This window comes from Artemia sp. Qi Xiang Cuo, chromosome 2 (assembly GCF_049724085.1).
Source record: "Artemia sp. Qi Xiang Cuo chromosome 2, ASM4972408v1, whole genome shotgun sequence".
In the NCBI taxonomy this organism is placed as follows: Eukaryota; Metazoa; Arthropoda; class Branchiopoda; order Anostraca; family Artemiidae; genus Artemia; species Artemia sp. Qi Xiang Cuo.
In genome coordinates, this window is record NC_142795.1 from 89,394,518 (window position 1) to 89,537,817 (window position 143,300).

The following is a 143,300-nucleotide window of genomic DNA, read 5'->3' on the forward strand; positions in this document are numbered from 1 at the left end:
AACGAGACTTAGCAGCTTCCTGATTCATCATCAGCCCTACTCCCTGTTTATGTACCCCATCCCTCCTGAATGAACAAACACTGTCTATGTCACATAATATCATAATTCCTATCCCTGGGATAGGAGTTTCTGAACTCCCCAATAAATCTAGTTCGAGTCGTCTGAATTCATCAGTCACAATGTCAATACAATAGTCATTTTTGAATGTTGTAACAGTCCAAGTTCCAATTTTCATGGTCTTTAAATCATTGAAATTTTTTTCGCCTCAGGAAAAGCAAGGATCCCGGATACCCGTGCAGGACGGGGATCACATATCTTCTCAAGTCTACACCGAAGTGCTTAAGCCGGCTTAGAACCGGACAGCAAGAAGTCCCTGGGACCTCCAAGAATGGAGGCTTTGTGCAATCCTGGGTCCATCTTGGTCGCAACATGGTTTTCAGCGCTTGGCGATGTTCTTCTATCAACAAGAGTCGAAATCCTGCACAGACAATCTCAAGTCTATTACCTCCGACTCATTATATATTCATGCCTACAAATATTATGCTACTACGGGGAGGCAACCCGTAATAGATAAATTAGCTAGGAAGAGGTTTTTCAGCCCAAAGACGCCCATCAAAACATACCAAGCCCAGAAGAATTGTCCATTAGTCAGAATCCCGTGCGAATGCTGTGTCGTTTACTAGGCTATAATTTCCACGAGGGGCGCCACTCCTCAAGTGGGAATAGAGTTGACTGCAAGGTCTCCAGTCTTGCAGGTACCCCGAAAAGGTCGCGGCAGCCCATTGCAGAGGCCGTTCTCCATAGATCTAGATCTTACGCCCTGCCGCAGTTGTCCTCCTATAGAAGATCCTCCCGCGATTGTGTTCTGCATCACCATGCAATTTAACCCATTGTTGGGAGAAGGTTTGCAACTCAAGTAACTTGTAGATAAACCAGTGTGCCCTTTTGAGTGAACATTTGAGGGGCTTTCTTCCACCTCTGCCTGTATTTATGACCCCGGGCAAGGGTGCTCCAGATTCTATTATGGACCCCCCGGGACAAGGTCCCCCCTTGGTCCATGCCTCCTATGGAGGTACCCTACATATCTGTAGAGTGTTCCCCTATCGCCACCTGGGGACATGCTGAATGGCCTGGGGGAGGCCAGTGTCTTTTTATTCAGTGTCTGTCTTTTGTCGGGTAAACTTCAAAAGGTTAGATTCCTTCCCTCCCCCTTGTTTAGCACTGAGGACGACTTGGCAAAGGTCCCCGTCGAAACGCTTGCCCGTTATTCGCCCTCACGCTCCGCCACTGGCTGACAAAATCCTCGCTTTCTCACCCCCCTTTATATTATTTTTCATTTATTATTTCCTTTCCTCTCTTAGTTTCATATGTCATGTATAGCCAGTGTGATCTTAGAATGTATTTACAATTTACAAACTCCAAAAACGCTCAAGTCTAAGTTATTTGCTATTCTTCCTACCCTAAGGAAACAGCTACGTCTAATTGATAATGAACTGGAATTTTCCTTTCAATTTTTTGGATAAAAAAGAAAGAAAATTGGTTTTACTTTATTTATATTTTGTAAAAAAAATGGCGTATTTGAGTACACTAATTAAAAATATATTACATATAGAATAGAAGAGGGTTTTTGGTCAATGAAAAAATAAAGAGAGAAAAACGTTGGTTCTTGAACACTGATAATTTGTTTTTTAAGGAGTGAACATCATTTTGCAATTCCAGTATTTTTCTTGGTATAAGTAAAAAATTTGCTATAGACTTGACTACTACAGTACGTCTAACAGCTCTAACACGAACAAATCGAAAGTAAAAAGAAGAAAAAAAATCACTAAAATAATACCGAAAATTGTTTGGTTATCACTTTAATTTCGCAATTCTTCTTGAGTGAGAATCATTATTTCATTAGTCAACAAGAAGCAAGGGATCAGTTGCATTAGTAGGTTCTATTAAATCTTTGTAATGATTAATCACAAAGATAAATAATGTTTAACAGACACAAAATTCACCCTGTCCCTGCACATTTTTTCTAGACTAAATGTGATTTTTCAACACAGAGGATGATAACCCAGGTGAAATGAATATATGTGTGCCAAACAAAGATATATTTTCCATTTCAATATCTACACACAAGCAGGGCTGTTTCTAGGGTTGGTGGCACCCAGGGTCAAATAAATTACAGCACCCCCTCCCAAATCAAACAAATAAAAAGGCCCTAACCATGGCGTACCCGAGCCAAGGCACCAGGAGTACCTTATTCTGGTTGCCCCCCTCTTTGAACAGTGGTAAACACAAGTCATTATGTCCTTGCGGTTACCTGTCCTCAATCAAACTTCCACTTGGAGTATTACATTCAGCACAACTTACAAAGGTTTAGAAAGCTTGTAGAGCTGTTAAATGAGGAAAAAAAAAACTCCAAATGCCTTCCCTTACGTAAAAAATGTGATTTCGAAATGAAAATGAGGGATCCCTTATTTTTAAGGATTTCAGATTTCCAAAGTGGCCTTGCATTGAGTCAGGAATCATATTTTAGTGAAATAAACTATTAACAAGCGTTATTTTGTTTTTTTTTAAACAAATTTGATCAATTTGAGAATCTTTAAGGATTCTCCCATGCTGTAGCATAGGCCACAAACACTTAATTAGATCACTTCAAACTTTTCAACAACAGCACAGTACCACATGGTCAAGCTGCAATTTCCAAAAAACCAATGCTTTCAGCCTGGCCTATTTTACTGGCAACCATTTCAAAATAATAAACCTTTTTTTTACTTTCTTGAACCACAAAAAGCATGAATCACTTAGCATGAAACATACAATAGATATTAATATAAATTAATAAATAAATCTTAAAACGAGGGAAACTTAAATTGAATATGCAAATCAAGCTTGAAACGAACAAAAATCACTACAAACAAGAGTTTGGGTATGACCTCTTTCTCTCACTGTAAAAGTCTAGAACCTACTTCGTCATTGGCGCTTGGCTGAAAACCGATTTTATGACAAATATTTTCTTCTGCAATTAATATTGAAAATTAACATTAAAAATATAGTAAAATTTTGAACTGATGAGCTTTTAGTAATTAATACCACTATGTATCAATATACATTTTAATTTATTAGCTATTTTTAAAAATGTTAAAAACCAATATAATTTCGCTACAAACACGTTTTTGGATACTGCCTCCTTTCCTAACTGTAAATAAAAACCAAAAGCCTACTGCGTCATTGGTGCTTAACTAAAACGAATTATATTACAAATATTTTCTTTTCAAGTTCTTACAGCTATGAAAAAAAAAATACAATTGCAGTGAGATAAATTCTTGAACTGAAGGATCTTTCAACAATTAATATAATTATACATCAAATATTCATTTTGATATTGTTTATACTTTCCAAGACTGATCAAGACGCATATAGTTTTCAGTAAAGCGCCAATGACGCAGTAGGTTTTAGGCTTTTACAGTGAGAGAAGGAGGTCGTACCACAAACTCTTGTTTATAGTGATTTTTGTTCGTTTCAAGCTTGACTTGCATATTCAATTTACGTTTCACTCGTTTTAAGATTTATTTATTAATTTACATTAATATCTATTGTATGTTTGTTTGCATTGATTGTTTTTTTAATTTCTGTTCGTTTTAAGTTTCATTTATACTTCAATAGGAAAATATCTTTTTTTCGTTTTAAGCTTGATATTCATATTCAATCTAAGCGTTACTCACTTTTAGATCTATTTATTCATTTATATTATTACTTTTGTATGTTTTTGCTATGATTGTTTATTTAATTTCTGTTCGTTGTGGGTTTCATTTATTCTTTAATAGTAATTTCTGATCGTTTTGAGTTTGAATTTCAAAAGATATTTGTTTCTGCTGAGCTAAAGTTTAAAATGAGCTTTACTTTTCTTTGAAAAACTTATTTTTCGGAAAGTTTTTTTTTAATTAATATTTGTCTCGTTTTTGATTGCAAAAAAATTCAAGTTTATAAAAAGTCCTTATTTCAAAATCAAACTATTAAAATAAATGATATCTTGATAAAAGCATCAAAACTGTTATCAAAGTAGCAATATCAATGTGAAATAATGGGCTTGTGTAAACCTCTAAATTTTTATTATCTATGTTTGAACTATTTGTAACAAAATTGCTATCTCAAAATTTTTATCGGATGGGTTTGGGAAAAAAGGCGTGGGGGGATTAATTAAGCTTTGATATCTTTTAACTCTTAAGAATTAAATTAGAACTTTCTATTTTCAATCATATGAGCCCTCTGAAATTTATACGAGTATCCATTCTATAAGAACCATATATACCCCCAGAGTATAACTTACAACGCCTGCCTCGGGGCCCTGGGGGGGGGGGGGGTGTGTGTGTCTCTGGAGTACGAACGTCTGATGGTCGGGACACTTGTAAAAAAAAAGCCACCTGAAATTTTTAAGAGATGGGCTTACTCATCTGTCTGTAACAAAAAGAGACTACGCGTTATCGTTTTTCTTCGACTGATGTAACAGTATTTTTTTTACAGACTTCAATGGGTCAATACTCTAAATCTTTACATAGTCGCTGACTTTAACCTACTTATTTTTTTTCAAATGATTAGTTAGCTACAAAGCATGCTATATCGAAAACACCGTCTTCGCGAACTATGTGTCGATACTAGAGTTTTGCTTAATTATCCTTGATTTTTTTTTTAACAAATTGAATGCTTCGAAATTTATATCTGATGTATTTGGGGGAAAAAGGGTGTGAGGGAGGGGCTAGTTGCCCTTCGATCATTTTGACTCTTTAAAATTGAACTAGAACTTCAAATTTCCAATCAAATGAGCCTTTTCTGAAGTTTATACGAGAATTCCTTCCAAAACAGCTATATATGCCCCCAGGGTATAATTTATGACTAATTAGTATATATAATTATTATAACTAATAGTTGATTAGGTATAAAACGAATAATATTACAAATATTATGTTTGTACAACATGTGTCGACCCCGGAGTTTCCGTTATCTGACCTTTGAACTTTTTTTTTTTTAACAAAATGGCTACCTTTCCATGAAAATTGGAACTTGGAATGTTACGACATTAAAAAATGACTATCGTATCGACATTTTGACTGACGAATTCAGACGATTCGAACTGGATTTATTAGGAATTTCAGAAACTCATATCCCAGGGGAAGTAAGCATGAAATTAGGTGATATAGAAATTGTTTACTCAGGCAGGAAGGATGGGGTACCTCCTCGAAAACATATTTTCTATCTGGAAATCAACTATGCTGAACAAAATGGCTTTATCAAAATTTTGATTGGATGTGTTTGGGAGAATGATGGGCGTGGGGGGGCGGGGGCCGAGTGGCCCTCCAATCACTTTTGACTATTAAAAAGAGCACTAGAACTCTCGATTTGCAATCAAATCAGCCCCCTTTGAAGTTTCTATGACGACCCCTTCCATATGAAGTGCCTCTGGGAAAAAAAAATAATAATAAAAAAATTATAATAATAAAACATTGGAGCCGTATGGCCTTTACTATAGGCAACGCTACAGCGTTGCCTCTGAAAACGGAAAGTTCTGAATGCTTTGTTCTCCGCCTTAAATTTGCCAACTTAAGAAGAATTGTAGCAACAGGTTCTTTTGTCTTTTGAATGTTCTGCTGAAAGCGCTCCTTTCGCTGATGTTCCTGTGATTAGCTGCAATAAAAGGACCTTGAAGGAGGCGTAACAATGTCTTTAAGCGCTAAAAATTGTGTATTTTTTTTCAGGCGTGTAGGGATAGCGCTGTCGCAACTATTTCCCCGAAACTTCAGCAGAAGCTTGGTGTACAGGCACCACCTAGACAAATTGTTGAAAAATATCTTGTTGAGATAGCTAAACACTATGGTATAGAATACGAGCCTGAAATTGTGGTAAGTGACATTTCCTTTGGTTACACTTTTTTTACAACCTTCATGTAGGTCCTACCTTCAGAGGTATAAGAGGATTCCTTCTTGAGACCAAATTTAAATTGCAAGAAATGTTTGTTTATAGGCTCAAACGTCTTTTTTTAAGCTATTTTCTTTTCAACATTCTCTAGTTCTTCACTTTGTTTTATTTGTAATGCACCAAATTTTCAACTTTTCTTCATTTTTTTTTTGCGGGCTAGTTTTAGATAATTTGGCTGATTTTGCGAAATACTAATTTTCAAAATTTTATGGAAAGCTAAGAGATTAGCTAATTTTTGCGACCTGAGTGTTTTACCTGGGTGGGCCAAACAAAATCGGTCTTCCTAGTCATAAGTATTATTGGAAAACTTCTTCTGTAACTCATTGCTTGTTGTGTTTATTTGCATTTTTCTCTTGCTGAAGTGTATATGCGTATGTCGAGGTGCGTTAATAAGTATTTTGTTGATGTGCAAGCAAAAGACTACTGCATAGAATACGAAACCAAGATTATGTAAGTGACCTCTACTACTACCACTACTAACAACTCACCGCAGCACCATGCCGCCTGAGGCCAACACAGCTAAGCACGCTCCTCCGTCCCAATCTATCCAAAGCCTCCGTCTTTATACCCTCCCAGGAATTTCCCATATCCTTTAAATCTTTCTTTATGACATCCTCCCACCCCAACCGCGACCTGCTTTCCGTTTAGCCCTAGATAGTTGGTTAAAAAGGACAATCTTCGGCAATCTGTCATCCTTCATCCGCAGAACGTGCTCTAGCCATCTCAACTTTTTTCTCATTACATCCCTAGAAAGCGGGATTGAACTACACTTCTCGTCCAGCCTACTGTTTGAAATACAGTATGTCGGCCAGGTACCTAGAACAATCCGTTGGCAATTTCTCTGGAGAACTATAGCAAATCTTCATCCGCTTTTCGGAGCGCCCATACTTCAGAGCCATGTTTGACCACTGTCATCACTGTAGCTTCCAATATTCTAATCTTTGTTTGTGGACTTATCTTCCTAATCTTCCAAACTTTTTTTTACTGTGAAAAAACACACTAAGCCTTGGCTACTCTACTTTTAGCATCTTCGCTGCTGCCTCCGTCTTTACTAATAATACTACCAAGGTAAGTGGATCATCAGCATAATCTAAGTCCAGGAGAGTTTCCCCCCCCATTTGATTCCGTGGTCTCCCATTGCCTTTCCTGTGCTCCGTAAGACAAAGTCCATCAAAATGATCCATATAAAGGGGGAACCCTGCTTAACTCCTGATTTAATACGAAACCAGCTGCTAATCTCACTTCCTACCTTAACCGCAGCGGTGTTATTCTCGTACTTAGCACTAATCCCTTTAATGTATTTGTCTGGTATACCATACAAGGATAAGACCTTCGCTAATGCGCTTCTATCAACAGAATCGAACGCTTGCTCATAATCTATAAAACTGAGGACCAAAGGTGTCTGAGAGCTCAGGCACTTCTCAATTATTAACCGTAGAGTGAAAATTTGGTCCACACATCCTCCACCTTTTCTAAAACCACACTGTTATTCTCTTAAAATTTTGTCTACAGCATCTCTCAGTCTAAAACGTATCATATTACTAAGTAATTTACTACCTAGAGAAACCAGGCCAATGCCTATAGTTACCACACTCACTCTTATCACCTTTCTTATACGGTGGTTTAATTAAGGTTTTCCTAAAATTGTTAGATACTTCCCCCTCTTCAAAAAGCATATTCATAATCTTCAGTAACTATTTCTAACCTCAGAGCCACCATATTTAAGAAACTCATTTACCACACTATCAGCACCTGTAGGCTTATTATTTTTAATCCTTTTAGTACTGCCGCTAATTCTTTCTTACAAAACAAATCTTCCTTCACATCCAAGATATAACAAACTTTTTCATTTTCCTCTGTATCTTTTCATGCAGCTATATCCAAGTTTAGCACATTCTCAAATTGTTCTGTCCATCTTTCTTTAACTCTTTCCTTATCACTAATTGTAGCCCCGTTCCTCTCTTTAACTGGGACAAGTATGGATTGACTCTTCCCTCTCAATTTATCAATATGCCAGTACAATAGTTTACTTTTATGCCGTCTAGCTGCATCTTCCTGATCCTCGGCAATTTTATCCATGGCCTCCACTTCACACCTCCTTAGTTCATATTTTAATGCTTTCTCCGTGTTAAGAAAGGAGGATGTGGCCGGGGTTAATAGGTGACGTTCGTCGGCTCAGCTTCGGGATAGAAATACTGAAAGGACATTAATTTCTATTTTCTGGAGGGAATGACTACCACCGTGAAGGAGTCAGTCTACTCTTGAACACAAAAGCTTCCAAAGCTTTACTAGAATGTAACCAGTTTCCTCAAGCTGTATCCTCACAGCCAGATTTGCTTCCCAACATGCTAAAATGACACTGGTTTCAGTCTATGCTTCGACAAATAACGCAGACAGCGATATCAAAGATGAATTCTACCGTACCTTCAAAGATGTGATAAGAGCTGCACCTCGGCATAACATCATGTTTGTTCTCGGAGACTTTAATGCCAAAGTTGGCAACGACACTGAATACGCATCCAGCGTTAGCGGAAGGTATGTCGTAGGTAACCTGAATGAAAACGGCTCCCTTTTGATCGATCTTGCTATTGAACACGGGTTGTTGATCGGTGGAACGTTATTTCCACATAAGAATATTCGCAAATACACTTGGACGTCCCTGGACCACAGAACCAAAAATCAGATCGATCATATTCTTTGGAGTAAAGCTCGAAGAACAAGTCTCTTAGATGTAAGGACCATGAGAAATGCTGACTTAGGTTCAGACCATGAACTAATTATCGCCAAGGTCCAGATCAAACATAGAGCTCAGAAACGAAGGAGACATACTCAGACGATATTGATGTGGACAAGCTGAACAAAGCAGCAACGAAGAAAAAGTTTTGCCTATCTCTCAAAAATCGCTTTGAAGTACTGGGAAGTCACAACACCGAAGACGCAGGAAGCGTTGAATCGATATTGACTGCACTCTCGTCTGCCTATGCAGAATCTGCGAAAGAGATCCTAGGCGTCCGAAAGAGACCTAAAGAGAGATAGATTTCCGATGAAACATGGAAGACCATAGCTGAACGCACCACTTTAAAGAGACAGAAGAATAGCACACAAGGTGACCAAGCTCGCCTCTCAGTGCTGTACCTTCAGAAGCACAAGGAAGTCAAGAAGCAGACACGAATTGGCAAACGTAAATTCATCGAAGCTAAAGCTGAATAAGCAGAGGAAGCTGACAATAAAGGTGACTCAAGGCTCATCTACAAAATAACGAATGAAATTGTTGGGCGTGCAAAAATCTGCCAAAGGTCCAGTGAAAGACAGTAATAAATTTCAATGTGTCACTGCTTAGGCAAATTTCGTTGTTTTGATTACTTGTTGTAAAGCAATATTTTTCGCTGTACGTTATTTCGTGAATTTGTATCTTTTCCATTTGGGAATGTAAAATGCCTAATATTCGCCGAAGTATCGCAATATGTGTATACTAATATTCGCAATATGTGTTCCTAGTATTATCCTTGTTCCTGATTTCTTCAACTCTTACTTACCTTATTATTAGTAAATCTTGTTTATTTTTAAAGGATACCGGTGAACTAATTGATTTTGCTGAAGGCAGGAATAATTTGGGAGGAGGAGGATGGTCTGCTCCACCTCAGCCTGGCTTCAAAGTTTCTAATTATCCAGAAATGCCATCGATGGGTCAGCCAGTTCCAATGCTCCCTCCTACAGAAAACAAGCCATTTCATTATCCTAATGTAAGTAGAACCTCTAAAACAAATTGACCTATAACCATTTTTATTTTCTATATTGTTGCAATAACTTTATAGGTTAAAAAAAGGTAAAGAATGCGGTATTGGACTTTACAGTCCCTACTGGCGGTGCTGTTCACCGTTTCTTGGCCCTTCAGCCAGGAAGTGCAATGGGGGGTTGGGGGGCCAACCATCCTGTGCTTTCACACACTCTCCTTGGGTACCTTTCTCCAGGTACCTATTTAAAGCTGGGTCGACTCTGGCTGAGCTTATAGAGTCACGCCACTGACCCCCTTCCCAGACCAAATAATTGGGTACACTAGGATTCGAACCCTCGTCCTCTCCGACAAAGGATCGTAAATCCAGCGCACATACAGGTTATGGGGTGGTGGATTATGTTGTTGTAATGCTGTTATAATTGTGATAATGTTATTATAATGGTACTATGTTGTTGCAATAGTTTTATCTGTTATGGGATGGTTTGTCAAAGAAACTTTTAGTTTTAGACCTATGACAATTATGGCTTGGGCTCCATTTCAAAACTTTGTTATTTTATTTAATGAGCATACCTGCTATGTCCGTTAAGATGCTAGATCCATGACTAGAATAACTCCCTCCCGGTCACTTTTTCTAAGATGAACTTGGACCATAGCACATTTTCTGCGGCTAGAAAATTATTCAGGTTCTTGGAAATGAAATTGCTATTATATTCTGTGAGATCTGTAGAGAATAACAGCAAATTCTGTTGTAGGTACATCAGCAGCACATTCTGTAAGGTAGCATATAGTGTTCTGTCGTTTGTAAGCTGTAGCAAGCTGAAGAGCTCAAAATTTTTGCTTCGTATTTGAATTTTCTAGTTGCAATTATTTTGATTTTTGGTTGGAAAAACATAAATAGCGACGAAGACCACACTGCCCTTCCATCATAAACAAAAAATAACAAGTAGAACACTAGGGAATTTTTTCCGTTAGACAGTGGAATTCTAAACTTTAAATGAATATATCTACCCTATGTCCAAGGGCCGTCCTCAGCATAGCACAAATGAAAATATAAAAGGAAAACATACATTAAAAGACGACCATTAAAACTGAAAAATATTTTTAAGACAGCCCTAGCATCCTTTCTTCAACAAAGTTCAACCAGGACTTTTCTTTTTAGTTTTAATGGTCGTGTTTTAATGTAAGTTTTTCTCTTATACTTTCATTTGTGCTATGCTGAGGACGGCCCTTGGACATAGGGTCGAAATATTCATTTAAAATTTGGAATTCCACTGTCTAACGGAAAAAATTCCCTATTGTTCTACTTGTTATTTGTTGTTTATAGGTTGGAAATACGTTATAAAATCATGTTTTTATTTTTGTATTTTCCATATGTATTTTCTTAATTCAATATATTTTAATGTATGCAGTCCTGCAGGCCTGCAGGACATATTTTAAAAATATATGCCAATTAGGTTGTTAAATTATGCAGAAATTCACTGAACGTGTGTGAGCTTGTATATTCTTTTGCCTTTGCTTTTTATCGCTCTCGTGGGAAAGACTCGTGACTCTGGGTTTTTTGTCAGAGAATTCTAAACTCCCATTTAAATCTCAACATATGAAATTTTCTATTTAAAAAACTGACTACTTTCTTTCAAGTGGGCTTAGATGAGATATTACTGTGGATGTAACCACTCGCTCCTTCCCCGAGAAAATCCTAGGCTATTTACTCCCCTCCTCTCAATTTGAAATATAGACTACGCCCGTACTGCTGATTGCAGAACTAAAATATATTCATCTCCTCTTGCAATGATATTCTATGCTAGAGTATGATTCCTTTCTCGGGGCGGCAGGGCTTGACTCTGACGCGATTGGAATCGCTTTATTGAATTGCGCTTGCTCACTGATGGGAGTTTGTAGCAATCAATGTGTTTCCCTGGAACATTAATAGCTAACCGATGACCTTAGGACGAAGGTGTGAATAATTAGTGGATGCCTGGGAGAAACCACAAATTATGAAAGTAGGATGAGTGTATGCAGAACTTATAGAGATATTAGTTTTGTTTTCTTAGTTCAAACTTAAAGTGGATTGGATTCATTTTATTTAATGATATACAAATCAAAATGATTTTAGAATATTATTGGCGATTTTAAATTTCTATAATTTATACACTCTTCCTTCAGTAAAGTTCTTAAATTGGGAAACCCCGAGATGACGTCTTACTTAGATCAGAAAAAGGGTAATTTGTCTAGACATATTGTCTCTAAGTTTAGACATATCATGGTTGCAGCGATAGATGTAGCCTAGTAAATAGTATATTTAGATAGATAGTCTATATTCATGAAAATGACTCGATAGTCCATGAACTAGGTTCTCGCTTTGAAATACAGGTATTAAACTTAACTAGAAAAAAAAAAAAAACAGGACAAAACCAAAATGTTGCTGCTGTAACACAATAAAAAGAAAATTAACTTATAAAATAAATGTACGCTCTATTTTTTGTATAATTTTTTCAAAATTATTTTTGGTTCCCTCATGATGGAATGAAAGTAAAATTTGCCTATTTTTATGTTTCTTTTTTTTTGCACAATTCTGCTGATTTTATTTTAGTAAGTCGCGTCTTCAAGAATCTCGTCCATATTTTAGCAAGGATTTGATTGATCTGATTCAATATCTCAATCAATGCTTATTTGATGTGGTGTTCCACAAGGGTCTATTTTAGACCCTTTATTTTTGATTTTTGTAAGTGATCTTCCTTATTCCCTTCAGCCACTTGTAAATAAGGTTTCATACTCTTGCAGCAAAATAAAAAGACGATTAACTTATGAAATCCATATAGACTGTATTTGGAATTCAGTTATTTTTGTTTCCTTCATGATAGGGTTAATGTGAGATTGACATATTTCAGATTTCAAATATTGATCCTTCAGCCCCTCAGATGTCACAATACAAGCCGCCTCCTTCATCTATAGATTATAAGCCTAATTCTGCTCCACAAAGGCCTATTGGATTGGATCAGCCACCCCCATACCAAACCTTTGACGCAAGGTCAAAACCAGATGCCCTTCCATTTAAAAGCCAACCTGGGACTAATTCAGAGGTAGTTATTTGTTTATTAGGTTCTTGTTTACAGGTACCCCTCCTCAGAAAGAAACACTGTGGAATTCTGAAAACACAACAAAAAAAAATATGTAAAATACTTACTTATGTCATTCCCGAAAGCGCTTTGCCTTCTCCCTCTCCCCTAATGTACACTTATATATAACCCAAATTCTATAATCTACATGCATTTTTCCGTTTATTGATTTCGTTGATGTTGCCTCTTTGCCGTTAATTTTATTTGAAGAAAAGAGTGAAATATGGCCGAATGCATGGAGACTATATAACTTCCGCTATATATTTCTGTGTTAGGGGTGAAGTAAAGTGAAGGGCTTTTAGGACTGATATAAGTATGTATTTTACAATTCTTTAAAATTTAGTTTCAAAATTTTATAGTATTTCCTTCTGAGAAGGAGTAACAGGAAACTAGCACCGTTTATTATTGTGTATTTTATTTGGAAGTTAGAAGGTTTTTTTGTCATTTTGCTTTATATTTCCAGCTAAATATCCTGTATAACAAGACAGTATATGAATCTTGTTTAATAATAGTCTTCTTTTTTTTTCTTTGACTTGATAACAATGTAGATATTAATGAACACAGAGCCAACACGTTTTGAAAAGAGACTGAATATTCCGAAGCGAGGGAAAAGGATTCCAGGCACAATTTCTTGATTTTGTCTATCAATTGACGTGCATACGTTGTATGACCACGCTGGCTATACCTGACTTTCGATAAAAAAATTAGGATAATCAAGAAACCATAAGACGAGGGTAATTTTCAGCCAGTTAAAAAAAAGGAAAGGGAAATGACTAAGCAGATATTTCGGCAAAGACCTCGGCCAAGCCGCTCTAAGTGCTCAAAACACACAAAAAAGTCACAAAACAAGACAGGAGAAACCTGAGTTAAGGTGTTTCCAATAATGTTTAACAAAAAAAAAAAAACGTTTGACAAAAGACAAAAAAAAATTAAATTAAAGAATAACCAAGGAAACAAGGTTGATTTTCAGGCAGTAAAAAAAAAAAAAAAAAAAAAAAAAAAAAAAAAAAAAAAAAAGAGCGAAAAGGCAAAGTAGATATTTCGACAAGGACCTCCGCCAAGCCGTCCTCAGCTCTCAACACACTTTTGAAACATTTTGCAACACATTTAATTCACAAGGGGCGTTTTTCAATGATTAAGACTTTTTCGTACGTCAGACTTTATAATTCTAAAAATAATCTCTATTCAAATTCAGTCTATATATCTCTTCAAGGGTACTTGTGGGATAAATGTGTGCGACATTACCAAAACGTTGACCTTTTCACCAAACTTTAAGACGTACTTCTTTTTGTAAATAAATTTAAAACTTTATATCCTAATACTGAATCTCACTTTGTGATGTGTACGTCAATCCTTTTGTGCGATTTTTTTTCATGAATATGGACCCTGTTTAATGTGTCTAGGACTCTATATAGCCCCAGGGAACTAAATTTCCCCCTCTAGAATCTAGGTCTTGGAGGGCATCGTGTCTCTTTTTATGCCGTTGATTCTTAGTTTTTATTTTGTTTAATTCCTTGAGCCTGAAACTCAGAGCTTTTGTTCCTTCCTAATAAAGCTCATAAAATTAATTATTTTTCATTTGCGTGACAATTTGATACAAGTTATATATATACTTAGTTATATATACAGATTTTATGATAAGAAAATTGATTACCCTGGTGCTACAGTTCTTATGACATTTTGTATATAATGTCAATATAATTTTTAATCGAATGTATATATAAGGTTGATATATAATGTCATGATGTATATAATGTTGAAAATTTCATACATTCTGACATTTTATATAATTTTATGACATTTATGAATTCTTATGACATTTTACGCAGTTGATTAGTGTTTATTTTATTTAATTCTTTAACTCTGAAATGCCTGCTAGTGGCAAATCGAAGATTTCAGCTCCGTCAAAATGAATGATCTTTATTAGTTATTATTTCAAATTTTTCATATTAATTATTTTAGTTCGTGTGATAGGTGACACAAATTTTGTATATTATATATAAAGAACAATCATGTTCCTTTTTTTACGAGTCGGGCACAAATTTAGGGGGAGGGATTCAAAGCCGTAATCCCCCCCCCCCTGTACATGCCCTTCGACAATTGTCAAGTATGGCTATTAAGCTTGGGCACTTCGAAAAGTGAGGAAGATTTGTTAAATGTTTTCCAGAGGTATTGTCTAAGGATAGCCTTAAGTATCCTTTTGACTGACTGTATGTCAAACAATAAACCGTACGAAAAAATGTGGATCGACCCCTCTTTCTAGGGCTATAATGAAGGACAGGATATAACATCGCTTAGTTGTGTTTTGCGGCTGACCGATTTCCAAAATTCTACTTTCTTGGCCATTCATCTGGGGCCGAACAAAAAGTAGGTTGTCCCTACTTTTTGTCCAAAAAGTAGGTTGGGGTCGAGCTTGCGCAGTTTTGCTGATGTGTATGTGTATTATATATATATATATATATATATATATATATATATATATATATATATATATATATATATATATATATATATATAATATATATATAGTTCCAACTTTTCAACTAAAATTAAAAAGGAAACATAGATACAAATTAAAGGAGTGTTTTGTAAACTATTGTTTTTTTTTTATCATAGCTATACTTCTAAAGGTTGATTTTCTTTAAGCCAAAAATTGAAAAGCCGTTTTCACAAGATACGAAGGGGTCCCTTCCTCCCAAGGTTGATGACGATGATTTGTTTAATTTGCCTTCGGTTCCATTGGACGATCTTCCTTCATTCGGTGCGGATGCTGAACATAAGGACGAGAATGATCCTGACGAGTTTGACGCCATTATGAAGCGATTTGAAGACCTAAAGAAAAGGAAGAATTAAGATGTGCGGTGTGTTTTCTTTATTTCTAATTTTCCTGTGATAATTTGTTTTCCAATCTTTGTTAAAAGTTAATACAGTCATATTTACCGACCTGGGGAGTCGAGGAAGCGAAGAGTTGCTACTATATTTTCTTAAAGCTGCATTTCCTTACTTCTTCTGAAAAGCTGCTATTTCTTCCTCATTTAATGGATGAAAGATAAGTAGGCAATTGTCTCCACATGTTAATTAGAAACTTTCAATATATTGTTCCCTCAACGCCATGTTTTTGCTATTGTCGAAGTAAAAGTTTAGCGCCTTGTTGTCCGCTGACATGGTGAATAGCCATACCATTTCTTGAAATAATTCGCTCAAGCTCCATGTCCTGTTATTTGCCTTCGGTCGAGGGTAAATAAGATTGGAACAACGTCGAGTGAGCGAATTTTTCGAAGAAACTCAGCAGCCGAATTGGAGTTTGATAAGGATTATTATGGAAAGTAGCTGATCGAAGAATCGCAACACTGACCCTGACTTCTATGCAGTAGCGGTTTTAGGCCTCATAATTGGGGGAGAGGACAAGGTATACCATAGGAGTGTAAAAATATAAAATAAAGGTAATTTAAAGTCAGATGTCAGAAAAACTGGGGGGGGTGGCAGCTGTCCTCCCCCTGACCAGGCCTAGAACCTTCACTGCTTCTATGCTGAAACAGCGTAGCCAACAATCACAAGCTATCAGTTTCAGCGGAAACACCTTAAGACAACCCAGATTCAAACTGGGAGATGTAGGTATTTCTCTCGGGAGAACTTTAAGCATTATAATAATTTGTTTTAAGCTCAAGCATTTGGATTTCTTCGCACCTTGGTGGGGTTTTTTAAAAATATTTCTAGAAGTATTGGTGATTGCCCCGTGCTATTTCTAGCTACGGATTTACAATGCGGGATCAAAATATAAGACTAATTGGTATAGAATTCCCTACTCTCACAGTTGACAACTCTTGAAGATGACTCGGTGAATGTTCTTTTTCTTCTTTCAAAGGTAGGGACACTTTAGAAAAGGGAAAACTACATGCCCCATCTGAATCAATTTAATCAATATGCTTGATTAAATTGGTTTATACTTAATTCCCCTTTTTGAAGGCTTGTTGATCTTTTAAGTGTGCCAAGAAAATATAAATTAGGGTAAGATTTAGAGACATTGCAAATCGATAAATATAACGGAAAGGTACAGGAAAAGATGCATGGTTGATGAGTTTACATGAAATGTTTGTTTTCTTTTATTTAAAAAACAGTGATTGTTTTCATTTATTTAAAAAAAACATCAATTCATTCCAATATATTTAAAAGTAACTACAGAAAATCAGATGTTTAATATGTGAAAATGAATATGCACGTAAAATTTTATTTTAATACAATGTACTGGTTAACTGTACGAAATAATATGCTTTCCAGGTGACTTTAAAGCTATTTTGTCCGCCCAAAGCTACCTTTGGGCGGAAAAAGATTCCACTTTATACTATTTCTTATTGAATTTGTTGTTTAGCTTTTTTCGATTGTTAGAATTTGACATCACTTAGAATTTACAGTGAATGGGGGGGGGGGAATGCTATTCGAATGGGTTAACAATCTGCATATTGTATTGCCTTTTCTAGAGAGGTGAAACCATCCTGACCCTAATCCTGTTACAACCTTGAATATACATGAATACTGATTCACCATACAAAAATTTAACTCATGAGATAAAAATCATGAGAATGTTCCTTTATTCAACATTGAAGGATCCATATATTGTTGTTTTTTCACTCTCCTTACGCTACTACTTTACGTTTATTTTTAATAATTGCGAGATTAAGCTAGTGCAAATTTTGCGAATTTGTTGAAACCAAAACTCAAGTTCGATGAGATTGAACCGAGTGAATCAGAATTTTTTGATTGGCTTATATCTGAACATTAACCAGATAAGACAAAAAAAACTGCAAACAAAAATCAGGCTGCAGCACACAATAGGGCCTAGAATTTGATTCCGGTGATGAGATTATGCGACAGAATCTCCATACTAAACCAAAGTAGAAGAAGATAAATAATAGGGTTGCATGTCTTGTAGTGGCGCAGTGGGATTGATCTCTGGTTGGTACTGCGGGACCCGGTGTTTGAGCCCAGCTGCAGGGCCCGGAATCTGATTCCGGTGATGAGATTATGCGACAGAATCTCCATACTAAACCAAAGTAGAAGAAGATAAATAATAGGGTTGCATGTCCTGTAGTGGCGCAGTGGGATTGATCTTTGCTTGGTACTGCGGGACCCGGTGTTTGAGCCCAGCTGCAGGGCCCGGAATCTGATTCCGGTGATGAGATTATGCGACAGAATCTCCATACTAAACCAAAGTAGAAGAAGATAAATAATAGGGTTGCATGTCCTGTAGTGGCGCAGTGGGATTGATCTTTGCTTGGTACTGCGGGACCCGGTGTTTGAGCCCAGCTGCAGGGCCCGGGATCTGATTCCGGTGATGAGGCTGTGCAAAAGCCGCTCCATAAAAATCCAAAAAAGAAGAATAAATAGTAAATTGAAACGCGAAATGTTGGAAGGAACAGCGGGAGCCCGCCAAAACTAAAGAACATTGTGACAACAAGAGAAACAATGAAAATTTCGGTATTAGTTCATTTCGGTGTTCAAATTACCCATTGCAAACGATAATATCGGATCACTAGCATCAGACAATGCCGTTTCGGAACGGATTGAATTTTAGTAGCAGTTAAATCTGATAGTGAATGGGCCTTTTCTCTATCTTGTTCAAGGACTTGTTAATGAAACTCTATTGAAATTGTTCAATTTCGTTGTTTGGCTAATAGCTCTTAAAGTAAGAGTTATAGACTATTTTGAAGTTGTGAAGCCAATCAAATTATTTATAGCTACAAATTATTAATTTGTTTTCCTTTTTGGTTTTGTTTTGACATAATGATAAAGCTAACGAAAAAAGAATAGTCAAAGTAATTTCTCATTATTTTATTAAAAATGTTGAAAGAACGAAAATAATCCTCAGACACTGAAATGTTTGACTAGAGAAGGACAAAGAAAACTTACAATGAAAAACAGATGAAGCACTTAAATAATATCAATCTCTAAAATGGCATCCATGAAATAAAAAATATTTGCACTTTCCTTGTATAAATAAGAGAAAAACCACAGAGTAATTATGCCTACCTGATTTCAACAAACATAATTTCTACTTGTAAGAAAATAGGTCTACCTTTATAGGTGAAAAGGCTTTGCAAAATTTCAGCTATATTTGAGGTATTGACGCAACGTGTTTTCCCCTAACAAAGAAAAGTCACATGTCGATTGATTAATATAGTGTTACTTAATTTTAGGGTTCAGAGGCTTTTACATAAATACGACAAAACGTGGAGGGTTAACTATAAAAGAGGATCTAGTCAAACTAAGTAACTTGCGAATTGAAGACTCTAGAAGTTAAGCTACTAACATTGAATCCTATGATTTTGGTTGAATGCTATTGAAACTCAACAAAAAGCCTGCTCTGCTCGTAGTGTCATTACCTTCAAATAATTTAAACTCGAATCCCCAAAATATAACCAATCCTGGTTGAAATATATAGAAATTTCTGGCCTTCAGCCCTCGTGGATGGTTCCTAGCTTGAGAAACTTAAATTTAATACATGGTACGTTCTAGCGATAAATGGAGAAGCTAAATTAAAGGGTCCCCAAGAAAAAGTTGTTCGGATAGGCAATATTCCTGAATTATATCATTGATAAATTTTAACTGCCATTATCTTCACATGTGATTTTTGCTTTTATGGGCCTAATTATAATTGTTGCTGTTGCATAGAAAATATAATGCCTAGTCGTCCGGTAAAAGTTAAATTTTTTAACTAGATTAATTGCTTTACAAAGAAACTAAAATTATAAAAGTCAGCAACCATAATGCTGTAAAAAACAAATACTGTTCATGTGACAACGTATGAGCCTTGAGATAGTAGGAAACTAACCAAGGTAAGGTAAAACTTTACATCTTCTTTGGAATGCAAAAAGTATTATTAAAAAACGAAGCAAGAAAATAATGATCACCAAATTATATGTTACACAGTGAACGACGAGCTTGGCTTTGACCTAACGTAAAAAACAAAAGGGCCCTGAAAACAGGCCAAAACCATTTTTTTTCAAGTGGCTCGAAACTTGTATCCTTAATACCTTCGGCTAAGTGGACACAAAGCAAAAAAAAAAAAAAAAAAAATGGTTCGCCGAATATTTATCTAATAATAAGAATTACTAACACCTTTCTATTTTTTTTTTTTTTTTGCCATTTTGGGCGAAACCCAGTTGACCAATACTTTTTTTAATGGGGGGGGGGGGAGGTCTTCGTTCCTGATTTAGTTTTGCTGGTCAGCCATCCTTTTAAATCTGATGTACATGCGCGATACGTCTCATCACGTGCAAACGCCTTATACAACCAATGATGCTAATGAGGGGTCAAATAATGAGTGAAGTACATGCATGGTATGTTACGCCATGTGCAAGCGCCTTATGCAACCAAAGATGCTAATGAGGAAAATGAAGACCCTATGAATTAATCCCAATTACTTGCTTGAACTCGAGTATGCTCAATTGAAGTGGCATTCTATTCCTTATAAGAAAGAGCAAATAAGAAAGGCTATTTTATCAGAAAGGCCTGACTTAGACTTGACTAGCGCAGGCATAACTTTTTCAATCGTTTTTTGAACAAACGAAATTTTAGTCATAATTCCCATCTTCATTTTCAGAATTACTTTGACTAAACGTAAACCTATAATAATGTCCATATAGATAGGTGCAAACAGGTACAACCATTGAGGGGGAATAGCCCTCCTGTGTCAAGGTATGTCGATGTGATATTCTATTCCCTAGATTTTGAGGTTAATTTTAACATAAACTTTAAAAATCGAACAAGTAATGCCCGTGCCACATTATAATCACATCTATCGATAAAGAAACCCAAATATCATGAATGACATGGCAATTACCTTGATTTTAGCGTCTTACTTGTATTTAAAAACCAGAATATTAAAATTGAAAGAAATGGGTTACAATAGTGTACTACATCAATAATTTAAGCTCAACTGTTTTTTTATATTGCTAAATCCTCTTAATTTTTCTTTAATTTCTCTCCCGGATAAAAAAATCCCTGTTATAAGTTTCCATCTTTTCTAGTTTTAAAAATTATGCCTTAAACCTTGACTCTCATTGGTCAGTCAAGAAATTTATGTTTGAAAGTTGAGCAATGTTCAACTCGAGAAATTACGAATGGCGAACGTAATTAGCGCTGTAGTCGTGCGTAATTTTGTTTTTATCGACAAGTGTGACTATATGGCACGGGCATAAATTGGGATTGGGCTTTCAAAATATAACCAAAGGTTTCACTTTATAGTCTTTATCTAGGCTACACAGAAAAAAATTACTCCGATAGGTAATAATTACAACCTACATCAATGACCAAATTTAATACAAGTAGCTGCTGCATTCATGCGGAATTGTTTCTTCCGCGGTTGATGATGTTTAGATAAAAATCGAAACAACAATTTAAACGGCCATTGCTGTTGAGTAGAAAAATACCTGACAAAAAATGAGGAGAATTGCCAGTGAAAAAAAGAAAAATAAGTTGGAAATATTTTGGTCGAGACCTCCGCTCAATCGTCCATGTGCAGAATTAGGAATACGAAATACAGATACAATTACACAGGACAATATACAAGAACGAATCTTAAAAAACTAAAATAAAAAAGGCCCTTTCCAAGCAGTGGCGAAAAGATAGTGGTTATTATTACGGTTTGTTTTTCGACATAGTCCTGAGAAATTTTATCCATATTTTTTGTTTTGATTTTGACTGTCTAGACCGAAACATTTCTACGTTATTCGTTTTATCACTGGCTGTGATTATCCTCCTTTTTTCTTCGCAATGATTTTTTTTTCGGTTTTTCGTGCTCAGCCGGTGTGGTCTCATAGATTTAGGAAAGGTATATCAAAGAAATTGCCTATTTGTGTGATAAAAGTTGAACATCTCAAATCAATACACTACTTGACAAAGAAACTTAAATTGTTTAAGTTGGCAACTTAATTTCCACGACAAGAGAATATTGGTGACATATCAACATCGGCGTTAACCAAGAATTAAATCCATTAAAACACTTGCAGACAAACATAGTAGAAAAAGTTGGCACTTGTTTGCAATTCCACAAGAGTAATATCCTTTAAAAAAATAACAGAAAATAAGCACTAGAAATGCTATAAAATACAAAACAAATACAAATAACTTATATGCCTATTTAGATTATATATTTACAGTTGCTCATCTCCGTCGTAGGTTGGACTTTGACGACTATATACCTAGAAAAGAAACATTAATATCAAAAACATTAACGTGCAAAGGGCAGTAAAAGTGAAATTTGACAGTTTGGATTCGTAATGTGAGTTTACGCAACCAGCTATGTTGTTAAAAGTAAGCACAACATAAAAGATAATTTTGAATCAAGTAAACCATAAACCATATTGTTTACACCGTAAACCATAAAGTACCCCAAGGACAGTGAAAATGAAATCTGACTGTTTGAATTGGCTAAGAGGAAACTTACATTGCCTTATATATCTTTAAAATCAGGAAAAACTAGGAATTCAGTTTATAATTAAACAACCTCCATGTGCAGCTATGCGTTTTTGGTAGTAGCAGGCACTAAATTAAAGAAAATGAAAGAAAAAGGTGGATAAAAATCAACAAAAAAGGTAAAAACATATGGCCCAAGCAGCTTAGGAAGGTGTAGTTGTCTTTAAAAATCATTTTATGAAGTGGTTGGCGCTAGTGATCTATACAGTCATTGGCAACACTGCGTGTTGGACTTGAGCACTAGAATAAAATACCATCCATTTACAAGAACAATTGATGTTTCTGGAACTTTGATTTAACTGCTGACTTTCTAAACATTTTACAAAAAAAAGTCTTCTCACAAACTATGGGTGTAGCAGTAGGGTATATAAATACCAAAATTTCACTAAAAATGAAAAAAGGATTAATTATAGAATGAAGGGCTAAAAACCTACATAGCAGCCTTTTTGCTAATTCAAGAGCGATAAAAACAGAAATTAGTTGAAAGTCTATTTAGAAAAATTGCACAAACTAACACAATTCAATAGCAATGCGTAGTATTTTTTTTTAAGCCTCTAAAACTAGCATAAGAAAACTGAATACATTTAACGCTGGATTTGTGCAAATACTTGCCATAAGAGGTAAAAATCATCTAATCTCATTTAACATGCTTTTAATGGCTAGATCTAACCTGATTTCTTCTATGAGCTTACATGATCAACTAATTTATTTTTCTTGCGATGACACCACCAGGTTATCCAATAATAATAATAATAAATTGTTGTTCCCACGCGTACATTCTTGAAGCACTGGAAGAAAACACTATAACGTTCCGCCCTTTAATGTATAGAGAAGTTGCGATGACAGTTTTTTGTATTTGTGTTTATATAGGGGGGGGGGAAGTAAAATCAAGTTTAAAAATAAGGTGATTGTATAGAAAATATGCAGCAGAGGGAAAGGAAAAAAATAACCATCTGAAAATGCAGTACTGATTCTAGTCAAGTGTAAGTTATACTTTACTAGAAGATTCTGAGAAAAGAATCTTCTGGAATGCATAAAAATCGTCAAAAAAAAAATTGTTGTTCTAATATCTTTTTATCAATTTTATGTTATTCAGTTAGAAATGATTTTAATTTCAGTTCGTTTGAAATGCTTCGAATTCGAGTAGAAAGGTGTATCTTCTTCTTTTTGAGGGGGGGGGGGGTAATTATTCAAAGTACTTATTTTGTGAATCGTTTTTCATTTTGAAAGACAAAGGACGTTTTTCATCTGCTTTGTGAAAGAATGTGACGACCTCCCAGCTCATGAGCCAGACTTTTGGGCGAATCAAATGTCAATACGCGTCACTGCATCAGCCTTTGTAGGAAGAAATACACAGTCATTCCCAGAATGTTACAGATACGCTAATTTGATAAACACTTGCCACATAACGTCTTTTGATTTACCTCGTTACTTTGTCGCGAATGAATTCTAATTCCCTAACGAACTTAGAGTGTAAAACGTTTCGGTGGATCGGGAACACAACATTCGGAACCATCCAACAGCGACGAAAAAAGTCTAATTATTTTTAAATAAATAAAAAAATAAAATAGAAAAAAACAACATTGAATTTTACCTAAAATATACCTTAAAAAAAAAAAAAAAACACAATTGTGCATTTTCATCAGTGCGTTAACAGGGCCAGAGCATGATAAAGGAAAAAAGAGATACTGTTCTAAAGATTCAAAAATAATCAAAGATGGTTCTAGGTTTTCCAGGGCTATAAGGAAAGAAAGGTTAAGATTGTCAGGCCACGTTTATCAGATGAGAAACGAGATAGACAGAAGTTTATTTGTTTTCAAAAACGTTTATGTCCCCCTTTCTTACTTTTAGAAGTAGTAAGACAATCAAGCTTTTATTATCTAAACAACACTTTTCACATAACTGCTTGGCAAAAAAAGCAAAGATATTTTAACCATATAGGATCGAATATACATACATTCTCACAATTTAAACAACCAGTTTGCAATCCAGATCTTTGCTCGGAACCTCATGAAATTTCACCCTTAGAAATCACCAGTTTCATGTAAATATTAGCTCGGGGACTTCTAATGCAATGTTTTGTGTTGACCCCCCCCCAAGAAAAATGAATTTTCTATTCAGTTTACAAACATTACAATTAGAAGCCATTTAGGATCGAATTTCACATTGACCATCAAAATTTCATTTACTCCAACAAAACATGCCATCGATGGCATGAATATCCAGTTTTTGCTGTTGTAACATAATTGTTGCCATAGTTATTAAGTTGCCACAAGAATAGTTTTGTACAGTGACATCATATGGCACTACCAGCATTCTTTTCTAGATAAGTTTCCAAGGATTCCCCTGTTCAAACAGTTCGTTATAACGAACTGTAAGTAAGGAGTGACACGGCTCAAAAGTAACCCGAAACTCTAAAAAACGGAATTTTGATACCAATAGATACATCAAAAGAATCAAACTTTTATGCTGATTTCAAATATATAAGTGTCAGAAAGTTTAGTTTTATCCAAAGTTAAGAGCCTGAGAAAATTTGCCTTATTTTCGAAAAAAGGGGGGAAACAACCCCTAAAAGTCAGAGAACTTCAAAGAAAATCAGACCCTCAGATTCAGCATATCAGAGAACCCTGCTATTGAAGTTTCAAGCTCCTATGGAATTTTTGTATTTTTTAACGTGGAATTTTGTATTTTTTTGCCAGAAGAAAAATCACGGATGCGTGTTTATTATTATTTTTTTTTTATTTCCTCAGGGGTGATCGTATTAATCCAATAGTCCTAGAATATCGTGAGAGGGCTCATTCGAACGGAAATTAAAAGTTCTAGTGCCCTTTTTAAGTGACCAAAAAAATTGGAGGGCAACTTGGCCCCCTCCCACGCTCACTTTTTTCCCGAAGTCAATCAATCAAAATTTTGAGATAGCCATTTTGTTCAGCATAGTCGAAAATCTAATTAATATGTCATTGAGGATGACTTAATCACCCAAAGCTCCCAGGGGAAGGACTGCAAGTTATAAACTTTGCCCATTTTTTACATATAGTATTGGTTATTGGGAAGTATACAGGCGTTTTCAGGAGGAATTTTTTTCTGGTGGGGGGGGGGAGGATCGGAGTAAGGGTTACGAGGGAGAATATTTCCATTGAGGATGTTTCCTTGGGAGAAGGGACATTTCTATGAAGGGGGCGCAGGATTTCCCAGCATTATTTAAAAAACGATCAGAAATTAAATAAAAAAAACAAGTTTTTTTTTTCAACTCAAAGTAAGGAGCAACATTAAAACTTAAAACTAACAGAAATGATCATGTATATGAGAGGGTTCGCCCCCTAGTCAATAGCTCGCTCTTTACGCTAAAGTTTTTTTTTAGGTCTTTTAAGAGATCCATATAATAACCGGACACCATTTTTTACTCTGAGTTTTGTTGTTCTAAAAAATATAAAATTTAGTACGAGAACTCAAGTATCAGATAGGGGGTAGATTTTCTAATATATATGACAAAAGCAAAGGAACACAGAAGTCCGTTACGCAAGTTAATTCGTAAGTTACGTCAGAATAAAATTTCGAGAAAGCCATTCAGCCAAAAAAAGGAAAATTAATGTGCGAATTTTTTTTTAATTATTCATGTACGGTGAGCCGAAATCAAAGCTGCATTAATTCAAAAACGTTCAGAAATTAAATAAAAAAACAAGTTTTTTTTAACTGAAAGTAAGGAGTAACATTAAAACTTAAAACGAATAAAAATTGTTCCGTATATGAAAGGGGCTGTCCCCTCCTCAACACCTCGCTCTTTACGCTAAGGTTTGACTCTGTCCCACAACTTTATTTTTTAAAACAATAAAAAACTTTAGCGTAAAGAGCTAGGCGTTTGATCACACAAACTAGTCAGAAATTATAAGGTGACATCTTTTAGTGATTTTGGCTCGACAAATTTTATACTTATTTTAAGACCAAGCTAAGAACAAAAAAAAAAAAACTAAAAAAAGTGAAGTCAGACTTACTTGTAATATTGCTTTTGGATTAAATGTCACCTCTTTATGCACTTTGTGACGTGGCATTGTGCTATAAGCAGATTGCGGCCTTCTTTCAAAGGCTGGCGCACTGACGCTCGTTGACATTTGATTCACTCGACAGTCTGGCTCGTGAGCTGGAAGATCATCACCTTCTTCCCAACAATCCATACGAGATGAGGATAAGCTCGATTTCATAGCCGGTTTCTGACGTCTAAAATGACCAAGAATTTGTCTTTTTAAAATTGACGGTAATTTCAAGAGGTTAGTTACAAAAATGACGTTTCTCACATTCTATTTTAGATGGGAGAGGCGTGGAAAAGACATCTAGCGACTTGTATAAACATAACTAAAATTATTAATCACAAAAACAAAATAATATACAACCAAAACTATGCTAAAATTAAGCATGGAAATTTAAAATCTATGACACAAGGATATAACCACATAGTGCATAATTTAACATTTTGAGATGGAGGCAGGATTTTGATCCCTCCTCCAAAATACTATCATATTTAAAAAAAATTCAATTTATTGCTGAAGCCGACAGAGACCTTTAAATAGGAGATTATGATAAGTAGCCAGATTTCATAGATGAAGGACAGCAGATTACCAAAGATTGTGCTTTTTAGCTATCCTTCTGGGGCCAAAAGGACGGTTCGTCCCCAAATGGGATGAAAAGATGCACTATGAAAGGACTAAAGAAGTTTGGAACTTCCAGGGGGGTATAAACACTGAAGCTTCGAATAGGTTAGTAGAGATGCCTTAATGACTCCGGGTGGGGCACCATATATGGGCATAGAACCACGTGGTTTATGGACTTTGTCAGTGAGAATGAAAAAACAGGAATTTTGTCACATTTAAACTAGGAATTTTGTGTTTTATGGACTTTGTCAGTGAGAATGAAAAAACAGAAAGTTTGTCACATTTATGGATGGTTTCATGGATGGTTATGTGTGTTGATTATTTGATGGTTTTATGGATTATTGTCAGTGCTAATGGGGAAACAGGTCAACTTTGACACTTCCTTCTTGTTGTTGCCTGATGCAAATGCCAGATGTTAATGTTGTTCCGAACAGTAGTCATCTAGAAGAACACGTGGTTAATGGAGTCAGATGTTCTTGTTGTCGTTCGAGGCAAAATGTCAAGGTCAATGTTATTGTTGTTGTTTTGAGGCACGATGTTATGATCCGGAAATAGTCAATGTTGTTGTTGTTATTCGAGCCAAATGTTGTTGTCGTTCGAAGCAAAGTTAATGACACTTCCTTCCTGTTCGAGGCAGATGTTATGATCCGGAAATAGTATCTGTTGTTGTTATTCGAGCCAGATGTTATTGTCGTTCGAAGCAAAGCTAATGACATTTCCTTCCTGTTCGAGGCAGATGTTATGATCCGGAAATAGTATTTGTTATTGCTTCCGAGCCAAATGTTACGAGTTCCCGGGAAACAGCTAGATCCCACTTCTCAGCCAATCAGCGAGTCGGTTACCTCCCCCTTCTCAGCCAATCAGAGGGCTTGCTTACATCTCCTTCTAAGTCAATCAGGGGGGGACGGAAATATTAGAAAAGAGGATTGCAGGTTGGGTTAGTTTAGATTTTTAGTTTATTATTTTATTACCGATTTAGTTTAGATTTTTAGTTTATTTTAAGTTTATTTATTTTAGTTTTAGATTAGTGTTTAGTTTAGAGTTTTTGTTTAGCTAGAGTTTTACTAAAGAGTTTTAGTTTGAGTTTTAATTTTTAGTTAGTTTAGTAGTTTAGATTTTTAGTTTAGTTTTAGTTTAATGTTTAGTTTTAGTTTAGATTTTTAGTTTAGAGTTTTTGTTTAGCTAGAGTTTTAGTTTAGTCTAGTTTTAGTTAAGAGTTTAGAGTTTTACCTTAGAGTCCTAGCTTAGAGTTTTTGTTGGAGTTTTTGTTTACCTTAGAGTTTTACTAAAGAGTTTTAGTTTGAGTTTTAATTTTTAGTTAGTTTAGTATAGTTTAGATTTTTAGTTTAGTTTTAGTTTAATGTTTAGTTTTAGTTTAGATTTTTAGTTTATTTTAAGTTTAGTTTAGATTTTTAGTTTAGTTCTAGTTTAGTTTTAGTTTAGTTTAGATTTTTAGTTTAGTTCTAGTTTAGTTTTAGTTTAGTTTAGATTTTAGTTAGTTAGACAGTTTAAATTTTTAGTTTAGTTTAGTTTTAGTTTAGTTTTAGATTTTAGTTTAGTTTTAGTTAGTTTAGTTCTAGTTTAGTTTTAGTTTAGTGTTATAATTTATATTTTTAGTTAGAGTTTTAATTTAGCAGTTTAGTTTAGCTAGAGTTTTAGTTAGAGTTATAGTTTAGATTTTTAGTTGCGTTTAGTTCTAGTTTAGTTTTAGTTTAGTGTTCAGTTTTAGTTTAGAATTTTAGTTAGTTTAAAAGTTTAGAGTTTAGTTTTAGTTTAGTAGTTAAGTTTAGCTAGAGTTTTATTTTAGTTTTAGTTAGATTCTCAGTTTAATTTAGTTTAGTTTTGACTAGTGTTTATTTTTAGTGTAGAATTTTTTGTTAGTTTAGTAGTTTAGATCTTAGTTAGTTTAGTAGTTTAGTTCTTAGTTTAGTATTAGTTAGTATAGTTTTAGTTTAGAATTTTAGTTTAGCTAGAGTTTTAGTTAGAGTTATAGTTTAGATTTTTAGTTAGTTTAGTTTAGTTTAGTTTAGTGTTAGTTTGTGTTCAGTTTTAGTTTAGAATTTTAGTTAGTTTAAGAGTTAGAGTTTAGTTTGGTTTAGTAGTTAAGTTTAATGTTTGGTTTATTTTGTTTAGTAGATTCTCAGTTTAATTTAGTTTAGTTTTAGACTAGTGTTTATTTTTAGTGTAGAATTTTTATGTTAGTTTAGTAGTTTAGATCTTAGTTAGTTTAGTAGTTAGATTTTAGTTAGTTTAGTTTTAGCTAGTTTAGTTTTAGATTAGGTGTTAGTTAGATTTATATTTCGTTTGAGTTTTAGTTACGAGTTTTAGTTTGAAGTTTTAATCTAGTAGTTTAATTTTAGTTTAGATAGTTAAGTTTAGTTTTAGTTTAATGTTTAGTTTTAGTTTAGATTTTTAGTTTATTTTAAGTTTAGTTTAGATTTTTAGTTTAGTTCTAGTTTAGTTTTAGTTTAGTGTTATAATTTATATTTTTAGTTAGAGTTTTAGTTTAGATTTTTAGTTCGTCTAGTTTAGTTTTAGTTTAGTGTTCAGATGTTTAGTCTAGAATTTTAGTTAGTTTAAGAGTTTAGAGTTTAGTTTTAGTTAGTTAGACAGTTTAAATTTTTAGTTTAGTTTAGTAGTTTAGTTTTAGTTTAGTTTAGATTTTTAGTTTAGTTCTAGTTTAGTTTTAGTTTAGTTTAGATTTTAGTTAGTTAGACAGTTTAAATTTTTAGTTCGTTTAGTTTAGTTTTAGTTTAGTTTAGATTTTAGTTAGATTTTTATTTTAGTTCTAGTTTAGTTTTAGTTTAGTGTTATAATTTATATTTTTAGTTAGAGTTTTAATTTAGCAGTTTAGTTTAGCTAGAGTTTTAGTTAGTTAGACAGTTTAAATTTTTAGTTCTAGTTTAGTTTTAGTTTAGTGTTCAGTTTTAGTTTAGAATTTTAGTTAGTTTAAAAGTTTAGAGTTTAGTTTTAGTTTAGTAGTTAAGTTTAGCTAGAGTTTTATTTTAGTTTTAGTTAGATTCTCAGTTTAATTTAGTTTAGTTTTGACTAGTGTTTATTTTTAGTGTAGAATTTTTTGTTAGTTTAGTAGTTTAGATCTTAGTTAGTTTAGTAGTTAGATCTTAGTTAGTTTAGTTTTAGTTTAGAGTTTTAGTTTAACTAGAGTTTTTGTTGGAGTTTTTGTTTAGCTAGAGTTTTACTAAAGAGTTTTAGTTTGAGTTTAGATTTTTAGTTAGTTTAGTAGTTTGGAGTTTAGAGTTTAGTTTTAGTTTAATGTTTAGTTTTAGTTTAGTAGTTTAGTTTAGTTTTAGTTTAGTGTAGATTTTTAGTTTAGTTCTAGTTTAGTTTTAGTTTAGTGTTATAATTTATATTTTTAGTTAGAGTTTTAGTTTAGATTTTTAGTTCGTCTAGTTTAGTTTTAGTTTAGATTTTAGTTAGATTTTTAGTTTAGTTCTAGTTTAGTTTTAGTTTAGTGTTATAATTTATATTTTTAGTTAGAGTTTTAATTTAGCAGTTTAGTTTAGCTAGAGTTTTAGTTAGAGTTATAGTTTAGATTTTTAGTTCGTTTAGTTCTAGTTTAGTTTTAGTTTAGTGTTCAGTTTTAGTTTAGAATTTTAGTTAGTTTAAAAGTTTAGAGTTTAGTTTTAGTTTAGTAGTTAAGTTTAGCTAGAGTTTTATTTTAGTTTTAGTTAGATTCTCAGTTTAATTTAGTTTAGTTTTGACTAGTGTTTATTTTTAGTGTAGAATTTTTTGTTAGTTTAGTAGTTTAGATCTTAGTTAGTTTAGTAGTTAGATCTTAGTTAGTTTAGTTTTAGTTTAGAGTTTTAGTTTAACTAGAGTTTTTGTTGGAGTTATAGTTTAGATTTTTGTTAGTTTAGTAGTTTAGTGTTTAGTTTTAGTTAGAGTTATAGTTTAGATTTTTAGTTAGTTTAGTAGTTTGGAGTTTAGAGTTTAGTTTTAGTTAGTTAGACAGTTTAGATTTTAGTTAGTTTAGTAGTTTAGTTTAGTTTAGTGTAGATTTTTAGTTTAGTTCTAGTTTAGTTTTAGTTTAGTGTTATAATTTATATTTCGTTTAGTTTTAGTTCAGTTTTAGTTTAAAGTTTTTAGCTAGAGTTTAATTTTAGTTTAGTAGTTAAGTTTAGTTTTATTTTAACGTTTAGTTTTATTTAAGACCTTTAACTAGATTTTCAGTTTAATTAGTTTAGTTTTAGTTTAGTAATTAAGTTTAGTTTTAGTTTAAGTGTAGTTTTATTTCATAGCTTTAGCTAGATTTTCAGTTTAATTTAGTTTTGTTTTAGGTTAGTGTTCAGTTTTAGTTTAGAATTTTAGTTAGTTTAAAAGTTTAGAGTTTAGTTTTAGTTCAGTTTTAATTTAGTTTTAGTTTAGTGTTATAATTTATATTTCGTTTAGTTTTAGTTCATTTTTAGTTTAAAGTTTTTAGCTAGAGTTTAATTTTAGTTTAGTAGTTAAGTTTAGTTTTAGTTTAAATTTTAGTTTTATTTTAGAGCTTTAACTAGATTTTCAGTTTAATTAGTTTAGTTTTAGTTTAGTAATTAAGTTTAGTTTTAGTTTACGTTTAGTTTTATTTTAGAGCTTTAGCTAGATTTTCAGTTTAATTTAGTTTTGTTTTAGGTTAGTGTTCAGTTTTAGTTTAGTTTTAGTTTAAAAGTTTAGAGTTTAGATTTTTAGTTAGATTTTCAGTTTAATTTATATTTCGTTTAGTTTTAGTTCAGTTTTAGTTTAAAGTTTTTTTTAGCTAGAGTTTTTGTTAGAGTTTTAGTTTAGTTTTAGTTTAACGTTTAGTTTTATTTAAGAGCTTTAACTAGATTTTCAGTTTAATTAGTTTAGTTTTAGTTTAGTAATTAAGTTTAGTTTTAGTTTACGTTTAGTTTTATTTTAGAGCTTTAGCTAGATTTTCAGTTTAATTTAGTTTTGTTTTAGGTTAGTGTTCAGTTTTAGTTTAGAATTTTAGTTAGTTTAAAAGTTTAGAGTTTAGTTTTAGTTTTTTAGTTAAGTTTCAGTTTAATGTTTAGTTAGATTTTCAGTTTAGATTTTTAGTTCGTTTAGTTTTAGTTTAGTTTAGATTTTTAGTTTAGTTCTAGTTTAGTTTTAGTTTAATGTTTAGTTTTCTTTAGATTTTTAGTTAGATTTTCAGTTTAGTTTATTTTAGTTTTAGATTAGTGTTCAGTTTTAGTTTAACAATTAGTTTTATTTAGAGTTTTAGCTAGATTTTTAGTTCGTTTAGTTTAGTTTTAGTTTAGTTTAGATTTTTAGTTAGTTTAGTAGTTTAGAGTTTAGAGTTTAGTTTTAGTTAGTTAGACAGTTTAAATTTTTAGTTAGTTTAGTAGTTTAGTTTTAGTTTAGATTTTTAGTTTAGAGTTTTTGTTTAGCTAGAGTTTTAGTTAGAGTTTTAATGTAGTAGATTAGTTTGGTTTTAGTTTTAGATTAGTGTTTAGTTTTAGTTTATAGCTAAAAGTGTTGTTTCCACCGACATTGAGGGTCCACACAGAAACGATCTGAAGTGTTTTTTTAAATTGATACATGCTGTTGACAACAGTAGGACTATGACTAACTGTAAATCATACGTTCCCAATGAATAAGTAGTAATTTTGCCGTCTATTCAAGAAGAACAAAAACAATATTTCACGGCAACATTTATTACAGCAATATTATAAAACTCGTTCAACATGAACAATGATAACACTTTTTGTAAAACACTTTTGTCCATCTACAGCACTTTTTGTACAACACCTTTTGTACAACACTTTTTGTACAACACTTTTTTGTACTACACTTTTCTGTACAACACTTTTGTCCATCTACAGCACTTTTGTACAACACTTTTCTATACAACACTTTTCTATACAACACTTTTCTATACAATAAACAACACTTGGAACTAGCACAGTTGAACATTAGAGTGATTGGTGGCCCCCCACCCCCCCGGGAGCCGGCCTTTGGAAGGGTCCCCCACCCCCCCGGGAGCCGCGATGGAAAAATAGTTGTCGTCACTGCTATGGGTTAGTGGATGGATTAGTGGTTAAGGTAGTGAGATTGGGTTAGTTAATTCATGAACGGGTTGAGCGGTTAGTTAATTTATGAAAGGTTGAGTGGTGGTTAGTCAGATTAGTTTATCCAGACCAAGTTGATTACGATAGTCTACGCATTCAACTCGATCTGAAATACTATAGTGACCATGAGGAAGGACACTCACACCATTCTCTAGCACATAGACCTTGTCAGATATACATGACATTGCATTTTTCTCCACTCTCACAGTATAATTTCTATACTGTAGAGAGCGAATTGCAAGCACTTGTGCTCTTGGCACTAGGCTACTTTCTACACACTCTTTGTACACGCTCATGTTAAAATTGCTCTTTACAAAGCCTTTAGACACCCCTTTACATGTTGTCATTTCATCCCCACTCGGTGTTTCCGCGCACTAAACTTTGGGACCCGGGACCACCCCCCTCGATATCAAATCACTCCCCGTTTCAGATTTTAATTTTAATAGTTGGTTGGGGGCTTGACGTTTCACCAACTCGGGGTAGAGGGATGGATTCCAGTTAGTGAAATCCATCCGCGAGCTGATGTGCCCCCCATTTTGCAAATCACCCAATAAATCTTTAGTTTTTACTTTTAGCAGTAGAGAATAGGTGTCCCCATAATATACTTGAACCTCCCCCTCCCGTGGCCAGTGCAACTTGCACACATTGTAAAAGAGTTATAACATGAGCTTTTTTGAAATTTCTATTACTGAACTACCTCCTGCAATATTCTTGGTCAGTACAACATTTCGCTTTTTTCCGTGTAGAAGAACCATGCAGGCCTCTATGCTCGTGAATGATGTGAAATTAGGGTCGGCAATAATTCGTGCACACTCTAGAGGTTCAGTCACGACGTCACAGCGAGATCTGTTACGTACGCTTTCGCACATTTTGCCAAACGCTGAATTTAGAATGAGCTTGTACAATTCCTTCTCCACCTTTGAATTTTCCCTAGAATGTTTATCGACAAAAGTATCGATAAACGTTTTCAAATAAGGTTTCTGATTAAACTGAAGGACCCTATGTATTTTGGTGATTTTGAAACCATTGTTCACCATCCAGTGCAAAGGCACATGGTTAACAACGATAGTCTCTTTAGGGTCCAAATCAGCAATCAGTTTCTGTTTAGAGGGAGTCCAATGCCTTCCATATCCTCGACCAATGACCGATTGTAGGGGCTCAACGAGTCCCTGGTCACTGGTCGATTGATACAGGGAAAAACAAAATCTTTGACTGAGTCGTGAAGGGCCAGTGGAATGTGACCGTCAATTTCAAAGAACCATCCTTATGGCCCGTTGTCCTCGACGGTGTTAATTTCAGGAAACTCACAAGGATTTTCAATCCATTGATAGTTCCCACACGGCAAAGAGTAGTGGGACATTGCCGAGGGGTACAACGAATTCATGTCCAAGAACACTGCATTTGACTTTACACCGGTGCTTTGTCCGCTCAGATCGGTTGATAAGACCCGGTCCCCGTGAAAAACATACCCTCCCCGCATTGAACGCTCTACAAAAAGGTGTTGATCTACATCCGTGATTAGGCCTATTTCCTCCCTGCTAATTTTTAAAATTAAATCCATTATTAAATATGGTGTAGAAAAATAATATCCTATATCTAGTCCAAACTCTGAATAGATCTGGTCTGTATTCTTACAGACTATATCCAACAGAGTTAGAACGTCACTGGCCAGGTACAGTCTACAATAATCCCACCCATTTTTACAATCCCCCATAGCCCACACCTTCTTGGCAAACTCGTACTCCTCGACTGTGCATTCACTGTTGGTGAGTGAATTGTAAAAAGCTTCAATTGGAGGTAGTTTCTCCTCGCTTAAGCGAGCGCCAGAACAGTAATAATCGTATGCATATATACCTTTGCAGGTCAACAGGTCATACATTTCACTGTCTGGACAGTGCTGTTTAAGCAAGGGAAAGCTATCGATATTGTCGCTTTTCTGCACTTGAATTAGTTGACTCAAGGCATTTGGGGAAAAAACTAAAAGAATCTAAAAACCTAATTTTATTCCAGCACGTACGCTCATTATCCACTACCTGCCATTTCAGTTCGAGAACCAATAACTTCTCGGCCGATTTGGGTATAATGTTGTAGGTAAATGAATTATTGACCCATGGACTATCTACTCCCCCTCCCTCCCTGTGCATACGTGCCAGTGCCGGTAAAATAAATTTTAAGTCATAGTTAGAATTATGGATAAAAACTGGAATGAAAAACTGTTGGCTAACGTTTAAATTACACGATTGATACGCTACCCCTCTAAAATTACTGGCCCCAGATGATATTTCTTGCCACAAGTGGTCGTGGTCTCTGACTTTTCCCCTCCCCCTCTTTTCCCCCTTGTCCCCTTATACACCTCTACAAACTCCCCCTTGCAAACCCAACATATTTCTTTATTTTTAATCATAAGACGATACTTAGCAGACAGCACCATTGGATAATGGGTATTTCTCAAACGGGAAATAGCGCCATTAGCTGTGTCAATCAGTTTCTTCAATGCCTTGACCATGACCTCATCTCCCTCCTCTCCTGTTTCCACTATTTCTAGCAACTACAGGGTATTAGAACTGTCTCTTTGCACGGGTGCATAGGACACTGCAATGGCCTGGTGTTCTTTGATATAATTTGGATCTCGGGGGTCATTCCACTCCACTAGCTTAGCCTCGCAATCTAAAGATATTTTGTTTCGCTGGAGAAGAGTATTTTGGAAAATTTTGAAGCGTAGACTTTCCCTACCCCCTGAAATCGTTTCCATTGTCTGGTAACCATGCTGGCTACAGTGCCTCATGTGATTTCGTAGCTTTAGTTCACTCCAAAATCTGGAGAGGCATGTTGGACAGTAGAAACGTACCCCTCGTCCCTTTTACCCTCCCCCAGAACTCTACTAATGTCAGTGATAGGGTTAAAATGACCGATTGCGTTTGGTTGACTAGGTGGTGTGTAAAGCAACCAAACCCAGTGTTTAACCAAATCAACTGACGGGCCCCTTACGGGGAATACCACCCCCTTCTTTTTAAAACGAGCCCCATCTTAAAATTCTGTTTCGTATTGTACCACAGTAACGCCAATATTTAAGTGTGCATCGGCCCTTTCAAAAATGTCAATAGATCTTAGCGTTACTGGGTATTTTCCTTCTAAGCATGAAAAATCTACAACTGGTAAATCGGACCCTTCCTTCCCATGTACAGCCCAGTGATCTAAATTCTTCTTATTAGCGTCATCTGCTAGAGGCTGAAAGGCTGATATGAGGAAAGCATACTTGGAAACACATTTGATCTGTTTCAAAACGGATCTTCTGGACACCTTGACAACCTACTAGATCTGGATTATAATCTAAGACTATTGCTCTTGTCCCCATGCCCCCTCTTAAAATAAAATCCTTCTTAAATTTACAAATATTTACACTTAAATTTTCAATAAATAAAACTACTGACCCACTTCCATTTTCGTTATAGTTCTCGAGATGCGCGATAATTTGCCATACCCACTCGCTAAAAACTCCCTCAAAATTTTCTAAATTTAGATAAATTACACGCATCTCGGAATGTATAAAATGATAGTAAACCTCACTTTTCCCTTCATTCAAATAAAAAACCTTTAAGACAATTGAAACCTTAATTGAATCCCTACCCCCCCACAATTGAAGTTGGTTCTCCAGTAGTGCACGAATGTTATCTACATCGGCATGCACAATCTCTACTGGATCAAAAACAAAATTTCCCCCCATTAGTGTATTAAAGGGATCCCCAAACGTTGCAGTGAAAACAACTATATTATTTAAAATCGTATTCGACAAAAGAAATTCAGGGAAAGTTGTACCCCCTCCCCCTACTTGTTCGACAATATCCGGACTATGCTCCACTTCATTCGATTGAAGTGGGTAATCGGAGGGAGGAGGGTTCCCTCTGAAAGCGTCTAAAAGTAGCAAGGTATTTGGGGTCAAGTCCCCCTGTTCAACTGCACCATTATCTACTTTACAAAAATCCTCTAAAAACTCGTCAATATTGTCAGGTACTTCAATAGAGTCGTCCCATGTTAAATTGTTGTGGGACTCCAAAGATGCATCTTCTTCCCCTTCTTCACTAGACGGCGAGTAGGGGACCAAGGACAACTTATAAATGTAGAAAAAAATAGCTTAACGACTGATCTAAGATATGACATAGGATTTTTTTTTTTTTTTTTTTTTTTTTTTTTTTTTTGGGGGGGGGGGCATCTCTGATCGGCGCTTCCCTGACCCGTGGCACTTCCCTGACCCGTGGCGCATCTCTGTGGCACTTCTCGGGGCCCGCATCGCTTCCCGCGATGCTTCTCGAGCCCGTGGCGCTTCCCTGACCCGTGGCGCATCCCTGACTCGTGGCGCATCTCTGTGGCGCTTCTCGGGGCCTGCATCGCTTCCCGCGATGCTTCTCGAGCCCGTGGCGCCTCCCTGACCCGTGGCGCTTCATGCCGTTTACATAATGTCCCACAAAAAAAAATATTGTTAGACCATAAGTCATTTCTCTCTAATTCCATACAGGTTCAGTAAACACAAGAGTTTAATTATGGAGGTCAGATGAACGAGTTTGAACTTCAAAATGTCGAGAACCGTTAACTCTATTTCCCCTCACTAAAATCTTTGGCACGAAGAAATATTCAGTTTAAATTAGAACGTCAATATGTGACAAATAGAATAATCTCTCTCAGTTCCTTTTCTTAAAACTATGTGAATGGATTTTGAGTTTCAAATGGTGAGCATTAATTTAAATTACCCATGAAAAATATTCGCTTATGAGATAGGGGGGATGCATAGAAAATAGCAAAGATTAGAAAAGAGGGGTTTCTCTGCAAAAAATATATTTAGATATCTCTGAGGGAGGGCAGAGAAAATAAGGGTTGGGAGGGGGGTTAATAAATCTCTGAGATATACTTTTACACAGTGTTGAAAAAACGGTTTGTTTAGATATTTCTTGGTCCTGAATGATAGAAAAAAGCAAAGATTAGAAAAGAGTGGTTTCTCTGCAAAAAATATATTTAGATATCTCTGAGGGAGGGCAGAGAAAATAAGGGCTGGGGGGGTTAATAAATCTCTGAGATATACTTTTACACAGTGTTGAAAAAACGGTTTGTTTAGATATTTCTTGGTCCTGAATGATAGAAAAAAGCAAAGATTAGAAAAGAGTGGTTTCTCTGCAAAAAAAAATTACATTTAGATATATCTCACAGAGATAAGTTTATATTGGGTTTGAAAACAATGGAAGAAATAGATAGTTTGAAGAAAAAATACTTACATTTGTATAATCCGAGGGCAGTATTTGAATGCCCGAAGGACCAGGTAGTGCATGTTGGAGGGTCACTTCCTGACCTTGTGTAGGTGGGGTAGCCTCCGAAGGCCCAGGCAACGCATGATTGAAGGTGGACGAAGCGGCGTCGCTATGTTCTTGCGCTGCTGTGCCGGCTATTTCATGATCTTGCGTAGCATCGGCATTGAAGCTATTCACCCACTCTCTCTTTAACTTTCTGACAGGCTGCACTTGGGCAGGCAGTGTGGAGCTGGGGGGCTTTGTCAAGCGAGCATATTGCATGGCAGGGGGTGCATTATTGGCCCTCGCTTTCTTGGACGGAGGGGGCACGCATTCTTCGCTATTTACGTCAGCCATAGGGTCCGCAAATTCTTGATAATTTGCCTTAAAGAAGAGAAGAAAAATCAAAATAATTTCTCCCTTTTTAAAGAAAGAAAGTTATTAACTACAATTTTGTTTAGTTTATCACTAAAAAGCAAAAATTTCGCGAGAAATATATTAGACTTAGAAATCAAACGTTTTTATTAGACAATCAGTAATCTATAACCATAGGATGGAAATCATTGTTTCTATTTTTAACATTTAAATTATCCGGTCTATAGGCTTTAATTAAATCGTTAAAAAATAGAACTGTAGGTATATATTTTGCAAGAATATGTTAAAAATTACATTAAATATAATAATAACATAATATTTATTAAAATAAAACAGACTTTTCTAGCCCTGCTAGCATATAAGAGTTAAAGATAATAATTTTAAAGCACAACGACTGGGAATATGAAATAAGTTTTATTGAAAGCTTGAAAAAATTATATATTTACACATTAGTTTTCTTGTCAATGGCGTATGTGTCTACACACAGAATCCCCCTTCACATAATTTACTTACTATGAAGCTGTTAGAAGCAATGTATTGCCCCCTTTCACATAATATTCTATTGTTAGATCTTAATTTGTTTCTCTTCTTTCAAATAGCGCATTGCGTCTGTGCCTAATTATTGCTTAAAAGTGTTTTAATTTGACAGAAGAATAGTCCCTTTGGCTGCTGCGTTTGTAAACAAACCCGGAAAGAGGGTGCCAAACTAATTTTAACCCTGCGGAAATGTATTGTCAAAATCAGAGCGAGCTAAAGCGCTGGATGTCTCAGTTAGAGAAAAGATTACAATTGAGAAAAGTCAAACTTTAACGAAAAGAGAATTATTTCTTTTTGCGATGGGGTTGTAAGACAATGGTGGAGGGGTTAGGTTTTGAGGGTAATGGAATATATTTACATTGAGTATAAAGATTGTATGGTTTTTTTTTTTTTTTTTTTTAGGGGGGGGGGGTTTATGTGCAGGTGCGGAAATGTATTGTCAAAACCAGAGCACCATTTTCATTAGAAATTGACGGAAGTCAATGGTCGCTTTTACCTGGGATATTGAAGGAAGGAATTTATTGAAATGCTATTTCTTTTTGTGAGAATTTGGAGTGGTGAGTTGGAAATATAAAGGGAATGGAATTTATTTACATTGAGTATAAAGATTGTATAGTTTGTTGGGGGGGGGATTTAGTTGGAAATATAGAGGGGAGGAATTTATCGAAAAAGTATTTCTTTTGCGAGAATTTGAGGTTGTATAGTTTGTTGGGGGGGGGGGGGATTTAGCTGGAAATATAGAGGGGAGGAATTTATGGAAAAAGTATTTCTTTTGCGAGAATTTGGGGTTGTATAGTTTGCTGTGGGGGGGGATTTACCTGGGATATTGAAGGAAGGAATTGATTGAAATGCTATTTCTTTTTTTGAGAATTTGGGGGTGATGAGCTGGAAATATAGAGGGAATGGAATTTATTTACATCGAGTATAAAGATTATATAGTTTGTTGTGGGGGGGGGGGATTTAGTTGGAAATATAGAGGGAGGAATTTATCGAAAAAGTATTTCTTTTGCGAGAATTTGGGGTTGTATAGTTTGTTGGGGGGGGGGGATTTAGCCGGAAATATAGAGGGAATGGAATTTATCGAAAAAAGTATTTCTTTTTGCGAGAATTTGGGGTTGTATAGTTTGCTGTGGGGGGGGGGGGATTTACCTGGGATATTGAAGGAAGGAATTTATTGAAATGCTATTTCTTTTTGTGAGAATTTGGGGGTGGTGAGCTGGAAATATAGAGGGAATGGAATTTATTTACATCGAGTATAAAGATTGTATAGTTTGTTGTGGGGGGGGGATTTAGTTGGAAATATAGAGGGGAGGAATTTATCGAAAAAAGTATTTCTTTTTGCGAGAATTTGGGGTTGTATAGTTTGTTGGGGGGGGGGGATTTAGCTGGAAATATAGAGGAGAGGAATTTATGTTTTAGCTGAATATACTAGAGGGTGGCCAAGGAAAATTCTTTTGAAAATAAAAATGTGCTTACATTGAAAATTGCAGCTGCCAAGGCCTCAAGCTCATCAAATTTATCCATTGTTATAACAATTGTGTCACAATAGTTTCTGATAATTGAATCGCATTGCATGCCCGTTATATACGAAATATCTAGGTCGAATTGTTATGGTAAACAAAGCCCTCTGATTGGCTGAGAAGGGGGATGTAACCGAGTCGCTGATTGGCTGAGAAGGGGATCTAGCTGTTTCCGGGAACTCGTAACATTTGGTCCGGAAACAAATACTATTTCCGGATCATAACATCCGCCTCGAATAACCATAACAACAACATCTGGCTCAAATAACAACAACAAAACGGATCATAACATCCGCCTCAAACAGGAAAGAAATGTCATTAACTTTGCTTCGAACGACAACAACATCTGGCTCGAATAACAACACCAGATACTATTTTCGGATCATAACATCTGGCTTGAACAACAAGAAGGAAGTGTCAAAGTTCCTGTTTTTCCATTCTCACTGACAAAATCCATAAAACCATCAAAAAATCAACACACATAACCATCCATAAAACCATCCATAAATGTGACAAACTTTCTGTTTTTTCATTCTCACTGACAAAGTCCATAAAACCATCCATAAATGTGACAAAATTCCTGTTTTTTCATTCTCACTGACAAAGTCCATAAAACACGTGGTTCTATGCCCATATATGGTGCCCCACCCGGAGTCATTAAGGCATCTCTACTTAGGTTGGGATTGAGGAGGGGCCTGTACAGCTGAATTGACCTCAGGGAGCTTGGTACTCCAGTGAGTTGTTTAGTAGTAGTTCTATGATCTTGCGTCTAAAAGTTTTGTATCATCTAAGAAACATCAAAGAGCATAAATATACCGTAAACACAAGAAGATATGTGGACGAAAGATTGTGAGAGGGCACTTACAAACATGTCGGCCTAATAGTTTTTTTTTGCCAACACACTAATAATAGACTATTTTAATAAGCCGAAATTCGATCAAAGTTAATGATAAACTTAATATTTGAAAAAAAATGCTACATTCAAGCAAATTGCAAAATAATTGCTAAAATGATCATTACTAATAAATAATTACTAGTTAACCTTACTAAGTAAAACTACTGATGACTAAAAACAGAAGTTTGGCGATTGCGTTGTTCTGCATTATTTTTCATCGGCTGTTGATTCATAATGCCAATTTGATAAAGAAAACTACAGAATTAGCAAACTTTTGTATATGGCCTAGTTATATTCAAGCATTAGGGGAAGGGGGCTTGGATGCAGTTGGACTGGAAGCGACTTTAAAAAACCAATAAATGTTAATTTCCAGAGCTTAATGAAGTAACAATTCTCTTTTTATTGAGCTTAGTTGAGAAGAAGATGAAATGCACTGTTTTCCCAAGAAACAACAAATGAAGAATACTAATGGAATGTTGTTGTTTTTTCATAGAACAGTTTCTCTTGATGTGAGTACGTGGTACAGGAGAAGGGGGAACAGGTTTTCCCGAGCAACGTCTCGGCTCTCGGCGGCCTCGACTACAAATACACTACAAAAATAATTTGATTTTTCTTTTTCAAAATAAAAGTTAACCAAAGCTCGGTTAGGATTTTGATCATGGATCTTTCTCTCAAATTTGGCAAGAGACCAACACCAGGGGCATATTTTAATTCAGATCTTGGAACAGCTGGAAGTTTCAAGATTTTGATCGGAATTTCTGCTGAGTTCTGGGCTGCAGAGTCACCAATTCAGTCTCAAGCGGAGCAATTTCTGTATTTCAAAATTTTGTACCGTATTTTTCGTTCCCGTTAGCGATTTAGCGTATTTTTCGTTAAAGGTCTCAAACTGTAATTTTACCCTCTAATTTGTAATTAGTCGCTTCAAAGCCTTAATTACCAACTTCGAAGATATCAACCGGTTTTAAACGTGTAATTACTGTGCTCTGCTTATGGACTTTTACAGTTCCATATTCCTAAAAAATTTGTAATCAATTAGTTCAGACGACTACGATATAAACTGTAGCGAGGTAAAAGACCCTTTTTGAATGATGCAGACCAATTACAGTGTTTTCTTTTTGAAAAAGCTCGAACTGCACTTTCGACCTCATAATAATTAATAACTAATAATAATTAATAAATAATTAATAACGTTAAAAACTCTTAAGTACCGGCTTGCTGATGAAGAAATTCTGCCAATGAAGCATGTTCCTGTTATTTGTGTATTACTATACTGTAATATTGGCCTCAGATTCGTAATCACCAAGCTCAAATACATTTTGATACGAACAGTGAGGTAAATTAGTAGCCATTATAGGAAGATATATGAGCTTAACACTGTGCTTTGTTTTAGGCCGTTTATATTATAATTTCAACCTTATATTCATAACTACTTACTTCAGAGACCCTTATATACCAACTATGAATTAAATCGAACACTATTTGCGAAACATTTTGGAAGGGTCGGATTGGCGTCTGAGTAATGCCCTAAGCAGTTAGTAAGTTTCGAGTGGAACGACAGCTACCTAATGAGTTTTGCTTGAAATCTTATTTCAAACAAAACTTCCTATTTGTTAATAGTATCTTCAAAAACAGTTTAATATCAAGTTTGACTAAAATAAAACATAATTGGGAAAATGTGAACCTACCGTCTTTTGCTTTTGGAAACAAAATGAGCTCCATATATGTAATAAAAAACGACAGAAATATTTCATTACAAACTGCTGGTGGCTAAACAAAGCGTGTTCTAGGACCCTTTCAGACTCATATAAGTGACCTCAAAACCCCTTACTAAAACAAAATTAGTGGAAGTAGAAGACTTATTAGATATATCCACTTATGTTTTTTAGCTTTTATATTCCAGTACCAGCCTCAGAAAATGAACTGGGGTAGTCTGTTCGTTCCTCAAATAATGCTGGTAAATCTGGCTGACCCTCTATGAAATATACCTCTCACGGAACTCCTCCGTGGAAATTTAATCCAACGTAAAGTGCACTTTCCCCGTCAAATTCTCTTCAGACAGTTCCTTCCTCGCTCCCCCCACTCTATAAAAAGACAATTAAAAAGAATTTCGTATAGTAATTCTGTCAAAAAACCCCAGAGTAACATTTCCCCTAGAAATGTCCCTCCCAAAGGAAGATTCTCCCCTTAGAAATTCACCCCAAGCACCCCCCCCCCCCCAAAAAATGGTTTTATACTTCCCAACAACAAATATTACATGTAAACAATGGGCAAAGTTCATAACTTGTAGCCCTTTCCCTGGGGACTGTGGCGGGTCATTTTACACCTAAAGACATTGTTATTAGATTTTTTCGACTATGCTGAACAAAATGACTATCTCAAACTTTCGATCCGGTGCGTTTGGGAAAAAAATGAGCGTGGGAGGGAGCCTAGTTACCCTCCAATTTTTTTGATCACTTAAAAAGGACACTAGAACTTTTGATTTTCGTTCGAATGAACCCTCTCACGATATTTTAGGACTACTGGGTCGATACGATCACGCCTGGGAAGAAAAACAAACAAATAAAAACTCATCCGTGATCATTCTTCTGGCAGAAAAAAAATTCACATTTTTGCATATAGGAGCTTTAAATCAAACAGTTCGTGGTAACGAACTTTAAGTAAGGAGCAACCCGGCTCAATAGTAACCAAAACTCTAAAAGCCGTAATTTTGATACCAACAGATACATCAAAGAATCAATTTTTTATGCTGATTTCAAATAAGTTTCATTAAGTTTAATTTTACCCATCAAAAGTTACGCGCCTGAGAACATTTGCCTTATTTTAGAAAATAGGGGGAAACAGCCTCTAAAAGTAATAGAGCTTTAATGAAAATCCCACCATCGGATTCAGCGTATCAGAGAACCCTACTATAGAAGTTTCAAGCTCCTATCTGCAAAAATGTGGAATTTTGTATTTTTTGCCAGAAGAAAGATCACGGATGCGTGCTTATTTGTTGTTTTTTTTTGTTTTTTTTTCCAGGGATGATCGTATCGATCCAGTAGTCCTAGAATATCGTGAGAGGGCTCATCTGAACTGAAATTAAAAGTTCTAGTGCCCTTTTTAAGTGAACAAAAAAATTGGAGGGTAGATTGGCCCCCTCCCACGCTCATTTTTTTTCCAAAGTCATCCAAACAAAATTTTAAGATATCCATTTTGTTCAACATTGTCGAAAATCTAATACGTATGTCTTTGAGGATGACTTAATCCCCCACAGTACCCTGGGGAAGGGTTTCAAGCTATGAACTTTACCCATTGTTTAGATGTAGTATTGGTAAATGGAAAGTATACAGACGTTTCAGGAGGGATTTTTTTCTGGTGGTGGGGGGGGGGCGGGGTCATGGGAGGATCTGTCCATGGAGGTTGTTTCCTTGACGGAAGGGAAATTTCTTATGAAGGGGGCGCCAGATTTCTCATAATTATTTGAAAAACAAGCAGAAATTAAATAAAAAACAAGTTTGTTTCAACTAAAATTAAGAACCAACATCAAAATTTAAAAAAATGGAAATTATTACGTATATGAAGGGGTCCCCCCCTAGTCAATACCTCGCCCTTTACGCTAAAGTTTTTTTTGTAATTTCAAAAGAGCTAATTAACCAGCCTTTGTGATTCAGGGGTTTGTGATTCGAACAAATTCGAACTTTAGCGTAAAGAGCGAGGTATTGACTAGGGGTAAACTCCCTAATATACGTAATGAAAACATAAAAATATAGCAGTTAGTTACGTAAGTTAATTCGTAAGTTACGTCATAAAAAAATTTCGAGAAAGCCATTTAGCCAAAACAATAAAATTAATATGCAAATTTCATTCTAATTATTCATGTATGGTGAGCCAAAATCAAAACTGCATTAATTCAAAAACGTTCAGAAATTAAATAAAAAAACAAGTTTTTTTAACTGAAAGTAAGGAGCGACATTAAAACTTCAAACGAACAGAAATTATTACGTATATGAAAGGGGCTGTCCCCTCCTCAACGCCTCGCTCTTTACGCTAAAGCTTGATCTGTCACACAACTTTATTTTTTAAAACAATAAAAAACTTTAGCGTAAAGAGCAAGGCGTTGAGGAGGAGACAGACCCTTTCATATACGGAATAATTTCTGTTCGTTTTTAAGTTTTAATGTCGCTCATTACTTTCAGTTAAAAAAACTTGTTTTTTTATTTAATCTCTACAATAGAGCTATCTGATACGCTGAATCTGATGGTGTGATTTTCATTAAGATTCTATGACTTTAAGGGGTGTTTCCCCCTTTTTCGAAAATTTTCGATTTCTATTCTCAGGCTCGTAACTTTTGACGGGTAATACTAAACTTGATGAAATTTATATATTTGAAATCAGCATAAAAATCCGATCCGATTTGTGTGTACTCCTTTTTAATTAGATTCCTTGGATCTTATTGAATGCCTCGGCGAATATATTATCCATTATCTCAACTATTATGCAAGGGTTCTGAAACGTCACAGCCATTTCGTTTCAACTAGGTTTCTACTTCTCTTCATGAATGACGAAGAAGACCAGCGTTCCAGCCAGCAACTTGCGAAATTTTAACTCATGAATAGGCCCGAATCTTTTGTAAATTCAAGCTGGGATTTGAGAAAAACTGTTGAAAACATTAATGTTTGCGGTCAACATTGATCTCGCCGGCGGCGCGCCGCCGACATCTCACCCGCGGCGGTGCGAAAAAACGTCGACGGCACGCCTGCGACGCGCCGCCGCTGCTATTTTTGGTCCCGCCGCCACCGGTCTTCCCTTATCGGCAGGGCGCCGGAGTCTATAGATGTATATGTATATGTATGTATGTATATATGTATATATATATATATATATATATATATATATATATATATATATATATATATATATATATATATATATATATATATATATATATATATATATATATATATATATATATATATATATATATACATTTGAATTGAAGTTATCAAGTATTTTGGGCAATAGGTTGCATCAAGACTGGGCTGGGTAATTGTAGACAGAGAAAAGCCAAGACAGATAGTCCAAGTAATTGAGAGGCAAATATTTATATATATATATATATATATATATATATATATATATATATATATATATATATATATATATATATATATATATATATATATATATATATATATATATATATATATATATATATATATATATATATATATATATATATATATATATATATATATTAATTCCATATGTTTCTTCTATTAAGTAAATCAACCTTGGCTTCTGAACGGTGGTTAATTAAAACGATCTACCAACTCACTAACGCTTGACTGGAATATTTTCTAAGATATACTAGAACTAAGCCATGTTTTCTAGAACTGAAATATGCATTAAATCATCTTCGATAAAAAAAACTATTTAGAAAGACAACCAAACCCAAATTATTATTTTTATTTCAAGTGTCTGTTCTATGGACGAAATCGACCTGGCTTCTGGACGGTTTAAATGGTTGTTTAAAGCAATCAATCTTAACTCACTAACGTCAAGCTTGAATATTTTCTTAGATATACTAGAACTAAGCCGATCCTTTTTTCTTTTTTTTTATCCTTTTTTTGCTACGAAAACACGAACTTTACAGTTCTTAACAAATTGTTTGAACAGCAGACAAACAGCAGTATGTTGGCTGTTAAACGGTAAATATTTTTAAAAAAAGCTATTTTAACTAAGCCAGCATTCAAAAAGATAACCATCTCCATTTTGAGATATGCATCAACCCGTGTTGATACCAAAATTAACTAGCAAACACAACCAAGCCCTTTTTTTCAAGTGTTTGTTCTATGGACTGGATCGACTTGGCTTCTGAACAGTTTAAATAGTTGTATAAAGCCATCTATCTAAACTATTTAACGCCCTACTAAAATATTTTCAAAAACATACTAGAAAATATGTTGGCTACAAAACGAGGAGTTTATGGTTTTTAAAATAACTACATGAATAGGAGCACACACTTAAGCAGAAATTGACTTCGAGAGGTCGAAAGTGGGAGTGGATTAAAAAACTCTAGAAACATAGCAATTATAAGAAAAATATGCGACAGCATTTTAGAAAGCTGGAGACACAGTAGCGTCGAGCCTGAAAGTCACTCGCCTGTCTTCTTACATGTCTGATTGGTACAAAACTTTCTGAAAGTACGCTCAGAACAAACCAACTCTAGAATAAAATACTTACCTGTATGTGCCATATGCCATTTCAGTTGCATTATTATACAGAGGGATGCATGGCGGCTTGCTACTTGCGGGTGGCGGAGGAGGCGGAAATGGCACCAAAGGAGAGGTGAGTTCAAAATCACCACTACTACTCCTTGCAGTTGCTGCCGTTGTGACAGTAGGTGTTCGACTTAATGTACTAAAATTAAATACTTAATTGGATTAACAGGTTTATACAAATTTCAACTTTACAGGGTCGGATTTAGAGCTTTGATGCTTCTAGACCCAAGCGTTTTTGCCGCTCAGTATTCATACCAAAGGGGGGGGTAAATATTCCTTAAGAAAATAATCTTTATAATAACAATTTGAGAATCAAATATTAGTACGTTGGGAGTATTAAATACATTAAATAAAGCAAAAAGGTATTGGAAATAGGTTTAATCTATTGGTAGATAGCAAAACGTAAATACATGTACGCATTATACATTATTTTGTAAGTAGGAATATTCATCTTCAAAGCCAATTGATAAAGTCTTCCTCCTTGCTTTTTTCTGTGTGAAGGTGTCTGCCTTCCGTCAATAGTGAGCAAGGATAATGATGTCAATCTGTCGTGACTGATTGAAGATACTAAATTTCTTCGCCCGACGAAGGGTGAAGAAGGATCTTTCTCCTGTGCAGTTTGTGGCAGGCAGACTAAGAACCATTCTTAAGCCAATGCCAATGTTTGGATAGATGTCAGCTACATAAAAATGTCACAAAACTTCGCTTATGTCAGTTAGAGTCATGCTTTTTTTCTTCATCAGTATTTTGTCCCAAGAAGAGTTTCAAATGTAAGCATTCATCTGTCATCATAGGCTCAAGATCGTCGGGGTAAAAACTCAATAGCTCACTTGCATGCTTCGTGATTTCTGAGGCATGATTCGTGCGGCGGTGGAGTTCACTTGGCACTTTGACAAATCACATGAGTCCAGTTTTAGTTAAGAAAAAAAAATCCCTCAGTGATAATTTATTGCGCCCCCTAGCGATGAGCACCCCTAGACCCGGGCCTAGTGGGCCTTTTGGTAAATCACGGCCTGGTGACAATTATGTTATTTTATCCCATTATCCAGGTGTATAATAAAAGGTACTTTGGTCAGGTTCTGTGGATGAAGGATGATAGTTTGTCAAAAATTGTAGTCCAGTTAAGTCCAATTGAAAAGTAGGTGCTCTCGAATGGATTTAAAGATGATACAAAAAAGAATAAAAAATTAAGGGAAGTTGATCAAATTTCAAGGCTCAAATGGTATCATTTTAGACCGTTAAAATAAAAATAGAAGTCTTGTAAACATCATCAATTTTTATTTCCAAGTATTTTAGTATTACAATAATTCTCACAAATGATAGGAGTTCATGCTCCTTAAGAACTTTAATAGTAAAACCTACCAGAAAAGGGCTTCAAGGCTACTTTTTGAGATTTGTTAACATGATTATAATAACAATAATAATAATAAGTTATTGAACAGTTTATTTTCGACACACTAACATTGTAATAAAGTGGAGTAACAAAAGAGAGAGAGGGAAAAAAGAAAGAATACACATGCAAAAAACACATTAAACAATATTAAATATAAAAAAAAACAGCAATGCAAATCAAAATAGTGACACGAGAGGCTGAAAAGGACCTAACCGCAGGCAAGCCTCTTCTTTTAGCTTGGCATCCAACTTATTATAAGATGTCAATATATTAGTAGCACTAAATATTCAAATAATTTGTACTTTACTGTATAATTTGTACTTTACTAAAAAAAAATACTTTTAAATGTTTTCACTTTTATAACTTAAGAATAAAAATAATTAAGATTTTAAGGAATAAATATCAACATATGTATATTGACAATGCACATCTTTTTCAATAAATTCATTTGAATTTTTTCAGTAAAGTACAAATTACATTCTGGCTTTTAGAAAGCACAGGCGTTTAGAACCCTACTCATATTAATTTCTGCTCGTTTTGAGTTCGACACTGCTATTTATTTTAATTTCTGTTTGGTTTGGGTTTCGTTTATTTATTGATACTGATTTGTGGTAGTTTTATGCTTGGTAGATTATTTGATTCCATTTTTGTTCATTTTTGGTTTAATGGAGTTCTTTACCTTTTTTTGAAAAATTATTTTGTGGAAAAAGATTTTTTTAATTAATGATAAAACTAAAGATCACGATTTAGTAGTGTCTACGGTTAATTTTAAGCTGAAATGAGAGACAACTACCATCAACCATTTTTAAGAACTAACTATTATCATACAGAATCGACTGTCCATTTTATTTTGGCAGACGCATCTCACAGATCCTGGATATCCAACTGGATATTTCAATTTTTACTCCCTTTTTGTCTGTTTTGTTCGTTTTTTAAGAATTTTGTTTGTTAAGTGTTTGTTATATATATGATCGCCAGGTATCAAGTGTTTTCATGTTTGTTTGTTTGTTTTTTATTTTTAAATTTGGTGAACGTGGTTTTTAGATTGAAAATACGTTAAAAATTGTTTGAAAATCGTTGAAATTATATCAAATCATATCAGTTTTTGGGATGTCGTTGAAGGTAGGGTAATAGAGTTGCTTTTAAAGTTTCCAAGTAAATTTCTAGGATCGTTTGCAAATCAAATGGTACATGTATCGCTGATAATTTTATGACACATGGTAAAGCTATGGCTCAAATTAACTGGATCAATTAATATTATAGTGCAAGAAACATCAGAAAAATTATCCTTGTTCATAAAATACCAATTTCTGGATATATTTCCTAGTAAAATTAAATTACATGGATCCCGCTTGATTTTCAATTTCTCAAGTGGGCATTGGCAAGGATTCCATCTTAAGGTTTGAAATGAGGTATAACGCTAAGGGGATATCTGATGACAAAATAAAGTAAAATATACTGTTCTAAAAGCATAAAGAAAGAAACTGAAATAAAAGCTGATTCCTAGAATTTAAATTTGCCATTTTGTATCTAGCCTCGACGTCAGCTACCAAGCCAATAAATCCACACAATACCGTCAGTTTTTATAGTCAAAATTAAAACTTACTACCAGATTATAGTAAATAGATTAGAATTAAAAAATAAAAGTTTATCACTGTTTAATGAAAAGATTTATCCCAATTCAAGCTTTTATTTATCGTCATAGAAAGTAGATTGGTCTTCGAAATCAGAATCAGATAAGATCAGATTCCAAAGAATAAAAAGTTTTCAGTCTTCATAATTAAAAATAGTTACCAGATTATGGTAAACAGATTAAACTTTGAAGAGAAAAGGGCTTAAAGTTTCTAGTTTTCATAGTCAAAATTAATTAACAGATTATACGAAACATATTAGATTTTAAAGAGTAAAGAGTTTAAAGTTCGAAATTACCATTACTACTGTTTGCTGTCGCTGTTGAAGTGACATTCATTGGATAAACTGATAATTCTAATGACACCATTTTCCTGATTTAAAACCATCAGTTTTCATAGCTTATAGTAGTTATCAGAATATAAAAAACTGAGCTGAGGAAACTTTGACATATTAACAAGGGTTTAAGAAGAATTAAAAATTACTAACACCAGCGACAGACCCACATTGTGTAGAAAAACTAGGATCATTCGAGACAACTGCAATTTTAATTCATTAAAACTTGGATTCAAAGTAAAGATCTAAGTTTATTTAAATTTAACCCGAGTTTTCTGAAAGACAACAAATTCTTTGTTTTGAATTGACTATAAAATAGTACATATACACAGACATAAAACTTAGCATAAAAAGTTAGTATGCGGGTTTTGTTTCTAAAAAGAACATAGGCAGTGATAAGAAAAAAAAATATATACACCTATGGTATCCTTTTTGACAGACATACACAGATAAATTCCTTCAGGGGATGGTGAGAGCAGACAATAATAAAAAATATTATACGATAATTTGAATGGGAAGCACCCAGGGACCCAGGCAATTTTAGGGTTTCAGGTGGGCAAACGTGTCCTAAGTACCCGCCCCCCTGGGTACATCCCTGCCTTTTAGCAGAAGTTTTGTTTTATTTTCGGCAAAGTAAAAGACAAAAATAAAAAAGATACAGAATCATGTGCGCTACGAGGAGAAATTTATAGGTGCTAGAAGTAGATTTGCTTCTATTAGGGTTTAAATAGAAAAATCTCACTTTCCTATTCAGATACATTTTACTAAAATAACTTCTTGTTTGCATGGGGGAACGGAAGGGGGTTCTTCATCCGCCCTGATCCCTTACTAGCAATGCTTATTAACAAACAGTTGATTTAGCGAAAAGTCTTATCTAGGTTTTATAGTTAAATTTATTAGTTTTTTCAGTAGATTTTAGTGGTTTTTTCCTTGAGACAAGATTTAGCCCCCCCCCCCCCCTCCCACCCTCCACTTGTCAGTTTTCCACACTATTTTCTAATTACGACAGTCAAGCAAGTAAAAAATTTTCTTCAATTTACTAGCTTGGTATGAACTGAAAATGAGAATAAAGTCTCATTTCCCAGGCATTTTTGATCATAAATAATAAATTTTAAATTTAAGTTAATGTAAAGTCAATGCCAAATTAGTGTTTAAATTCGCAAGGGATCTTAAATTAAAATTGCCCCTATTATTCAACATGATTTTTTTTTTCAAACAGTTCGTGATAACGAACAGTAATGTGAGGTAATGCCATTTATTCATTTCGTTTGGAATTACTAAACCGACCACTGTCTCGTGGTTAGGGTGAATCAGCCACTCTCATTCGTCAAAAGGCTTGAGCCAGGACTACCCCAAAGACCTTCTCTTCGTCCTCTACTTGTCTTATTTATGTTTTCAGAATGCAAAGCTTCAAGTTCAACGATATCCAAACGGGAATTTGCTGATGATGTCATTATTTGGGAATGTGGACGCTCAACTGAAGAGTTGGAGATTTAATCTACAAAAACCCTTTCTCAAAAAGCCTTTCTAAAGTTTTCCCAATATCAGCCATTAAAACGAAAGCAGCAATCTTCTATAATAAACAATAAGTCCGAATACCACAGCTTTACATGAAAGGCACATTAATTCAGCTTGAAGCTAACCCTGTGGTTTTTAGGATTAACCTTGGATCAACGCCTCACATGGAATGCTCAAGTCAAAGCTATGAAGCGGTCTTGTGTGAGAAGAATATCAATCCTTAGACGACTTACTTCCTTCTCCTGGGCAAATTCACACACATTTCTGCTGGATTTTTATTAGAGGCTCATCAGTTCAAAAATTGATTATGGACTGATAGTATACATCAATTGTAATAAAACCAACACAGCAAAGCTAGAGACCCTTCAAAACATATTTCTTAAGGAACTCAATTTTCAGAATTCGGTTTAGGAATTCAAAATATAATTGCTTTAGGACTTCAACACCACTCAGAGAGAGCTAAAGTTCAGCAACTAGCCGGAATTTCTTCGATATTTTAACGGAGCCAAATGTCAGAGGTAAAGTACTTCACAAGGATTCAGGCATATGGCTGAAAACAGAGGAATTGGGAGAAAACAAAGGAACTGGCCCCAATTCTTCCTCTTCAGGAAGAATTAGGGCATGGGATAATTTTATTTCCAAATGTCCAACCTGGCGAAATAACCAATTAGCTTTCCCTTGTCTTCCATCTCCTCAGGCATGGATGGCAACCCCTGTCAACGGATTCCTCCAACTGATTGCTGAAAAGAAACAAAATATCTCTCTGGTAATAACTCAAGAGAAATTCCAAATGGTTAGAGCGACAAAGTTCCATGATCATCCTGAAAATTTATACAGATGACCCCGTAGAAGCAGGTAAAGCAGCTGCTACCGCAGTCACCCGCCGGCTAAACCTCCACATCTCGAAACTGCTCCCCGACGGTTCCTCTATTCTCACGGCGGAAAAAGCTGCAATATACAAGGCTATGAAGATAGTCCACACAAACCCTACGCCCCGGAAAAAGGCAGTTCTATTCTCAGACTCCCAATCATCTTTACAAATAATTAAGAAAATTCAGTTTGGTCACAGATAAAGATGTCTTTCAGTTTCGAGAATTGATAATAGCCCTTGCCAAAGAGGGAATAGAACTGGTCTCCCAACACGTCCACAGGCACCAGGGAAGCTGTTTTATAAAAGAGGAGGTTGCCAAACTGGCAAACAAGCAAGGCAATTCAGAGTTATTCTCGAACCGGCCAGAACTTAGTATCTACCAAGGCCGTACCCAGGGGGTGGGGGGGTAGGGGGTTTGAACCCCCCCCCCCCAAAAAAAAATTGTTTGACTTGTAAAAACATAACAAAAATGGATATAAAAAAATTTTGTATGCATTTTTAAAAAAAAAATTTGTGTAACCCCCCCCCCCGAAAAAAAAGAAAATCTTTGAGTAAAACCCCCTCCGAAAAAAAAAATCCTGGGTACGGCCTTGGTATTTACCCTCCTTAAGGATACACTAAGACGCAAAATTCACAATTTACTTCACTATAGACCAATGAAACTCACATTCAAGGACTACAGGGATAACTTGGTGTTTCTGAAGATTAAGAAACAACCCATAATTTTTTAGAGGGAAAAGCACTTTTGGAGCTAATACCTAAGCCCTTTCTATGGCCAATGCGCATCAACAGTCGAAACCATTCAGCATCTCCTGTTTGAATACCCAAAGTCAACAAAAATCTCCTCAATGCATTCAAGGACCACCAGGAAATTCGGCTTTCAGGAAGATTTTAAGCTAAAAGCAGACCTCCCAGGTAGAGCGCTGACTTTTCAAGATAATAATTGACTTCTTACAAAGTTTGAACATCTTACGCTTTGTGCCGAAGAAGAAGAAGTAAGTAAGGAGCGACTCGCCTCAATAGTAACCGAAACTATTAAGAACAGAATATTGATAACAATAGATACATAAAAAAAATTGGCCTTTTACGCCAATCTAAATATATAACTTCATTAGGTTCAATGTTACCCATAAAAAGGTACAAGCCTAAATTTGTCCGATTTTTGAAAATGAGAAAAATGCCCCCAAAAAGTAAAGCTCACCATCAGATTCAGCTTATCAGAGAATCGTAATGTAGAGTTGCCAAGCTCCTATTAACGAAATATGGAGTTTTGTGTTTTTTTTTTGCTAAGAGAAAGCTCATGGATGCGTGCACATCTTATTTTTTTCCAGTGGTGTTTGCCTAGAAGATAGGGAAAGGACTCGTTTGAAGAAAAGTTGGAAGTCCTAGTGTCCTTTTGAAGTGACCAAAAATATTAAAGGGCAACTAGCCCCTCCCATACCCCTTCTCCCCAAAGTCGTCTGATCAAAATTTTGAGATAGTCATTTTTGTTGAACATAGTTGAAAGATCCAATAACTATGCCTTCGAGGATGACATGACCCCTCCCATAGTCCCTGGGGAAAGGAATGTAAGTTACACAATTTTCCTACTGTTCACATATAGTAATTATTACAGGGAAATATGCGGAATTTTTTCGGAGGTTTGCTCTGCGGAAGAATTTCCGCTGAGAGAATTTTCCAGAGAATATGTACAAAGAGAGAGGGCAGCTAATTCCTGGTATGATTTGAAAAACGGTCAAAAACTAAATAAGAAGACAAGTTGAAAGCGAAAGTAAGACGCAACACTAAAACTTAAGCGAACAGAAATTATTCTGTATATGAGGGGGAATGCCCCTTCCACAACCCTCGCTCCTTGCGCTAAAGTTTGAATTTTTGTCACAGTCCTTGAAGAAAGACTCCTCAAGCAGAAAGGCCGTTGGATTTAAATAAAATGTATTCTTAAAGAGCTTTGAGAGTTTAGCGTAAAGAGCACGGGTGGCAGTCCCCTCCTATAAGGAATACTTTCTGTTCGTTTTAAGTTTTAATGGTGCTCCTTACTTTCAGTTGAAAAACTTTTGTATATGCAATAAAAAATGAAAGCGAGCGCTGTGACAAAAGTCAAGTTCAGCATCAGCAAGCAGAATGCTTGTAACTAGTTCCCCACCTTAATAGCATTATCACTCGTTAAAAAACTATAGTTAATCTATTGGTTCATATTTAGCGGGTACTCTCTCCAAAAGAAAATCTGGCATTTTGAAATAATATGCCAAACAAAGAAAAGCATCAAAAATTATTAAAGACGATATGAACATATAGATGATTATTGTTATAGAGAGTGTTTAAAATACGCAGTAATTTATTGCTGGAAACAATAGACACACACAGATTTTCGTGTTTAGTTTTATTTGCACCGTTATTATGTGCGGAAGAGAGCTAGAGCAAGCAGGAAGAGTCGTATTGGTACCAATCGGCATGTAGAAATTGCTGGGAACAGACAGCTCGAGAAATTGGGACTTCCCAAAAGTCAATCGAATTTCGTATTTGTTGCGATTTTTGTTGATATGTCCAAAAAAAAGTTAATAAAAAAAAAGAAAAAACTGTAGTTCGAAATACATGCTAAAAAATGGTAAGAAAAAAAAAAACAAGATATAGCAGTTTTGCCATATGGTGCTACAAAACTAAGTTTTTGGAAGCAGAAAGGAGCCCATTTAGGATTCCAGATGCCTTTGAATGAAGAAGAAGAAACAAATGAAATTAATATATATATAAAACAATTTGGGATAAGTGAATGAAAATGGAAGCACCTGGAAAATTTATTTAGCACAATATTTCTGCATGTTATGAAGAAAGAATTGTTTTATAAACATCTTATCTCCTGGAAAAAGTAGCCATTAAATAAAAACCAATCTATTTTATCAAAGACTTGTTTCACGTATAAGACTTTAAAATCTTCCCCCGAAGGTAGGTGAATTTTCCTCTCGCTATTTACTGTGTTACAAAACATATGGTGTTTATATGGTGTTCCCCTATTGAATTCTCCCCCTCCTAGTCCCTTTGTAATTGGAAAACAATAACACAAATTTTTGGAAAAAAAACTACCAAGTGAAAAAAACTCATTCAAATACAAAGCTGATTCGTTAATGATAGATGTTATTTGTTTTCATCTGAACAGTAAAATTAATTACGAAATAAATTCTTGGGAATTTAGAAAAAGTGCTTGACAGATTTGTCTTCTTTTTCTTTCTTTGAACGACGGTTTAGTTAAATGGAGTTGAGTTGCAAGGGGATTCAGCTGAACGAGGGTTAAGTTAAATGGGTTAGGTTGCACGGGAGTTAAGTTGAACGAGGGTTCAGTTAAACGGGGTTGAGTTGCATGGGGATTCAGGTGAACGAGGGTTCAGTTAAATGAGGTTGAGTTGCCTGGGTTCAGTTACACAAAATTTTACAATAGATATTTCGGAATTTTTGGCGATGGTGGCGAAATTGAAGACTAATCCTTATTTATTATAAAAGCCAAAAAAAAACTTCTAAACAGCAATATTCAAGGATCAACTCAACATTGTTTAGAACTTGTATTAGATGAAATTATGTTAATTAGAGGCAGTTAGACGATAAAAATTAGGCTAATTGATTAGATGTTAAGTAAACGCTATTATACGAAAATACTGAGAATGCACATAGTAGACAAGTAGAATCATGCTTTTTTTCTTTCTTTAGACATTCATTTTTAACAGATATTATGCTTCGCCTTAAAAAAAAAACAAAAAAAAAAAAACAAAAAAAAAAAAACACAGAAATGTAAGGCCCAGGATGATTTATGTTCAAAACAAGGATCGGCTTCAGATGATTTTGGGAGTCTTGAAGGCAAGAAAGCGGAAGAGATGGATCGATTCTATATAGAAACTTGCAAAGTTTCATGCTTTAATATTTTAATTATATATTTAATAATAATATATATTATATAAAATATATTATATATATATTAATATATATTAATAATATTTTAATAACAACTTTAAAAAATGAAATTAAAGACACCAATGGTCTAAGATCAAGTCAACATTAGCCAAACTCATATTAGATGGAAAGTCATTGAAAAATATTAAAAACAGATAAAGTATACGTAGTTTTAGTGAAAAAAATGGATATTTTCCCCCCTTCTTTAAATATTCATCTTTACCAATGAAACTAGTCCACGAAATGGTACTTAATTGTCATTTCATCAATAGAAGTAAAAAAAAAAATGAAATTTATACCAGTTATAGTATAAGGAACTTGTTGTCTAAACACTTATCTTTTATTAATCTTCAAGTGAAATGAAGAATTCTTAACATAACTTTACTCAACCGTCGGGACTTTCTCTAGACTGCTCAATATCAATGAAATAAGTATTCAAATAGATTGGATATAGAATTATTATATATTAAGTTATTATTGTTGAGAAAAAAAATTCTAGGCAAAATGTTATTAATATCATTGACATTAAAGCACGTTGTTCAATCTTCGCTTAGGATATCATTAGTAGAGTCAGTCACTCAGATCACTCAAGCACTAAAAATCACTGACCTTTTTAAGGGTTTTTTTTTTTTTACTATTCTTATACTGTGTATATAATTAATTAAATCAAGTAGTTTAAGGCACCAAGCCATGGCTAATTGTAGAAAAAGCCAAGACAGGTAGTCCGAGTGAGTGAAAGGCAAATCTGGGATAAGCTCTTTTTAGGATTGTATAAAATAATGTTATTTTACTTGTTGATGGATAAGTCTATCTATCATCCATCCAATCATACATCATTCCAAGGGCAGAACTAAGGTAGATTGTCATAGAACTAAGGGATGAAATATTGGATTGATTTTGGGTTGACGTGTGACGGAATGTCCACTGGCTTGTTCAGCTTGTTTAGAAGGCGGCATACTTTTTGTTTTTAAACAAATTCCCGTTGGATTGATCCTCTTAAAGATGAAAGCACCTCAAGCAAATTAGTTTCGATTAACTTACAAGTTTGAAATAACAATTCCGCACAAAAAAGGAAGAAAATGACACTATCCAAACCTGATTGATTTTAATTTTGAAATACTACGTTTTACTGCAAAATAGAAAAAATAAGGAAGGGAACACATAAATAAGAAAAGAAAAATAGCGGCATTTTTGATCACCAAAACTATCACCGTCAATAATTAACCATGGAGCCTTCCGACTGGTTAGCTGAAAATTACAAAATGATTCATAAATCAAGCGGCTGAATAAATACCCACTGGAGCAATTTAAGAACGTGTTTCATTTTACAAACCGTCTCATATAGTATAAGACGATAATTTCTTATTTACAACGTTCCTCACAAAATAATGTTACCTATTATTACTTATATTATGTAAAGCAAACAGAAAATTAAACATTACCTTGTATCATCACTTCTGTAGCATGCAAAAACAGGACTGAGTAAGCAGAATTACAAAAACTAGAAAATAAAGCGAAAAGAAAAATATAAAGACAAGAAAATTATTCACAAATTAATGAAAAAGACAATCGAAACACAGAATAAAACATACAACAGCTACATTGTGACTACATTAGACGCACAATAAAAATGAAAACAAGATACGTTTTGACAAATTGAAGAATAATAATGACTTTATGAGTGTTATCCAGGAAACACCACCTTATTTGTGTCAAAAGTTTTCCTTTCCCCTAATACATCTAGCCCTGGCAGAATAATGCTGATGCTATTCCTCAATAGCACGCTATCAATTTTTAAATGTGTACTAAAACGAAACTTTTAATAGAAGAACAGTGTGGTTTTAGAAAAGGTGGAGGATGTATCGACCGAATCTTCACTCTTAGGTTAATAATTGAGAAGTGTCTGAGTTGTCAAACACCTTTGGTCCTCAGTTTTATAGATTATTAGCAAGCGTTCAATTCTGTTGATAGAAGAGCTTTAGCAAAGGTTTTATCCTTGCATAGTATACCAGAAAAAAACATTAAAGTGATTAGTGCTATGTACGAGAATAACACTGCTGCAGTTAAGGTAGGAAATGAGGTAAGCAGCTGGTTTTGTATTGAATCAGGAGTTAAGCAGGGTCGTGTTCTATCCCCCTTTATATGGATTATTTTGATGGATTTTGTCTTAAGAAGCATAGGAAAGGCAATGGGACACCACGGAAGCAAATGGGGAGGAAAAACTCTTCAGGACTCAGAGTATGCTGATGATTTAAGCATCCTAGATGAAAGTGTCAGCAAAATGAATGAAGTTTTAGAGGTTTTGCGAGTTCAGGGTGCTAAAATAGGTTTGAAAATTAATGTTAAGAGGACTAAGTCACTAAGGCTAGGAACAAGTGAACATGAAAAGGTGACGCTAGGCAACGAAAAGATTGATCAGGTGGGCAGCTTCACTTACCTTGTTAGTATTATTAGTAAAGACGGTGGGAGCAGTGAAGACATTAAAAGTAGAATAGCCAAGGCTCAGGATGTTTTTTCACCATTAAAAAAAAAATTGGAAGAATAGGAAGATAAGTCTTCAAACTAAGATTAGAATATTAGAAGCTACAGTGATGACAGTGGTCAAATCAAGACTCCGAAAAGCGGATGAAGACTTGCGAGATAATTTCCAGAGAAATTGCCTTTATTTGTTCTGGGTACCCGGCTGACTGACCGTATTTCAAACAGTAGATTGTACGAAAAACGTGTTTCAATCCTGCTTTCTAGGGCTATAATGAAATAATTGCTGAGATGACTAGGGCCCGCTGTGCGAATGAAGGATGACAAATTGCCAAAGATTGTCCTTTTCGGCCAATCGTCTAGGGCTAAACGGAAAACAGGTCGTCCCCGTCTGTGGTAGAAGAACGTCATAAACAAAGATCTAAAAGAAATGGGAACTTCTTGGGAGGGTGTAAATAGGGAGGCTTTGAATATATTGGGATGGAGGAGGAGCGTGCGCAGCTGTGTTGGCCTCAGGCGGCTTGGCGCTGCGATGAGTTGTTAGTAGTAGTAGTACTAAAACGAAAAAATTGTGTCCAACGCGAAAAAATAATTTCAAAACAAGGAAGGTACCCTTTTGGCTAATGGTTTCGGACGCGGTTACATAACAACTGTTAACCTATAGAAAATAGCACAAATAAGTAAAGAAAGGCCTTTCAAAATGAGAATTAGAGAATGTGTAGTTCCAAAATTCAATTTTTTGTGTTTTTGATAACGCTCTGCCACACTGGGTCAATCGCAGCTTCTTTGTCATCGAGGCATACAGACAACACAAAGGTCCTTTTACATCTCAGGGGCAATCTTCAGAACTACTATTGTGGCTGGCATCAAACCAGGGAATAAATTTCATCCTATTTTTTATTGTGCCAATAAATATGTTTGGAAATTACTGAATATGTTTAATAGAAGATATTGCTTTAAGATATGGGAATTATCAGCAGAAGATGGACACTCAAATATGATGCGCTTAACATTTTCACCAGATTGATGGCCATGTCGGCGGATAGAATAGAGATATAGTCCCCAGCCCCCCCCCCAAAAAAAAAAATTTTTAAGAAAATAAGCAAGAATTTCAAAATATAAGAAAAGTGAGTGGCACAATAGTTTAATTTTTCAATATACACCTTTTTTCCACAATTAGATCCTTCATGATATATGTTTTATTTTAAACGACCTTCATATAGAATTATTTTCTGTTAAAAGAAAAAATTACATATGAGAGAGAAAGGGGGAAGACTGGGAGAATAAGAGAAGCAGAAAGAGAGAATGAAAGAAAACAGGAGGAAAAAATAGAGGCGGAGCAAAAAGATGAGGACGGGAGGGGAGAAAGAGAAAATGAGGGGAGAAGGAGAAGAAAAAATATATTGGTTATTGTGTGTAAATATTTCTTGGGATAATTTGAGTTTTTCTCAGTTAATTTGTATTGCCTTTACACAATTCTTATGAGCAAGATAAATATGACAGGTTGCTTTAGCAAATTTTTAACTTTACCTGATTATGTTATCAGGTAAAAAAAATGGCCCTAACTAAAACAAAAAACTAGGAAACTAAATTAGGTGGATACTTATCATATTCACTGGAATTGACTCAGTTAAAGATAGGAGCGGGACCTTGATTAGGACCTTGATAAGGAATGAGTTAGAGAGAGAAGGGCCATATATTATGAGAATGCGCTAAACCATGGCAAAGTTTAAGGAAATGATACAGAAAGGAATGAAAAAGTTTGTGACACTCTGGAAGTGCAGAAAGATTTATTTTACGATGCAGGATTGAGACAGTGCTAAAGGAATTGAAAAATAATAAGACCCCAGGTGTTGATAGTGTGGTAAATGAGATTTTTAAATATGGTGGTTGTGAAGTTAAAGATAAATTACCGAGGATTATGAACATTATTTTTGAAAAACAGGAACTTAGTGATTTTCCAAAAACTTCAAGTAAACCCCTTCACATTATGTGGAAAATTATCCACATAAAAGGCGACAAGAGTGAGTGTGGTAATCATAAGCATTGATTTCTTTAGGGAGCAAATACATTACTACGATGATAATTTTTACACTTAGAGATATTGTGGATAAAGTTTTAAGAGAAGGACAGTGTGGTTTTCGGAAGGGGAGAGGATGCGTCGAATAAATTTTCATTATCAGATTAATAATTGAGGAGTACCTGAGTCGCCAGACCCTTTTAGCCCTCAGTTTTATAGATTATGAACAAGCGTTTGATTCAGCCGATAGAAGAGCTACAGCATAGGTCCTATCCTTGTATGGTATACTATATAAATACGTCAAAGTGATTAGTGTCATGTGCGTGAATAACATTCCTTTTGTTAAGGTAGGAAATGAGGGTAGTACCTGGTTTCATCCAGGTACTAAGGTTTCACCCAATCAGAAGTTAAGCAAGGTTTATTTATATCCACATTTATACATATCATTTCGATGGACTTTGTCTTAATGAACACAGATAAGGCTATGGGAAAGCAAGAAATCAAGTGGGAAAGTAAAACTTTCCCAGATTTACATTATGCGGATGATTTGAGTGTCCTACATGAAAATGTTAGCAAAACGACTGATTTCGGAGGTTCTGAAAGTCCAGGTTGCATGAACAGGCTTGAAAATTAATGCTGAGAAGACAAAGCCGCTTATACCGGGAATAAATGAGGGTGGAGCACCTTATGAATAATCAATCTTTGGTTCCTAATTTACAACATTTTATAGTTTATTCTGACTTTGTCAAGCCTAGAGCTGCTGTACTCAGCTTCTCGATATAAGATGGATATAGACACATTTCTCTAAGCATTATTAATATTTTCGCTTCAAGAGGCATAAGAACCTACCTTCAGTAGGTTCCCAAGCCACTCAGGTAGAACTGGTAACCACCAGGCAGATGAATTGCAAAAAATGCTCTAAATATTGATCAGCCAAGTGGGGGCAACCCATCTCCATTAGAGACATTTATCGCTGGAGATTATCAGAGGCAATGTTAAATAAAGTTAAACCAAATTTTTCTCCCTTCCCTAATAAGCGCCTTTCTATATTTATCATAGAATTCATTCTGGCTCAAATGGGCTAAATTATCAGGCGTTTTCGTATCAGTTTCCTAATTTAAGTGGCCTTTTTAAAAAATCAATTTTTAAAAATTAATCGCCTTTTTAAAAAGGCTGAATAGTCTCGACTGAAAAGCCTACATTTGCTGAAAAAGGAGAAGGTGAAGAGGGGATTTTGGGTAAGGAGAAGATCAATCAAGTGGATAACTTCATTTACCTAGTTAGTATTATCAGCAAAGATGATGCATGCAGTGAAGATATTAGAAGTAGAATAGTCAAGGTCCAGGGTGTTTGTTTCCAATTGAAAAAAGTTTCGAAGAATAAACTGCAAAACAAGACTAGAATATTGGAAGCTACAGTGATGACAGTTAAGTACGGTTCTGAAGTGGGCCCTTCGAAAGGCAGATGACTTTTCAGAGGATTTCTCTACAGATTCTTCTGGGCACCCCTCTGAATGACCGTGTTTCAAACGGTAAGTTGTGCGAGAAAAGATGAGATGATTAGGACACATTCTGCGGATGAAGGACCCTAGATTGCCAAAGATCGTTCTTTTTGGACAAACATCTGGGGACCAACGAAAAGCAGGTCGTACCCAAATGGGTTGGGAAATGGTTGTCAGAAAGGATTTAAAGGAAACTAGGATTTCATGGGAAGGTGTAAAGAGGAAAGCTTTAAATAGGTGGGATGGAGGAGGAGCGTACGCAGATTTTTTGGCCTCAAGTGGCTTGGTGCTGTAATGAGTTGTAAGCGGTAATAGTTATTAAATTCACGACTGAAACCAAAACTCAGACCGCAGAAGTGCAATTCGACATTTATTACTTGTAGAAGTCGTTTAGAAAAAAAAAATCTATTTTTGTCCCAAATGAATTGATGCTACACTAGCTGATTAAACAGTACTGTTTTCCATAATCTTTCTCTGCTAAATGATTGGTGGTTTATTTTCACCAGTCTGTAAATTTGTGGAAAATGATAAAAAACCTCTAGTTTGTGGCACTATAATCATAAAGAAATCTGAAATTTGACAAGAGTTTGATAAATTGAGGAATAGTCTAGGAGTAAGAGTAAGATTAAAATAAAATTACAATATATAAACAAGTAAAACTTTTAATTTCTTTTCTGTTTAATTATGACTGGAGAGGCTGTATGATCTCTAGATCGTATTAAATAGTAGAAGTAATATAAAAAAATATATACATATCTTCCAATAATTTTTCAGGAGGGGGGGGGGGTTAAAAACTTTTTTTTTTGGAAAGCATCCAATTTTTCCAGAATGACAAAAATATGCATGATTTTTGTAATTTGTGTTTTTTTTTAAAGGAAGCAGGGAGTGGCTGAATCACCCTTAGCACTGTGGATATCCTTGAATATAATGGTCGAATATCCTCCAGGGCCGTTGACGGCTCATAAGAGCACAAAATCGGCGCTTCAGTTGCTGGTTCGTTTTTACAGGAACAGGTAGTTAGCCTGTCGTCAACCTTGTTCTGGCTGAAATCAAACCCCGTGCCCTGTTTTTCCTAGCTGAGCATCAATCCACCGTAGTACCACAAGGTTGTACCCTTGGACGAAGCTTATTCTAAAAAATGAGCACGAGTACATATATTACCTGCAAGTTCCTCTTAAAGGATGGCCGTCATTGTGCCTCGACGTCTTCTTTGAGCAGAATATAATGGTTCCGGATATAAAGAAAACAAAAGACATTGCATACAAGGCATGATACTGGAAAAAAAAAATTATGAATCAAAATGAATCAACGATTTGAACTTAAAGAAATATGATACAAAACTGCCATTTATAGACAGGGCTCTGGCTTCAGAATAGTTATTTCATCCTAAGTTTCAACAATACAGATGTTGCATAAATAACAGAAAAATATGAGCCGTTCAGACGCCAAACCGGTTAAGTCCACACAGCCAGAAACATAGTTTGATCTTTTTCTTATCTTTGTACAAAAAATAATTGTCATCTGTCATTCTCCACTGAATATAGAGAATGCCCATGATTGTGTTTTAGTGTGTATTTAGCACATTTTACAGTGTATTTAACAATATGGTTAGAATAAAGATACTCTTAAAAATGGAAAAAAAAGAAACTAGTACGAGAGCTCTCCTCTTTTCATATTTTCACAAAAACACATATGATAATTATTTTTTTTAAACAATTCATCACAACAATAGACGTCTGCCGTGTTAGTAAGAACGCGAAACTAACACATTGGTACGAAACTATGTAACTTTGTTGAATTTTTTTTTTTTTTTTTTATATTTTTTTACCTCAAGGAAAACCACTCCTTGGGCACCTTCGGACAGAAAGATTTCAACCGTATTTCCTAGGGTTTTCAGACACACCCTTCCGTAATTTTGAAATTGAGATTGTCTAAAGAATTGAGTGGTCCCTCGCAGATAAAAACAAAATACTTAAAAAAACAAAAATAATTATCTCCAGATACCCACTTAGAGCTGGATCAACTATGGCTAGGCTTACAAAATCATGCCACTGACCCCCGTTTGAAACCAAATAACCAGCGACACCACAATTCGAACCGCTGTCCTCACGGACGAAGAATTTCAAGTCTAGAGTGTCACAAAAAGCACGTAGATATTAACATTATATCTACGTGCTCAATTATATCTCCCTTTTTAATTATAAACAATAACAGTTTTTTGGTTATAAACAATATAATTATATACAATATAAACAATAACATTATAATTATAAACAATAACAGTTTTTTGAATAGAGTGGGGTGCATTATGCACAGCTGTGTTAACTACAGGTGGCTAGGTCCTGTAGAGAGTTGTTAGCAGTAGTAGTATTAGTTTTCTTTTTTTCACTTTAGGTTTGAAGCCCCTCCACGAACTTCCCATAAACTAAATTGATGGGCTCCCCCTCTCCTTTGGTGAAGACTTAATTGGGGTATACGGGTCTCAAGTTGCTTTCCTCAGGCAATCAATCATGAGAGTCCCAAGGACAACGAAATGAAACAATTTTTTGGCCTGAACTCTTTCTAAGGTGCATTCATACCTGAAAATCGCAGTTCTTTAAAGATCTATCTTTTAATTGCTTCAAAAGTATGGGTTTTTTTGGGTCGTGCCATATTTTCGTCAGTGTTGCCACACTGAATCGTGAAAATAAACAACCAAAAATAAATAGTTAATTTTGAAAACACTTTTCGACCGTACGAATTCTATTTTTTTTAGTTTGGCTCCAATAACTACATAAATGCATGTTGAGGTCTTTTTCATTTAAAATTGAATACCCGATATATGGACAAACACACGGTTAGGTAAGCTTAAACTTAACAGATTTAAAATTTAGATTTACTGTCGCTGTCCTTGGTACGTCAATGCTCAACTTCTTAATTTATATTTTTCTTTCTTTCTTTTAAAGAGGAAACCCCTCTAAAGGGAGGGGAAACTTAAAACCGTTTCAAGTGGAAAAGAAGCTAGTTACCAAGACCACCATGTTATCGTTATTATTGGAGCCCCAAATTCTATTCCATTCATTTATTCAGTATATTATTTATTAATTTGAGTAAAAAACAACCTACCTTGTAGTGAAAAAGAGCAACACCGGCTATCAAAGAATAATAATCTGTTGAAAGAAGGGACAGATTGAACGCAGTTGAACCAAGAGAAGTAAGTACTAACGGAACTGTGGCGTAGAATGCATATAAGGCAGCTGAATAGGCCACCACCAGCCCAATCTCTTCCCAATGATGCCAGTTCATGCTAGATACCTGAGGGTGCTCAGTCAAGGCCCTAGATCAAAAGCTTTCATTAGACATAGCTTTAACTGAAATTATTAGAAAAGCGGCTTATTAGAAGAATAATAGAAATAATGTCTATAACATTTATTAGAAATAGCACTAGCAGCTTAATTAGCCAGAATTTTATTGGAAATAGTTTCTTACTAGAAAGAATATTTATAGCATTTATTAGAAATAGTTCAATTAGCTTTATTAGACAGAATTTTACTAGAAAATATTAGAAACTTTTTCATTAGAAATAATATTAAAACAACGGTACAAGGAACATTTATAACGTTTACTACAAATAGTTCTAATAGTTTTATTAGACAGAACGAAAGACAATTGTCATGTAACTTTCTAACCATTTACATTGTACTAACTATCTTCGACTTCTAAATACAGAATACACGAATAATATAGAATAAAATATTTTTATTTTATAAAATAAAATATTTTAGTTTTAAAATATAAAACTAAAATATAAAAAAACTATGAGACGAATAAAGTTTACTCTTAGCAGAAAAGTCAAAACTTTTTACAAGTATCACATTTCCTCAGTTTATTTTTTTTATAAAAGGGGGTTGGACTTCCCTCCCAACCAAAAAAGGCTTTGTAATACAAAAAGTTTGCAGCAGAAAAGATGGTATAGCCGGTTGTCAAGAGCCGATTGCGAATCGGTTTTCCACGATTCACCCTTGAAACTTCAGGATGCTAGACTATTATCCTAGGAATAGTATCTGCAAATGGGGAAAAAAATGCGAAGGAAATGGGTAAAGGAAAACGAAGAAAAATACGAAAAAGAAAAAAAAATTATGCTATCAGACAAAATTATGCTTTTCAGACAAACTGCAACACAAATATAATTTAAATTAGCGACAAAGCTCAGGCCATCAGCAACTTACTAATTAATTACCATTCAAACTCTAATCCATATTTTTTTTACCTTTTAGGGGTAAGGGAATAACTCCCCAAAAATAAAACACATGATATCTACATTGTAGAGGACACTACGAAATACAAATATAGAAATTTTCGACAGATTCTAATGCTGATTATTTTCTCATTGTGTTCAAGTCCAAAATTTTACGAACGCATTCATTTTTACGATTTTCTATTTCGCACACATAGAAAGAACTTTTAATCTGATCATTTTTTGTTTCTTGGGTAGGAGGAGGGAGGGAAGAGAAGGTGGATTACATCCTTCAAAAATTACAACACATATTACACGCAATATTCAGTGTAAACTACAAAACTCCCTATTTTTTCTTTACTTTATAAAATCGATTATTCTGTCACTGATTTCAACCTCAAAATTTTACGGACATTTCCACTTTTAAGATGTTTAGCATGTATTTCTTGTGACTTTTTCTATGGAGAGGGGGAGGGGAATCCCTTCATAATTTAGACAACTGTAAGACCTGACACTCTAAGTAAATTACAAAACTTCCTAAAAGTTATTGGAATTACTTTTATAGTAATATATATATATATATAATATATATATATATATATATATATATATATATATATATATATATATATATATATATATATATATATATATATATATATATATATATATATATATATATATATATATATATATATATATATATATATATATATATATATATATATATATATATATTTGTATGGATTATTTTGATGAACTTTGTTTTAAGGAGCACAGGAAAAGCAATGGGAGACCACGGAATCAAATGGGGAGGAAAAAGTCTCCTGGACTTGGATTATGCTGATCATTTAAGCATCCTAGATGAAAGTGTGAGCAAAATGAATAAAGTCTTAGAGGTTTTGTGAGTTCAGGGTGCTAGAATTGGTTTGAAAATTAATGTTAGGAACACTAACTCACTAAGGCTAGGAATAAGTGAAGATCAAAAGGTGAGGTTGGGTAATGAAAAGATTGATCAAGAGGGCAGCTTCACTTACCTTGGCAGTATTATTAGTAAAGACGGTGGGAGCAGTGAAGATGTTAAAAGTAGAATAGCCAAGACTCAGGGTGTTATTTGACAGCTAAAAAAGTCTGGAAGAATAGGCAGATAAGTCTGCAAAACAAGATTAGAATATTAAAAGCTACAGTGATGACAGTAGTCAAATATGGCTCTGAAGCAAGGGCGCTTCGAGAAACGGATGAAGATTTGCTATATGTTTTCCAGAGAAACTGCTTAAGGATTGTTCTGGGTACCCGGCTGACTGACGGTATATCAAACAATAGGCTGTACGAAAAATGTGGTTCAATACCGCTCTCTAGGGCTGTAATGAATGAAAGGTTTAGGTGGCTAGGGCACGTTGTGCGGATGAAGGGTGACAGATCGCTGAAGATTGTTCTTTTCGGCCAACCGTCTAGGGCTAAACGGAATGCAGGTCGTCCCCGTCTGGGGTGGGAGGACGCCATAAAGAAAGATTTAAAGGAAATGGGAACTTCGTGGGCGGGTGTAAAGAGGGAAGCTTTGAATAAATTGGGGTGGAGTAGGAGCATGCGTAGCTGTGTTGGCCTCAGGAGGCTTGGTGGTGCGGTGAGTGGTTGTTAGTTAGTTAGTTAGTTTAGTTAGTTTCTGTGTCACAAGTCCAGTATTTGAATTCGAATTAATGAATTCAAATAAAGGTAAGAAGGATTGTATCCTTTATATTTTGCCTATCTAACGGTTGACAGCCTTTATATTGGGACCGCCTCAAAATTTTCTTGATTAGAAAACTCGTATGCCTAGCAGTTTTTAATTTTCCACCTTTGGACATTCGCCAGATCCTACTCGGCCTATTTCAACTATTAAATGTACCAGACAATGACATTGTTAGGTCAGAGGGTCGGGATCAAGAATACGTCCCTTGGGCAACGAGCAGTGCCAAGCACCCGCAATCAGTTTCAATTATGTTAAAATTCCCAACCTTCTAATCAAAATTATTAAAATGTCATCATAATTTGATAATCAGCATTTCTAAAACAAATAAGAATCACGCGGAAGTTTTAAAAATCTTTAAAGGTTCTATCGAAGACTAAAATTCAAAGACTAAAAAAAAAAAATTGGTCAATCTCTGTGTAGGAGAAAGCCCTCCCGAATTAGGAGAACTAAATAATGGAATATATTTTCAGATCCCATTAAAAAAAAAACTTAAATGTGTTTTCAGGTTTTCAAATTTAAATGGGTGTCTTATTTAAAGACCAATGCTTTTTTTGTTAAAAATATGTCACCTATACTGACGTTTTATTTCATTTCTCTAGAAATCGACAATATGCCTCTGTCACTACAAGAAACAATCATGGCGTTATGTGACGAGTCATTTACAATAAAAAACTATGAAGTACTTATAATATCATCAGAAGCTTCTATATTAAAGAAATATCTTACTTGTGATTATTTCAAATTAAATATTCCCTTTTATTTACTTTTGTAATACAAAATATTTATATGTTGGTGCGAAGACCAGCTATGGTCACGTCTAGGTCTAGGTTTTCAATTCGCCATGTTGTTCCGTTAGTTTGGGAGAGTTTGCCTGTGGATTTGAGGAATGTTGGGGGTTTGCAGGATTTTCGTAAGTCGCTAAAGAACCATTGTTTTGATGGGTATATTTTGAATGGATTATTCCACGCCACTTAAGTTTTGTTTTTGAGGAGGGTTTAGTTGCAGCTGAATATGATTATAATAATTATAATTTTGTTGGGTGTTGTTTGGAGGTTCGTTGGTTTTCGATTCCGGTAAGTTGAGCTCTAATTATGTTTGTTTGTTTGTTTTTTTTTTTTTTTTTTTTTTTTTTATTAGGTGGGTTTTCTCCCGCACAAGCATTGCTTCAGGGAATCGATGATGTATATATTTTTTTTTTTTTTAAATAAACCCATTGTTACTTGTAAAAAAAAAAAATGATTGATAATTTATAATCGACGCTTCCCGAAGACATTTTGTCTTTAAATAACTATATTTTCAAAAACACGCAGTTCTTTTAAAACTTTGGAGCAACTCTTTATACAGGAATAAATTACACCATTAGATCTGTTCTTGTTTTTCACTGCTCATGGATGCTTGTACATTACAGGATTTGTATAATTTTGCATAAATTGTTGCATTATACCCGTGGCGCATTATAGTCACACTTGTCGATAAAATCAAAATTACGCAGGATTACAGCGCCAATTGCGTTCCCCGTTCGTAATTTCTCGAGTTGAACATAGTTCAACTTTCAAACATAAATTTCTTGACTGACCAATCAAAGTCAAGTTTTAGGGCATACATTCTTGAACTAGAAGCGACGGAAACTTAGAACAGTGGTTTTTCTATCTCGGAGAGGAATTTCAGAATCATTAAGGAGACTTAGTATTAGTAGATAACAATTAGACACAAATTACTGTTGGTGCAAATTCTTTAAACTATTTTTTGCATTTTTATGTTTTGCTTTTTAAATATAGGTGTGACGCTAAAATCAAGAAAATTGCCATGTCATTCATGATATTTGGCTTTCTTTATCGAAAGATGTGACTATGATGTGGCACGGGCATTTTACAAAACACTACACAATCTTTGGATGATGGACACTATGAAAGGATGTTTAAGTTTATTAAGTTATAATAATTAGTAAATACATTAATACATATTTATAATAAATCAATAATAAAAAAAGATTATTCTATAATAAATAATAATGAAACAAATAATAGAATATTAAAAACAATTTATAATAAACTAATAAAATAAATAATAAATTACTCCCCAGCTTTTGAATATAGATTAATAATTTTATTCTAATTTTTGTTTACATTTTGATAATTTAATCAGGAAATCAGAATTAGAAACGCTGCATTAGAAACTCCAAGAAAACTTCATGATCAGAATAACTCTGTTGGTCTGTTCACTGTGTTCTATTGTGTTTGAATTTACAAGCCTAGTATTAGTTCTCGAATAGAATCCATGAGCAAAAAAAACAACAAATTGATTGGAAAAATTGAAAAAAAAAAAACTTTAAAAATTATTTCAGGGATACTCAAGCTGTCTTTTGCAAAAAACATCAACAAAACATTTTTAGGTTCGGCTAAACTCGACACGACGAGTTCAATGCCCGAGTTGGAATTTTTCTATCTTCTATACATACTCAGATATAACATCAACATGGATATCCTGAATATCTACAGGGGTAAAGAGACTTCACCAGTTTTCCAGAACTTCCAAAAATTACAGAACCTAGCTCTACGTCCTACATAAAACAGAGCTTTTTAATACTCAGGGCGGCAGCTGAAATTAATTTTACAACAATTGGGGGAAAAAACATCATATATCTGACAATTGGGGGTTTTGTGACACAGTATGAACTGGGTATTGAAATATGTTAGATATTGATAAATGATACAATGATTTAATTTTTTAGGAGGTCCTGAGATAAACATTACACTATCTACAGCAGATTAGAGGTATAATAATGCCCATTACAGCGAAATGTATATGGAACTTCAGGTCCAAACTCTAGAAGTTTGCTGTTGACTCTTCTAACGACACCTTTATTATGACTAGGGCCCGACCGATATGGATTTTTGGGGTCGATACCGATATATCGGTATTGCACCGATACGATAACGATGTAATTTACCGATAAATTCCCCTCCGAAAAAAACCTTACATAAAGTTTATGTATTGTCCCCATTCACTCTCTGGTTTTTTATATGACTTTGCCCAAAAACTAATTATTATCTCTGCTGAATGATAGTAAAACTAATAGTAATACATAAAATATAAGTCAACGGTAGCTTTTAATACAATTGTTTATATTTTTTAATCTTAATAGTTATCTCCAAAATTAAATTGAAAGTCAAGATAGGAAACTGCGAAGTTAAGAAAAAAACTCACAACTGAAAACCACTAATGACTGTTCCAAATAATCCAAGCATTCCAAGGAACTCAATTTGATCATATTTCTTAATAAAATGCTCTTCAGCTACATTTGTAACTCCATAGAAAAAAGCTCCAGCCATGCATACCATATCACCTGTCAAACGGCTTTCAACTAGAAAATGGACATTATTGAACTGCATCATTCATAAAGTTAACCTTAAACTAACAAAGTTCTTGAAAATAAACAACTCACCACGGAGAAAGAGAGAGAGAAAGCTAAGGTGTTTCGATTTGTGTACAAAGCACCCACACTTTACTGAATATCTTAGCATCAAATTTCAGGAGTTTTATGGGTATTTGCTCTCTTATTCTTGTGTCGTTTAACTGTCTTTAAAAGTGGCCTTGAAATATCGCTTTGCATGACAGTTTTCCTAATCTAATTCATTCTCAAATCAAGTTTTTTTTTCAATATGAATCTTTTTTAACGGGTACTGACACAATTTTTACCTTCTAGCGGCTCGACCCCCCCCCCAAAAAAGTAAAAAAAATACTTTTCAGTTTTTCCTTGTATTAAATTTCAATAGTTTACTTATTCTGTTATTAATAGGATAATTTACTATTTTTGAAAATCACTTTCGATCACCTGTTTGTCCTGTGAGTTTCGAACTAATAAAATAGTCGTTGAAAAATAAGCCTAATAAAGGGTAGGCACAGAGGTTCTGAAATAGGTGCTTATAACGAAGAACTGAATACAACAGCCTTAGATAAGAGGAGTTTGGGTTCAGCAGTATTCAACTCTTGTTGCCATTTCTCTACCTTTTCTCCAAGTTTGCTGGTAAGTTTAATCTCCGGGTAAAGCTTTTTCCTATTGGAAAAAACAATTTTCTCATGTAATTAATATATATTTTTAATTTTTTTTTCTTTACAGGGCAAGGCTTCTTTTTAACTAACCGATCTCGATTTCAGGCGTTATTTTTATATAATTGTGGGAACTACGGATATATGGAATATTTTAGGTATTTTGCGCAGATAGCTAGTGCTTGGCATTTGCAAAATAAAATGATTTATTGTTTATACTTTTAATGGTTCTTATGGCAACAGCTCAAAACTTGTTTCTAGCAGGGAATAAGTTTTGATGTAGTGTGGAAAGGTAGTTAGTAGTAGTAGTAGTTAGAAAGATTCCGATCCTCACAAGAGAGCATGCGTTATTTTTTTATGTAATCTGGCAGGCTCTGCTGCTACTCCTAAATATGATCGTAAATAAGTTTGAACTTACCTCCTTTATCTACTTCCTTGGAAGAATCAGCATCTGCCCAAACAAGACAGCCAATACCCATGAGAGAAACACTCACACCAACAATATGGATTATCTTAAAACGAACTCGCATCACCACCCACGACAAAAGTAAAACCACTGGTATTGTAAAACAGTCAAGCAACTACAAAAAGGATGAAACTTAAATAAGTAAAAGGAAAATTTATAATTTAGAACATTCTCAAGTGAATAATTAGGCCAGTTTGGCCAGTTTATGGCAGATCAATTTGCTAAAATCTTGTATCGTCAGATAAAAGATGATCTTTCAAGAAAATTTGTAAGCTCTGATATTATTGCTCAGGCCACTTTAGTTTAGAAAATCCAAGTACACCCTGCCGGATCCGTGTTCTAACGACTTTGGTGATACTATCATCAATTTCCCCTTTTCAGTGTCCAATTGGGCAGACAAATTTCGATCTATTTACTTTTGAATGAGATCACTGAGCTCTAAAATCTTAGTACTTTGAATAAGCAAATAAAACTAAATCTGAGACGGAAGAAAAATATCAGAGAATTCAGATTTTACCCAACTGATTAGCCACAAAATTCAGCGATTTTATGTATAAAGATGAAAATAAATGTTTGGAAGAATTATAGGATGTAAAAAATAAAATAACAAACAAGAAACACTGTAATACAACATTCCCATTCAATACATACGTGGGCATTTATTTGATCTTTAGGCAGAGAGAAGATGAGAAGATCCTTCTCGAAGGACGGGGGGGGGGAATAAAAATAGGAGGAAGGGTAAGCTTTACTTCACGATTTCACAATTTTTTTAAGTGAATTGATCTCGAGGGGAAGGCAGGTTCGCATACTTGGGAGCAGCTGAAACTTAGGTCTTGAACACAGCCCTAAGCTTCATACCAAAATCGAAAACTAAATAAGCTTCAAAAAGAGTTTGAAGGTATCTGAATCAATATGTACAATTTAAACGGATTTTATATTTTTCTTTCCTTAATAGACAATAATACTTATTAACTATGAAAATAATCAATAGTTGTTCTCTCCAGAGGGAAATATGTTAATAAAACAATTCTTACTTCATAATATACATAGAAGTTGTAGTCGATAGATTTTCTATACGCTTCCACTATTACTCTCATTCTGTCCTCTTTTTTTTCTTTTTTTATAAGTAATAATGTCCTCTTTTTTTTCTTTTTTTTATAAGTAAATCATTTTCTTTTTTATTTAAGTTTCGTGCATTAATATTTTATATATGACGATACCAAACACCATCTATATCACCATGGTAAGGAGATAGGGTTTAGGAATCCCTTAAGCGGGGCTCCCACGGCGTCAATAAAGTATTCCGAAAAGTTACATACCATAAAGTTCGTCGCGCTCACATATGAATTTTACCTTCCTGACTTTATGGAAATTTTTTGAAGCAATTAATTTGAATTATTCACACGTTCATTCTTAAATATATCTGACATTAGTTTTTGATAACTTTTTCAATTTAATAAGTTTGTCTTAAGTTAGATGTTGTTTTTAATTTAAAATTTACAAAAGAAGGCTCACAGATAAAAATGAGGACCCAATTCTTGACACATTATTTCACTCATTTCCTTGAATGAGTTTTCAACACACATTTCGTCCTTATGTTCCCTTTGTGAGGAACGGTATATTAAAGGTTTATTTCTCACTAGTGAAATAAGCAAGTTTTCTGCTTGAATGTTCCACAGATTAGAGAAAAAAGTTCAAGACTGGCTATCTAATTAGTTTCTTTTAGCTGAATTGAAATTTTCCACAAGTCTTCTCCTATTGGCAAAACTTTCCGGACCTTATTGAAAAAGTTAAATAAAGTTTAACTTCTTACCGACAACCATATAGTCAATAAATTTATAAGAGGAAAACGGTTTATTAACCTTACGGAAAGCTTTATTAACTTTATTGACGCCGTGGGAGCCCCGCTTTACGATTTTATTTGAAACAGAGCGCGTTACCATGACGACATAAAAATATAGAAGGCGTTTCTTATTGCCAATATTTAAATAGGAAGACACAAGGTTTCGGAAACAAAGGACATAATGATGGCGCATTTGATTGAATTGTGCGTTTCGTCCTAGAATTCTGTAGATCAAGCCTGTCCATCGAAAGGAAAGGGGTTTTGTCCAGTCGTGGTACACCGGGCTTGATCTCAGCTTGGTAATACATGACCCGGAGGTCGAACACAATTGTAGCAACACCCTACTGGGCTGAAAAAAGGACCTTAGTAGTCAAGAAGCGTCGTTAATCCAATAAATACATACATACACATAAACACAGGAAATTAATTTACTTGTATAAAAACAGGAATGGAAGTGGAAGCACTTGGAAAATTTCTTGACTGCAATTTTTAAAAAGTAATATAAGAATCGTTTTACTAAGAATTTACCTTCTGGAGAGAGCAATCACTAAATATTTACCAAAGATTAGAGAAGGAAAAAAGTTGCCCGTAATCTAAATGCACAAATTACTCAAATTTGTAATAATTAGTAACCACAAACACGGGTTTTTATGTTTCTCGTACCATTTAATTTATTTTTGTCCTTTATTGATTTCTAATCAACTTAAAGCGAAGTAATTCTTTGAATTTAAAGACGGTTTTTAGTGCTATTTATAACGAATAATATAAGTGCTGGGACAACACAAGCTTTTTTTTGCCATTTACAAACCGATTCTCCGCTGCAGCCTCAATTGCTCAACAATTCTTGATTCTGATTTCCCCCACAACTGCTGTCACCTGGGTATTTGGGTTGGCATTATTATTTTCCTTCCGTCTTTCACAAGCCACAATCAGCTAAATTCAGTCTTTGCTCAGCTGTTCGACTTCAAGAAGAGTGATACAATTAATGATCCACCATGTTTGATTCCGATTCCCCGGCGAAGCAACATTAAATATTCAAGGATTATTCCGAAGATGAAGAACATTAAACTAGCGAGGGAGAGAGCTCCCCTTACAACTGCTGCTACTTGATTATTGACGTTGGCATTGTTTCGCTTCAATCTTCCACATGCCGCAATCAGCTATGGTCGGTTATTTCTCAGCTGAGCAAATTTAAAATGTACGATACAGCTAATGATCCCCCCAAACCTTATTCCGATTCCAATTTCTGGCACGTTTACATATATTTTCTTTTCAATACAAATGCATGATCAAAATAAAGTAAGAGGAAATACTGGGGACAACCCAAACCTGACCTTACTTCTACTTATCTCATAATTGGATCATTAGAGGTCCATTAGAGGTCCTAAAACTCCGGGCAATTTATGCACCCTTATCACACATGGCCCCTGTAAGTGATTTTCCATTGAGGTTTTACAATTTCAATGAATTTAAGTCATCGGTTAGCTTTACTTATTTGAAATGCCCGGGTCTTTGGAGTAGGGTTATTAGAACATTGTTCTAGGTGAGTTAGGAACACAAATAATAGGCAATTCAGAGGATGTTTTGAGGAGGGTATTCCCGTTTTATCAGGTGGTAGCATGTCTTCAAAATTCAAACTATAGTTTACTGTGTACTCATAATAATAAAGGATTAACCTTTCTTCTTTTTTTAGTTAACAATGAAAATTACAAAATGTGCAATGGCATAATTAAATGTAAGGCAGAAATAAGAAAAATGAAAGTGAAATGAAGACGGAAACAACAACTAGAGTTACAGTGACTGTTTTATAATTACCATACTTTCAAATATCACAACTCAAACTGAAAAAAAAGCTCGCAGGATTGTTACTAGTTTTAACCAACCATATGTACCATAAAATCAGTATTGAATAAGAGAACACAATTGTTCGTGAGCCAAGGTTTGCAAGAACATATTGTTGAAAAACCATAGTTGCGTTTTTTGTCCCCTGTCTTCCAAGGCCTTGGTTAGTTTTTCCATTTTTTGAACCAAACCCTTTTTCCTAAGGGCTGCAAAGAAAGGAGAACAGTGACTCTGAGGTAGGTTCTCCTATCTCCTCTCGGAATTAGCATAAGAATCTAATAAAATATGAAACATGGTGGAAAATTATGCATCCGTGAAGGTTACAAGAAATGAAAACCCATTTTGGAAATTAAGGTTATGAAATACAGTTAAATGTCAATAAAATGTAAGAATATGAATCAGGCTGTTTTTGCCATAATTAGAGGAAAGAGACACCAGAACTCCTGTGTAAGTCAAATTACAAGAACGGGAAGAGGACTTAGGAGGAAGGCCTGGGGCGGTTTTGAATAAAAACGTGACTTATGTTGTTAACAGTCACATAAAACACCTATTGGTCAGGGGGTTGGAAAATCCTCTATTGTGTGATTCAATCTCTGAAAAATATTTAAATGCTTTCGTTCAAAAATTTGCGAATGAGACCAAATTTTCAAATAAACATGCCTAAGATATTAGAAGATACTTATAAGCCAAATCATTAATAATCCCTTTCTTGGACAAGACCAAAAATCAGGATACACCTCAGTCACTGCGCCCATAATCACCCTGCTTAACATTAGTCTGGAGTCCTTTGATAGCCGTGACCAGATATCTGATGATCGAAAATTGGACCTAATGTGTAGGCACGGAAAACCAGGAAAGTACTTTGAATTTCCTGAAATATTTAACCAGAATGCCGAAGATATAGTCACGAAACGTCAACGTTTCCTAAGCACACGGCCTCAAAAGTATTTATAGTTGGTGTTCAGGCCTTCAAAAAAAAGATGCATTCTATAAAAACTTTCCTATTTGTCAAATCTGAGACCAGTCAAGATTAACATGAAACGCTTGGATGCTTAGTTTCTAAGCCATATACTGAACTTAAAGATGCTCTTTCTAACTTTACGTATCATGATGAAAGACAGTATCATGTTATTACAATAAAAAATATATAATACTTATCAAAATACCAGAAGGAAAAAAAATTCCAATTGACCAGAAATTGAATTTGCAAGATCACGAGGAAAGGATTAGAAACCAAAAAATCTTCGGAACCATTGTCCAGGTTATACTATTTTGTGGTTTTCATGAAAAAGCCCTGTGGGGTTTTCATGAAAAAGGGATCTCCTTGCAAAAAGTATTCAAAATGAAACAGAAGGTTGTTGCGATTGATGATGAATTGCGAAAACAAAACATTGTGGGAGAATTTTGAATCATCCACTAAAAGCGCGAAATATGCATCTCCTCTAGTGATAAATGATATCGACAATAGTGCTGGCAATGTCATTCGGGGCGCAATTTTGAATAGAGAGAAAATTGCGAAGTGTTTTTTTTTTGTGTTTTCATATTGGGCGATCAGATCAGTGGTGCAACTCCACGAGAACAGCTCAACCTTGTCGTCCGTTTTTATGACGCACATCAAATAAAAGAAAGGCCTTTTTTGGTTCGACACTGCGACGATTTGACTGGCGTAGGTTTTGCAAATTAGATTATTAGACTCTGCTTAGAGCTGGGATTAGACATGAGCAAGTTAGTTGGAATTGGCTTTGATGAAGGTAGTAGCATGTAAGGTTTGTGCAATAGCAGCCTAGACAGCTGAAAGTGTTGGGACACCCACCTAAATACCAAGACGCCAACATGGGTGGTTCTCCTCTTCAGACACTTCTCTTTTTTACAAAGACTGTCTTTTCCCCATATCTTGAGAAGCTATATAAATAATTTGATATGACATTTCTTAACCACTAGAGCGACAGCATTTCGAATCCAACTTCTGTTCCTTCGATTTAATGTTGATGCTGTATTAGCCAAGGTTTTGACGAAGCTGTAAAATATAAGCAGTTCTGTTCCTCTGAGACTAGCTTCCTTGCTGAGTTAACTGTCTGCCAAGCCAAATGGAGGTCTATAGGCAAATTTTACCATCCCGATCAGGTTTCTGAAACCCTTGGTGCGTGCGACAGCCGCTTTTTTCCAACTCTGCATTCGCATTTAATTGTATTCAATATACCTCCATATTGAATAAAGGTATTCAATATACCTGCATTCGCATTTATAGCGGCTTAAAATATACCTCCAAAATCAGACAGGAATGGGCAGGTTGAATGGTCTTGCTCACATGTCGTACAGTGCTTATGTTGTTTTGTATCTAATTCATTAGCAAGATCAAAGCTAATCAATTTGGTTAATTGAACTCATAATTTTACCTTTTTTGATAAATAAGCTAAAAAAGGGACTATGACAGTAACATACTTAGTTACTGGTAAGATTCTGGACTTCTGGTAATTTTTACCTAGTACCCCTTCTCCCCCCTTGAACTGAAATCCTTTTGTAAAAAAAGTTGACCATATCCCAAAATAAATTACCCATCATCTGCCAGTATGTTTGGGTTTCAAGAAGTTTTTGCTTGTACAGGGCCACGCTTTTAACTTAGTTTGTTCTTGTCATTCCTCCAGGGCTGAAACACTTGTTATAGAAAATTAAACAAGAGTTTACTAAGCTCAGAGGCTTTTCTACTTCTAAACAAAATTTAGTGCAAAGGGATTCTCTTTAATTTCTAAGTAATAGCAATTAAATTAAAGCCTCACTAACTGTAAGAAACTACAATGAACCGCGAATTACATTGTCAAGTAACAAATTATGATTCCGTAAATGTAATATTAAATAATATTTGAAATCATAATATAAAATTTAAGAATTTTGTTATTAGATAATATATTAAATAATTTTGAGGATTAAATAATATTAAGGATTAGAATATAAAATAAAACAAATTATAATAGTAAATAGCATTCTAAGAATAAAAGAAACAATCATACCTGTATACTTGTAAGAGTTGTGTATTGGTATGCTTTCACAACAAGATAATTTGCCTCAACATCTAAAACTGAAACAATTAAGTACTTCCACCATCTATTTTTCAGCACATTCAGCAAACCATCATCTCCAGTTCGACAAGCTAACACTGTTGTAAATGTCAAACACATGAGGACATATAGAAGGAAGTTTTGGGCTGAAAGAAAACAAAAATATATAAAAATATTTGGGATATTTTGGTGCGAGCTAATAGTCTACCACTTTTAACAAATTGGAGGAATCTAGATTTTTTAAATAGATGACAAATTTGCCCACTATGCGGTATCTTGGGGGATGGATTGGGACATTTTCTTTTTATGCGCAATTACTTGGCAAATCCAAGTAATTGCGGAAGATTTGTTTAATGGTGGAAATTATGAGCTGCTACTGAGTATCCTTAAATCCACGTCTCCTAGATATATAGTGGCAATAGACAATTTTAATTTAAAGGGTTTAAAGGCTCAAAATAGGAGTTGTCATAATTAATTTGTATCTGCTTATTTATTATACTCACCTTTATCGTTTTTTTACACAGGAACAACGTAAATTCACCATGGGTGAAAATAAACAACATGGACCATCAAATGAGACAAAATGAAGAAGAAAGAAATATTGTATTAAAAAATGATAGCGACAATGATTAGGTACAGGATTTTGACATGGATGAGATCATCAATGCTTACCATGCTTTTTTTTAAAAAAAAAAAAAGGTTCGGCGATATGTATTTCATAATGACAAAAGACAAGCTGAAACAAAAATTAAAGATCCAATCGAAAAGTAAAATAAAAGCTATAAATATCAAAAAACTTGCCTTATAAAATCAAAGATTCAGCTATATCCAGGGACCTGATGTCCACGGATTCTCAACAAAAACTAGTCTTTTGTACACCTTGCATGAACCGAAAAGCCTAAAATCAAGCAAAAATTGGAAATTTTTCTTTGTTACTTCTATTATAGTAAAAAAACGTCAATATTCCTTTTTCTATGTAAGGTTAGAACGGAAATATAGCATTAAACTTGTCGCTTTCCGCTTTTCAAGTGACTAAAGCTAAGTGTCAGTATGTCGTGAACTGGTTGAATGAATTATGAATTTTTAGTTTGTTTTCCATTTTATTCGAAGCAGTTGTGCTTTTGTATTTGAAAGAAAAGTGTGTTACTTTTATTCCATACTCTTTTGTTCAACATCTTGAGGTGGGAAGAACGAAATTGTCATTTGCCCAGGTCCTCTAATAGGTTATACAACCACCTGTGCAGTCAGGGTCGTATCGTATGGGCATGTGGTTGATAAATAAGCGATGGATTAGTGGATTTGGCATGGTTTCATGGCGGTTTCTTTACGCAAGGTATGGAATTGCAGCATATAATCTCGCCCAGTATAGACAGGGCCACCACAGGTTCCAGGTGGTAAAAAAAAGGGACTTAGGGGCCTCTTTGTATTCGAAAAAGGGACCTCTCTAGGGACCATTCTGGACATAAAATTGACCCCAAAACTCAGTTTTCAGAAAGCTTTTGAAAGAAAAAGCAGTGACACAGCAGCAAATGACACTTGACTAAGGACAAAAAATGGGAATGATCATTTGCAGTCATCTGTCCATGATAAGAGGCCAAGTAATAATTAAGAAACAGACCACCTGAGAATCATTATGTCATGGGAGGAGCTTTTTTCTTCTGAGCGCTTTACTTTCAAATACACAAAATATGATGGAAGAGATAAGGGTATGGTAACTAGAATACACAACCTATTTGTTTCCATTTTTTGCAATGCCTTCTGCTGGAACAGAAATATGATCAACAACTGTCTGTTTGACTCTAACTGCTGCTGGGAGGTTTCAAGAGTAGCAGCTCCCTCTTTTTGTCCAGTATGCATCGACAGATTCCCATCTATCATGGCCTGCGCTAGCTGTGTCTCGACCATGTCCTTCTTTTCAATGCCCTTTTTCAGCCAGTTATGAGCTTCCTTCATCAACTCGTCTGCGGCCTGTTCCTTGGAACCAAGCGCTTCCTTTTTTTCTTTGAGAGATTTTTCTAGAGTCTCTATTGATTCTCCTTTCAAAGAGGTTTTAGCGAGCTTCTGCTCTTTCAACTGTCCTCTTGCCTCCGAATCCTGCCGCTCTTTCTCAGGTTTTTCTTTCAAAGCCTTTTGCTGCCGTAGGTACAAATCATAGCTCTTTCTAGTGGATTTATCCAATTTTATTAAGTCTTGAGTGACAGCAACATTTTGCGCACGTCCTCCAAACTTGCCCAACCCATCGATCACAAACAGTTTGGCATTCAAAGTTCTCCCATTCATCGAAGCCCTTTCTTTGCTGAGAACTCGTCCAGAAACGGAGAAACCTTGCTCAATGCTGGCAGACCCGTGTGAAATGGTCAAAACATTTTTTACGACTTCAGACAAGTTTGTATATTTTCCTCCCTGAATTACGTTGTTCCACTCGTCGTCGATCCTTCCTAGCTCCAGTGGAAGTCTGGATAACTGGACTAGTTTAAACACGTCAACTAGCATGTCCTTTTGCGTCGCGATGGGTAACTTCCTGGCAATATATAACAAACTCTGAGCAGAAACTGGCTTTAAAATTTCATCAGGATGCAGAAAAGTTAATGCCTTAAACAATTGCAAAAATTCGCTTGAGCAAAAATTTGCTTAAGGATATATCTTAGTACTACTACTACTACTAACAACTCACCGCAGTACCCAGCCGACTGAGGCCAACAGAGCTACGCACGCTCCTCGTCCATCCAAATCTATTCAAAGCGACCCTCTTTACACCCTCCCAGGAAGTTCACATTTCCTTTAAATCTTTCTTTATGACGTCCTCCCACCCCAGACGAGGATGACCTGCTTTCTGTTTAGCTCTAGATGGCTGGCCGAAAAGAACAATCTTCGGCAATCTGTCATCCTTCATCCGCACAACGTGCCCTAGCCACCTCAACCTTTCTTTCATTATAGCCCTAGAGGCTATAATGACATATCTCACAGTCGCAGAATAATGCTTCTGAACACACTGCATGAACAAGCGTTTTGGAAGCTCATCCATTGACTCGAGACAGTTGACAATCTCATCACTCACAACTGTCTGTAGCAGTAGCACAAAAATTTTTTCATCTTCAATTGGCTGAAATGGTAGTTCATTCCTAAGCTCTTTGTCACTTCGGGTTTTAAAACTTGTCCAGCCAATGTCAAGACCAGGAGATTCAGCTCTGTATAGAGTTCATGTATTAGAGGCTCTTCCCGTTGAAACTTTTCGGTGAAACGTGTGAAAAGGTTCGTAATATCAACAAAAATGACAATCTGCTTTCATGGTCAGTTATTTTATCAGCCAGATGATTTCTTTGTATGCATCTTATTTCATAAGACTAGGGTTTTTCTTTGGAATATAGACAACAAAGTACTGAAACAGAGCTAGCATCTATTTCCTTAGCCTCGGAGCGGCAGGTTCTATTGTTAACCAACAGTTAGTAAGTGTTTCAAAAAGCGAGACTTAGGAATACCAGTTTTCTCTTGAATCTTCCTGTACTCCTCTTGTCTAGCCAGCCAGCCACTAAAAAAGTGGTACACTTTGATGATCAAATTGGAACAATTGTTTTGTGGATTTCCTTCAAACCCTTCCGAAAAGCGTTGTGTACCAAATGGATCTTGCAGGCACCAATATCAAGAAGGCCTTGGCTACCTGTCAATTCACGATTTTCACTGTCCATCAGTAAGAAAAGGTTTTTGTTCACGTTTGAACTGTCAAACCTAAACGCTAGTAGTTTAAAGATAGATAAACCACTCTCATTGATCGTTCTGACTATTTCTGACTTCACGTCTTCAGTTGTGGCATGTCCAGTAAACGCAGTTTTCAGATGTCTTTCTACCACTCGTTTCATCTTTTCGGACCAGAATCGGATCGTCATTTGAAGCTCTTTCTTACTTTCTAAGTTTGTGGTCTCGTCAAAATCGACAACATATTAACTGTTGCCAACTTCATCAAGTGTCATCTTTCGAAAATGGGGTCCAAGAACTTCAGTTAAAAAATAAGCGAACTTAGTTCGCCCAGGGGAGAAGTTTTTGACAACTGTATCTCTGAAGATCTTTCCAAATACATCTACTATTCCATCTGCAGATTTCCCAGAATATTCAGACTCAATCATCTTCAGAGCCCATGTAATTTCTGCAACTGTTGTTTCATCCTGCACTACATAAGCACCTAGGTACATGGGCAGTTTTGCTGGTCTGCTGCTCTCCATGGAAGATGCTGCCAAGAGATGAAGCTGATTCAGCATTAGCTTTAAGGTAACATTCTTCTTATGTTCAGCAGTTCTGGCATTCTGCAGTACAGCGTAGGAGCCCTTATGACAGACAATTGATGTATTGCAGATAGAACAGTAAAAAGAGAACAGATCTCCAGGAACGGCTCTACACCACTCTATCATTTGGTGTCCTGTTGCATCTTTCTCTTCCAACCAAGTCTCCTTGAATTTGCACTTTCCCATTCTTGCTCAAACTTAAACTTCAAACCTTAAAAAAAAAGAATACAAATTAGAAGAAAAATATATAGGTTATTATCAAGAATGCACTCAAATAAAAAACGGCACTAGGAAGTAGTCTAATAGTTCAAGAAGTGTATGTAAGCTCAAAATCATGCAAGAAACCTAGTTTTAGCACCACCTCCTTTGTATTTTGTACTTGGAGCCATTCTCTTATTTTTTATTTCCTCTGTATGCAACAAAGCAAGACCCAGAAAAGAGCTTTCTAAGTAATTAACAAGCCAACCAAACCCTGCCGCCTCCTAGCCTATTGACTCCAGAGGCAAAAAGGGTCATTCCTTTTTGTTACTAGTCTGTCTGCTCTGTCCATACAATAATGCTGTATCCTATGTAACATCAAGCTTTGTCTTTCCTAGACGAGCAAAAACAGGTTCCAAGAACCTCAATCAAAACAAAAATACTGAAAACTGTATACTCACAGGTCTTGACAGCTTTCCGGATACAGAGCTTTAAACCAAAGCAAGAAAAAAGACTTTAAGGACCATTATCAATTTAAGGGACCAATAGGGACCTTCACTCGATTTTAGGGACTTTGTAGCAGCCCTGTATAGATGACAGGGCGCAACATCCTAAAAAAAAAGGAAAACAAGCAAAAACAAAACAGCTGTTAAAGCCGCCTTTTTTTCTATAAAAACAACTGTTTTCTGTTTTTCCAAAAAATAGAACAGAAAGCAGAAACAGGTTACCTGTTTCTGTTGTTTTGTTTTTTCATTTCTGTTTTCCTGATGCCTAATTGCAATACCAAAGTTCTAATGACACCTTGCCAAATACTGTCCTTTTCAAAAAACCATCTAGGGCCAAATGTGAAGCAGGGTGTCCTCAAATAAAGTGGAATGAGGTTATAAGGATGGATTTATGGGAAATTACAACTTTTTGGGAGGGTGTAAAAAGGCAGGCTCTGAATAGTTTGGGAAGGAGGAGGAGAATGCATATTTGTGCTGGCATCAGGCAGCTTGGTGCTTGTAGTGAGCTGTTACTGATAGTAGTAGACTGCAAACTCAAAGTTTCAGTAGTTTTTTAGATTGAAGTTTTAGTTTCATCAAATAAATTTAGCATTAGCTTTTCAAAAAAAAAGGATTATATACAGCATTAGTAAAACAACAAAACCAAAAGAAATTAAAGTTTTGATACAAACCTGTTGGTGCATGAACTCCAAATCTTGATGTTAGAACCTGAGTAATCACTGCAGTTGTACATAGGAGGAGTGACAATATTTGACCAATTAGAATGGCACGCCACAGAATCCTATAAGAGAGAATTTTACAATGCTACCAAATTAAGTTGAAGAATGCTAGAACAACAACAATAGTTTTATTAAATACAGAAGAATAATCAAAACAAATATCAAATGTATTTTTCAAACTGATTTCTGGATGTCTTCTTGTATACCATCCTTGTCAAAAACACTGCCTATCTGTAACAGAAACGCAGACAACTTGTTGCACATACAATGCCAAAAAAAAATGGTCATTCTGACCAGTCCAAATAAATAGAACCCAACTTAAGAAGTCTAAAATTTTCAACATGCTTCACCCTTGCTTTGAGGAGTCTTTTCCATCAACGATTTTTTGTCAAAGCAATCACCCTCAAAGTACACCTGGTAACTACATGTGATTCTGTTCATGTATTTTCTTTTTTGTGAAGATGTATATGTTTCAATCCTCAGTTCTGATCACAACATAAAGTAATGAACATTCCTACCTTCTCCATTAAAAACACATCATACACAATCAGGCAATTTTTTCTAGGAGATTGTCTTGCAACAGGCACATGCATGAGTGAAGACTTTTATATTAGTACATGGCATCATTACAATACTAATGAAACACATTTAAATGAAAAGTGTGTTTAAAAACTTAAGGTTCTAAACAAATTTTATCAAGCTTGTGACCTTTCTAGATCGTTTTATTTATTTTCAAAAAAATATGGAGCCATCTTTGAGAAAAATATACAATTATTGCTCTTTTAAGGATACAAGATATATACCAGTACTATACAGCAACCAGTACTATAAACATATAAATATATATATATATATATATATATATATATATATATATATATATATATATATATATATATATATATATATATATATATATATATATATATATATATATATATATATATATATATATATATATATATATATATATATATATATATGTATAAATATCAATTTAAAAAAACTTTTTCCACAAAACAGTTTTTTCAAAGAAAAGTAAAAAGCTCCATTAAACCAAAAATGCAGAGAAGTAAAGTCAAATATTCTTACAAGCAGAAAACTTCCACAAATCAACATCAATAAATAAATGAAACCCAAAACAAAAAGAAGTTACAATAAATAACCAAGTCAAACACAAAACAAGAAAAAATTAACAAGAGTAGAGCTGTTAACCCCAATGCCTTCTCAAGACCAGAATATAATTTGCACTTTACTGAAAACAAAAAACATTTTAAATGTTTTGACTTTTTGAACTTAGTAAATTAAAATTATTAAGACTTTAAGGAATGAATATCAGTATATATATGTATATATATATATATATATATATATATATATATATATATATATATATATATATATATATATATATATATATATATATATATATATATATATATATATATATTAAACTGACAATTCATAGTCTTTTGTTTGTTGTTTTTCTTTTTTTAGTAGAGTGCAAATTATGTTCTGATCTTGAGAAGGCATGGGGGTTATCAGCCCTACTTAAGAGAAGAAAGGAAATAAGAAATGAAAAATAAAATCAAATAGGTGAGAAAACAAGGATTTTGTCAGCCAGTGGCAAAATATGAAGATGAAGAACAAGCAAATATTTTGACAAGGACCTCTGCCAAGTCGTCCTAAGTGCTAAAAAAAAGAAAAAAAAAATCTGACCTTCTGAAGTGAATCTAACAAGAGCAGAATAGACACTGAATAAAAAAAAAAAAAAAGCCAGAATAAATGAAAGAAACATCACCAATTGGATTGAATAAGTATCTGTTGCCTGGCAAAGACTTTGCCATTCTGCAACTTCAATATTCAATAGGTATGCAGACAAGTTGTCTTAAATTAGACTGGGCAAAAATATTGATCGAGTCTTTTGAAATTAAGTTGTTATAAATTGGGCTTAAGGAAATAGACATAGACATAGACATAGGTTTATTAAGAACGAACAGCGTAGCCATGGCTAATTTATGTCGTCTTTACAACAATATGGAAAAAAAAGAAAAAAAAATACAAATGACACTATAAGAACACTTAAACGTGAATACAAATAACACTAAGTCTTTTTGTATGCTTATACAAAAAAGGGGACAAACGTGTTTTTGTAGCGGTTGGTCCTGCAGACCGGGGGTTGTAGCTTCAACTGGGATCTGGTTCTTTGGTTAACAGGAGCATCGGGTGGGAGGATCAGTCTCTGATGGGGCGAAGATAGCAGTGACTTGCCGAGGGACATGATCAGTGATAATCGTCTGTCGCTGAGGGATTCAAGGTTCAGTTCTTGTAAGAGTTTGTTGTAGTCGTCACTTCTGTTACCAACGATTATGTTAACTGCTCGCTTCTGCAAAGATTCAAGGTCATCGCAAAGGTAGTCGGTGCTCTGGACAAAAGGTCCTCAGACAGCAACGGCGTATTCGAGTAGAGGTCTCACATGCGTAATATAGGCATTTTTTTGGCTTTGAGTGTTACAGCCAAACCTGTGCATCAGGACTAGGGTATGAATTGATGCATTGCCAGCCTTAATAACCTTCTCCACGTGGTCGGTGAATGTGCAGTCCATCGATAATGTGACTCCGAGGATTTTTGCGGATTGAGCAATAGGGAAAGGGACTTGCGGGAATTCCAGATCACGTTTTAAGGGGCAAAACTTGAGGATCGTTGATTTATCTGCATTCAGTGTCAACTTGTAACGTTCACAGTCCTCAGAGAAGGATGCCAGAAGGGTCTCGCTGAACTGACGTTCGATTACACCTTCTCTCACGAGGTATTTGAGGACAAATGATAAATCGTCGACGAATTTGAGTCGCTCTTCGAAATTCTGAAGGAGGAAGTTGATGAGGGAGATAAATATGAAACCAGCAAGTCTTGTACCCTGAGGGGCTCCACAGGTAAGTTTAGACCAGTATGAGATCAAGTCACCTTCAAACAATGGAAATACACACTGCGTTCTGTCCTGAAGGAAGCTCATCACTAATGCAAGAGACCGCTTCTGTGCGCCCATTGCTCGCATATTTTTTGCTGCCGTAAGATGGCAAATCAGGTCAAATGCCTTCCTGAAATCGGCGAGAGCTAGGTCGATAAAGGTACTGCCCTTGTCAAGCCACTTAAAGATAATGTCAACTAGGCGCACGAGGTATATCGAGGTATTGCAACCTTTGAGGCCGCCATACTGGTAACGGTCTATGTTTTCCCGCGTTTGCTTGAGCAATTCACGCAGGATGAATGACTCGGTGACTTTTGCAAAGGTAGATGTGATTGATATCGGTCGTAACTCGTTGCAAGATTTGGGTGTTTTAGTCTTCGGTATAACACGCACAAATGCGCGTTTCCAGCACGACGGGAAAGTTGACTGGGCGAAACATTCGCTGATGATGTGTCCAAGTGGCTTGGCGAGGAAAAGAGAGAACTCTCGTATTAACCTTATAGGCAGCTCTTCAGGAAAAGAGCTACTGGATGGACACAACTTGTTCAGCTCTTTGAAAACTTGATACTCAACTATTTCAATTTCACCTTCGTTGGGGCATATTAACAGTAGATTCTGTATTTCAGTGTTAGTTGGGGCAGGAAAGGATGTACAAATGTCAGTAAAGTAATTGTTGACGTCATTTGCACTCACGAGTGACCCATCATCGTTCAGAATACGGATACTGGATGATACTGTTTTTCCAGCAATCTGCCTCACTAGACGGTGCCATTTACGGGGATCCTTTTTTATTTCAGTGTCCAAAAGGGATTGTCCGAAGGACTATCTTGCCTCGTGACAAACGCTAACGATTTTGTTTCTTAATAATCGTAACGACGTTGCGTCTCCACTTGACTGCCTTACAGTGGTTTTTTCGCGACTCAGCTGTTTTATTTTTGGAGTGATCCAGGGCTTGTTAGATTCGCTCACGACAAATGGCTTTTCCGGGAAAATTTCTAAGTATTTCTCATAGAGTAGGGACTTAAATATTTCTGCTTTCCTATTGACATCGCTTTCGTTGTATACTTCGCTGAAGCAGTGAGTACCGACCAACATTCGGTACGTATTAATAGCAGACCTCGTGATAGGTCTCCGGAGTACTTTTATTTTCTTTAGCTTCCTGATTTCACTTTTTGCCTTCATCAGCAGAGTGTGATGGTCCGATTTGCCCAATGGCCCGTTCGAAGACACGTCTTTGTAATATAGAGCAAGGTTTGTCAGAATAAGGTCAAGGGTGCTCCCGGTCACATGGTTGGGTATCTTGACCACTTGTGACATACCCAGCGTATTAGCAAGCCATTGTTTCTTTGTTTGGTTGAAGTCACCAGCTAATATGAAGCCCGGGCGGCTATACCGCTGACGTAATGTGTCTAACGTAGACTGAAGGTAGGATACCAACAGCCGTCTGTTCTTGGCGCTTTCAGGATAGTAGATACTTGCAATAATGATGCAAGAGACATCTCGTGGTAAATGTTTTGGCTTGCATAATGCCCAGATCGCTTCATGGCTAGGGTCATTGAAGTTATCTAAATATTTGCAGGAGATATCATCACGTACATACAGGGCAAAACCTCCGCCAATCCTGTCTGTTCTAGTGTTCAAGAAAACCTTGCAACCAGCCATCCTTCCACTTGTTTCATCGAGCTGCCATGTTTCGGTAATTGCGGCGATATGGATGTTATTCTGACGTAGAATGACATCTAACTCATCTACTTTATTCGTTAGTGAGCGGACGTTGCTCAGAAGGAAGTTTGGAAGTTGGTGTTTACAAGAGAGAACCTGCGGCGATACTACTGGAGGACAATCAGACCCGAAATCATAGGTAGGAGCATTGTTGTCAGGGATCAGCCGGGGCGGTAGGCTCAGGCGCGGGATTGAGACTAAACACCTCTCACGCTTAGGCTTTTGGCTGGCCAATCGTCCGTAGGTGACTAACACGTCAATCTTAAATTTCTTTCTGCCACCTCTGCGTCCTCTTCTTGTTCGCTTCCGAACGAAGGGAACGTCATCTATATTTTTATAAATTCTTAGTGTGACGAGTGTGGCTATGACAGATGGCACCAAAACAGCAAAAGAAATGAAAGTACCTTTTTTGCATTGATCAATTCAGTTTTCAGCAGCAGCCTCAGTCACAAAAAATAGCACTATTAATACAGTTTTGATTAATACCACTTTCATCGCAAAGGGAGGAGTATTTCAAGGCACTGAACAAGTTAAACTAGGATAGAGTGCAGTAGGCCATTTACAGTAGATATTAAAGTTGCCTCCTAAAAAAGAACCAAATGTGTAGGATTTTTAAAGATATGCAGGGCCAAGTCGGAATCAAAGTTGTCATTTTTGAATCTTAGGGACTTATCTATTGAAATTTTGTGTTCATGCAAATGTTCACTAAGTTGTTGATAAGTCCTACCTATGTTAAATTTCCCACATGAACAGGGGACTCTGTAGACACCACTACCCAGTTTAGGGTTAGTTTTATCTTTTCCTGATTTTAAAAAATGTTCAACTTTTGTTCAGTTTTGAAAGAAACAGAGAGATTATGTTGTTTTTTTTTTCTAAGTTTATAGCTGAGTTTTGAGAAACTCAAAACTCAGCAATAAACTTGGAAAATTTTAACACATAACACTGTAAAAACATGGTAACACTTACACTCTTTTGATTCATATAAATTTTAATAGCAGAAGTAGTAATAGTAGTATTACTGTAATATTCTTACCTTTCTGTTCTAGGTGACCTGGGTTTCTATTTCAAATAAATAAACATCGAGATTTTCTACATGGTGTCAGATCCTCTAAAAACAACATGGAAACCAACGTCCCCTACCCTGCAATGGATTGGACAAGTGATAACCTCAAAGAGGCGTGGACAAGATTTAACAAGCTTGCAAAGCTGATGTTCCAAGTACCCCTTAGCGGAAAGACAGAAAAAGTGCAATGCGCCTTCCTGCTGATCTGGCTTGGAGATAAAGGGCGAGACATTTTTAGTACCTTTACAATTACAGCTGATGAACAGGTTAAAAAATTCAACCGTTCATGGACAAGTTCAGTGAATATTTCCTCCCTCAGTGCAATACAGTGTTTCAAAGATATCTCTTTCATAAACGTGATCAACGAGATGGTGAACCAATGAACCAATACATAAGTGATCTGAATCTTTTGTCTTGTGAATGTGCATATTCCACAACAGCCATGAGGGATGAAATGGTAAGAGACAGACTTGTATGTGGCATCTCTTCCGCAAAAGTCAAAGAGAAACTCCTCCAAGCAGGTTCCAATCTAAATCAGTCACAAGCAATTACAATAGTGCGAACACATATACAAACCCAGGTGCAGCTCAGGACAATGTCACAGCCTGATACATGTGACAGCCAAGCTTATCAAGAAACATGCATAAAGCATGAAGGGGATTTTGTCAGGAGGGCAAAGAAATCAAACCATGCCCCATCTGTAAGACAATGCTATTTCTGTGGAGGGGATTATTCACCTTCCCATAAATTCCCCCGCTAAAGGAAAAATATGCAGTAACTGTGAAAAACCAAACCATTTTGCACAGGTTTGCAATAGTAGCAAAAAGGTGGTGAACGTAATAAATCAACGACATCAAACAAACGAGCATCAACCAGACAGCAATGATGAGCTCTTCATTGACACCATAAACATGAACAAAGGGGATTATCAACCATATGTGAAGCTCATAATCAACGAACACATCAGTATCACTTTCAAAATTGACACAGGTGCACAGGCCAACATCATACCTGAAACATTTTTTAAGACCCTTAAACCAAGGCCCAAAGTCAATAAGACACTACAAATTCTTACTAATTTCGGAGGACAAAAGATCCCAACGCTTGGCGTTTGCAGCCTTAACTGCGCATATACCAATGGATGCACTGAGACACAGCCCTTCTTCATAGTGAAAGACGCCCCCGTCCCAATCCTAGGCTTCGAAACCAGCAAGAAACTAAAGTTAATTAAGCTGATACTTACTGTGACAAAACCATACCCATTCATTGAGGAATTCAAAGACGTATTTCAAGGTATAGGACAGCTCGAAGGTGAGTGTCACATAACACTCAAAGAAGGAACCGAACCTAAGGCTGTACCAGCCAGACGCATCCCAATATCTCTCCAAAACAGGTTCAAGAAGGAACTAGACAGGATGGAGGCACTTGGAGTCTTCAAAAAGGTTACTTACCCCACAGATTGGGTAAATGCTGCAGTTGTGGTCGAAAAGCCTGACAAAAGCCTCCGGGTCTACAATGACCTAGAGAACCTGAAAAAGGCCATCAAAAGACCCCACCACCCAATGCCCACATTTGACGAAGCAATACTAAAACACTCCGGTGCTAAATTTTTCACCAAGCTGGACGCCCGTCATGGATATTGGTCTCTCGTCCTTGACAACGAATCATCTCAACTAACAACATTTAACACTCCAGACGGCCGATACCTGTTCAACCGCATGCCGTTTGGGTTTATTTCAGCGCAGGCTGAATTTCAACGCTGTATCGAAGAGGCATTTAAAGGCATTAAAGGTTTTTCTGCCAAAGTCGATGACATCATTATATCTGGGGCAACCATAGAGGAGCATGACGCGAATGCTCACAGTGCAATACTCAGAGCACGCGAAAGGACTGTGAAATTCAACCTTAAAAAATGTGTGTTCGGGTGCAACAGCACACCATACTTTCGACACAAAATATTAAAAGGTGGTATCGACCCAGACCCACTAAAGGTTCGTGCACTGAAAGAAATGAGACCCCCATCAACCATGGATGAACTGCAGACCATACTGGTAGTGATTACCTACCTAGCAAGGTACAGTCCCAATCTAGCCTCACTAAATCAGCCCCTCCATAGCCTGGCAAATCAGAAACAGCTAAAGTCGGAGCAACACCATAGGTGATAAGTGAAAACTATCAAAGAATCCATTTGCAGCTCATTGACATTTTTCGATCCAAAAGCAGGGACCATCAAACTACAAGTCGACACTTCGACGTTTGGCCTAGGAACCACCCTTATTCAGAATGGCAAGTCAATCTCCTTTGCATCACGCTCTTTGAACACCACCTAACAGAACTACTCACAGATAGAAAAGGAACTATACGCTAGTCTCTTTGGCTGCATGCACTACCACCAATACCTCTATGGCCAGAAGTTCATAATCATATCGGATCACAAGCCTCTCCAAGTGATCCTGAATCTCCCAATATCAAAGTCGTCACCGAGAATCCAGTTGATGCTACTGAAAATCCAACCATACGACTTCACCATAACAGTCCACCCAGGCACAGAGATTCCAGTTGCCGATGCCCTGTCACGCATGCATTTCCCTGAAGAGGATGGAGAGATGCAAAAAGATATCGAATCATATGTGCATTCTGTTATGTCAATCCAACCAATCAGCAATGACAGACTTAAAAAGCTCAAACAAGAGACAACAGCTGACACTCAATTGGTTGAGCTGGCTAAGACAATCAAAAGTGGTTGGCCAGCATCCAGAAGAAACATCCCAGCAATTCTCACCCCAATCTGGAATGTCCGGCATGACCTAACGGTCATAGACCAAATTATACTAAAAGGAGATCGCCTGGTCATACCCAAAAACTCCCGCAAAGATATCCTCAACTGCATACACGCATCACATCTGGGTATCGAAAAAACTAAACAGCGTGCTCGCACAGTCATTTTTTGGCCAAGGATGACAAAAGATATTGAGGAACATATCAAACACTGCTATGCATGCACCAGACTCCAGAACTCAAACCAGAAAGAGCCCTTGAGGCCACATGACATCCCTGACTTACCATGGGAAAAAATCGGTTGCGACCTCTTTTACAAAAACGGAGAATACTTCCTCATTACGGTCGACTATTACAGTCAAATTTTCGAGGTCGATAGATTTGGAAGCCGTACAAATTCTCACCCAAAAATTACAAACCTGAAAAAACACATTGCTCATTATGGAATTCCTTGTATGCTCATTAATGACAATGGCCCACAATTTACATCATCCGTCTTCCAAAAATTCATATCAGATTGGGAAATATCTAACACCACATCCTCACCACATTTCCCCCAATCAAACGGATTGGCAGAAAGGTCCGTAGAGACGGCCAAAGATATCCTGAGTAAAACCAATATTGCTGAAAATGGTTTTGAGCTGGCGTTTCTAGAGTACAGGAACACCCCAGTTGACGGTCTGGCCTCTCCATCACAATTGCTAATGAGCAGAAATCTCAGATCAATAGTCTCATGCACCAAAGAATTGCTTGCACCAAAGACCATTCACCACAAGCAATTTCGACAGAATCGAATGAAGCAACAGTCACGCCAGAGCAAGTACTATGATCGACAGTCAAAGCAACTGAAACCCCTACAAATTGGACAACCTGTACAGGCCCAAAACCACGGTAAACTCTGGCAGGCGGACATTGTCAAAAGAGCAGATGTGAATCCCAGATTGTACATTGTTAAGACAAATGATAGAGTAACCTACAAAAGGAACAGGCGCCACATAAAGATAGTCTGTCAGCAACCTCAGTCACCAGACGCCACCACAACTGAAGAGATTCCCCATACAGATACTCCAACCACACCACTGAGTCTATCAGAAACAATGCCTACCCCCATCCCTAGAACACCAGATGAAAACCGTCTGAAACCCTTCACTCGCGTTCATAGCCCAACAATTAACAGGCCCATACCTGTACCAAGCACCAGTCACGTGACCCATACAGAAGTCCATGATACCCCCTACATAACCCATACCGGTCGCACTGTGAATCCAGTCCAGAGGCTTAACCTGTGAAACGGTAATCCGTGAATTAAAGGAATACCACCACCCCCCTGTTTCAAAAGTGAAGTGAATATTAAAAAAAAGAGAAAAAAAAGAAAAAAAAAAAAAAAAAAAAAAAAAGGGGAGTGAGCCTAGCGCCTCCTCATAAAGAGATATAGTAATGTATTATGGCAGTGTGTTTAGTATTTAAAAGTGGAATTTGTTTTATTATGTTTTGTACCAGCTCGCTAGTTTGGAAAGGAGGAAGGATGTAATATTCTTACCTTTCTATTCTAGGTGACCTGGGTTTCTATTTCAAATAAATAAATATTGAGACTTTCTACATCACTGAAAGATTAAACTTAATACCCACAGTCATTCTTGAGATATTGCCAAGCTGTATTAATGGCAACCATACAAACAGTGCCTTTTGATTTAGTTTTAAAGCAACATTTAATTTAAAAGCGTAATGGGCCAATTGAATAGCAGTGGGGGGTTGACTTACCCAATATCCCAAGATACATAGTTACTGGACCATTGTACCACAGTGAACAAAATGGCTGTCTCAAAATTTTGATTGGATGTGTTTGGAAAATGAATGGGCTTGGGAGGATGGCTGGTTGCCCTCTTATCACTTTTGAGTCTTAAAAAGGTCCCTAGAACTTTTAATTTCCAATCAAATTAGGTCTTTTAAAAGTTTTAATGATATTACCTTAAATTACCTTAAATCGCATCTTCTAGCGACTAAGGTTGCAGGAACCTGTAGATGTCGCCAGGTAATATTGACAGGAGTTCGTTGCACAATTCATTAGTGGATCATCACATCCTACACGTATACAGGACAGTTGAATATCACACACTAATAGACCCTGGTGGTGGATGCAGGCTCATCCCACTGCGTCCTCCATGGCTTGTTCCTCCAGTCATGGTCAACGCCAGTCTTGAAGCTGTTAACTGAAGCTGCGGAAACAGTTGAATCGCTCAGTGAATTCCACAACGGAACAACGCGATTGGTGAAGAAGTTGTATTTCTCACGCTTTCTGCTGAATCTTTGGCGGAGTTTTATGGGGTTACCTCGCGCTCTGCTAGACTGGTCCTGTTCGAGAATGGGCTTGATAACACTGCTGTTCATCAACTTATATGCCAAAATTACGTCCCCCTTTTTCTACGGTAGGTCAGAGTTTGCAAATCAAGCTTTTCTAGGCGTTGCTCATATGGGATTTGTTGGTTGGCAAATGGGAGCCTAGTAGCTCTTCTCTGGACTTTTTCAAGCAACTCTGCATCGCATTTAAAGTGGGGGTTTGCAACTGCCATCCCAAACTCAAGATGAGTGCGGACAAGGGCTGTGTAAAGCTTCTTAATGACCCTGGGGTGGCGACTAGTCACTGATCGCTTGATTAGGCCTAGGATCTTGTTTGCCTTTGCGGCTTGAGTTCGGCAGTGACTATGGAACTTCAGCTTATTATCTATGATTACCCCGAGATCACGTTCTTCCTCTGCGCTTTGGATGGGTGTTATAGCACCAGTAGAGTCCAACATATGGTAGCTATGGCACGGGTTGTTCAGTCCAAGATGTAAAACTTTACATTTGCTTGGGTTAAACTCTAGTGTCCAAGTTGAGGCCCATTGGCAGAGGTTTGTTAAGTCTTGTTGCAGGGCATTGCAGTCTTCGTCAGAAGCGGCAGGTCCAAAGAGTTTGGAATCGTCTGCATATAGTTCCAGCAGATTCTGGACAACCTCAGGAGCATCGTTAATGTAGAGGTTGAATAAAGTCGGGCCCAACTTAGTTCCCTGTGGCACACCACTTCTGACATTTACTGGTGCCGAGTACACGAGGTTTCCGTTGTGGTCGTAGACTGCAGCAATCTGGATTCTATCAGACAGAAAGCTATGGATCCACTGGGCTACGTCTACATCAATGTGATATGCTGACAGTTTAATCATCAGGTACCGGTGGGACATTTTATCGAAGGCTTTTGCCTGGTCCAGTAGGAACACGTCTACAGGGGATCCCGATTCGATAACCTCAGTGATTGATTCATAAGCTTGGATCAGGTTCGTTTCAATGGACATTCCTTTTCTAAAGCCATGTTGGCCGCTGTAAAGGAGACCATTCCTTGTCATGTGAGCTATAACGGCATCATTGACAATTCCTTCAATCAGCTTAGCAACGACTGAGGTAAGGCTTATGGGCCGGTAGTTCTCTGGCTGGCTTCTGGAACCTTTCTTAAATATTGGAGTTATTGTTGCTGTACGCCAATCAGGTGGTAGTTTCTTTGTCTTCAAAGACAGATTATACAAGGAGCAGAGCGGTTCGGTGACTATATCAGAGATTTCTTTGAGCAGCCTGGGATGGATGCCGTCTGGTCCTTTGGCTTTGTTAGGGTCCAGCTTTGATAGTCTTTTCTTAACCTCTTCAGTCGTGATGATGAGTTTCGGCATAAGATGTTCAATATGTCTGGGGTCAGGACATGAGGGTTCAGCTGATGAGTCTGAGGAGAAGTTCGAAGCGAAGGTAGTGTTAAGCAAGTTTGCTATAGCTTCTGGGTCTTCCAACTTTTTCCCTTCAGCGTTGAATAAGAATGGTATTGATCGCCTGTTCTTATCTTTCTTGGACACATACCTCCAAAATCGTTTAGGGTTTTCCTTTATACTAAAGGCTATCTTCTCCTCATATTCTGCCATAAAATGCCTAGTTAGATGTCTCAACTTATTCCTGGCTCTGGCATAATGCTCCCAGTGTCGTGTGCATACACACTTCTTGTACTTCGAAATTACTAGCTATTATAGATTGGCACTACCTATGCTATTGCTTATATGCCCTTTTAAAAACCTGCATGCATATCCTTTTTTGTTTAATTTAAACTCCCCTAAACATTCTACCTTAATTCCTTTAATATCACTGGTTACAGCAACTGAAGTGGTGGCATTAATAGTATACATATAGTGCCTTCAGACAAGTTCAAAAAACCAGAACCTACCCTTAAAGGATTAACTAAATAATGTAAGTTATTCATGAGATATTGTTTTGTCACCTTTTTGAAAATTTACATGCTCTTGTTCATTTTGATTTAGTTCATCATCCACCTAAATATTCCTTAAATGCTTCACTTTAATACACCTAGCTTGCAAAGTAGCAATAGTTGTAGTAACAGTAGTAGCAGTATGTCCATAGCACTTTTGGTTTATTCAACATCCCTTTCTACACATACTGAAAGTTTTAACTTAATACCATCAACCATTCCTAAGGCATTACTGACATGTCCTTTTGATAACCTCTGTGGCCAGCCATAGTGTGTTTCAATTTAGTTGAATATTTCCTAAATCATTTGCTGTAATACCCTTAGCTGTAGTAGCAGTAGTACCAGGAGTAAAAGCAGTAGCAATAAAATTAATAGAAGTAGCCTTAGCTTAAGCAGCAGTAGTAGTAGCCTAACAATAGTAGTAGTATGAGTAGTAGCAGTAGTATGAGTAGAAATAGTAGCATTAAGATGCAAATAATATCATTTGGTTTGCTCAACATCCCCCACAACAAGCCCTGTAAGGTTCAACTTCCCACACAAATCTGTTCCTGGGATACTGCTGATACACCTTTTTGACAACCTGCATACAGATGGCATAGGGTAATTAAATTGACCTTCCACCCTCAAGATTTTCCAAAAATGTCACCTTTATGCCCTAAAAATATGTCTGTTATGAAAGTGAAACCTTGCAAAATAGGTCTTCTGCTTAAATAAAGTACAAAAAAATTGTTTACAGCTTCAAAACCTTACGCAATCCCAATTTATAAGGTTTTAAAGATATGCAAATACAGTTCCTAAATTTTGAAATAAAAACCATTGTTATGACTGAAAATTATACCGAAGTAACAGGAATTGAATTTTCAGAACTAAATCCAAAGAAAAAGAAACTTATAGGTATAGAGATATAGGTATAGACCTGCCATGTAGGCAAATTTCAGGACCCTCTAGAGGGAGAAGGAGTGGAGGTAGGTACTTCAAAATACCTTCCTGAGACAAACCTGTAGACCCATCCCTGAAAGTTTCATTTTCCTAGCCTAACCCCTTTCCAATATAGCCAAAAACAGTGGTAAATTTTTACCAAATCACATTATTGACTTACAAATAATGTGAATATACCACTTGATGCCTTTTTTATGCTCTTTCCAAATATAATAATCATTTTTGTCGGGAATGAATTTCACCCCCACCCCTGTATATACCAATTCATGGTATTTATTTGCACATTAGGGGGTGGGGCAAATTTTATTTCTGGTGTTAATGGGGGTTAAGTTTAAACTTTATCCCCCCCTCCCTACTGTGCAAATATATACCCTGAAATTGTATATAGGTGTGGGGGTAAAGTTCATTTCCAACAAAAATGATTATTATATTTGGAAAGAGCATAAAAAAAGGCATCAATTGGTATATTCATTTTATTTGTAAGTCAATAATATGATTTGGTAAAAATTTACCAAAGTAGCTAAAGTAGAATTTTACTGAGGTAGGCACTTCAAAATACCTTCCCAGGGCATGCTTTAGCCTGTAGGTCCATCCCTGAAAGTTTCATTTTCCTAACCTAACCCCTTTCCAAGACAGCAAAAAGTAGAATTTGGTAAATTTTTACCAAATCATATTATTGACTTACAAATAAAGTGAATATACCACTTGATGCCTTTTTTTATGCTCTTTGCAAATATAATCATCACTTAGGTTAGAAATGAATTTGAGCCCCCATCCCTATATATACCAATTAAGAGTATATTTTTGCACATTAGGGGGGTGGGGGAAAAGTTTAATCTCACCTATCATTTACATAAGACATACAATTTACCCCCATCCCCTAATGTGAAAATATATACCCTGAATTTGTATAAATAATGGTAGGGGTAAAATTTACTTGAGACAAAAATCATTATTATATTTAGAAAGAGCATAAAAAAAGGCATCAAGTGGTATACTTACTTTATTTGTAAGTCAATAATATGATTTGGTAAAAATTTACCTAGAATTTTACCCTAGCCTGTATATTGTTAGCTTGTACTAATAGCTAAATATTCCAACAATTTTCTATTTAGGATACACAAAGATGGATGGCAGCTTATTAAGTTCTGAAGCAGAGTAGGCAAATAATTAGGCCTAGCCTAGTTACAATAGGTTTCAGTAAATGCTCTTGAATGCATATCAATAACTGCACCTGGATGAATCCCAAAAATTACAGAAATCAATTGTAATCAAGGAGGCACACTTGTGCCTCTTTAAAGAGGCAACCCACCACAATGTTAAGCAATTTCTGGTCCTAGCAGTTGCAGAGAGACAGCAGTGATTGCATTTTGTAGCCTAAGCTCAAACTAAGAAACATGCAAAATTTCATCCCCCACCAACTTTATCTTGATGGGGGAAAGTGAGCTGGAAGTTTCAACCCTCCCACCACAGCCCCCTTTAACGTTGTCCAACCGGGCTGAAATTCAGAAGATAAGCTTTCCTAGGGCCTGGGAGCTTATCCTCAAAATTTCAGCTCAATCTGATCACCCCTTCCCTGTTTTCCAAAAACCAAATATAGCCACTTAATGTTCATCAAGTTATATTTTTTTTATCTGACATGCCTACAGGCCACAGTTGGCAATGGATCCTGGTGAATGGGGACTCATTTGAAGCAGAATTCGACCTGTTAGGGCCTTTTGATATTTTCAGACCAAAAAAATTATCCCCCAAATTTACATTTACGAAAAACCTTGTTTTCCTATAAGAGCCTATGTTAATTTTTGCAATTCCTAAAAGCATAGTATTTCATTATTAAAATTAGATCAAAATAGTCCTCTTAACCTGACAAGACCAACTGCAAGCTTCCAAAAATTCCAGCTCTTTCCCAGAAGTTTTTTTGTTGAAAAACAAAAATCTTAATTTGTATTTGCTTGCGTCAAAAATAGATTGCAGAGACTAAAAATAATTTAACAAGAATCTCTGATGGTACAGTGGTCACTGTTCCTGTCTTTCATGCAGAAGACCCAGGTTTGATTCCCCATCAGAGTAAATTTTTTATATATTGAATTTGAAGTAGTATCTCTTAAATTTAAAGTTTAAAAAAGAAACTCAGTTTCTTTTTTAAATCCAATCTATTAAATCCTTTAGCTCAACAGGCATCTCCAGAAGAATATCACAGTCAGCCTTCAGCTAACAGGTAGTCTACACTGCTTTGATAACATGCTGTATACCCACATGCTTGAAGAAAAGTTGAAAAAAAAAATCTTACTGTGCATTTGATTTGAGTATATAGGAATTAAAAGCCTTAACAAAAGAATCTTAAAAAGCAGGGGGTTTGGGGGGCAGCAGCCCCTCAACTTTAACTCCTGACACAATCAGCTAACAGTTAGTCAAGCAATAATAAGTAATAAACTGTAAAAAAACATGCAGAAATTATTTGAAAAAAACTACATTTTCTAAAGAGTTAAAGAGGCTGAGTCACAAGTTCAAAACTTAAAACATAGACGGATTAGGAGGTACAGTTGGGGGGCTGCCACCTCCCAAACCCCCTGCTTTTGCAGCCTCTTTTGTTAAGGTTTTTTAAGTCCTGTAGCCTGCAGTCAGTTGGTTGTACCAAGTTCATCACATTATAGCTTGTTATTGGTTAGGAAAAAATCTTGGTAAAGTTCTACCAAATCATATTATTGAGTTAGGGCAAAAGTGAATACACCATTTGATGCCTTTTTTATGCTGATTATGAATATAATAACCATTTCTATTGGAAATGAATTTCAGCCCCCCCCCCTATCTATGCCAATTCAGGGTTAGGTTAAGTTGGGTAGGCCTATATATAGGGGGGGGGGGTTGGAATTCATTTCCAATAGAAATGATTATTATATTCGTTATCAGCATAAAAAAAGGCAACAAATGGTTTATTCACTTTATTTCTAACTCAATAATGTGATTTGGTAGAACTTTACCAAAATCTCCTGTAAAAAATACAAGCAAACAGGTTCAGTACTGTTTCTAATCAAAGAGATGCAATAGGATGTTCTTACTGTAAAAAATTCAAGCAGACTTTATTCATGTTGCAAAGCATTTCTTTGCAAGGGAAAAAGCAGGGGTTGAGGGGGTTGGCAGACCCCCAAAATAAAAACCTTAACAAAAGAGGCTGCAAAAGCGAGGAGTTTGGGGGGCGGCAGCCCCCCAACTGTACCTCCTAATCCCTGTACGTTTTAAGGTTCGAACTTATGACTCAGCCTCTTTAACTCTTTAGAAAACGTAGTTTTTATCAAATAATATACTTATAGATTAGGCTATGGGGCTTTGCCTATCAGAATAAGGTACTGACCAACTCTCCAGAGCTGAAAAGTATCTTTCGCATTTTCCAGGAATGTACGTCTGCTCAGCCCTAACAATACTGCTTTCAGTGTTCCCTTGACGATATACAATAGATGAATTACTGCAGTGACTGGAGTTGGTGTTCATTTCAGTTTCAGTCCATTATTGCTTGCTTCCTTTCTTAAGTGGAAGACGAAAGAGCCATCTATTTTTTTTATATTTACATAAAGGTGCCTCAACATAGACATGGCATCCTGCCTTAAAATAATTAGAACACAGAGAATCCCTGCGTTCATTGTTAATTGCAATTGTTAAATTAACAAGCATGTTAAATGCTTGTTAATTGCAATTGATTTTTGTCACGGACAGCCAATGAAAATTTTATGTTTGAAAGAAAATGGTCTTAGTTGGCTTTCAGTGACGAAAATCAGTTCTAATAATACTGAATGTGGGGAATATTTATAATGGTACCGTTCATGAAGGAAAATCACTTCAAATGAGGAAGATAAATTTGAAATTCTTAAAAAGACCAGTTCAAATGTCTGCCTTTTTATATTTAAACCTCGTCGCATACCTGTTGTAAAAAAAGTACATTATGAACATTTAAATATCCATTCGTTTTACAAAACAATTTTATTAGTGATCCAATGTTTCCACGCCCTGTTTTTCTTTTCGATTAGAGTTCAATTTGATTTCAAACAAGGAAATGGGAATATTCCGCGGGAAAAAAAAATGTGAAGTTCACACCAAATATTAAGACTACTACAGATAATTCAAGTTCCTAATGTGGAGGGCTTCTTAACTTAACTAGGGCCTTAGATTGAAAGGTACGATTTATTATAAAGAAATTAATCTTCGGAGAAGCAAACTTAAAAAAAACTGGTTTTAAAGAACTTTTTATTCCATATCAGTTTCTTACTTCCACTTTACTTTTCAGGCCAACTTCTCCAAATGGTTTTGTCAAGCTTTCAGGACTATGTATCTATTTTTATGCTTCTGTCGAATAAATTACTGAATACATTCTGACATCTGACAATGTTCATCAATTTTCCCATAATTATCTTTATCATATATATTTTTCTATAGTTTACTTTCTAGCTTGAATTTGCAATTTACCGTTGAAGCTAAAGTCAAGTTTGCAGTGTTTCTGACGCATCATAGAAACTAATCACGCAAGTTAGCAAAACTACGATAATTGTTGAAAAGAGCTAAAGTTATTGCTACATGAAGTCTCAGATGTACGAAGATAGGGCGATAAGCCTACTCCTGAACGAAGTTCATAATATGTGTTTTAAATGGTTAAAATATGTGTTTTAAATATATTTTCTTGCATGAAGTCTCAGATGTACGAAGATAGGGTGATAAGCCTACTCCTGGACGAAGTTCATAATGTGTTTTAAATGGTTAAAAAATGTGTTTTAAATATGTATATATATATATTATTCATTTATTACCCGTCAAATAAAGGTACAATAGACGGAGTAATCACTAGAGAAAACAAAAAGAAACAAAGAACACAAACAAACATTGAAAATTCAAATACATGACAAAAAAAACTCTTCATTACATTAATACAAACAACCTATTGCGAACAAATTGATGACCAAGGATGATGAAAATTTCTTTTGAAACTGGATAGAGTTTTATTAATACTAATATTTGGGTCTGCAAGCTTATACAAATGGATAATTTTACGGTTTCTTGTCCAAGGAGGCAAATTTACAAGATACTTAGCAAATCTGAAGGATCGTAGGTGCTTTTTATGTGTAACTGAAAAAAAAAATTCCAGAAAGGAGCAATGTAAAACAGATGTGGAAGGGCTGTGGCGTTGCAGATGGATGCTAGAAGGTAACGGTTGAAGCGTAGTTTGCTTTTTACGATTCCAGCGTAAGAAACACTAATTTTACGCTCAACGTGAGATGTTAGCAAGCGACTTGAGTGGCTGATGGATGCGCCAATTGGAAGGCCCAAGTATGCAATATGGTCCACAGGTTTGATAAGAGAACCGTCCATATTTAGGAGACAAGTAGAGGGATTTTACCATTTGAAAAGGACAACTTCGGTTTTCTCAGGATTAAAAGTCAGTCCGATTTTTTTACATTCATCTTTGAGGATTTTGAAATTCTGCTCAATGCGCTGGATCGTACGGCTGAGATTCAAGATGTCATCGGCATAATAAATAAGAGACACATCGATTCCTCCAATAATGCAAGAGGGAAGACATTTTGTATGAGAGTCCAGGACACTATTATTGAACAGGGTTGTGGAAGTGATAGCTCTCTGTCTAGTCCCTTTCTTAACGGGGATGGGGTACTGAGGAATCACAGGCATATTCGAAGGATTAGAAGAGTTTGGTCTCACACGATAGTTATCCCTGTGAACACGGACTACTGATGGGTTTAGCATTTAACTTTACAGTCCCTACCGTCTGTGCTCATCTCCGTTTCATGGCCCTTCAGCCAGGAAGTGCAATGGGGGGTTTAGGGCCAGCCATCCTGCACTTTCGCACACCCTTCCTGTTCCCATTCCATGAAGTTTTCCAGGTAACCATTCAGAGCCGGGTAAACTATGGCTGAGCCTACAGTCACGCCACTGGCCCCCTTTCCAAACCAGATAACCTGCAACACCAGGCCTAAAACTTCTGTCCTCACGGAAAAAAGATATCAAATCTAGCATGCTAACCACTCTGCTAGGAGAGGCACTAACTGAAGTTAACTATCGTCTTCTCAAAAACAGATTAAGAGCTTTCTCCCCCCCCCCAGTAACCAACCCATACCGAATGCTTTAACCCATATAAATTCAGAAGCATATGTGTTATTACTAAAGACTGTTCAGAGGTTAAATCTATAATCTCTAGAATATCCATTCAAATGCTGGGGCCAATATCACTGCTTTACGGGCCGAAATGTGAGAGTTCATCACTTTATTGTTGCACAAACTCTTTTGTTATTTAAAAAGCATACTTTCGATAATCAACGACTACTGATTTCATAAGCTCTTCCTAGGGAAAATAACAAATATGGATAGTAAGCCACGCTTCACTGGAAAAATATGAATTACATTTTCTGTAGTTGGTGACTTTAGGGTTCTCATGCATGTCGAAATCATTGTGCAGTTTTCATCAAGATCAAACCGCCTTTTCTAGAATTCACATATGCAAATAATTTTTTATGAGCAACTTTAAAATTAATTTTTTGCATATTTAAAATCATAATAGACAATATTTTTTGTTGTTGCATACTGAAGTCAAAACATCGTTTCTTGAGTTTCCCTTTCCATTGAAAAGGGTCGTTTTTTCCTTACGGTTTGTTACTACAAACTGTTCCATCCAGGGCTCTCTTAAACAACGCGTCAAAGATAAAAGTCATCCCTGATAAAGTACACCCATTTACATGTTTGTCAGTAGGGGATTGAAATATCCAAGCATTACTTTAAAACCATCCACCTTATACAGTGCCAAGCATTGATTATGTTTTTTCCACTGACACTGGATCCTATTTTCAAAATGATTAATATAGACAACGCGGCGGAAATGAATAAACAAAATTGTTATTTGTCAAATACGAGGGATTTCCAATTAAGTAAGGTCCGTTTGAACTTAAGTAAACAACGAAAGATTATTTGAAGAAAGTAAATCTGTTTTCAGAATGCACATACTTTACTCAATTTTTCGGCATAGTTGCTTAGTTTTTCAAAAACTTACCATACCTCTCTACTAGTTTTAAAGTAACCTCTTCATAAAAACTTGCCGCCTGCTCGTTTAAAAGTTGACGTCTTCATTGTAACGGTTGCCACTGAGGCGGCTACCGGTTGAACTGGAGACAAAACATGGGTTTTGCATATCACACCTAAATCAAGGCAACAGAATATGAAATGGATACACACACATTCCCCTGTAAAGTTGAAGGCCAAAGATTCTCTGCCAGCCCATAATCACGGCGTCGATGTTCTGTTGGTCAACTTCATGCAATGAGGAACCACTATCAATGCAGTAGCACACTGCCAAACCCTCAGAAAGCTCTGCATAACGATAAAAAACATGGCATGTTGACAAAGGGAATTGTCCTTCTTCATGACAATACAATACACTCTGAGGTGACTTCTCCTATCTCCTCTTGGAATTAGCGGAAGAATCAAATAAAATATGAAACACGGCGAAAAAATATGCATCCGTGAAGTTTACAAGAAATAAAACCCCATTTTGGAATTTAAGGTTATGAAATACAGTTAAATGCCAATAAAAAGTAAGAATATGAATTAGGCTGTTTTTTTTCCCATAATATAAGGAAAGAGACACCAGAGCTCCTGTGTAAGTCAAATTACCAGAACGGCAAGAGGACTTAGGAGGAAGGCCTGGGGCGGTTTTGAATAAAAAACGTGACTTATGTTGTTAACAGTCACAAAACACCTATTGGTCATTGGATTGGAACATCCTCTATCATGTGATTCAATCTCTGAAAAAATATTTAAATGCTTTGGTTAAAAAATTTGGGAATGAGAACAAAATTTTCAAATAAACTTGCGATAGATAAGATAGTATGTTGACAAAGGGAATTGTCCTTCTTCATGACAGTACAATTCCTCACACTGCATTTCAGACCCGCAATTTGTTGGACAGTTTTGGCTGGGAAGTTTTAGACCACCCACCCTACAGTCCTAATCTTGCACCGAGTGATTCCAATCCGTTTCTCCACCTCAGTGGCAACCGTTACAATGATCATGACGACGTAAAAGCGGCAGTGAATTATTGGTAATCGGATCAGCCGGCAAGTTTTTATTAAGAGGTCACTTTAAAATTAGTTGAGAGGTATGATAGGTGTTTGAACAAACATGGCAACTATACCATTACATAGAGTAAAGTATGTACTTCCTGAAAATACATTTACTATTTTAAAGTAATCTTTCGTTGTGTACTGATCTCCAAACGGAACTGTACTTAAAAAAACACCCCTCTTACAAGCTAGATTTTCTTAAATTAACCTTTTGCATTTGAATAAGAGTTTGAAACTATAGCAGTGCAACCAGTAATCCTTAGATAACCAATTTCTTAGATGGTTCCGAAGTTTTAAGATAATTTTAATTCAGTTTAATAGATAGGTTAGGGGAGAACTCTAGCAACAAATTATTGCAAATTTTGATATTGGATCACCCGGATAACTAATTTCACAGATACATATTTTACAAATAATAAAATTTTAGCAGATGGAATATCATTTAGCACACTGGGTCATTTCAGCATTGCAATGACACTAATTTGTCATTCACCAAATTATCAATTTTATGGCGAACAGTACTTCCAAAGTCCATTATTAAGTGTGCTACCAATAATCCATCTTCCAAATTGAAATACGCTTATTTTTTCTTCCGTAATAAGAGGTGAAAACGCTAAATGAAAGACGAAAATCAACAGAACTCAGCTCCGGTGACATTTTTATTGATGACGCTCAAGACACACAAAAATATGACACCAGTAATGATCGAGTACTTTAAACTGCTTGTTTAGCAGCAAGACGCCGCATTCTTTCTTCTGAAATTGAAAGCTTAATACCCTTGTCACGGGGTAGTGAAACGTACGGCTTCGTTCCTTTACCAATAATAAAGACGTTATTCAACCTAAAAAAAATAAATTTGGTTTCAGGACAAAAACAGAAATATACTTTCACTGCCCCAATTTAATTTTTTCCTGGGGGACGGGAGGGTGGCTCTTTCAGGTCAATGCCATGGGGAGTCAGGTCCCATCATCTTTGGCCAGGTCGCATAACAGCCAATTACAGTCTAAGTCCTAACCTTTTGTCAGAAAAAAATCATAAACAAAAGGACAAATTAACAGAGAAACGAAATCTGGCTACGACCTATGGTAATACATGTATACATAGATGCACTGAATCAATTACTCTGTTAGTACAAAATAAGTCTTACAATCGAACAAGAGCAATTCTGTAGAAATGCTAACTTCAGTGGTAAAAAGCTCACTATACCTCATATAAAACCACAGATAATGAAAAAACTAGCACACCTTTTCATATATTTATGCTTCATAAATCGAAGGATATTTGCCACAGCAACGTTTTTTTGCTTTGGAAAAGCCAGTTAATTATTTATATACGTGTTTTGTTCAAATCCTCAAATATTACTCTATGTCTATTTAGAATGGAGTTCTCATCCCTATTCTATTAGACAACCGTCAAAATCGTATAACACAACCTTATACCTCCTTGAATAAGCCAAATGATCTCTGAAATTTTTATCATAGATATATGCTATATTAGAAAATTCCAGGGAAAGGCAATACAAATTAAATGCGCTTTAGCACAATTTAATGGTTCGGCAAGTTAAAAGGTCAACCGATGGACCAATCTACAACAAGCTGAAGAATTAAATGCTTAACTGTTACAATATAACTACTTTATTATTGTTAAGCAAATTTTTTACTTGATTTTACAAATATCAGATTACGTGTGGCACATCACATACACGATGTGACAAAGTGATAATTTAATTTCGGTAGACCATTTCTTTCAAAACTTTTAAGCCTAACTTCTCAGGCATAAACGTCAAAACACCAAGAATCAGCTTGTGTTGCCCTTTCCTTACATTTCTGGCCATAGAGCCTTGCGGAGGAGGAGGTATTAAATATATGCATTTATTTTTATTATTCGTTGTACATGAATAAAAAAACAACAAGAATGCGCTTATTTCGCCCTTTCCTTACATTTCCGGCCATAGAGCCTTGCGGGGGAGGAGGTATTAAATATATGCATTTATTTTTTATTATTCGTTGTACATGAATAAAAAACAACAAGAATCGGCTTCTATTGCCCTTTCCCTACATTTTCGGCCATAGAGCCTTGCGGGGGAGGAGGTATTAAATATAAGCATTTATTTTTTATTATTCGTTGTACATGAATAAAAAACAACAAGAATCAGCTTATGTTACCCTTTTCTTACATTTCCGGCCATAGAGCCTTGCAGGGGAGGAGGTATTAAATATAAGCATTTATTTTTTATTATTCGTTGTACATGAATAAAAAACAACAAGAATCAGCTTATGTTCCCCTTTCCTTACATTTCCGGCCAGAGCCTTGCGGGGGAGGAGGTATTAAATATATGCATTTATTTTTTATTATTCGTTGTACATGAATAAAAAACAACAAGAATCAGCTTATGTTACCCTTTCCTTACATTTCCGGCCAGAGCCTTGCAGGGGAGGAGGTATTAAATATAAGCATTTATTTTTTATTATACGTTGTACATGAATAAAAAACAACAAGAATCAGCTTATGTTACCCTTTCCTTACATTTCCGGCCATAGAGCCTTGCTGGGGAGGAGGTATTTAATATATGCATTTATTTTTTATTATTCGTTGTACATGAATAAAAAACAAATAGAATCAGCTTATGTTCCCATTTAATTACATTTCTGGCCATAGAGCCTTGCAGGTGAGGAGGTATTAAATATAAGCATTTATTTTTTATTATTCGTTGTACATGAATAAAAAACAACAAGAATCAGCTTATGTTAAACTTTCCTTACATTTCCGGCCATAGAGCCTTGCAGGGGAGGAGGTATTAAATATATGCATTTATTTTTTTATTACTCGTTGTACCTGAATAAAAAACAACAAGAATCAGCTTATGTTTCCCTTTCCCTACATTTCCGGCCATAGAGCCTTGCGGAGAAGGAGGTATTAAATATATGCATTTATTTTTTATTATTTGTTGTACATGAATAAAAATCGATCCATCTTTATTGATACTAGCCCCGCACTAAAAGAGAGGAGAGAAAGAGCCCATGAGAAGTAAGATCCTATAAAGAAGATGACCAAACCGGAAACAGTGTATACGTTACCCTGAATGTCCGAAATCAGGTTAATGTCGACATTCATCGGTGGATGTTCGAAATTCCTTTTTCTCTGCTTGGATTCAATTGGCTTTGCAAGTCAGCTTTTTCAGTCTTATGCAAGCTATGATGTTAAAAGTTTAAATTAGGTTAGATTAGGTTAGTTTTGGTTCTAAATATCAGAAATAAGTTAAAAATCTAACCTCACCTAGCCAAACCTAATCTTATCTAACCTTACATTAAATTGAAAAAGTTGACTGACAACGCTGACTAAATTCAAGGAGAAAAAAGGTACTTCGGACATTCATGGTAAAATGTACAGAAAACAAATGCTAGCTAAAATGCTACCTTGTGGCAAAAGTGTGACCAAGAGCATCCTTGATGTGGACGATGTCAAACGACCCAGGGTGTCTTTCACGACTGACAATGGTGCCAACACGACCCAAGTTACGGCCTCCAGTGATCATACAAAGGTTTCCTGAAACAAAGTCAATATACAATACAAATATTAAATGTCTTGACAACAAGCAGTGCAGTTATTTCCAATTTTCATCTTTCCTGAGAAAACTTATTAACAGCATAATACTTTTGGGTTCCATTTGAGTAATACAATTTTGTATACAGTACGTATGAAACAATATTAACTACCAATGACTTTTATATCTTTTTGTCAACGTTAGAACTGGACTTGTTCCACTTGCAGGACAGACAATCTGAGCCTTCATTTTTTCAATCTGGCTTTATTTTTTGAAACAGTTGAGTAATCTGTAGAGTAATAATCAAAAGGCTAAATCAAATTGCACTATCTGCATGTTTGCACCAAAACAGCCATTGAATTAAAATTGAAGACTAGTTCCATTTAAGAAACTTTCAAAGAACATTAAGAGACTATTGTCAAATTAGGAAATTTTTTTCATTTTTGTCAAACTACTTAATAAGACTTTAATGCTATCAACAAGATAACTTAAAATTTAAGTTTTAAACGTGATACGCAATTTTTCACCACACAATTCGTCGGACAAATTATCCTCCCTCACCCTAATAAGGGTCAATTCCATTAAAAGGGAGTAATCACTATGCCTCCAGTTCCACCACTAGAGTGATCTGGTGTGGAAACACATTGACTTTGGTGGGAAGTCTGCACTTTGTGGACTTCAACTTCCTTTTTTATAACAACTGGAAAATTATACATTTTTAATATGTGCAAACCTAAACACCTTTGTTTTAACATAACACTCTGCTGAAATCAAATTTTGAAATAGACTATAGCTAGGGCCAGAAGTTAGTGTCGATGGCTCTTTTTAGTCTTCTGCCCTGTCTCTACATCCCTTTTCCTGTGCATCCAAACCTGTAACCTGTCTTGTGTATGCCTCACCAATTATTTTTGTTTTTGTAGAAATAGGAGAATCCGAAAAAAGAGCACAAAATTCCCGCGAATTGACAACACTGGTTCTGTATCTATTAAGTTTAGTTTCCTATTATTATTTCAGTTAAGAAAACACCTTTTTCATTATGTGTTTAACTAAAAGTAGGAAATTGACCAAATTCATGCAACTAATTAAAAAATCGATAATTATTTAAAATCTAGAAGTAAAATATTAACTATTTTTATTTATAGAAATAGGACAATCCGAAAATAAGAGCACTAATTTTCCTATTGATTTAACAAACATGCAGTTGAACAAGAGCAAACCCTTGAACAACGGACATAACTGTTTAGTACCCAAGAAAAAGGCCACAAATCAAAATCATACACTTAATTATAAAAAAAAATTATCAATGGATATGATTGTGCATTACCAAAGAAAAAGGTCAAAAAACAAATTCGTCCAAAAAATCTAAAAGAAATAATTAAATAAAATTTAGAAGTAAACTAGTAACCATTTTTTTATATATATAGAAACAGGATAATCCGAAAAGAAAAGCACTAATTTGCCTATTGACTTAACAAACATATTGTTGAACAAGGGCCATACTCTTGAACAATGGACATGATTGTCCATTACTTAAGAAAAAGGCCCAAAATAACCAAAATATCCACATAACTGCCATGGATAGATAAGGTTAAGATTAAAAAAAGTGCAAATTTCGAAAAAAAAAACAAACATATATACTTCTATTTTAGAAAACGAATTTACATTTACAATAGAAATTTTTAATTTTTTTTATTTAGATATTGCTGGATATTTCCATTTTCAACGAAAAAAAAAGATGATGGAAAAAGAATTTTTTTAAACTGTTTCTTTTTCCTTCAATTTAGAATACAAAAGTAAGAGAATTTTGTACTCTGTTTGCTAAAAATATCAAGTTTGCTAAGCAAAGTTTTTCAAGGACTGATACATACTATGGATACATTTGCTGCCTATCATGGCTGCAATATATCATAGAAAATTCATCAAATAGAACTGGATGGCCAGGCACAAAATAACCAGTTCATCCTGAGGCAAAATTATTTTCATTTAATTTTTTCTGTCTGCTTCTCATATTCCTACCACCAAATATTTCAACACAAAGTTCCAAACAAAGTATCTCATTGTTTTTCTCAATAATTGTATTACTTTCGCTTTTCCTGCCTCCCTTCTTTTATTAGATGCTGTGTTTCATCTTAATTCAGGTGCAAAATTTAATATAAAAAAAGAATAGCACCGCAGTTTTGAATTTACAACTTTAATTAACGAACGCAGTTTTTAATTAACGAACACCTTCTTAGCCAGCGTCATAGTTTATCCAGCTGTGGCTTTATATTTAATTAATAATAATAATAATAATAAATAACGATTTTATTATCAAACGCCATAAAACAGTCAAGCCGATCAGTGGCAGTTTTTGTAATAAGACACTAAACACATAAAACATATGAAAATCACAGCCATAGCCATCGTCATGCAAAAATATACATTGATTCGAAATATCAGATTCAAACTAAAGAGTCGAACAGAGTCAAGCGAATAAAAAGAATAATGAACTAAAGAAAATAAAAATATACAATTATTGACGAGTAGATTCAGAATTAAAAATCTTGACGAAGGAGGGAACAAAACTACTTGCATACCGCATATGCGGTGCTGGTACCGGCTGAACTTTTGGTATCGGTTGAGCTACATTTTGCGGGAGCCTTTGGCGAGACGGGAGGTGCTCAGGGGGGGGGGGGAGGATTTCACGAAGCCGTGGATTTTCCAAAATACCGACACCAAATTTAAAACACAATTGATCATGGTGTGTCGATAGAGTTTAAAGTGAAATATCGCCCGACTTTCAGGCCAGAAGTCAAAAGGTACAAAATACAGTTACAAGATACATTTCAAAGATACAGTAAATTGAATAAATAAAAGAAAAAAAAAGAAACTAAGAGAGCAACACAACCAAATATTTCAACACAAAATTACCAAACAAAGTATCTCATTGTTTTCCCCACCAATTGTATTACTCTTGCTTTACTGCCTCCCTTCTTTTATTAGATGCTGTGTTTCATCTTAATTCAGGTGCAAAATTTAACAAAAAAAGAATAGCACCACAGTTCTTAATTCACAACATCTTCTCCATTAGTAGCAACAATTCATGAAGACACAGGAGGCGGGAGGGAGGAGGATTTTCGTCATTTGGTTGAAATGAAGAAACAAAAAAGCGTATTTTCAAAATATAGGACAGGGATATTATATAAAATATGTGGCAAATAAAATATAGCGGCATTCTATGCCGCTTGGGGGGAGAAGAAGGTTAGGAGTGTTCCATTCTCTTGTCTTATGTGCGGGTAGTCTGAAGATTTAGAACATTTTGTGTTATTGTGAAGAACTGAAGGTACTTAGGAGGAGAATTTTTGGGAGGGAAGTTATGGATAGAAGGTGTTTAGAAAATAAAATCGGAAGTAGTTGCAAAGTGGATATTAGAAATTTGGGAAATTTTGTGAGTGTGGGGATGAGACATAGGGAGGGTTTTCTATCGCAGTGTTATTTTCAAAAATGTTATTATTATGTTTGAACTTATTATTATGTTTTATGCGTTTCGTTGTATTTGTATTATCCATGGCCCATAGGGCTTTTGTGAGAAATATATCTATATATCAAAATATTATCTTTTAAATCACTTTAAAAAATACAAAAATATTTTTCAAAATGTAGCAGGAATCCCACCTAATCAGCACCACTATTTCCATTGACACACAAAAGACTGGATTAATTTCTTATTAATTAGCATATGAAACATTTCTTCTATCCAGTAGTCCATTGACAGACACTTGTATGAATTAAATACAAATTCTAAAGTCCAGAAAACATAAACTAACCTGAATCGAATTTAATAAAATCAGTCATTTTTCCAGTAGCTATGTCTAACTGAACTGAATCATTAACTTTAACCAGAGGATCCGGATACCGGATTGTTCTACCGTCATGAGTGCAAATGTAGGGAATTCCTTTGGGCCCAGTTGCTACTTTCTTGACTTTGCACAATTTATACTAAGAGAAAACAACCTTGTTAATACGAATAGAAAACTTTAACAATAACGTTTAAGCACATTTAAGGTCAGACAAAATATTGTAATCACTGTAAGTCAGCTGATTATACCTGATGAAACATCATACAAACCTAAAGCAATTAAACTATCTAAGGAAGACCCTGTCGAAATTAAACCCTTCTAACAGAACTGGGCAGCTAATTAAAAGCCATAGCTATGAATCTGGTTGGGCAACGCTGTGCTGCCATTGGTTGTTAATCACCAATATTAATGGCACCAATAGTCTTTAATCTCTATATTGCTCGGATCAAAGATCACAATTTCCCTTCTATTCAATTTCCTTCCAAAAAGTAGAGCTACACAGAAGAATAGTTTCAAGCATTGAAAAAAATTACACAATTTTTCATTTTGGTTCATCCTCATTTATCTATGTACTGAGGTAGACCACCATGATGGTCCTCACCTCATGCTTAATTATCTATGGATTCAGTATAATGGGGTAAATTGCAATTAATAACAGCCCAAAAGTTTTCTTGGATTTTTGCACCCTGGCAATATTGCTTGAAAATCTTGGAATGACCAGCAAAAGATGAAAACTCAAACAAGATACCCAAATAAAAATAATTTTATAAAAAATTAAAATTGAAAATAAAAAATTCCAAAATAAATAAAATTGCAAATTCCAAATAAATAAAGTAAAAAATTGCAAATACAAATTTTTTATTTGCAATGGCTACCCAATAAACCTTATTGAAAATATCAGAGATAGACGATTAAAAAAGATAAAACAAGAAAATAGGGAGCCTGTCCCCCTTGATTCAGTTGTTCCGGCAATTAAGAAAAAAAACTTTCACCACTCTACCATACATGTCAAAACTTAGTGATAAACTTGGAAAATTTTTAAACAAACACAATCTCTCTGTTTCTTTCAAAAGTGAACAAAAAGTTGAACATTTTTTCAACTCAGGAAATGATAAAACTGACCATGAACCGGGTAGTGGTGTCTACAAGTCCCGTATTCATTTGGGAAATTTTACATTGGTATGACCCATCAACAACATGGTGAACGTTTGCATGAACGCAAAACTTCAATAGATAAATCCTTGAGACTGAAAAATAAAAATGACAAATTTGATTCTGCATTGGCCCAGCATATTTTCGAAAATCCTACACATCTTGTTCTTTTTGAGGAGGCCGCTTTAATATCTACTGTAAATGGCATACCACAATCTTTCAAAGAGGTTATTGAGATAAAAAAAAATATATATAAACAGGAATTTGGCTATAAATAGGGACACCGGACACATTTCATTAAGCCCAATTTATAACAATTTAATACTAAAAGACTCTTTTGATATTGGCACCCAATCAAATTTAAGAGAACCTATCAACATATCTAATGAGAACCGAAATGGCAAAAGAGCAAAAAGTATTGCTAGGCAAAAGATTCTTACACAATCTCTTCAGTAACATCCTTTTTTTTCATTGGATTCGGTTTTGGTCTTTCATTCAGTGTTTGTTCGGATCTTGTGTAGTGAACTCTAAAAGGTTAGATTCATTTTTTTTTCTTTAGCACTGAGGACGACTTGGCAGAGGTCCTTGAAATATTTGCTGGTTTTTCGTCTTCATATTTTACCACAGACTGACAAAATCCTCGTTTCTCACCCTTTTTCGGTTTTATTTATCATTTATTATTTCCTTTCCTCTCTTAGCTTCATACATCATGTATAGCCAGTGTGGTCTTAGAAAGTATTTACTTTAGCGTAAAGAGCAAGGTATTGGGCAAGGGGGCGAAACCCCTCATATATATAATAATTTCTGTTTGTTTCAAGTTTGAATATTGCTCCTTTCTTTCAGTTAAAAAACTGTTTTTTTATTTAATTTCTGAGCATTTTTCAACTAATGCTGGAAAAACTGGCACCCCCTTCATAGAAAATTCTCTTCCCCCATGGAAAGATCTTCCCATGTAACCCCTCCAACAACCGATCAAAAAAATCCCCCCTGGAAACGTCTGTAAACTTCCTAATAACCAATGATGTATGTAAACAATAGGTAATGTTCATAACTTGCAGCTGTTCCCCCGGGGACTGTGGGGGACTAAGTCGTCCTCAGACATAGTTATTAGATTTTTCGACTGTTGAACAAAATGACTATCTCGAAATTTTGATTTGGTGACGTTGGGAAACAAATGAGCGTGGGAGGGAGCCTAGTTGCCCTCCAATTTTTTGGTCACTTAAAAATGGCACTAGAACTTTTAATTTGCATTCAAATGAGCCCTCTCACGACATTTTAGGACCATTGGATCAATACAATCACGCATCTGTGATCTTTCTTTTGACAAAAAATTCACGACATTTTTGCAGATAGAGTAAAACCACTACAATAGGGTTCTCTGATACACTGAATCTGATGGTGAGATTTTCATTAAGAATCAATGACCTTTAGGGGGTCTTTCCCCCTTTTTCCGAAAATAAGCCAATGTTTTTCAGGCTTGAACTTCAGATGAGTAAGACTAAACTTGATGAAATATATAAATTTGAAATCAGCATAAAAATCCAATTTTGATGTATCTATTGGTATCAAAATTTCGTTTTTTAGAGTTTCTGTTACTTTTGAGTCAGGTTGCTCCTTACTTACAGTTTGTTACCATGAACTGTTTGATTTAGCCTTACCTACCTTTTAGCATAAAGACAAATTCTACCAGCTACTCAAAAAAAAAAAAAAAAAAAAAAAAAACAAAAAAACAATCAAAAACACAAAAACAAGGAAATCTTAAAACTTGCCTTGGCCTCTTCAGCTGTGATCCTATGGATGGCAAATCGTCCTTTAACATCGTAAATTAGACGGAAGTTTTCATTGGTTTTGTCAATGCTAATTACATCTATGTTGTAAAAAATAAAAGAAAAATATATTAGAAAAAATAGATTACACATTTCAAAAAACATATTGAGAATACGAAGTCAGAGATAAAGAATTTCAATCAAAAAAATCAGCTGATTATACCTGATAAGCATCATTTCAGATCAATACAAACAATGGTAGCATTACAAAAACGGGTGACAGTACTGTATTGAAGGCTAGTAGAATTGGCAGCATAGAAAAATCTCCAAGTTTTTTTTATTTTAATGAGCCTTTCTTTTTATGAAAATAAGTCAAATAAAACCACAGAATAGGGAAACTATTCTTATTTGCCTAAACTCATTAGCATGCTATTATGTAAACCTGAAAGCAAATGGGACAAATCAACAATTATTTGTCATTTAAAATTTTTACAAGTTTCTGCACTTTTCCTGTGAACATTTTGCCCCTAGTCAGTTACAATGTAGTTGACAACAGGGAGTACTGACTCAGCTGGTATTGAGCATAACTGGTATAAAGTAACTTCAACCTCCCATACAAACTAGTTTGATTAAATTAAGACAGTAACTTACAAATACAGTAAGAAGAACAAACAAAAAACGACTAAGTTTCCTACTTATAAAAACATTAATCACACAATTATAAAATTTATTACAAATGAGAAAAAAGAAAGAAACAGCAAAAAATGAGATAAATGATACTTGTTATGCCAACTCTTCACTTCCTAATTTCTTGTAGGTAACAAAGTGAGTAGATTTAAAGGTGTATCTGCTCAATTGTACACCAACAACTTGACTCATCACAGGTCTTGAACCTTATGGTAAACTTGACAGATTCAATGGGATATTGTGTTGGTCAAGTGAAATAAAACATTTTTTTATCTTACAAGGTCTTTACCTTGTGATGATTTTTGGTTTCAAAGCAATAGTGACTGTATATATCTCAAGCATATATTATGATAAGAATCTTAAGAAATTGCAAGTAATGACAAATTAAAAAAAAGAACAAAAAAAAACACAAGCATCTTGTGTACAAGCATGTTGAAGCTGCAGTTATACAATAGCTACACAGAGGTTTGAAATACTTCAAAGATAATTTTACCCTAAGAACAAACATGTTTTTTATTTCTTCCCCTTACAAGAAAACTTTTCAATTCCTTGTCTTCTTGGATTGCAAAGAGATGTTGATTCTTGGGAATGATCTCTAGCAAAGGTTAATGTCCACCTTTCCTCTCCCAATTCGAATCTACAAATATACACGCAATAAAATGTAAAGATAATCTTGATAACATGACTGATCAGACACATAGTATTGCACATAAGAAATTACAAATTTACTCATTTATTAACTAAGAGCCAAAAAACTGTGAACCCTAAAGGCACAAAAACACCCTTAAACAAGTTAGAATGTTGGTTACCTCAGCACCAGTCAGGCATACAATAGCATGTTACATGGAAACAACCTCTAGGAGGCAGATAAGACACAGAAGTATGATAGTAGATTATTGTATTTCTATGTATTACAGTGTAATATAGTCATTACATTGTAATGACTGTGGGGGAGCATTGTACCCAATACAAAGATAAAAATATTCAGGTTTTGCAGCTGAAAAAAGCTTGGAACAATAGAAAAAAGGAACTTATATCAGATTATTGGAAGCACTAGTAACAAGAGTGGTCAAATATGGCTCTGAAACATGAACACTTTGAATGGTTGAGGAAGTCTTGTTAAATGTTTTCAAGAGGAATAAAATCAGGTTGTCCAAAAATGGGACTGAAAAAGGTCACAAGAAAGGTTTAAAGGATCTTACAACTTTATGAGAGGGAAAAGAGTGAAGCTTTGAATAGTTTGCAGTGATGGAGGAGCTTGTGACCCTGTGTTGGCCTCAATTGGCTTGGTCTTCCACAGGGTTGAAAGTAGTAGTAGTGGTCAGAGGTAGTTCACCCCCCTCCCATTGCTGAATGTACATATACATAAAATGAAAAAAGATCATCTTGATAACTACCCCATTTTCAGATAAATTTCACATTTTACAAACTAATATACCTTGAACACTTAAGACAAAAAAGGAAGAAGATAAAAACATACCCATGAACCCAGCTGGGAAATTAGAATCAGTTCTGACTTTTCCATCAACTTTGATCAGCCTCTGCATTACAATCTTAGTTACTTCAGCACCAGTCAAGGCATACTTTAGCCTATTACGGAGGAACACAATCAATGGCAAAGATTCTCTAAGTTTATGGGGACCAGTGGATGGACGGGGGGCAAACACACCCCCAAGTTTATCCAACATCCATGCTTTTGGTGCAGCCAAACGTTTCAAATGCTTCTTTGGGCCTCGTGCCTATAGCCAATAAAAATAAATATAAAAAATTGTGTTCACAGCAAAACCAGGACTTATACTAATGAAGAACTACAAAGCGTTCTAAGCCCACAGGACATGTTAAAGGAGTAATCTTATTTTAAAATCTTAACTCTTATAAAACTTGGATTTTTCACAAAAAATTCCTTATAACAATATCTCTTACTGGAGATAGTGCAAGGCTTCCAAAACACAGTTATATTGAAGGTGCAATAATTCTGTCTATTGAAATTTATTTGAGGTGCTTGTTCACAGAGAACAAGAAGGTCCTTCAAAATTACTTTGAAGGACCTTCTTGAAATAATTGGTTAATTTGGGACTGGATTACATTATTTTACCACTCTGACCCCCTCACTCTAGTGAAAAATTCTCTAACATCCTTCACAATTTTTATTTGTGTATATCACTACTTTAAGCTATAGTTGTTTGCCAAAAAAGTAGACAAAGTAGAACTGCCATCAAACTTGTGAATTATTATATGGCAACCCAGACAAATCCTTGATATCCCCTTCAAATGAGGGGCTTGTGTGAACCTATGCTTCAAACCATTGGTGTCCAAAGTATCATCAGCAAAAACTCATAACAATAACCCTACAACAATACTAACCCATAACAAAAAAAATGTATCAGCTTTTTCATTCTATTTTGGGGCTACATTTTTAGTAAAATTTAGGCATTTATACTCAGGTTTTGATTGTAGTTCAATTTTGCAGTCAATACTACTACCATTTATAACAACTCCCTGCAGCACCAAGCTGCTTGTGGCCAACACAGCTACAGATACTCCCCCCCCCCCCCCCAATCTGTTCAAAGCTCCTCTTTACACCCACTCAAGAAGTTCCTGTTTCTCTTAAATCTTTCCTTACAACAACCCTACCTTTATAACCAACAAGTAGAACAATAGGGATTTTTTTTTTAATTTTTATATAAGACAGTGGAATGCAACTTTAAATTAATATTTCAACCCTACATCCAAGGGCTGTCCTCAGCAAAACAAATGCAGAAAAAAACGAATATAAAAGAACTCACATTAAAATGCAATCTTTAAACTAAAATATTACAGTCCATATAAAACAGTCAAGGAACAGCTGCTTTGCCAGAGGTCATTCAGAGAATTGTAACTGACTCTTTTGCAAAATTCCAATTGAACTTGAAGGGGGAATTGAATGCTCAACTTCAGGCACTTCTTAAACATCTCAGTGAAAAAATCCAGGTCTTGGAAACTGAACTACAGGAAAAGTGTTCTTGGTCAGATCTGAAGAACAAGGTTACCTTAGTAGTATAACAAGTTATCCCTAAAGTGAAATCTGACCTGCTCAACAAACTTTCTAGCCAGATTAGTTTGGTTTTGGACCAGCAGATTTCTATAGTTGCAAGTCAAGTAACTCATCGTGGACTTGGTGACTTGGAGGAGAGGAGTGCAATAAACAAGAAAGCTCAGAATGAAAGTGATCTTAAGTATACCAATGAAGTTCTGCTGAGTGAGTGTCCAGCTAAGTGTGTATTCTCTGTATGCTTGGGACAAAAACAAGGGAGTAGAAGTAGACCAGTGATGGTGATTTTCCCTTGATTGTAATATAGCAGCTTTTTTTCTTGTGAGCAGGATTGAGAATATTAAGGCTAACATACCAAACTTCTGTGTTGCACATGACAGAACCAATGGAGAGTTGGCTGAGAAGAAGAAGTATAATGATCTTTAAAAGGAGCTTACTGAGAAAGTTGCTCCTGGTGAAATCAGTTGAAAAATCAAAATATGGAAAAATGGACCAGGACTAGAAGCAAGAACCATTTGTGATTGTTAGAAAGTAGTTTTCAGAATTTTGAAGGTTAAAAGCCTAGAGGCTGTTGAGAATAAAACCTGTTTAGTAAACCATTTGGTAAATTTTCAGTTTACAATATAATCCAGCTAGGATGAAAGTGAATAGCCTGTTACATGATGTAACATGATGTAGCTTTTGTGGTAAATTAAATTGCAAGCCATTAAAGGGTTAAAGGGGCTAAAAACAGTCCATAATAATCAAAAGTTTAAAAGCTTGTTTAAAAAGAACTGGCTAGTGAGAATAAGTAGCAATTTGTAGCTGATTCAGAAAGGGTAACTAATATTTTCCTTAGTCTTGACAGTAAAGTGTTATTTTGAAAATAAATTTGGAGGAATTTTGAAAGAACTAGAAACCCCTAAATAATGACATCAGGTTTGTTGTGATGTCATTTTCTAGGGTTGCCATACTCTTTTTATAAATATCTGCAAGTTCATTTTTAAGATAACAATTCAGTAGGAAGACTAAGAAAAATTACCTTTATTGAATCAGCTGCTAATGACAATTTTTCCTTGCTAAACAATTTTTTTGCAGAAGCAAGTTTTTAAACTTTTTGTTAGCCTACTGTGGGGTGTTTTCCCTTTTGTGGCTCCATTAAGGCTTAAAATGGAATTTCCCCCAGAAAAGAGCATAAGAAAAGGCATCAAGTGCTGTATTCACTTTCATCTTATGAAAGTTTAATTAAAATTATGTTGAAAACTAAATTAACAATTCTTATTTCATAATACACCAAATTACATTTTAACTGTAATTCTATATTTTACCTTCCCCCCTTAATGTGAAAAAATAAGACTGAAATTATATATTATCTATGCATTTTGAAATTTTGGTATAATTCTACTTCAGCTACTTTTTGCCATCTTGGAAAGGGGCTAGGTTAGGAAACTGAAACTTTCAGGGATGGGTCTAAAGGCTAAAGTATGTCCCAGGAAAGTATTTGGAAGTACCCACCTCTACTCCTTCTCTCTCTAGAGGGTCCTGACCTTTAAAAATTGGTGTGTAAAAGTGGGTAAAATTTTGACAGTTCATATTATTGACTTACAAATAAAGTGAACATACTACTTGATGCCTTTTTTATGCTATTTGTGAATATAACAAATCATTTTTGTCAGAAATGAATTTTACCCCCACCCCTATATATACCAATTCAGGGTTTATATTTGCATATTGAGGGGGGGGGGGGTAAAGTTTAAACTTACCTCTCATTTGCATCAGACATAAACTTTATCACCACCCTGTAATGTGCAAACATATACCCTAAATTGGTATATACAGGGGTGGGGGTAAAATTCATTTCCAACAAAAATGATTATTATGTTTGGAAAGAGCATAAAAAAAGGCATCAAATAGTATGTTTACTTTATTTGTATGTCAATATTATGAATGGCCAAAAATTACATAAGAGTGAAACCTTGAAAAATAGATTTTTTGCTAAAATGAACTATAACAAAATTGTTTTCAGCTTCTCAACTTTGCTTAATCCCATGTTATAAGGTTCTAAAGATATGCAAATACATTTCCTAAATAAAACACAAAAAAACATTGATATGGCTAAAAATCCTACTCAAATAACAGGAATTACATTTTCAGAACTAAAGACAGAGATAAAGAAACTTAACTGAAAATTAAGGTAAAATTTTGGTTTTTCAAAATTTTAATGTAGGCAAATTTCAGGACCCTCTAAAGGGAGAAGGAGTGGATGTAGGTATTTCAAAATACCTTCCCAGGACATACTTTAGCCTGTAGACCCAACCCTGAAAGTTTCATTTCCCTAACCTAACCCCTTTCCAAGGTAGCCAAAAGTGGCTAAAGGGTAAATTTTTACCATATCATATTATTGACTTGCAAATAAAGCAAATATACCACTTAATGCCTTTTTGTATGCCCTTTGTAAGTATAACAATCATTTTTTTCTGAAATGAATTCTAGCCCCAACTCACCTATGAAAAAAGTATGAGAAAACATTTGCACATTAGAGGGGTGGGGGGAACTTTTTAACATACCTTTTATGTAAATTAGAAATAAAATTACCCCCACTCCCCTAATGTGCAAATCAGCATTCACAAGTGTGTCTAGCTAGAATCCTATGTCTAGCCAGAATTCAATGTCTGGGCAACAACTGTTCACAAGTAAAATTTGGTGCTTAGCTAGACAAGGCGCTTGGCTAGTCTAGAACTCAATGTCTAGGATTTTCAATTACAGCCAATCAGAATGTGTCAAGTTCCAATACTTTCCTCATCTATGTTTACATTTTTAAACTGAAATTTAATTTTTCTCATTAATTGTTTTTTTTTTCATTTTAGGCAAATGTGCAACACCAGTCATAATAGTGACGCAAACTAAGGCAATTGCCCCACTTATCTCATCCATTATCTTGTGACAGTAAAAATATGGATTACAATGTTGAAAGTTTTGCCCAAATAAAGCTACTTTTGGCTATCATGGAAAGGAGTTTGGTTAGGAAAATGAAACTTTCAGGGATAGATCTAAAGGCTAAAGTATGGGTCAATATCTACAAAATCATATTATTGAGTTAGGACAAAGGTGAATACACCATTCAATGCCCTTTTTGGTAAAATCCTACTAAAACTAGGCTACATATTGGATAAGCAACAGAGCAAAAAGCTTTTATCTCACCTAAAAAGCGGATAGTCTCTTAAGGATGGATGATGGTGTCATTTTGAAAATCGACATCACCAGGCTAAAAGCAATGTAAGTTCACTTAAAGAATACAAACTACCCACCAATTTTTCACCATAACATAATGGCGAAGAAACATTGGAATGCGGTAGAGTTAGCAATAAGTATTTTATAATTTCTGGTAAGATTTGTCTTAATGATAGCCAAAAGAGAGATTATGAAGGATAACGCACCATCTTGATCTATTATTTTCCAAAGTAGGTTTAGCACATATTAGTTTCTTCTGAAAAGCCTTGTGGCTGTAAAACCAGGGTTGAGTTTTGACCGAAAATGAAGTCACTAAAATCTGGGGAAAACGTCGATAAACAAGCGAAAAATCACAAATTGTGTAATTTACCCGCTTTAACCTTGAGAGCACTAGAAAAGATATAATTTTTATTATACTGGTGTTAAAAAAAAAAAAAAAAATCAATTTTTTTTATTGAATAGAGATATTCTGTACAGATACCAAAAGAACACATACTTGTAAGTGGTAGACCCCGACGCATTGCCGATTTATCGGTGGGGTGCCGCCGATGAAAGACGTGAAGGCGTAGAAAAATATTCAGTGGCGTGTATCCATTACAGTAAAAAAAGAAAATTTTCGGAAAACGTCTGGGGAAAACGTCGATAAACAAGCGAAAAATCAAAAATTGTGTAATTTACCCGCTTTAACCTTGAGAGCACTAGAAAAGATATAATTTTTATTATACTGGTGTTAAAAAAAAAAAATCAATTTTTTTTAGAGAATAGAGATATTCTGTACAGATACCAAAAGAACACATACTTGTAAGTGGTAGACCCCGACGCATTGCCGATTTATCGGTGGGGTGCCGCCGATGAAAGACGTGAAGGTGTAGAAAAATATTCTGTGGCGTGTATCCATTATAGTAAAAAAAGAAAATTTTCGGCAGCGCGCTATTTGGGCGCCATGTCCATGTTACATTGAAACACGTTTTAATCGGTCTGCTATGCTTTGTCTTAACATGGATGAATAGGAGAATCAGTGGTCTAGGACTAGGACCAAGTAGGAGGCACATCAATATGTGGTATTCCACTTTGCTTTTGACACATAATTTAAACTGTGCCAGAAAAAGATAATTACATAATATAGGCATTAAAAGACTTAAAAGAGCTTCTAAGAAAGCAAAGCAGATGTACTAAAGATACTTTTTTGCCTGCAGCGAGTCTTTTAATTTTTAATTTCCATGCTTTCATGCTTCCCTCTCAATAGCAAATCAAAACGAACGACAAATAAGGCGTGTTGCGTGTCAAACATGAGCTATTGAAAATCGGTTTCATTGAGCACAATGAAAAGCGACAGGATAATACGGACACGGAGGGAAGTGAACGCTACCGTTTATTGAAAAGCGAGAGATTAAAAAATCAGAAAAAAATAATTTTTATCCTACAGGTTATTGGGTTTTGTTTTTACTTGAGCGATGCGTCGCTTGTCGTGTTTTGGATAGGTTTGAAAATCCTATAGAAATAGAATTACAGTTAAAATATAATTTGGTGTATCATAAGAAAAATTGGTGTCAACCGGTGGTGCGCCTCTTGAGACAATCAGCGGCGAGCCTCCATTTTTTCTTTGGTCCAGCTATTCACCGCTGAAAAGAAATCTGGCGTGGCGTCGGGGGCTAGGAAGTTGTTGTAATGATTCTAGGAGCAAAAGAGCATAGTCATGTGACTGGGGGACAAACAAAGGTATGGGGATCTTATTTAGGGTGACAGGCTCGATTCCGATGACTTACTAGCTGTCTGCAAGGGCGCCACTATCCAAAACATTTTTGGGGACAGGTACAATACTCCTTTTTGCCGGTAATTTCCACAGGCTACTCCTATTTATACAATAATTACCAAAATCTCCATATCTTTCATGCCTAATAACTGGTGTAAGAAATTATTTTTGTGCTGTTTTACTACAAGAATAATTTGTTTAACTGACTTGTCGCCAATTAATGGTGCTTTGAATAGTGTTAGATAGGTTTTACTCTTGAATGGTATCGGATGTTAAACCCTCCGATTTTGCTTACGAAACGGCTGAAATTAGCCAATTAGCCCAGATAATCTATAGTTTCTATTTTTATGGTAAGGATTTCTGATTTTTCAAGGATATAGGTCTTTTCTGGAAATAGTTTTGCTAGCCCAGAATATCTTTCATAGCAATCATTCATTTTTACAAATAGCATACCAGCTCCAGAAAAGAGGGATTGTTGTGGGATAAATTATCCAAGTAATTTATTGCTATGATTCTGAGGAAACTGTATAGTTTTGTAGCGTATAGTGATAACCAATCATCCTACATGTTAGTCCAATTTTGTCCGATAGATTAGTCTGTGTTGGCTCCAGAAAAGAGGTGTTTTTGTGGATTGTATAAGCCAGGTCATATACTTTTTTTTCCTGATGACATTGCATAGTCGAATAAATTAGAACGAATTCCAGTCATCCAATTAGCCAGCTGAAGAATGGGAAATTACCGTTGAAAATGTTTTTTAAATTCGCCCAAGTTCCTTGTCAATACACTCATCGTCTTATTTCAATGACGTAGTTTATATTTTACCAAAGCACGTTCTGCTTTTTCACCTTTTGACGCAGAAGGAGGCAACATGCATGCACAACAGTAGAGTTACTTTTGAAAGAAGGGGGAGGCTCCGGTGTCGTTCATAGACGTGATTCTTTACCGTGATCGCTAAAATAAATGTCAACGAATTTTACATTACTGCACTTTTGTCTGTTTGATATTGTTGTTGTGAAACGTTATCATATTAGTACCAGAAAGAGCTGAAGTTACAATAGCATAGATACGTTCCGAGGGAGGGTCATTTTGGGTAGAGAAAATTCGCATAGAGCTAAAATAAGCGTTGTGAGAAAAGTATTTAAAAATATAGAAAATCTTGAGATTTAACACTTACTTATATTGTCTTATTATATGTACTCGATTGGCCCATGAACTTGGCATTTTTTGCCGTAGTTGATTGGTTCTATAAGTTTTTATTCGTTCTGTGTAGTTAGTGTCATGTCAGTTTTATTGAGTTGGTAAAATTGTTGCGTTTACTGGCTGATATTTTTTTTACCGAGTCACCAAGAGTGTAGAGAATGAGTTGCCTTCACCCCCCCCCCTTTACGTGGTGTCTCTGGTTCTATTCTCTAGCTGTGCATTATATTTCTCTTGTCATGCCTACACAGTCCACGTAACCATACCAAAATGATTTTGGTGACTGTGTGCCCTGGCGTAAAAGTAAATGGATACTCGTAGATGAACATTAATATACTCTGCATGCGTTAATTTTAGATATAAAACATATACTTAAACCAAACTTTTAGTTTTTAGATTGTTTTTCTTTTGCAAAGTGCAGAATTCTAATTTGTATGCAAGGGAAGGATAGCACTGGATAGTCTTATTGCACATAGCGCTTAGGTATTTCAGCATTTCATTGCCTTTTTGTACATGTTTCGTTTGGAGATTTTTTCTTATTTCTAAACCTTTATGCTAATTTTTATTTTTTGATTATTGTTAACTGCTTTTTTCCCATGTTTGTGCATTTTTGGCTTCGTATATTAAGCTTCTAAATTGCACAAATGAAAAAATCATCTTCATCTCCTTTTCGGAATTTGTTGACATCACACATTTCGCGGTCGAATAATGCGTCTAAGTGGTTTTTCAATATTGAAATCGTGGGAGACAGCCTCAGCTGGTATATGGTTCCATACATGCATACTACGATTTTGTAGATTCCAACGCCTGATATCCTCATGGAATCGCTCACTTTTGATTTTAATTTTGTCTTCACAATTGGCTTCGGTAAAAGTTAATTATCTTATCTGCAGGCATATCATATGAATATGCCCTATGACATATCTTCTACGTTTCGATCAAATCACCCCATAGGAATCTGTGTGCAAGAGCTGGTAGGTTCAGATGCCGGAGGTGCTCTTGATAGGGTGACTGCTTAGAATTCAGTTATTCTTGGTTGGGCCCTCTTAAGAGCATCAAGATTCTTGTAGTATAAAGCCCGGAAAGTACTAGATACTATGACCATGCTCAAAGATAGGCTGGCCCAGTGACCAATAAAGTGTAGCAAATACCTGCAAATTATCAAACCTGATGTTTCTTCTCAGGAACACGCCAACCTTGGAAGCTTTCATACTACTGCTTCATAATGAGGAGCGAATGTTTGGTTACTGTCCACAAATATTCCAAGGTCTTGCTCTAACTCTATTTTTCCAGATGCGATCAACGTTTCTCTGTAGTTTTCATCTTATTTTGTTGACATTACCTCACAATGTAGCTTGCTATCATCGGTATAAAGCTGCCGATTGCTACAAACTGAATATCCATTCCTGAACAGCATATCTCGTGACAGACACGTACACAAGGTAGGGGGGTGGTCTTCAGGGCTACAGACAAATTCTGAGATTTTGGGATTCTCTGTATATTCCATACAGTTTGCTATTTATGTGTTTCATTCCCCCCTCCAAACTATATTCCTATGTAAAGATCTATCTCGGAAAATGTTTATTCTATTATTTGAAACGCTAAATCTAAAAATTCGAATGTAAAAACTAAAGATGTAAAATAATTTGTGGGGTTGACCGAGACGACTCTGCATTACCCTATGAAACCGTTGATCCAAGTCTAAGGATAGCTTCTGTAGATCAAAAACCATTTACTAATGGGTTTGTCTACTGTACATTCAAATGAAGTCACGTTTTTCTGGTGCCACACAATAAATTTACACATTTTCATTTGAATCCAAGAACAAGAATGTTCCTATGAAAAGTGAAAAAGCTTAAGTATCAATGTATTTTAATGCATCTAAATTAATGCAGCGGCTTGTCTTAATTGGCAAATAACGATAATAAGGATCCTTCAAAAATACTTGGATAATAATCAAACAGTTCGTGGTAACGAACTGTAAGTAAGGAGCGACCCGGCTCAAATAGTAACCAAAACTCTAAAAAACGGGATTTTGATACCAATAAATACATCACCAGAATCAGATTTTAATGCTGATTTTAAATATTTCAGTTTCATCAAGTTTAGTCCTACCCATCAAAAGCCACGTGCCTGAGAAAATTTGCGTGATTTTTGAAAAAAGGGGGAAATACCCTATAAAAGTTATAGATCCCTAATGAAAATTACACCATCAGATTCAGCGTATCAGATAACCTTACTTCAGAGGTTTCAAGTCCCTATCTGCAAAAATGTGGAATTTTGTATTTTTCGCCAGAAGAAAGATCACGGATGCGTGTTTATTTGTTTTTTTTTGTTTTTTTTTTCCCAGGGGGGATCATATCGACCCAGTGGTCCTATAATATCGTGAGAGGGGTCATTTGAATGGAAATTATAAGTTCTAGTGCCCTATTTAAGTGACCAAAAACTGGAGGGCAACTAGGCCCCCTCCCACGCTCATTTTTTCCCAGAGTCACCTGATGAAAATTTTAAGATAGCCATTTTATTCAGCATGGTCGAAAATATATTAACTATGTCTTTTAGGATGACTTAATCCCCCAGAGTCTCCGGGGGGAGGGCTGAAAGTTATTAACTTTACCCAATGTTTGCATATAGTATTGGTTATTGGGAATTATACAGACGTTTTCAGGGGGGATTTTTTCTGGTAGTGGGGGGGGGGGGTCGTGGCCCTATATGGGATAGGAAGTTTTCATAGGGGAAGGGACATTACTATGAAGAGGGCACCGCATTTTCCAGCATTATTTAAAAAAAAACGATCAGAAATTAAAAAAAAACAAAACAAGTTTTTCTACTGAAAGTAAGGAGCAATATTATAACTTAAAACGAACATAAATTATTACGTATATGATTAGGTTCGCCCCCTAGTCAATGCCACGCTGAGGAGGGGACAGCCCCTTTCATATACGTAATAATTTCTGTTCGTTTTAAGTTTGAATGTCGCTCCTTACTTTCAATTAAAAAAAACTTGTTTTTTTTATTTAATGTGAATAAGGCGTTAGTGCTAGTTACTCTAAAGTAGAGCACTTTTCTAGCTATCGTAATACTCTTTGTGTTCAATAAACACCCGTTTACAGTTTCGGAATTGCTATTCATTCGGAAAGAGAGAACGCCTTCTTCTCTCTTCTAATCGTCTCTTCTAACATGTTAAAATGCTTCAACTTTGCATTTTGCCATAATACAGTTGGGTTTAGAAGTGTTGAACTCCTTTTCCCTATCCCACCAGAAAAATAGTCCCACGCCGTCACAAAAGCCCTGATTTGTCTCCCTATAATGCTCTTATTTCAACCTTTTTAATTAATTATTTGCCTAATTAATGTTAATTAGTTGTCTGAAGAGAGAAACTCTCTTCTAATCGTCTTGTTTCTATTAATTAGGGACTGGTAAAGAAGAGGAAGGTGTGGTCTCTTCTAATCGTTTTACGCATAGATTAATTTAAAAAATACCGTCCTGGTCTCTAAAAAGTATTGGGAGTTTTTCGGAATTTTATAAAGAAAGGGGACATAGTTATGAAACTAGAAATGTTGAATTAGTTAGAATGCTGGTTCCAATCTAAATTTTCTATTACGTATTCTAGTCCTGAATTCTGGAACATGCTTCCGGCAGAAGTAAAAGGTAAGTAAGCCCTTGAGGAATTCCGTGCGTCTTTGCGATGTATTTGTTTTAACCAGTAATTTAGACATGGATTGAGTGATTGATTTAGGAGTGAGTATATGTGAGTGTTAAAAGAGAAAATGATTCATTGTGTTGATTGAGGTGAGCGTCTGTATATGAATAGAAGCATGATGAATCATTGAGTATGAGTGTGGGATTCCTTTAAGCTTCCTGAAAAAATACATTATCTTCAGAATTTTGATTAATTGTTTAGTAGGGATGGGGGAGTGAGGATGATCCAGAGAGTTTTTTTTTCCGAGGAAGTGTATTAGTGTATTAGTAGTTGAAGTGTCCCTTTTTTGGGTCGTCCCAAACACGTCAATATGCGTCGGGACCTATTTTGATATTGTTAGCATTATATGCAGTTTTGTTAGTATTGTATGGAGATCTCCATGTTGTGTTTTTTGTGACTCATTTGTTAATAAAAAAAGTTAAAAAGTTAGGGAGTTATCTTTGGTAGTTTCTGTTCGTTTTAAGTTTGACCTCATTATTTATTGCAATTTCTGTTTGATTTGCCTTTCATTTGTTTGTTGATGGTGGTTTATCTTCGTTTTGCATTTGCATTACTATTCGGCTTTATGTCTTCTCGTCTGAAGCTTAGTGAAGATCTTTAATTTACTTTTCAAAGCTTCTTTTGTTGAAAAAGTTTTAAAATTAATTTTGGTTATTTTTTAATTGACATTTCTTTGGTTAATAAAAGGAATAATTGTAAAGCTTTTCTGGTGTTTTCAACATTTGGGCTTGGTATTTATATTTTGAGCAAAAATTCAAAACAACTTCCAACAGTAGTTGTACTATAATATTTTGGATGGATGGGTGCGTGCAATACTGTTCAAGAATTGAAAATCTACCTAATCCTTGGGCTTTTATAGGGCTTATGTCATTCTGGCCACCATCATGCTACAGCTTTGAGTATAGAACAATATTAATCATGCATCCCCCCAGGATGCCCTGAAAGCTTCAACTTAATTCCCTTTGTCGTTCGTGAGATATCGCAGATACACCCAGTGGATAACTTTGAATGCGCATAGTGTCTTTTTATCTAGTCTAACATTCCCTTCAAAATGCCCTGAAAGTGTCAACTTAATACCTTTAGCTATTCATGTGATTTTGCGGATGCATCCTTTTCACAACCTGGATGCACATAGTTTCTTTTGATGTTGTGTAACATTCCCCTCAGCATGCATTGAAAATTTCAACTCTCTAAACTTAGCCGTTCCTTAGATATCGCAGATTTCCCTTATCGGGATTCACATTGTTTCTTTTGATTTACTTTTACATCCCCATCAACTTCCCCGAAAGCTTCAACTTGACACCCTTTTCTGTACCTGAGCTTGCATTTATCCCATTTTGACAGTCCAGATATGCTTAGACTCTTTTGCTTTACTTTTTTTGTAATAGTATTAGTAGTAGTAGCACAAATAGTAGTAGTAGTAGTAATAGTAGCAGTAGTAGTAGCAGAACCAGTAGGTCGTAGAAGTAGTAATAGTAGTAGCAATGCTAATCCCAGTAGCAGTAGCAGTCGTAATCACTGCCGCAATTGCAGTGATATTAGTAGTAGTAGAAGCAGTAGTCGCAAGTGGTCTGAGTCACAGGCAATCGAAGGTGCAAATAATTGCAGTCGAAAGTAGTCGCAGTCTCGAGAAGTTGTAGTAACGAGTAGTTGCAATGGCAGTTACAAGTAGTCATAATCGGAGTAACAAGGAATCGCAATTGGAAGTAGTCGCAGTTGCAGCCTGAAGCAGTCGCAGTTGCAAGTAGTCACAGTCGCAAGTACTCAAGTAGATTCAGTGGCGGTCATAATAGTCACTAAAGTTAACAATGTAGTCGTTCATTGGATACCGGAGATACACCCTTTTAATAACCTTGGATGGAAACGGTATCTTTTGATTTAGTTCACTATCCTTGACAACATGCCCTGTAAGTTCCAGCGTAATACATTTAGCTGTTCATGGGGTATTGCACAGATGCCCTTTTGACAATCAGATTTCATTTTAATTTAGTTTTTATATCCCTCTCAAATTTTCCTGAAAGTTTAAACCCATATTATTATAAAACCCATCATAAGTTCTATAGTGGATTGTCCTAATTGGTAAATAAAAGCAATTAGAATGGTTTCAAATTGGGCATTAGTACGAATAAGGTAAGTAGCATTAATAACGTTATACGTAGAATTCCGTTTTATTTTTCTCATTCATCTTCGTATTGAAGCAATGTTGTACTCGATTCTTGTTGTCCGATTGAGCTGAAATTTTACACACGGATCGACATCTGATGACAGTACGCGAATCAATTTTAACGAGTCAATCCTTTAAGTCTAATTAACACTGTAATCAAATGAGGTTTGATATATTTCTGTGCTGGCTTTAACCTGCCCGGTTCAAGGTTTGGAATAGCTATTGGCTCAGAAGAATAGAAAGGCACAAACTCTTCTCGTCGTTTTATGCACTGACATTGCTATTTACTACGCTATGGCGCTTTTTTATGCAATTGCACTGCCTATGATGAAGACAGAAGGAATTTGTACTGGAATGAACAAAATTGTTGATGCATTTTATATGCAGTACTTGATTAAAACTAACAAACTCGTTCACATAGAAAACAACAGTGGACACTTTTTATAGTTCATTGTCTTGCACTGCATGTCATACATTTTAGAATGTTTGGAATGCTATTTTAGGTTTTGGCACACATTTGGAGGTCTTATTTTTTAATTTTATGACATATCATATATGGTATTTAAATGGACCACTAATAAGCAAAATTTGCTAGGTAATAATTTTGTTTCCACAAGCTTATTAAGGAAAATTAAGTAGCAGTTAGAACGGTGGATGTTGGCCCATTGGCAAACAAATTCACTAATATTTATTAATAATTAACATTTCTAGTAGCTTCTGGAAACACACTGGAGAGTGAAATCTAATTGAAACTGCAATAAGTAGCTTCAATTGAGATTTTGTTTTAAATTCATTTTATTTTCTATGTTTTTCCAAGGAATTAAGTTGAAAGGCAGATACTATTGGCAAGCAATAATTAACTTAGGCTAGTAAAACTAAATCAATTGCTATAGACATACAGATATGTAAGAAAACTGAGTTCCTTGAACTTTGAGCAGTATTAATTTTTAATTCTATACTTTTATAAGAAGTTGCATAAAACATATATTTCGTTTTTATTAAACCACAAATGACGGTTTAGCCATCTAGTGGGTTTGAGGTATTTTGTGATCCTTCCACTTATGGCTTCATTGTTCATTAAAATTAAGTTAAAAGAAAAAGTTATTTCGAAAAGAAAGTAAAAAGCAGCAAATCGCCATCTATAATATGTTGAAGTTTCAGCATAGAGTGCTCTTTAATGACAACTTTAGCATTTATAGTACAGGCAAACTAGCCTAAAATATTGGTCGACCCCCAACAAATCGTAACAGAAATGATTTTTATACAATATTGTAGAGAAAAAAAAAGCTTAGCAAAATATTCAAAGTTGCACATTCTAGGTCGACGCAAAACTAGTTTTGCGACGCAAAACAACTTTTCGTGTCAATTTTTCAGTTTTTTCTAAAAAAAAATCAACTATCGGTAAATGTTCGTTCTTCTGTATATGAAGTACCTTTATGATGTAAAATGAAGATCTGAGCCCAAAAATGAAAGCAAATTTGATGTACAATGTACCAGAAAAGAGCTTCATAATCATCAATATTTGATTTTACCCTTCTCATCGTCGTCACCTCTTTTTCACCATACTGTCAGAAAGCAACTATTCTGACATAAAATGATCAGCTAAGATCAAAATTTAAATTAACCTGATGTAATGTCTACTAGAAAACCCGTTTCATATTCATCAATATGCACGTTTTTATTTCCAGTTAACGCTTAATGTTAGAAGACCAGAAGACAACTGCACCACTTTGAAGACTTTCGTATGCAATAACTAATATCAACCTTTCGTCTCACGCTTTGTCCAAGTGATTTCCCGGATAAAGCTGTAAACTAAAAAGTCACAATTGAAAATTACCCCAAGTAATCATTTATTAAGTCACATTAATGCCCGTGTTTGATATCTTGCCGTCTATAGATACCAAAAATTCAGTGTATCTGCCACCTAACAAGCTAAATCACCATCTAATGGAGATCTTCAACTAAGAAACATCGGTTTGACAGCTTACGAAACTGCCAACGTTGTTTCTGCTAGATATTTAGGCCTAAAAATCATTGACTCCATGTCTTGAAAGCAGGTCGCTGATTTTGTGTTTCAACGAAAACAACCGGCAGTTCAATTTACTACAAAGCAGAATCCAGGTGGAGATTGCAAAAGACTGGACCCCACTCTCCTTTTTCAGTGGTTCATCACGCTATAAAAGAGGATCAATCTCACGGAAACTTAGTACTTTCAACAGGAACTGTGTTCCTACCCTGCATCACTTTTCGACAGTTCTTGCATGCTCCGGTCTCTGAACAAGCCAGAGTTTGCCAAGGCTAAAGCACTGGCTTGCAATCTTGAGGAGCGCTCTACTCCATTTCCCAAAGACCAGAGCAAAATTTGCACTTTACTGAAAAAATATAAATGTTTTTACTTTTATAAGTTTAATAAATCAAATAGTATTAACATTTTGATTACTAAATATCAGTATATGTATATTAAACTGACAACACACATTCATTTGTATTTTTCTCAGTAAAGTGCAAATTTTGTTCTGGCCTTGGGAAGGCTTGGGGTTTTGCGCCCAACTTATGTTAATTTCTGCTCGTTTTGAGTTTGACTCGGTTTGAATTTCTGTTCGTTTTTGGTTTCATTTATTTATCGATACTGATTTGTGGTAGTTTAACGCTTGGTAGATTATTTGACTTTATTTTTACTCATTTTTCGTTTAATGGAGTTCTTTACTTTTCTTTGAAAAACGTATTTTGTGGAAAAAGTTTTTTTTAATTAATTTCTGTTCGTTTTATATTGACATAGTCTTTTCATGGAAAAATCAAATAATACTTTAAATCTTTTCGTTTTTTTAAGACTTTATAGTTTGGCCTGCTATTTGTATGCTGGAGAAAAATTTTCTGCAATTTTTAACAACATACGCCCTTTTAAAAATCCAGACACAAATAGTAGTGTTTAATTTAGTTTCATACCTCCTCTAGTTGACCTGAAATGTAAAACTTGACACCATTCGCAAAAAATCTTCTAACTTTATTTGATAGCTTAGATATGCTTAAACTTTTTTTATTTGGTTAAACTTTAGAAGACTGACAACAAAGGTTGGCGTGGGAGGGTGGTATCAAAAGAGGGATTAGTCGCCTTCAAATAACTTTCGATAATAAAAAAAAGCATTAGCCCTTGCTATTTTCAATCGAATGAGCCCTTTTCGAAGTTTGATAGCTTGGATACACTTACGCTCAAGAGCGGATCCAGGATTATTGTTCGGGGGGGGGGGTTTACCCGATTTTTTTCCCGTGGACTTTGTCTAACATCCTGCGTAAGCTGATCAGAATCGTTTTTTCGACTAAATTTCGACTCGGTCAAAAATTTCAGGGGGGGGGGGGTTGAACCGGGTAACCCGGTTCACCCCTGGATACGGCCTTGCTTACGCCATTTTGATTTGGTTAAATTTTAAGAGCAGAAATAGAAGGGTTGGCTTGGGAGGGTGGGCGTGGGAGGGTTTGAGTGAAAGGGGGATTAGTTGCCCTCAAATCACTTTCGACTATAAAAAGGGCATCATCCCTTTATATTTTCAATCGAATGAGCCCTTGAAGTTTCCAGGACAACTCCTTCGATACGAAGTGCTCTGGTCTAAACAATAACAACAACAAAAAATAACATATTATACCCACTTCGATCTTTACTATAAAAATGTCATGCCTTCCAATCACTTTCGACTATTAAAAAGGGCACTAGGCCTTTCAATTTGCAATCGAATGAGCCCTTTTGTAAACGACAACGCTTTCTTTAAACACCTTATATGCCCCCAGGGCATAAATTACAACCCTTACCCTAAGGTTTGTTAAGGTTGTTGTCATCCTCTAAGACCGAAATTCCGGAACTTTCAACTACGTTAAACAAAATCGCTATCTCAAAATTTTGATTGGATGTGTTTGAGGAAATGATGGGTGGGACATGGACAGCAGTGGCTCTCCAATCAATTTCAACTATTAAAAATGGCTCTAGCTCTTTCAATTTCCAATCAAAAGAGCCCCTTTGAAGTTTCTACGACATAACTTTCAATAAAATCTTATATGCCGCCAAGGCATAACTTAGAACCCTTGCCATGAGTGCTGGGGAGGACAGGGTGTCATTCTCAAAGACCTAATTTCCAGAACTTTCAACTACGTTGAACAAAGTGGCTATCTGAAAATTTTGATTGGATGTGCTTGGAGGAATGGTGGGCGTGAGAGGGGGGTTAGTTACCCTCCAATTCCTTTTGACTATTGCAAAGGGCACTAGCCCTCTCAATTTCCAATTGAATGAGCCCCTTTTGAGGTTTTACGACTACTCTATCTATAAAAACCTTATATGCCCTCAGGGCAGAACTTACAACCTTTGCCCTTGGGGCTTAGGGTTTTTTCATCCTTAAATACATAATTTCCAGAACTTTCAACTACGTTGAACAAAATGGCTATCTCTAAACTTTGATTGAATGTTTTTGGGGAAATGGTGGGCGTAAGAGGGGGGTTTACTTATTCCATTTACTTTTGACTATTAAAAAGGGCAATTTCAATTTCCGATCGAATGAGCCCTTTTTGAAATTTATATAACAACTTTCTATATAAACTTTATATGCCCCCAGGGCATAACTCACAACCCTTGCACTGAGGGCTTTGAGGGGGTTATCGTCCTAAAATACCTAATTTCAAGAAGTTTCAACTACGTTGAACAAAATGGATATCTCAAAATTTTGATTGGATGTGTTTGGGAAAATGGTGGGCGTGCGAGGGGCGTTAGTCGCTCTCCAATCACTTTCAACTATTAAAAAAGGCACTAGCCCTTTAAATTTTAAATTGAATGAGTCCTTTTGAAGTTTCTAGGCTTTCAAAAAAAAACCTTATACGCGCCCAGGGCATAACTTACAACCCTTGCCCTGAAAAATGCGGGGAGGGGGGAGGGGTTGTCATCCTTAAGGACCTAATTTCCAAAACATTCAACGACGTTGAATAAAATGGCTGTCTAAAATATTCATTGGATACGTTTGGAGAAAAGATGGGCGTGAGAGGGGGGTTAGTTCAAAGCCTTCAAATCACTTTCGACAATTATAAAGGCAACTAGCCCTTTCCAATCAAATGAGCCCTTTTTCAATTTTCTAAGACAAAGATTTCAATAAAAATATGCCCCCAGGGCATAATTCATTACCCTGGCCCGAAAGACCCTGGGGGAAGTGTCTTCCTCAAAGGTATAATTTCCTGAACTTTGAACTGCTTGGAACAAAATAGCTACCTCAAAATCTTTATTGGATGTGCTTGGGGAAATGGTGGGCGTGGAAGTGGTGTTAGTTGCTTTCCAATCCCTTTCGACTATTAAAAAGGGCACTAACCATTTCAATTTCCAATCAAATGAGCCCTTTTTGAAGTTTCTACGAGAACGCGTTACATAAAATTCTTATCTGCCCCCTGGGCATAAATTTACAACCCTTGCCCTGAGGGCTGTGGGGGGTTGTCATCCTCAAAGACCTAATTTCCAGAAATTAAAACTACGTTGAATAAAATGGATGTCTCAATGTTTTGATTAGATATGTTTGGGGAAAAGGTGGGCGTAAGAGGCGGGATAATTGCCCTCTAATCACTTTCGACTATTTAAAAGGGCACTAACCCTTTGAATTTTCATTCGAATGAGCCTTTTTAAAAGTTTCTACGACAACACCTTCTATAAAAAACCTTATATGCTCCCTGAGCATAACTTACAACCCTTGCACTGAGGGCTCTGGGGGTTATCATCCTAAAAGACCTAATTTCCAGATCATTCACCTACGTTAAACAAAATGGATATCTCAAAATTTGGATTCGATGTGTTTTGGAAAATGGTGGGCGTGAGAGGGGCATTAGTCGCTATCCAATCACTTTAAACTATTAAAAAAGGCACTAGCACTTTCAATTTCCAATTGAATGAGCTTTTTTGAAGTTTCTACGACAGCACTTTCAATAAAAACTTTATATGCCCCAGGGCATAACTTAGAACCCTCGCACTGAGGGCTCTGAGGGGGCTATCATCCTAAAAGACCTAATTTCCAGACCTTTCAACTACGTTGACAAAATGGATATCTCAAAATTTTAATTCGATGTGTTTGGGAAAATGATGGGTGTGAGAGGGGCCTTAGTCGCTATCCAATCACTTTCAACTATTAAAAAAGGCACTAGCCTTGTCAATCTCCAATCGAATTAGCTCTTTTGAAGTATCTCCGACAACGCTGTCAATAAAAACCGTATATGCCCCCAGGACATAACTTACAACCCTTGCCCTTAGGGCTGTGGGGGGAGGGCTCATCCTTAAAGACCTAATTTCCAAAACTTTCCAAGCCCTTTGAATTTCAAATCGAATGAGTCCATTTTCAAGTTTCTATAACAAAGATTTCAATACAAACCTTATATGCCCCCAGGGCATAACTTATAATCCTTGCCTTGAGGGTTGTGGGGGAGTGTCCTCCTCAAAAATATATTTTCTATCTGGAAATCAACTATGCTGAATAAAATGGCTCTCTCAAAAATTTTATTGGATGTGTTTTGGGGAACGATGGGCGTGGGGAGGAGGGCTAAGTGCCCTCCAATCACTTTAGACTATTAAGCAGGGCACTATCCCTTTGAATTTCCAGTCGAATGAGCTTTTTTTGAAGTTTCTACAACAACGCCTTCTTTAAAACCCAGGGCATAACTTAAAACCCTTGGCCTGAGGGCTCTGGGGGTGTCCTCCTCAAAACATATTTTCTATCAGGAAATCAACTACGCTGAACAAAATGGCTATCTCAAACTTTTGATTGGATGTGTTTTGGAGAATGATGGGCGGGGGAGGGGGGGGCTAGTTGCCCTCCAATCACTTTCAACTATTAAAAAGAGCACTAGCCTTTTCAATTTCTAATAGAAAGAGCCTATTTTGAAGTTTCTACGACAATGCCTTCTATAAAAACCTTGTATACCCCAGGGCATAACTTGAAACTCTTGCCCTGAGGGTTTTGGAGGAGTGTCCTCCTCAAAACATATTTTCTATTTGGAAATCACCTACGCTGAGCAAAATGGCTATCTCAAAATTTTGATTGGATGTGTTTGGGGGAATGATGGGCTTGGGGGGGCTAGTTGCCCTCCAATCACTTTCGACTATTAAAAAGGATACTAGCCCTTCGAATTTCCAATTGAATGAGCCAGATTTGAAGTTTCTACGACAGCGCCTTCTATAAAAACCTTATATGCCAGAAGGGCATAACTTAAAACCCTTGCCCTAAGGGTTTTGGGGGAGTGTCCTCCTCAAAAACATATTTTCTATATGGTAATCAACTACGCTAAACAAAATGGCTATCTCAAAATTTTGATTGGATGTGTTTGGAGGAATGATGGGCATGGGGGGGGGGGTGTTAGTTGCTCTCCAATCACTTTCGACTATTAAAAAGGGCACTGTAACTCTCAATTTCCAATCGAATAAGCCCCTTTTGAAGATTCGTACGACGACCCTTTCCATATGAAGTGCCCTGCTCTAAAGGAAAAAATAATAAATAGTACATTGTGCCAACATCGTTCTTATATGCTCTCAGGGCATAACTTAAAACCCTTGCCCTGAGGGTTTTGGGTGTGTCTCCTTCTCAAAAATATATTTTCTATTTGGAAATCAACTACGCTGAACAAAATGGCTAACTCAAAATTTTAATTCGATGTGTTTGGGGGAATGGTAGGCGTGGGGAGGGGCTACTTGCCCTCCAATCGCTTTCGACCATTAAAAAGGGCACTAGCCCTCCAATTTCCAATCGAATGAGCCATTTTCGAAGTTTCTACGACAGCTCCTTCGATACGAAGTGCCCGGGCATGGAGACAAAAAAAAAAACAAAAAAAAAAACACATTGTTCTTTACTTAGGCAGCGCTAGCGCGCTGCCTATGATTACGACACTGCCGTCATTGGAGATGATGATCTTTTGGTTTCATTATGTTATCATGGTGACCTATCAAGCAAGAGACTACTCTTTGCACCTGAGCCAATGTCGAACAAGACTACCCGAATATGGGACATTCACTAATTGAAAGAGAAGCTTGGCCAAGAGACATGCCATCTGATTCTTTTTGCTCACGCCATCTTAGGCTGTGACTCTACTTCACGGATTTACAGTGTAGGAAAAGGCCTTGTTCTGAAGAAGCTGATGACAGATGCTGATTTTCGTACATCAGCTGCAGTTTTCACTGCTGAAGTCAAGTTCGAAGGAGGAAGTAAGGGCTGCTGGAGAAAACGATCTGCTCATGATATATGGCTCATCAAAAGGGAAAATCTGAATGAACTCCACAGGAAGTTTTTAAAAAGAAGGGGGTTACAGGTAGCAGGCTCAGCTGCTCACAATAGTTTCCACCAGCTTTTGATGGGGTTAAATTCAATATTTGGAGAGTTTTCTATCGAGATCGGGTAAGTAGTTGAGTTACTGATTCTGAACTTAAAGCCGAGGTGTGGGGTTGGAAAAATAAAGATGACTTCTTGTATCCATTGACTACTGATGCCCCACCAGCCCCTCGTCTGCTTCTGAAAATTGTGAAGTGGTCCTTTCAACTAGAATGTAGCTGGACGAGATGCAGCTGCTTTAAAAACAGCTTAGCTCACACTGCAGGGTGTAAAACTTGCAAAGGGACAGCATGTGCTAACTCTCCAAGAATCGAAGGCTATAACGATGAGGAGACCGTCGAAGCTTAGATATCTGAATTAAAATAATAAATTGTGAATACTAATCGGAGTTTGATTCTGTCTTTCAAATGTTCATGAAGTTGATTCGATAATTTTATCAGTTGTGAAGACTAGTCAGTGTGTTGATAATTGTTTATTCTAAGGGGGATTTTGAATGTCAGCTGCTGAAAACTAGTTTTATAGATGATTTTCATTTCCTAATATTTTTAATGTTTTAATAACCATCTTGCAATCACTTTTTTAGGCCAACCCATCTGGTGATGGAGCC

The 143,300-nt window shown here is 35.6% G+C and overlaps 3 protein-coding genes across 3 annotated transcripts in view; 1 reads left to right on the forward strand and 2 right to left on the reverse strand.

Annotated features, from left to right (window-relative positions):
• Ist1 (increased sodium tolerance 1-like protein) overlaps positions 1-15,916 on the forward strand; it is a 48,926-nt gene extending 33,010 nt beyond the window's left edge. The window contains exons 5-8 of the mRNA XM_089108336.1: positions 5,745-5,888; positions 9,534-9,707; positions 12,589-12,780; positions 15,463-15,916. Coding sequence (XP_088964462.1) covers positions 5,745-5,888; positions 9,534-9,707; positions 12,589-12,780; positions 15,463-15,669 — 717 coding nt within the window. The 3' untranslated portion in view covers positions 15,670-15,916. The remainder of the gene's footprint in view (positions 1-5,744; positions 5,889-9,533; positions 9,708-12,588; positions 12,781-15,462) is intronic.
• Positions 15,917-20,798: 4,882 nt separating this feature from the next.
• Positions 20,799-103,702, reverse strand: LOC148955771 (queuine/queuosine transporter SLC35F2-like). Its single transcript, XM_089108337.1, has 11 exons — positions 103,556-103,702; positions 86,407-86,516; positions 80,707-80,900; positions 73,966-74,128; positions 72,705-72,861; positions 66,658-66,868; positions 64,714-64,826; positions 58,996-59,010; positions 47,833-48,009; positions 26,283-26,505; positions 20,799-22,016 (listed from the first exon to the last, which is right to left on the reverse strand). The coding sequence occupies exons 1-11, from the start codon at positions 103,690-103,692 to the stop codon at positions 21,969-21,971; spliced, it is 1,548 nt and encodes a 515-aa protein (XP_088964463.1). The 5' UTR covers positions 103,693-103,702; the 3' UTR covers positions 20,799-21,968.
• A 5,256-nt stretch (positions 103,703-108,958) lies between these two features.
• RpS4 (ribosomal protein S4) lies at positions 108,959-125,842 on the reverse strand. Its single transcript, XM_089104213.1, has 6 exons — positions 125,753-125,842; positions 120,786-121,044; positions 118,622-118,719; positions 115,668-115,839; positions 111,734-111,863; positions 108,959-109,158 (listed from the first exon to the last, which is right to left on the reverse strand). The coding sequence occupies exons 1-6, from the start codon at positions 125,753-125,755 to the stop codon at positions 109,032-109,034; spliced, it is 789 nt and encodes a 262-aa protein (XP_088960339.1). The 5' UTR covers positions 125,756-125,842; the 3' UTR covers positions 108,959-109,031.
• Positions 125,843-143,300: the final 17,458 nt, after the last annotated feature.

Bases quoted from the DNA above. Each gene is read 5' to 3' on its own strand.
- RpS4 (XM_089104213.1), bottom strand. The intron at 111,864-115,667 runs GTTAGTTTATGT...ACTTTGTTTCAG, and splicing joins TTTTATTAAATTCGATTCAG to GAAACCTTTGTATGATCACT. The intron at 109,159-111,733 runs GTAGCATTTTAG...TATTTTTTTTAG, and splicing joins GGTCACACTTTTGCCACAAG to GTTGAATAACGTCTTTATTA.
- LOC148955771 (XM_089108337.1), bottom strand. From the start codon at position 103,692: ATGAACACCAACTCCAGTCACTGCAGTAATTCATCTATTGTATATCGT. The intron at 66,869-72,704 runs GTGAGTTTTTTT...CTTTTGATCTAG, and splicing joins GTCATTAGTGGTTTTCAGTT to GGCCTTGACTGAGCACCCTC. The intron at 26,506-47,832 runs GTAAGTATTTTA...TGGTCATTTTAG, and splicing joins ATGGCATATGGCACATACAG to ACGTCAGAAACCGGCTATGA.